We start from the raw sequence: 121,393 nt of genomic DNA, 5'->3' as shown, positions 1-121,393 counted from the left end.
GAAAAATTGTGAAATAGGCTGAGTGAGATTGTGCACACCTGTAATCCCAGCAGCTTGGGAGGCTGAAGCAGGAGGACCTCAAGTTCAAAGCCAGCCTCAGCAGTGAGGCCCTAAGCCACTCAGTGAGACCCTAAGCCACTCAATGAGATCTTGTCTCTAAATAAAATATAAAAAAGAGCTGGAGATGTGGCTCCGTGGTTAAGTACCCCTAGGTTCAATTCCAGGTATAAAAACAAAACCAAAAAAATGTGAAATAATACAGGGAGATTCCGTGCACTTCCCTCCTCCTCCTCCTCCTCCTCCTCCTCCTCTTGTGATTATCATTATTATTTTTGGTACTGGGAATTGAACCCAGAGGTGCTTTACTACAGAGCTTCATCCCCAGCCCTTTTATTTTTTATTTTGAGTCAGGGTCTCATTAAGTTGCTCAGGCTGGCCTCTAACTTGTGATCCTCCTGCCTCAGGCTCCCGAGTCCCTGGGATTACAGGCTTGCACCACGGTGTCCAGTTCTATTATTGACGTCTCACATCATTAAATGTTATAATATGGTATATATGTAATAGGGTACACCACATGTCACATTTGTTCCAGTTAACCAATGGATGTTGATACATCATTATTAACTAAGGGCCACAGTTTATTTCTTAGCTTTCCTTAGACTACCTGGGCGGTGTCTGCCTCCCCCCCCCAGACTGTAGACTCCCGGATCCAGGGAGAACCATGCTTATTTTTCTCACTGCAAGTTTCAGCAAGGAGAGAAAGCACTAGTCCCATTTATGAAGATGACTGGGGACCGTTTTTGCAGATGCTGGGTGATGTCGGGGTTCGTCAGCTGCCTGTGACCCAGGCCGTTCTTCTCCCCAGATGCTGCCTACCTGGATTCCCCGTCCAGGACAGTGTTGTTCCCCCGCGTGGAAGTGTACTGCCAGATAGAACTCGCCCTTGGCAACGAGTGCCCGGAGCGCAGCCAGCCGAGCCTCCCAACCCCGCGGGAGGAACCCTCAGAGCTTCGTCCCCAGGGGGACGGCGGGGATGGCCACCCGCCTGCGCCCCAACCTGAGAAGACTCCCCCGTCCACGTGCCCTGTGCAGTCACCTGTTTCTCCACCTGTCCCTACGTTCAAACCTCCCCCTGCACCACCAAAGACCTCATCACTGCCACTGTCTCCAAGTGATTTGCCACCTGTGCCACCAACCTCGGGCTCAGCTGGGCACTTATCACCCAGCCCAATACCTGGCCCGCCACTGCCTTTTGTACCACCTGAGCTGTCACCTGTGTCACCTGGGCAGCAGATACAACCATCTGGACTGCCACTCAGCTCACCACCCTCCCAGGCACACACATCACCCAGGCCACCCCTGGGGCCGCCAGCTGCGGGGACATCACAACCACCGCCTGGAGGCTCTCCTTTAGCGTCACCTGAACAACCACCTGTGGAGAAACTGGGCCCAGAACAGCCCCAAGGTAGGGACCCCTCTGGCTGCCCACTGCATTCTCCTGAGTTCTCAGCAAGCTTTAGCCGCTCTGCTTGTTATGAGCTCAGACCACCACAGGGGGGCAGTGCGATCACCATCTCTTTGTTCCTTTGGTGCTGTGATTCTCAAGGTGGTCCCTCCAACCAGTTAGAAAGCATCATCTGAGAACTTGTTAGAAATGACAATTCTCAGGTCCAGCCACAGACCTACTAAGTCACAAACGGGGACGGGGGGGGGGTTCGGCTCTCTGTCTTTTTCACCAGCCTGTTGTGATTGTGCCCACTCCCATTTGAACTGCTGCAGGGCTGCTTCAGTGGGATTTAATGGTGAAAGCCCGTGTGCAGTGCTGGGCAGTGATACTCAGGAGTGGACCACAGATGGCGGCCAGCCTCCGCACTGTTACTAGGTCACTATGAAATGAGTGCAGAGCCCCAACAGTTTGATGAATTTTCTACTAATGCATTTGAATTGTAGTTTACAAGACTACAGCCCATTAAAGATTGCAAATAATTTTTTTAAATATTTATTTTCTATGTGTAGATGAACACAACACAGTGCCTTTATTTTTATGTGGTGCTGAGGATAGAACCCGGGTCTTGCCCGTGCTAGGCGAGTGCTTTACCGCTGAGCCACAATCCCAGCCTCGCAAATAATTTTTTAAGACCAATTGTTCACTACGGAGAGTTTGAGAAAACACCTTATGGGGCTACCAAGATGAACTGTTTTTGCTTCATTACCCCCATAAAATCTCTCCAGCCTAAGAGACAACATGCGTCCCCACAAGTTGAAAGCATAAGTAACAAAACCCAAGTTGGAGGGTATTCATAGAAAATCTGACCACTTCTCTCTGGGGAATAAGGATAAGAGAGACTTCTTGGAGGTGACGGGAGCCAAATGGGCAGGTTTTTGATAATCGTGGTTTATGGGATGGAGAAGAAAGAGCTTTCAGATTCTTATTCAAGAGGCTCAGGTGCAGAGTAAGAAAGTGGAGGGCACATACAGGGTGAAGAGGAGATGCGTGTGACCACCAAGGGTGGCCTGGGTGTGGGCAGGAGGAGAGCAGCCCAGAGGATGGACAGGTGGTCCTCACAGTCCCCCAGCCAAACTTCCATAGTTAAAAGCCAAGATCAGCAAGGTTTGCTTCTTTGGGGCTCTACCCCAAGTCAGAAGTGACCTCTTTTCTCTGGAATAGATTAACCTTTATTCTTTTAATCACAATAAGACAAAAACACAAGAACATTAAGAGTCAGAAAAATTGAAGGATTTTACATACTTTCTAATTTCCTGTTAAAGTATAATGCATTTTGGGGAGGGGCACCAGGGATTGAACTCAGGGGCACTCGACCACTGAGCCACACCCCCAGCCCTATTTTGTATTTTATTTAGAGACAGGGTCTCACTGAGTTGCTTAGCGCCTTGCCATTGCTGAGACTGGCTTTGAACTCACCATCCTCATGCCTGCAGAGCTGCTGGGGGGGTGTGCTCCTGCGTCTAGCCAGTATAATGCTTTTATTTGCAGCTGGTCACCCCTGAGCATAAAGGTGGCTGAATCCAGAGCCGGAGCAGACCTGGCCCTGAGTTGGCTTTCTTCACTCCTGCTGAGGTGGCACAGACAGGCCAGTGGTTCTCAGCTGGAAGTGATCTTACTCCCAGGAGGCATCTAGCAATATTTGGAGATATTTTTGGATGTCACCTAGTAGGCAGAGGACAGGGACGCTCCTACACCAAAGAAGTATCTAGCCTCAATGGCAAAAGTACCAAAGCTGAAAATCTGTCACAACTTACAGTGGAGCCTCACAGCAACATCCCCAGCCATCTGTGGGAGTTAGGCAGAGGGGACCCCCTTGGGTTCCCTGCCGTCCGTGATTTAATGGTGGCTCGGGTGATATTTGGGGACAGAATTGCAAATGGCCTTAGGAAAATCTATAAACAATGGGCAAGCTTCACTGCAAAAAGATTGGGGACACCTAGGGACATCCCAGAGGATCTAACAAAGGAACTCCAGATAGGGAAATCTATATTTTATACTACTTACATTTACATCTACCACACAATTATCTTCGGCTAGCCTGCATCCCATCCTCATTGAAAACATTCAAAGAGCTTGCTTGAGAGAGATGGTCATGATGGATATTCTCCATTCTGAGAAGAACGGTTACCTAAAGCCCACGATGGGAATCAGGCCCCTCTGAGGGATTTCCCTGAAGACTCCTCCTACCTGCTGCTTTCTGGGAGGAGTCATCCCTAATGTCCCATCAAGGGTCAGCCTCAGCCCTTCCACAGCTGCTGCCCTGGGTCTCTACCAAATCTAGTAATGTGATTTGGTCCTAAATATGGGAATTTGAGAACAAGAGAATTTACTGTGGGGTTTTTTTTTTTTTAAACACTCTTGCTTACCTACTGTGGTCATTTCAAAAAGACCAAGTGCCAATCACAGTGGCACATGCCTATAATCCAAGTGGTTCAGGAGGCTGAAGCAGAAGGATCACAAGTTCAAAGCCAGCCTCAGCAACTTAGGGAGGCTCTGAGCCACTGGGGCAAGACCCTTTCTCAAAAAAAAAAAAAAAAAAAAAAAAAAGAATAAAATGGGCCGGGGAAGAGGCTCAGTGGTCACGCACCCGAGTTCAATCCCTGGCATAAAACAAAACCCCCGTCCCCGCCAGGGCCCCCGGTCGCTCACGTCTCCTGTGTTTTTGCTTTGCCTGAAGCTCCCCTCGCCTCTGCAAATCCCCCAAGTGCGGGACCTCGCGTCCTCGTCCCCGGGAAGGAAACCACCAGCCGGCCTCGCGGGACGTAAGTGCCTTCCCGGGAGCGCCTTCTTTCCTCGGGTCAGGGCAAGGGGCCCCGGGACCTGGCGACCCTGCTCTGGCTTGCGTGGTTCCCGTGTCCCCTTCTGTCCTCCTCCATGTGGGCACCAGCCTGCTCACATGGAGGACGCTGTGCTCCTCGGATCCCTCCTTTGCACACCGGGGACGCCCCTGTGGGTGCAGCGCGGACGCGCCCCGTATTTTAGTGACGGTGGAGCCACAGTTCAAAGCGGGGAGCAGCATCCGCAGCCCCTGCACCGTCTAATTGAGGGGCGCCCTTCTTACAGTGTGCATGAGTTGTCCAGTGTGTTCAGCAGACTGGATTTTTATCTTTACGACAATTATGAGAGGGTCTGGGGTTCTAGACCCCCACAATTTTTTTTCATGTTCCCTGGGGGCTACTTACCTGGGCTCCTGGCTGGATGGATGGCAATTGGGTTCGCCAGGGGGAAATCAGAGGTGAGTCAAGCACCTTTCTCCCCGATCCCACCCACAACTCCATCCCCCCGCGACAGCCCTAACTGACCAGGTCCAGGGTTGGCAGCTGCAGGTCTGGAGAGCAGGGCCTGAGCAGCCGCACCGTCACTGGTCACAGCCCTCATCGCATCCAACTTACTACGCCAAAGCCGACTCTGCCCGCCACATTATGCCTAATTTTAACTCTACAACTTTTTGACAGAGTTTGTATAAAGGGAATGATTTTGATCTTAGGCATAGATTTTGCATTGTGTTCACAGTACTTAAACGTCTGCCTTTCCATCTGACAGTGAATACAAGTCTGAGTCTCAGTGGCCTAGTTGGCATGATGTTAGGTAAATATTCATCAATATCCATCAGTGTTTGCTGGGCATCCCTGGTGCTCGGCCACCCTGTGGGTCCTCCTCCTGAGCTAGAGCAGGACCCTAGAATGGTGGACGTGGGATGGGCCACTAACAAACCACCTATTTCCTGTTTTTGCCCAGGGAGAGACCGGCTGAGGATGCAAACTGGGTGAATAAGGTATTCAAGAAGAACAAACCAAAACCAAGCAGCACCCGAAAAGGCTTTCCGAGACAACCGCGGGCCAAAAAACCAGGCAGCAAAGTGCAGTGAGCGGCTTATGTTTTTTTAAATCCCTGGGGACCAGCTCTGGAGACTGCCTCAGGAACATTCTAGAAGCATGGGGGCAGGGAGACTGGGCTTTGGAGTCAAGAAATCCCTCTGCCTCAGCCTCACTCAGTGGTCACAGTCAGGACGCTTGGCTTCTCTGAGCCTTCGTTTCCTGATCTGCCAAATGGGGGTGATACCTACCAGCTCATAAGATCAGGAGAGTTGAATGCAATCAACTAGGTGAATCGCTTCTCAAAGCAACATCCTTCCTGATTGTCCCTGTCCTGAGTGGGGGTCCCCAGGGAGGCATAAGGATTTCAGCTTGATGAGGGTCCTTCGTACCCTCATAGCCCAAAGCCCATAGCAGAGTCTGGGTAAATATGGACTTAGTGGGTGGGGGGGTGCAGGTGGTGGGAAGGGGATTCTCAGAGCTGCTCAGGAAGTGGGGCAAACCCTCATGTCCCTTTCTGGATTACAGTGTGGGCAGGGAGCAGACAGGACTCTAGGCAGCTGGAGGTTCCTGGGTCATGGAATCCGTGCCTGGAATTGTTCTCGCTCTCTTCCTTTGTCTCCAGCCTCAAGATTTCCCTGACCTTTGAGAGTTCATCTCTCTGTCTCTGGGAGCTCAAGGTCAAGTTCATTCATGGGAATTTAAGCAGGTCCATCATGGGTGTAGGGCACTCCTGGAGCTAGGAGGACCAGCCAGGCCGAGACTCAGGTTCCTTGATTCCAGGGCCAGTTCTCTTCCCACCGCAGCTGGGCAGGGGGACTCTGCGATCCGCCGGAGCTTCCTTGTTAGATGAACCTGCAGATGGAGGTGCCTTCTGAGGAAGCAGGCAGTCTGCTGCCGTCTCACAGACTGCCCTGGGCCAGGTGCCTGCAGCCTCCTTCACAGATGAGGATGAGCTGTCTGGAGGCGAGTTCTTCCTTGGTGATCTTAATTATAGGCACCTTTGCTGCTCTGAACTTCTAAGGCCTGGGTTAGGGCAGAAAAGAGAAGCTCAAGAGAAGCCAGGGAAGGAGAATGGGGAGGGATCTGAGAGGAGATATCTGCTCATTTCCTCCCAGGCTGCAATCACCAGTGACACGGTCTCATTCATGGGCTAGTTCTGAATAAACTCCTGATCCCTGCCAGCAACAGGAGAGAGGCCAGAATAAACATTACAGGGCAGATGCCCCACACAGTCATCAGTGTTGTTGTTTAATCAGACGTGCAAATCCATGCTCTGATGCAGATTGTATTCGGCAGTTGTTGCTGCGTAACAAACAACCCCATTTCGGTGGATTAAAATGACAAACATTTTTTTTTTCTTCCTTGGGTCTATCCGTTGACTTGGGTAGCTCTGCCTAGGCTGCAGGTCCACACTGATTCTGTTCCATGTCTCCTTCATCCCAGGACCACAGTCAGTCCAGGCATGCTCTTCTCCTAGAGCAGGTGGAGATGGGGATCAGCCTGGCTTTCCTCTGCAGCCTTGTCTCTCCTCCAAAAAGTTCAGTAGTCTTCTGACTCTGGATTATAGAACTGGCCCCCCATTAAGAGACAGCCTGCAGGCTGCAATGGAAAAGGAGGACACCCGTCCTGCCCCCAAGTCCTCCTACTTACACCATGTCAGACTCCCCAGATTTCCTGCATGAGAGAGCCTGTTCTTGGGGTTTTCATTGAATTTCCCCCTATTCAAATGTGAATGCAATAATATTAATAATAATAAGAAGTAAAATGTACACAGTACTTATGTTCCAGACACTGTGGCTCAGAGACATTAAATAACATGCCCAAAGCCACGCAGCTGGTATGTGGCAGAGCCAGGATCCCATCCAAGTCTTCTGTGCCCAGTATCCTGATGTTACCACTAAGCAATACAACCTCCCAGGGTGGTAGGAACACGGCCTGGGAGTCAGAAGTCACAGGGCTTGGCCCTCATTCGGCTGGTCACTTTACTCAATGGGAATCTCAGCTTCTCCCTGTGAACATCCACTTCATCCTTCAGTTATTTGGGACTTAAATGAGAAGCCGCATGTGCAAGCATCCTGTGTCATTCTTCTACCAAAGACGTTTCCACTCCTGTGCTCAGTGCCCGGGCCTGTGTGGGACATTTGGGGAACCTGAGGCAGCTTGGAAACCTCGGGTGCCAAGAGAAAGGAGCAAAGAGAGGGTCTCTGACCACGAGGAGGACACACAGAGACAAGCCACCCTCGTCAGGCTCTGGGTGGGGGACTCTATTTTAGCACAGCTTAAGCGTCACTCAAGAAAGACCTTATCCCTATTTTTTTAATACCTTCACTCTTTATAGGATGAGAAATTTTATGACTTTTTCTGGTTTTAAAAACAACATGCTCTCCTTACAAATTTAGAAAACCATAAATAGAAAGTAAAAATCTCCAGAAACCCCACCACCCAGATGTTAATAGTTTGGTGAAGAAAACTTCCATATTTTAAGCATATGCAGACAGACATGTACTTTTTATTTTTATGAAAATGGCATCATATGCTCCATAATGTTTTATAGCCTGTTTTTGGACTAAATGGTATATCGCTGCTTCTCTCCATGTCAAATATAGATCTATCAAGTCTGTAATGGATCTGTGGTATTCCATTGGTGTGAGTGTATCATTGTCTGTTTCATCGATCCCCTACAGATGGATATTTAGGTTGTTTCTATTTTGTGGCTCTTACGGACATTGCTGTGATTAAATGTCCCCCTGAACACATTCTTGGACACACATACCCAACTGTCCCTTTGGTATGTACCTTTCTAGAACTGGAATTGCTTAGGTCAAAAGGTATATATTTGTGGTAGGTTGACCAATGACCAAAGGTTGACCAAAGGTATGACCAAATCGTCCTTGAGGGGATTATAATAACCTACACTCCCACCAGCAAATGAACTAGAGAGTAGATCTTCCGACATGCAAGCTCACCAATGCTAGGCATCCCAGGTCCACTGTCCCTTACCTGCAATTCTGAAATGGAAGTTACTCTGAAAAAATAATCACCTGTGGTCATTCTTGATAGCAAAATCTTCACTGTTGCCAGAGGTCAAATTATTTGTGGCCTTTCTTCCACGTGGTATGAATTTTCATAACTTGCCTGTAGAAATGATAATGCAACTCACTGTGGGGTGCTCCCACACCCTATGGGGGAGTTACAAAACACTTTACCACAGAACTATTTTTCTTTCTCTAAAATTTGGAGCTTGGTTCCCAAGCACATCTGCCCATGAGGGCTTTAGATAAGAGATGTGCATCTGTCTCAATCTTCATTTATTTATTTGTTTGTTTGTTTATTTATTTATTTGCGATACCAGGGATTGAACTCAGGGGCACTTGACCACTGAGCCACATCCAGCCCTATTTTATATTTTATTTAGAGACAGGGTCTTGCTAAGTTGCTTAGTGCCTCATTGTTGCTGAGGCTGGCTTTGAACCTGCAATCCTCCTGTCTCAGCCTCCCAAGCGGCTAGGATTATAGGCTTGTGCCACCGCACCCAGCTTGTCTCAATCTTTTAATTTTTTTTTCAAATTGGTGAAAACTAACACTCTTAAATTTTCCCCAAATTAGCTAACCAGTCATCTCCGAGCGACTTAGTGAGGCAATCTGTTCTCTTCCTGCTGATTTAAACAGCACCTATATATTTTGTGCTGACTTGTTGTTAGTGTCCGGGCCTGTCCCGTTGGCCTGGCTGCCTGTGCCTGTGTCACCAGCACGTGTCACACCCAGTGAGCTTCTCAAGTGCTTTCATGTCTGATGGGCCAGGCGCTGGCTTCCTGATGGTAAGGATTTTTAAGAATGTGTTGAACGGTCATCAAGTGCCAGGACTCTGTTTCACATTCAATTATCTTAACCCTGTGGGGTGGGCGGGCTCAGAGGGGTCAAGGCATGGAGGAAATCACACAGCAGAGCCTCACGTGAGTGAAATATTGCAGGGCATCGCTTCATCCTGGACTAGGTTCAGCGGCACCTGCAGTACCAAGCCTGCGCTGAACTTGACACGTGGTCCATATCCAGTACCAGCGTGCGTTGAAGCCACAAGTCCACTCTCGCCTGTCTACTGCAGGATACCGTGTAGTTTTCTTTCATAGCGCTCTCGGGCTTGTTGGCTTGTATTCACTCAAACAACTTTCAGTTGATCCCTGTTCTTTGGTGGACATAGAGGCTATGATGGTCTGTGCTCCGTTCATTGGAGGGAGATGGGCCTCTGTTAGAGGTCAGAGGTTCTGTGGATGACAGATCTCCGGGTCAGCCACGGCACCTGGGAGACCTTGGGTCCAGCCCAGACCTACTGGGCTAAGAACCTGGGGCTGCCCGGCAGTCTGCGTGTCACCTGCTGAGTCTGAGGTCGATGGAGTTTGAGAATCGCTGGCTTAGGACGGGAGGGGTGCAGAGGAGAGGCAGCCAGCTCATCCTGTCAGCTGGAGGGTCCCAGGGAAGGCTTCCTGGAGGAGGCGAGGAGGAGGAGGAGGAGGAGCAGAGGCCAGCCAGTCTGGGGATGGAGGACACGGGGCCATTCCAGGCACACAGGGTGGCCCGAGCCAGGAACCCACAGTCCGTAAGCAGCTACTCCCAGCGCGAGGTTGGAGGCAGGGAGAAGCCTGGAGGTGAACTTGGAACCAGGGCAGGGGTCAGCCAGACTGGCTCAGGCGCCTGCTAATGGGCTGGGCTTCCCGTGTGGTTCTGGGGAATCACTGCAGGGCTCATCCAGCAGATCCACAGACTTGAAAAGTATCCACGATTATGCAAGTCTACGCCCGGGCATATCTCTGAGATGGTCTCTGCAGGGGTCTTTTTGCCATTGCCCAGAAAAGGCGAGTCACTTGCCCAGGGTCACACAGTACTTGGGTCTTGGAACTTGGGTCTTCTACTTATTTCCCATTTGTATCTTGTTTCTTCTCACATGTGTTCCCCCAGGTCTGCACCCTGCTCCCTGGACTTCCCTCTGCTCTCCACGTCTGACATAGTTTGGGTCACCTACAGGCCTCATCCCAGCCGGATCCAGGAACACATCTGCCCTGAGGTGTGGCATCCCTCTGGGTGTCCCCCAAGGCCAGACCCTACCTGTCCTCTCCCAGGTTGCTCCACTGACCCCTGATCCTGTCAATCCAACTTCATTTCTGCCCCCTCCTTCCCCTTCCTGGTCACAGTCAAGGACAACGTAGTCTATACAGCGCCTCCGAAACGAAGAAATGACACCCCTTTCTGGAGAACCTGTCAGCAGATGGAATGTTGCTATATTGAATTTTGTTAAAACAAGATCTTGACTGTCAACTGCTAGAACACTGTACCAATACCAGGGACATTTCTATGCCTATGAATTGCCTACCTCCTTGAGACGGCGCCATACCCTTGCACAGTGTACGACCGGCACAACCGTATTCAGCTATCAGGAGACCATCCCACCCCCCACCTCTTCCTGAAACACCAAGTACCACTCAAACTTTTATAAACTGAATAATGTTTCAAACACCCTTTTATCACCTCCCAGTAGAGCCGCAAAGGACCCTTGAATAATAAAGTGAAGCTTCCCACGGGCTTAGCATAAATCCGCATTTCCAGTTTCCTTACACGAGGTTGGCCATCTCGGGGCCTGGCCACTGGTCAGGGCTGCCCCAGGGGAATGAAGCAGGAAGTCCTGCCTTCGGTGGAACCCAGGCTAGGGAGCCCTCCCGTGGGGGGGGGGGGGCCAGAAGTAGTGGATCCCCTCCTTCCCCTAGGAAGCCGTGAACCCGGAGAGGAAACGGGAGCTGGAGCGGGAGAGGACCTCAGCCGTGTTTGATTAACAAATCCTGGAACGCAAAACCCAGGGGACAGCCGTCCACGGGCCAGGAGCCCAGGGAGGGAGGCTGCGGATGTGAACTGAGATGGGGGCTGCGGCGGGGGCCGTTGCAGGGACCAGATGCCCGACGGAGAAGCCCGAGGAGAGCCCGGGTCCCTGGGACTGTGTCCTCTGCCTCCCTGGCTGCTCCTGTGGCCCAGACAAGGGAGCAGCTGGGGGTCTGTGTGGCGGGAAGAGGAGGGTCCCCGGAGTGGCCCTCCTGGCCACCGGCCTTTCGTCCAGGCTGGCCTCTGTGTTTCAGCAGTCGGGAGGCAGGTGACGCCCAGGAAGGGGGGTTCTGTCTTCTGGGGAGCACTTATTCCTTGGTACACAGGAGAATCGGACTCACTCATGGTCATCGTCTTCGTTCTGTATTTAGAACCTAGACGCTTTCAATATCAGTTAAAGGATCAATAAATCCCCTTGCAGATTTGCCTTCGCTTTGATTTATTTCCCTGATTTCAAGATGATTAAGAGAATTATTCTCCCATCAGTTTCAGAGCTGCCGGACAAAACACAGGGCACGGTGTGAAATTCGAATTTCAGATTAACACCGAATCGGTATTTTTTAGAAGTCTGTCCCTACTGTGACCATCGTGTGTTCATCTGGGACTCAGAATTACCTGAGCACCCTGGACTTTTATTTGCTAAAGCTGGTGACTCTCATTTGTTCCTTTCTCCTTTTTACCATTTTTTTTTTTTTTTTATCAACACTGGGTGCGGTGGTGCACACCTGTAGTCCCAGCAGCTCAGGAGGCTGAGGCAGGAGGATCGAGAGTTCAAAGCCAGCCTCAGCAATGGCAAGGTCCTAAGCAACTCAGTGAGACCCTGTCTCTAAATAAAATACAAAATAGGGCTGGGGGTGTGGCTCAGTGGTTGAGTGCCCCTGGGTTCAATCCCTGATGCCCCCCAAAATAAATAAAACAACGCTCATGGATCGTGGGTGAACCCCCTGTGCTGTCCTTGGACACCAGGGGTTTTGCTAGTGTCAAGGCCGAGGCCAGGCGCCGTCTTGTCTTCCAAGGCTGCAGCCTGACCCCGCTGCCCCTTGCCCAGCCCGTTGTCCAGGAGTCACCATGGAGCACCACCTCCCCCCACATCTTCTCAGAGACAAGTGTCCTGAGGTCTCTTGTCCACCTTCTGAAGGACTCTCAAGGCAGCAGTGTGTCCCATGCACTGGGTGCTCTCATAAAAGTGGCCATGGTGTACGGCGAGGGAGGCCCTTCCTTACACATCACCTCCACCGAGTCCACCCCCCTGTATTCCTACTGTCACAGAATCCCCATAACCAGTGGGTCCACCAGCATCCCGAGGAAGGGGCCACACCTTTTGCATCTGGCATTCCAGAGAGTCAGCATGGCACCCGGCACCTCGCAAGTGCTGGGTAACTGTGGGTTGAATCTGTGATCCAATGGATCAGATGGTGGAGGGCACCAAGATGGGTCGTGGGTGGCTGTGTGACCTTGAACCAGCCACTCGCCCACTCTGAGCCTTGGTTTCCTCCTCTGGGAGGTGAGCATTTCCAGGCTGTCTTCTCCTGATCTCCTGAGAGTGTAGTGGAGCCTTCAAGGGTTTGAAGAGAAGTAGATCCTGTGTCGCCCGTCACAGAGGGAAAGGGAGCTTGGATGGCTTTCTATGGAGACCATGTTTTCTGGACAAAAATTTCGGTGCTGAGTGACAGAATTTGGGCACCAGAGTGCAGGATGGATGAGAGACCAACCCGGATCTTCCCAGACCGTCAAGGATGCAGCAGGAGGGCATCCGCCTGGCCTCCATTGGAATAATCCAGATCACACCTCTGTGCCAACTTCTTTATTTAATCAAATAATATATAGTACAAAAACGAGACTCAGATGCCCGCATCGGAGACTCACACCGACCACTCGACAGTCCAAAGACATCGCTCCTGATGAGAAGCTAGATACAGAGGTTCCTGACCTCGATTCCAACTGGCTCTGCACACGGCACCGCGGGGTTCCTCAACGCTGCTGCATAAATAATCCATAAATAGCCCCCCACCCCCACACTCCTCAGAAACAACCATAAAAACGAAGAACCTTCCGGACAGAATACATCTGGCTGGACTTCCGGTTTGAGGCCGGTCCCCTCCAAGTGCCCAGAGCCCCCCTACACTGGGCTTCCTCCCTCCCCACCCCCTCAGGCTGGGCCACAGGCCCCACAGGGCTATTTGATCCACCGAGTTTGCTGTCCAGGTTTTAGTGTCCTCTCCCCATGGCCACGTGTCCCAGGCCATGTCCAAGGGAGTCAGGTCTCTGTTTGCAGCCCTGTCAGGCCTGCAGGGAGATATGGTGCGAAGCAAATGATCCATGGGACTCAAGCTTTGGATCTGTTCAGTTGTGTGGGATGAGGAGCCTCTAGCATCCCACACTTCATCATTGTGCAAATATAAAACAAGGCCCTTACAAGACATTTCACTTCCATCCGCTGAAAAACTGTCATCATGAATCTATAAATCCGCAGGCTCAGGCTGTGAACAGTACCTCCCGGGGTCTGGTCCTCTTGAGCAGTGCACACCTGGGTAACTGTCCATCTCAGTCCAGTTCAAAGCCCTTCCCTTCCTGGACATTACTCACATGTAGCTATAATAAAAATAACATCTCAGCAGCTAGGAGGCTGAGGCAGGAGGATTACAAGTTTGAGGACAGCCTCAGCAAGTAAGTGATGCCCTGAGCAATTTAGCAAGACATTGTCTCAAATTTTTTTAAAAGCGGGGGAGAGCCATGGATGTGGCTCAGTGTAAAGCCCATCTGAGTTCAATCCCTGGTACCAAAAAAAAAAAAAAAAAAAAAAAAAATCTTCCATGGACACGGTACCGTGTAATTTTCAGGACCCTTCACATCCATTTTCTGATTCTTAGCAAACCTCCTAAGATGGGAGAGCTACAAGGTATCAACTTCATTTTTCTGGTCATAGAATTAATTGTAGGACACAGGGTTAGGAGGATTCTGAGCGACCAGGGGTTCATCCGTCTATGGACCGCCCCTATCTAGGGCCTGCAGAGCCCTCCTGGGAGGTGGTAGGAAATCCCCAAGAGCATTAAGCTACTGGTGAATGGAGTAAATGACGTGCTACACATAAATGCACATTTGCTTAATTCTTGGGGATGTTCTGGTTGGAGATTAAATAAAAACTGTTTCCAAAACTAAAACTCATTTAAAACTAATATCTTGGGGCTGGACGCCGTTAGGAGGCTGATACAGGAGGATCAAGAGTTCAAAGCCAGTCTCAGCAACTTAGCAAGGCCCTAAGCAATTTAGCAAAACCCTGTCTCAAAAACAAAGGATAAAGAAAGAGTGGGGATGTGGCTCAGTGGCTTAAGTGCCCCTGGGTTCAATCCCTGGTACCCCCCAAAAAAAAAGAACAGAAAAGGCTAAAACTAGTATCTGGGGAAACGTCAGTAGACCTCCTCTTGGTAACTAGAATCCATGGTGCACACGGGGCCTTGCCAGGTCTGGGGCAGGTTTGGCAGGCGGAGCTCAGGCCTCCTGACCCCCAGCTCGGGGCTGATTCCCTGACACAGCCCCCGCCCCCAGCTCTGTGGATGCAGGCTCCGTGCATTCTCAGACAAGGGTGCATGGTGCACAGTGTCGTCGGCCGCTGTCTCGGGCCTGCTGGTAAAGCATAGATCAGGGCGTCACGGAGCATCTTCAGGGCCTCCAATGGAAGCTGCCAATCAGTTTGTTAGTTGGAGGGAATTTGAGCATAAGGCACAGCTTTCAATCTGGACTTTGACACTCAGGACTTGGCATGTTCTGGGAAGAGAAGAAGGACAGAAGTTTTAGCCATACCTCAATGTGTGTCGGCCCCTCTCTGCAAACATAGACCGCCTGCTGCCACCAACACCAGCAAGAGCTCCACCCCTGGGTCCTCGCTCCTGTGGCCCCTCCTGCCTAAGCCTCCTGCCTCCTGCCTCCAGAGCTGACCTATCCTCCCTCTCACGACAGCCTCCCCAGCCTCGACTCTCAGGAAGCCTCCCAGGACCAACTGGCTTCACTGACACTCTGGCTTCTGATTGCTACTTAATGTCGTCATCAGTCAACATTTTCTTTTCCACGAGCACGTGAAGTCCTTGAAGGCAGAACCTTCCCGAGCACCTCGCAGCACTTTGCTCAGCGAAGCACACAGGTCCCTGTCAATATCTGCTGATTGAGTTTAATACTTGCCGGTTGGATGAAGGATGAATGAATGAACAGTGAGTGAAACCAGAGGACGGGGGGTTTAGGGCTACTGAGCCCATCTTCCCACAGTATCTCTGACAAAGAACTGAGATCATTCTGTATGAGCCATTACCCAGCCCACCCTAGAGAGCAAATTCTCCAGAACATCCCACTCTCCAGAGAAGACAGTGAGGCTGAGAAGAGAGGTCTAAGGTCACAAGGAGTCACCACCAGGAAAGTCAGCCCACGTGGAGCAGAGCGTTGGTAAGACGCAGCTGTCACGCAGGAAGACTGGCCAGAGGGCCCTCTCCAGGGGCTTCTAAAGGCAACTCCAAGAGAGGATGGCCGTTTGCAGATGCATTTTGAGTGATGGTGACATCACTGCAAAAAGGTCTGCTTTCCCAGGGGACCTCCAGCTAGCAGTTCTGGGCCCATTTGTCCAAGACCAACAAAGACAACATCTGCTTTTTCCAAAATCACACCTTCGCTCAGTAGCTTCTACCATCACTCAGTCTGGGCGGAGTGACGGTAAACGGGTGATCTGAAGGACCTTGGAAAAGGGGACGGGAGACCTACTGATGAGAGGCCACCAGAGGGTGTGGCCGCTCTCCCTCCAAGCACCTGCACTCCTGAGCCCTGAGCAGCCCACAGAGCCTTCTGGTCTACCTCAGGCACCCCTATCTGAAATTGAACCTCCCTTTTTGTTATTTAAATTTTATGACCCTAGAACTGGGAAGCCAAGCAGCAGAACCTACGAAATAATAAGACCAGCTAAGGGAGCACACGTCATTAATCAAAACATGTGCACAGGTACCTACAGTTGGAGCCCAGTGCTGAATAAAGACCAGACTAATCATGGAGCAAAGTCAGTGATTTTTTTTTGGCGGGGGATCGTGTTTTAGAATTGTCTCAGTGAGGAGGTGACATTGGGACTGAATCCTGCAAGTTCTGAACAGAGTACACAAGGGAGAAGAGAGCAGGCAGATCCCACCCAAGGCCCACGCCCTGTCGTCCCTTGTCCTATATTGTCATTGTCTCCCCACCCTCTCTCACCGGCTGGGCCTCCCTGGACGGGAACTGGGTGAAGTTATGCTGGACGCAGTGGCCCCGGGAGCCCATGAGGCTGCAGATGGTGCGGCTGTGGCTGCCAGCGAATTTGTGGACCAAGCCAAAGGCATATGGGGAGGGTCTCTGGGCGAGGCTCCTGGCCCCACCGGGCGAGTGAGTCTTCCGTCTGCGCAGGGTGGCCACCAGCTTCCTGAGGGTGGAGTCCGAGAACTCGTAAAAAAACCTCTTAAAGCTGGGGTGCCGCCCAATCTGGAAGCAGAAATGAAATCAGACCATTAGTGCTGCCCACAGGGACGGTCCCCAGCCCACATAGCCGGGCTGGGCCCCTGGTGACCCTGGTGAGCTCCCCTCAGTTAAGTTCCCCCGCCTCCCCTGCTGCCCCACATCCAGACCTGTCCACAGGTCTCTGGACACAGAACTGACCCTGATTGGTTGTGACCTCCTGAGCCAGTGGGGTCATCTGTAAATGACCCCCAGGATCCGTGGGAGGATGTGCAGGGATGTTAGGGGAGTCCCAGCGCCACCCCAAGGCTCCTCCAGCCAGTTACTTCTTCATGCTGATATACGGGAGCTGGGGTTCCCCCCAAGCTGACCAGAGACAAGGACTTGGGTACAGAGAGCTGATTCGTTAGGTGATCCCAGGAGACACTGATGGGGAATGAGACCTGGGACGGGGTGAGACTTTGCAGAAGAGGAGGTCCCAGGGGCCGGAGGGACGTGGGCACAAGGAGGCCTGCAGGGTGGTGGGACGTGGGCTGAAGATCTGAACTAGGAAGGTCTTAGCAGGTGGGGGGGAGCCACTGAGCATTGTGATATTTTAAACAGACTCTGCCTCACCATCTGTACTCTGGCATTTCCTCTGTAGGCAATAAACTTGGTCAAGTAGATAATTATCCCTCATTTTACAAAAGAGGACACTGAGGCTCAGAGAGGTAAAGAGACATGTCTAAGATCACCCAGAGATGGGGACTGAACCCGGGTCTCAGAGTGGGTAGATGAGACCTGGGGAGGGCTGAGGGGTGCTCACCTGGTCCCCCAGCTCGCCATCCACTTCCTGGAGCAGCTCCACTAGCGTGCAGATGGTGCCCTCCTCTAGGGAAAGGAAGGGGCGGTGAGGAACTGCACGTGGGCTGACACCCCGGTCCCCACAATCAAACGTGTGGGAGCTTTATTTGGGCTTGCTCCAGAGAAATAGAAGGGCCTCTGACCTGTGCTGCCTCCCCTATCACCACATCCAGCTCCATTTGACAGATGGGAAAACCGAGGCCTCCCAATGTCAGGAATGGGAGCTTGGACTAAAAGCAGCTAATCAGCAGGGCATAGGGACACATGGCTGTAGTCCCAGCAGCTCAGGGGGCTGGAGGATTGAAAGTCCAAGGGCAGCCTCAGCAACTGAGCAAGGCCCTAAGCAACTCAGAAAGACACTGTCTTAAATTTTTTAAAAAATAAAATTTTAAGAGCTGGGGATGTGGCTCAGTAGTTAAGTGTCCCTGGGTTCAATCCCTGGTGCCCAAAACAAATAAATAAAAATAAAAGCAGCTGATCAGAATGCAAGCAGGAGACACACCATGGTTCCTGTGGCAGCAGGAACACCCCCACCCACCCGGTTAGTGGCGTGGTGGCCTGGGTGCCTCACACCGAGGTCACTGAAACTGTGCAGAAACTGATGGAGCAGTCACTGCAAACTGCTGGCAGCTGGAAATCGGCCAGGGGGGATTGCTGATACAACTAAAATCTACAAAGGCCACAAATCGGGGCTTTCCCCGCTGTGGAGAGCCTGATTGCCAGGATATCACCCCCGGAGACCAGGGCAAGCGAGGATTTCACGTGACCTCTCGACGTGAGCCCTGCCCTTGCCCTGCTCCGGGGTCTCCTGGGTGGTTCCCAGCTGCCCCTCTGCTCCCTCCTGGGAACTGCTCCCTATTCAGCCTGTGAGTCCATGCAGAGGAGAAGCACCCAGGAAGCCGGGCCAGGGAGCAGGTGGCACTAACTAGATTCACACGTGTCCTCTGGCGGGGGTCCTCCTTCTGGCGTGTGGCTTCTGGTCTGGGAGGATGATGCTGGGAACCCAGAGGCTCCCCCTTTGGCAGCCAAAGGCTCCTGGAACTCGGGATGCTCTGGATCTGAGGGCGAAAGAATCGGGGTGAGTGTTTTGCACCCAAATCAGACCCCCCCCCCCCGCCGTAGAGTCGCGTCCAGGCCCACCAGAAGCTGTGGTCAAGGGGCCCTGCTTCCCAGGTCCTGGGGAAGTTCCCTGACCACCCTGCCCTCTCCAGAGAACTAACTCCTTCCACACACCAAGCCCTCAGCCTCCCCACGGTCTGGAATGAAGCAACTGAGGAAAGAAACCCCCGGGGGGGGGGGGGGGCTCGGGCGAGTCACTGTCCCAACTGCCCTTTCTCCATCTGTCAAATGGGCTGTGAGCAGGTTACATGAGATATGCATGACAGTGGTATTCAGTAGGCACTCCATAAATGCCAAGGAACCCCTGTCTACCTACCAGTGGTCCTCACGCCTCTCCACCCCACACCCCTCCTCTGCCCAGAGCAGAGAGCCGAAGGCAAGGTGGCCGGGGCCACACAGAGGCCACCCCCTGCCCTCCAGGAAGCCTCTGTTACTATGGCAACGCCAGGCCTGCTCACCCGAGCTGCTGGAGATGGAGGACCGGTGGCCACCCACACACAAGGGCAGGTAGCTGGGCCTCTTGGGTGTCCCGGCCTCTGGGTCGGTCCCTGCCCTCCTGGGCTCCTTGGAGCTGTGCTTCTTGTGGGAAAAGGCTCTCCGGAGGCTGGACTTCTTCTCCTGGGATTTCTTCCTGCAGACTGGGGCCGGGTTCTCCACAGCCACCTCCACCTCCTGCACTTGGGGTTGCTGTGGGGGAGGTGAGGGAAAGTGAGTGGGCCTTGACCTTGAGGAGACTGCAGGTGAGCTGGGGAAAGAGACCCTCGGGCTGGAGAGGGGGACCCCGAGAAGAGCAGTAAGGGTGGTCTGGAGCGGGCAGGAGGCTGAAAGGAGCCGGAGGGGCAGTGTGGGGTCCTCACCTGCTCTCCCTCCTGCTCCTCGGCATCTTGGAGTAGGGCAAGGATCTTCTGGATGAATTTGTCTAAAAAAAAAAAGACCAAAGTGCTGAGAAAGTTTTCTGAGCTCAGCCTCCATGTCGTCCAACCCCAGGGCTCCACACCCCAGCCCCTCGGGTTGCTCATGAGCTCCTCAGAAGGCAGAGCTGGCTTCCTGGGAACAAGTTCCCTTCTCCTTCACCAACCAGGGCCTCTGGACTCTCAAGAAGTCACCTGGGCCTGCTCCCCACACCCCTCACCCTGCACCCCCTCATCTCGGAAGAGCCCAGCCTTCCCAATTCCCTCCCGGGCAGGATGGAAGCAAAAGCAGAGATCCTAAAGGTATTTTCAGCATCTTTAGCTGCTCAGAACTGACCATGATACAAGCCCAGGCCTGACTGCCAACAGTAAAGTCACAACAGCGCCCCCCGCCCCACCCACTCCCTATCCTTTTCTGTTCCCAAGCTGGCCCACCTAATAACATTGGACCCCGCTGACATGAATTGGCTGTGAGCAGGGGCTGCCCTGAAGGCCTCGTAGGCCTGAATTCATTTAGAACTTCTAGAAACCCCAGGAAGAAGATTCCGTGATTAGCCCATCTCACAGGCGAGAAAACTGAGTCAGAGACGAAGCAATCTGTCCACTTGATAGAACTAGAAGGGGTCAGAACTCAGGTTGAAAGCGGGGCCTAAAGCTCACACCATCTGTGGAGCCCTTGCCAGGGACAGTGCTTTCCTCCACGGCCCACTGGCTGCCTCGGCCACATGCGTGTCCTCACTGCAGCTGTGGATGGTTGGGATGCTTAAGAGAGCACGTAACGGGAGCCTGGTCTAGGCCTGGGCCCTGGGCCCCAAGGCGGCTCTCATGGGAAGCCTGGACAGGCCACTGCCTCTCTCTGCCTCAGTTTCTCTTCTGCAAGTGAAAGAGTCAGACCAGCATTTTCCCGAGGGGTCTCTGGGGAAAGGGGCAGGATACTGACTGGACTCTGAGGTCCCGTCCAGCGGCAGCTCCTCTACGGGTCCCTGGCATCTGGCGTGGGCAGGCGGTTCAGAAGGACTTGGGCCCTCCCCATCTGCAGACAGGGCCTCGTGGACCTCGGGTTCTTCCAAGCCTGGGAAGCAGAACGGAATGAGGTGGGGGGTGTTGTTGGGTCTCAGGGATGGGATAGGCCAGGACCTGGCCCTGACTCTGAGGTGGTACCTTGGCAGCTGGCACTGAGGCCCTGCTGCCACTCAGGTGAGCTGGGCGCTGGGCTGTGTCCCAGGGTTACTGGCCCAGACCAGGGTCCAAGCCTTTGTGCCTCCAGAGAGCGGGTCTTCCAGGTCTGGGGGCCCCGCCTGCCTCCCTGGGCTCCACCCTTCCACCATGTTCACTTGATCCCCAGAGAGAAGGGGCCCAATTCTACGGCATGAATCAGGGATCACAGTCAGAATCACTGTGCCTGAAGCTCCCTCCCCCGGGGCCTGGCGCCCACCTCTGAGCCACTTCTTGGTGTTGGGCACCACCCTTCCTCTCTGGGCAGTGATCCCCCTGGTCCAGCACCACCTATGAGGCTGGTCCTCTCCGACCCCCAGGAAGGACCAATCTGGCTGATCCTTTCTCTTGCTAGCTCTGTGCTAATGAGTCAGGTGACCTTGAACATGACCTTGCCTCCCTAAGCCCCATTCTGTCATCTGTAAGATGGGGACAATAACCTCAATTCCTAAGATGGCTGTGAGGACAGAGACATGGGAGGACACGGACAGCACCGCTCAGGCGCCCTGCCTCCCTGCTCCAGCCCCTTCCTGAACATCCTTTGGGCCCCCCACCCCCACCCCCCAGCAGGAGGAGGCGGAGGCTGCAGAGGCCTGATGGCGGGTGCTCCAACACAGTGCCCTGGAGGGCTGAGTGGGCTCCGGGCCTGAGAGAGGAGCGGTGGCCTGCTGGGGTTCCTCCTGTCCTCTGCAGCCCGTCCCACACAGCTCAGGACCCACCGCTGCCCTCCAGCAGCCAATCCGAGCCCTGGGAAGGTTCCAGAGCCGGGAGGCAGCTGCAGTGTTGCTATGGCAACTGCCAGAGTCTGCTCACCAGGGCTGCTGGAGATAGAGGACCGGTGGCTACCGACACACATGGGCAGAAAGCTGGACTTCTTGGGGACATCAGCAGCCCCTGCTCTCCTGGACTCCTCGGAGCCGGGGCCATACTTCTTAAGAGAAAAGGCTCTCTTGAGGCTGGACTTTCTCTCCTGGGACGTCCTCCTGCAGACCGGGGAGGGGTTTTGAAGAGCCACCTCTGGCTGAGGGACTTGAAGTTGCTGCTGGAAAGAAAACAGAAACTGAGTCAGGCCCTAAGCACCAAGAGAGGGAGAGCTTCCCGGGGAAACTGGGGAGCAGCCAAGTACTGTAGGGGGGCTGGGGGGAGCACTGAGCCAGGGAAGCAGATGGAGGCTTCAGACAGCGCAAGGGCAGGCGGGAACAGGTGGGGCTGGAACCAGAAGAAGCAGCAGCGTCCTGGGCTCTGCACAGATGCTCACCCTCACCTCCTCCTCCCACTGGTCTCCCACTTTTTTGAGCAAATCCACGATCCTCTGGATGACAGCATCTTCTGGAAGAGAGCACATGCCCTGTCACCTTCTCCAAATGCACAAAGAGCACTTTCCACGACCCTCTTGGACAGGAGACCAGCTCGGGCCTTCTGGATCAGGGGAGGGGCCTCTCAAAACAGCTCCTCAGGCTGGAAGGGGGAAAGCACCACATTCCAGGAGCTGTCCTGAGAGAGAGTGTGGGAGGTGAAGGATTCTGCCCCAAAGCATGATATTATATGCAGGAAATTTCAGCCTTCCAGGCATTCCACTTGTGCCCTACTAACAAATCTGTGAACATCTACTTTGGGTTCAGCGAGCTGTGTGACCTTGGCTAAGTCTCTTACCCTCCCTGGGCCTTCTTCTCTTTCCTGTGTAATGTTGACATAATCCCTATTCTGCCTCCGTTAGAGGCCATCCAATGAGGGACAGGGGCTTGGAAACACTTTGCAAGCCTAATACTGACCTTCCTCCACCCTGCAAAATTCAAGTGGGGAAAATGATAATTCCCTATTCTAACTAAGAAGAAGAAAAGAAGGACATCAGGATGTGTGGCACAGACCTATGGATGCCTCCACTATATCTCAGCCCCCATTTTCTTTCTTTCTTTCTTTCTTTCTTTTTTGGTACCAGGCATGGAACCCAGGGGCGCTTAACCACTGAGCCTCATCCCCAGCCTTTTTAGGTTATTTTTTATTTTGAGCCAGGGTCTCAGTGAATTGCTGAGGCTGGCCTTGAATTTGCAATCCTCCTGCCTCAGTCTCCAGAGTCACTAAGATTGCAGGTGCGCGTGTGCCACTATGTCCAGCTCTCGGCCCAAGGCCCAAATCATTAAGGAGGAACCAAAAACGATGGAAATTATTTCCTTTGGTGACCTTGTTCAAGGGCAGTGTGCCCAGACTGTTCTCTGCTGGCTGCCAGCTGAGGGGTTTACACAGGAGATGGAAACAGGTCCCCTGGGCCACCTGCGGATCTCTCTCACCCCTCAGTCACTTCCCTCTCACTCATGAATCCCATTTGGCTTCTAGTTCATTTCCTCAATCAATCAGCTGATTCCCTCTAGAGTGAGAAAATAATTAGCTATGAAATAACTAAACACCCTACACAATAACTAGCTCAATGTCTGTTAGCTACTCTTTGACAGATGATATGTGGGTGACTGTTCCTGTGACTTTCTTAATCCATTTGAGAAAACAGCACAGAATTGGCTCCATTTTCTAGCTTTTTAAAATATGGCCACTTTTAACAGGGAATTAGATGAACAGGGGGTCATTTTTGATTTATAAGAAGCAAGAATGATATTGTAGGTGCATAGGACGCCACCCTTATTTCTTAGCGATGCGGGTTTAAGTCTTTAGAGATGAAGGATCATTTTGTTCTAAAATGGTTCCACAACAAAAATCATACATACCTACACCTCCGAAGCCCACAGCCAGACAACTGTGGGGATACAAGCGTGCATTGAAATATTCTCACCATGCTTCAATATATTTTTATTTAATTTACTTATTTCTCTATTTAGTTCGTTTCTATTTTTGTGTGAGGTGCTGGGAACTGAACCCAGGGCCCCTTGCATGCAAGGCGAGGTCTCTGCCACCCAGCTGCACCCCCGGGTCCCTACTGTTCTACATATTTTTAAAATAAAATAAACTTTGAGAGACTAAAAACAAAGTCCCACTCTCGTTAACACATAAGGCAGGAGCTTCTGCCAACAGCCTTTCCAAATCCCCAGACTCCCTTCTGTGAGACTCTTAAAATAAGCCAATGTGGCCAGAAGCCGCAGAAGAGACAAGAGAAATCAGCCACGGAGATCCGAGGTCTGAGTGACCACGCAGAGCCTTCCACCTCCCTTGGTGACAGTCCCCCCCGACCACAGACCGAAAGGACACTATTGATGGACTCACGGTCGCGCTTCCTGAGGTGCTCTTCTGGCTGGGGACCCGCGGCTTGGGGAGAAATGTCTGAGAAGCCGGCACCACCCACTTTGATGGGCGAAGACGGGTGCAGATAGGAATCGTGTCCGCCTGGAACAGAGATGAAAGCCGGTGGGCGTGAGCGTGGGGGTGGACACGTGGGTGATGTTCCTGTGACTTTCTGAATCCATTTGAGAAAACAGCACAGAACTGGCTGCACAGGAGGCCCCGTTGCTGCCATCTGGGAGCTGAACCCAAGAATCTGAAATCTGCCAAGAGGCCACCTCCACCCAGGCGTCCCTCTCAGTTGCCCCCTCTAATCTGGGATCTCCCTGGAGGCTCTTCTCCCCATTAAAAAAAAAAAAAAAAAAAAAAAGGCAAAGCAGCATTTCCCTCCAGGTATGGGTGACATTCAACCCCAGCGTCCTCGGAGTCGGGCTAGGAGTCGGGCTAGGAAGTCACCTCAGAGACCAGAACTCTGATTTCACACAAGAGGAAGAAAAGGCTCTGGAGGGGACGGCCACTGGCTCAAACCCATCCAAGAACCAACGTCTAGAACGAGCACCCTGGTGGCCAGATAGGGACGGGGGTGTGTCTCCCCCACACACACACCTTCCCATTTGTCCTCATCTGTGATCCTCAACTCAATGGTGCTTAACACTGACTCCACTCACTGAGCACTTTCACAGGGGCCACGGCTGCTCTGTGAGATAGTATATTTTATCTCCATTTTGTGGATTGAAAAAAAAAAAAAAAAAGGGAGGCTCAGAGGGGAGAGTCACCAGCCCCAGGCCACACGGTGGGGGAGCAGAAGCCCCTCCAGGAATTTGACCTCAGGCTCTCGGCCACGCCTCGGAGCTGAGAGCCCCCGGGGTGGAGCAGGGGTCACTAGGAAGAGGCCGTGCGCTCACCCCTGCCGGCTGGGCCCAGGTCAGCCTCCTCCGCGGAGGCAGCCTCTGTCCTGGGCAGTCCTGCCTCCGGGTCCTCAGCATCGTGCTTCCTGTGACTGTGTTTCTTGCGACTGGCTTTCTTGTCGCGGGCTCTCGTCCTGAGGGCCGGCTCTCCTGGGCCGTCCGGGGGTTCTGAGGGCTCCTCCTTCCCCTTGGGCCTCTTGCTGGCCTTTTCTCTGGGCTCCTCTGGGCCTGTCCTCAGGAAGAAGTTCAGCACGGCCTTCAGCCACCCCTGCTGGGCCCGCCTCTGGGCCTTGTCCTTCTTGGCGTCTTGCTGGGGCCTCTGCTCACTGGGGAGAAGCCCCCTCATCTCCTCCAGGGTGAGGGCTGTGGTGACGGTGCCCTGGGCCTCTGCAGACTGAGTTGGGATCCCGGAGTGTCTGGCCCCGTCGCTGGACGTGCGGCGAAGGGGCCTCCGGCAGGGAGTGGTGGAAAAGGAGAGGCACTGGCAGTTCCCCGACCCAGAGTCCTTCCTGGGCGCCTGGGGCCTGTCCAGAGACTGGGCTCTCCTGCATGCCGAGGGCTTCTGTGGTCCCCTTGGGGTCTCCATCGGGCTACAACCAAAACAAATGGTCCCCTTAGGAAAGGCCAGAGGGAGATGGCAAGGTCAGCTAACAGTGCTGACGGACCCTTGCAACCTGCCGCTCCTGTGACCCGTGTCAGCCCCTCCAGGTGACACTTTCCCAAAGCTGCTGTCCTGTTTAAAGTCCTCAACAACCTCTAGAGGAGGAAGACACAACCAGACCTCACGGCTGGTCAGGGGCACCTGGAGGGCCTCCCCGGAGGACAGGGCCCCGCCCTCGCCTTCATCCAGTCCACTGACTCTGGACTCCGGATTTGGACTCTGCAGACAATCCGGGTTGTCCCAAAGCCCCTGAGTTAGTGGAATTTTGTTACAGCAGCAACAGGGAACAAATGCGGCTGGAGTCCAGCCAAGACCGGCTGCTTAGGCAGCTCACGTGTGCCTCGTGCCACGGCTGACTCATGTCCTCATCTGAAACATGCCCCAGACTTGCCGCCTGCTGTCAGGATTATCTCCCGGGACAACTCAGTCAATGGTATCTCTGTGCTTCCAACTGCTCAGGCCCCAAATGTGAAATTGTCCCTGACTGCTCTCTCTCTCTCTCTCTCTCTCTCTCTCTCTCTCTCTCTCTCTCATTCCCACAGTGGGCCCATCAGCAAAGCCTGTAGGCCTCATTTCAAAGCACATCTGTCCAGCCCCCGATCTGTGCTGACCTGGACGGTAGCCTCCACCTCTGGACTGTCCTCTCAGCCACTTGCCCTCTGCAGCCAATGGGCTTTAGAAACATGTCTGAACATGTCCCTCCCCTGCCCCCAAGGGGCCTCCTTCCACCCTGGGACAAAGCAGCTGCCACTGGAAAGATGAGAGACCCCTCTTCCTGGAAGCACCTGGGCAGGGTGGGCTGAGCACACTGCACTTCATTTAGGTGTCTTTAATATGAAATTCCTGGGGCTTCCCAATTTTTCCAAACTTGCTCAGAACTCTTTTTGCCCTTTGGTGAAATAAAAAGAAAAATAAAATATGGTTCTGAGTCCCGAACCTGAGCTGCCAGGGATGCCCATGCATTTATGCCACGTCCTCTGCCTTGATCAACTGATTCATTTACTCTAAAATGCCTTCTATGTATGTGTCCAGCAAGCACAAGAGCAAAAATAGGCTTCTACAACTGCGATTTCATCTGCATGGGAAGGTGACAGTGACATTCAGGGTGGCTTTCCTCCTTCCAGCCCTGGTCTGAGAAGCAAGGATTAGATGTTGCTGCAGCCCCAGACTGCGCCGTCAGAGGCCACTGGGTATCCCAACATTGCTGGCCATCAAAAGTGGGTGACCACCTGTAATCCCAGCGGCTTGGGAGGCTGAAGCAGGAGGACTGCAAGTTCAGAGCCAGCCTCAGCAAAAGAGAGGCCCTAAACAACTCAGTGAGAACCTGTCTCTAAATCAAATACAAAACAGGGCTGAGATGTGGCTGAGTGTTTAGTGCCCGTAAATTCAATCCCTGTACCTGCCCACCCACCCAACAAAAAGTGGATGACCTTGGAGAAAAATAAGAACTCGGGCCAGGGGAGGAGGCAGGCAATTTGGAAGGCTGTATTGGTTGTTTAATGTTCCTTAAAAGGAACATCTGGGGGCAGGGGTTGTGGCTCAGTGGTAGAGCGCTTGCCTCATATGTGTGAGGCACTGGGTTCAATTTGCAGCACTGCATATAAATAAGTGAATAAAATACAGGTCCATTAACACTAAAAATAAATAAATAAGTTTTGAAAAAGGAACATCTGAACATCTGGGCTCCATGCAAGCCTTTAGCAACACAGGCCTCTGCCTTACGTGGAAATTGATTAATGTTCTTGAACACCTTAGAGGCTGGCTTCCTTCTGTTCTTCCATAACACAGTTCAGGTGTTCCCATTTATTTCTTTCAGCAAACATGTCCTGGGCACCCACAATGCACTGGGAATTTGCTTGGAGCTAGGGATACAATCCTGGTCAGGGTGCAGCATAAGACCTCAAAGAGAATGTTCTGGTCTTCCAGTAGGTGGTACTGGGGAGATTAGCACTGCAGAAGGCCATGCTCTGTCCCCTCCTGTCCTCCTCTTTGGTAACACATGGTCTTAAAAGAAAGTAAATTTCGTTTGAAGGGCCATTTGATTTTAAGTTCAAATAAGCTGAAGTCAGGAATATTTACTAAAGAGTGTCAGGTTCTCTCTGCTTTTTCTGCATGTTCCTATGATCAGGGCAAATTGCACAGGGTTGGCTGAGGAGCTGTTCAATAATGAGATTATAAAACCAGCCAAACACACGGGACGTCCGTGCTCGGCTCAGCCCCTCTTTTCCCTGTGCTAACGTGGCTCATGGGGACCCATCCCACAGGGGGCCAGAGCATCCTTACCCCGCTAAGGGGAGGAGAGGCGCAGCGATCTTTGAAAAGGCTGTCATCACCATGGAGACGCTCTTCGCCATTGCTGGTGAGGGCAGAATCCTCCCACCTCCTTCAGAGCACATGATGCTACTTCTAATCTGAGCATCAGTAAAATTCCACCCGCAAACGGTTTTCCTTCTTGAGGTTTTTTCAGGAAAACCGCCTTAATTCGGCTACTGCTCCCTAAGGTCCTAAACTCAGAGGGAGGTGGGAGAAGATGAAGAGAGAGCCGAGCAGGAGCTGCTGCAGCCCCAGACGCAGGGGGATCGCCCACAGCCCGAGCTATGCAAGTTCCCTGGTGACGAGGGTCCCGGGATCTCCCAAGGTGTCCTCGATCCAGACCAGTGACTTCTTCCCCTTCCTCATCCTCCCTGAAGGGCGTCTCACATCCACTTCCTTCTCCCCAGGTGACCGTGACCAAGCTCAGCTCAGGTCTCCCTTGCCTCTCTAACTGCTCCTCCTCTGAGACCTCTCTTCTGTGTCCAAGGGGCTCACGTTCGGCCTGACGGTGGGGGAAGGCCACCCTGGCCCAGACCTGTAACCCCGAGACAGCAGCACACCCTCCTCGCGTGGAAACCCGGCTGCTCTTGTAAACATGTTTATTGCCTTGGCAGGGAGTGGATTTCAGAGCAAAGTTCAAATCAGCTCAGAAACACCCGAGTGATCCGCAGATCACAGGACTCCTAAGACATGACATCACACCAGTGACACGTTCAACAACAACAACAGACCAACAGAGAAACGGCCGACCTGCAGCAGGAAGTTCACCTATTTTTCTTTTTTTTTTTTTCCCAAACACACAGCTGGGTTTCGTTGATTTTCTATCTTAAGCGCTGACCTCATCCACACACTGTTGGCTGCTGCAGCGCCGGCCTGGCCGCTCTAGAACAACTGAAAGTCATTTTGTCACTCTCCCTCCACCCTGTCCTTTGACACAAAGACATGGGGCAGCAGCCGACCTGCCACACACCCACACAGCTGCTCCGGAGGACTTCGTGCAGCACACACATGTGGGACAGTCTACCCTCTCCGACTCCGTGGAACTCCAAGGGAACGCACGTGCATGAATTCAGAGCATCGCAGATTTTCTCTGCCCCAAGTGTGATGGAATAATCACAGGACCAAGCTTGCCATCTGTCACCACCCCGAGTTCCACCAGAGAGGCCCCACGCCAGCCAAGTTCCCTACTGTGTCCCCGGGCTGGGGAGGCCCCCACGTTTATAGAATGAATAAACCGCGCACAGACGTGTGCAAACAAACCAGCTCTGCCCAGCTCCATTTTCTCATTTAATCTGCCACAACACTGTGACAACGGCTGGCTGCCGTGGGAAACTGAGGCCCTGGGTGACTTAGATGTGCCCAAGGCCACAGCTGGAAGCAGAGAGCTGGGACCCAAGTGCAGCTCTCCCAATTCTAAGTCCCATCTTAGTCCCTTGTACACCAAGGGGCCTCCTCTAGCTACAGATGTGTGTGCACACACACACACCCGTGTGCACACACAGACTTAATGGGAGCAAATCTCCTATTTCATGGAGAACCACATCCTCACATGTGTCCTGTGGAACCTGTGCACACAGTCACCTGTCCACATGTGCCCAGGGCCAGACACCTGCACCCCAAAGAAAAAGACTCTGGGCCCAGGGGAGCCTCACAAAGCCCTGGCACTCCGGGTTCCTTCTCAGGGCCACAAGCCACCCTCACTGTTTGTGCTCAGAACCCCCAGGGTGACAGCCGGGCTGGTCCAAGCACAAGGCCTTCAACCTGGGCTCCTGCGAGGGTGCCCCCATCTGCAGCTCTCACCCTCTACATGTGCAGGGGCTCCCAGGGGACCCCTCCGGCTCCATGGCAGACCTGGATGGTGGCAGGCCGTCATCTCCTCCCTCCACACCTGCTTCCCAGGTGTTAGATGATGACAGTTGAGGAGACCCCCCTCTCTTTTGTGGGCCCCTCATAGGCTCCCAGAGTTAAAAGGGACCTGTGCAGCATCCAACCCACCACCCATACGGCGGGTGTCCTCCATGCCACATTCCTGGAGACTTCCAGCTTGTCCCTGTCCACTGAAGCACCTGGGGCCCCGGCACGGGTGGACGGAGGCTCCCGCCATCACCCAGTCTTGGCAGGACCAGTGGGACCTGCAGACAGCACCTCCCTGCGTACAGCCCCAGGGTGCAGGAGGCCTCAGAGCAGCCACGGGGCACTGTCAGGGGAAGGGGTTGGACTTTGGCCATCTGCCTGCTCCTGGTTGTCACCCCTAAACACACTCATCACCCAGGGCTTGTTTTCCAAAAGATTTCCATCTCTTCAGGACCCTGTGATGCTCCAGAGAATGAATCTCTTACCAGCAAGAGTCTCTGGGCACGGTGAGGCACGCCTGGGGTGGGGCTGGGGTGTCATTCAAAAAGCCAGGAACTCCAAAACAATCCCTCTGCCCCTCCATCCAGCCTACAGGTTGGCTCTTCCATCCACCCCACCCCATGCCATCATGTCCTCTAAGTCATGGCGGTGCCATACCGCCTGAGGGGTGCGCCAAGGTGATGGTTTATAACCACCTCTGGCCCCAGATCCTGACAGAGAACAGCAGGCCTCCCTGTCCTTGCCTGACTTCCAAGAACAAAAGGGACCACAGAACCTCAATGCAGCTGTAGGTAGTAAGGGCCCCGCCCATGCACATGAGGTCCCTCCACACCACTCTCTGGGAAGCCAGCCGGAGAGGGATTCTGTGCTGTCCCCTTTCTACAGAGAAGAAAACTGAGGCCCAAGAAAGTGAAATTCTTTGCTCAGGGTGACAGCTAATAGCAGGGTTGGGCCTTGAGCTCAGAGATTTCAAGTTCAAGTTAGTTCAGAGCTCTTCGAGTGACAGCCCATAGGCACCACATCATTAAACTCTGCTCCATCGTTTTTACAAAGAAGAAACTGAGGGCCAAGAAGGACAAAGACACCCAAGAAGTCAGACCCTGAGTGAGACCCAATTCTGCTTCTGAATTCCTAGTATATCCTCCTTTCAGGACCCCAAGGTATCTACCCAGTGCCCCGGCCCCCCAAGAAAACTGCATTGTTCAACCAACCTTGAACCACAGAAGTCTCTCCTCTGCTGAGACACCCCAGGCTGGGATCTGCAGACCAGGGGCTCTGTGTTGGCAAAGCTCCCTGTTAGCTGGGAGTTGTATCCTATGAGGGTCAAGTTCAGCTCTTCCAGGGAGAAGATGCTGCTCTTGCGGCTGGCAACTTTTCCAAGATGCTTTGGGCATATGTATATATATTATATATGCTATCTCCTGGGAGCTGAGCTCATGCCCAGCCAATCCCAAGAGCCAAGGACCAGCCCACCTGCCTCCACCTGTTACCGCCCATCCCAGGGCTCCTTCCCGCTCTCCAGTGATTGGAGGCTTAGCTCAGCTACCCTGGAAAAAAACAGTTTCAGTTGACAACTTCCTTATTGCACCCAAGTCCCTGTGAGAAGCCAGTGCCCAGGAAACAACTGACCTGGCTGGAGGCAGCCAGTCTGTGGAGTTGGGAACGAGCCCTCCTTGGGCACACAGGTGGGGATCAGGTGGAGGTGGCATTGCCACATGGGTTTGCTCTGCAGACCAATGGGGTTGAAGGATCTAGAAGGAAAGGTCACTGACACACGGCATATATGTCTTAACCTGGAGGCGAAAACCTGGACTTGGAAGCTGATTTCCAAACCCTGCTACCCCTGGGCATGTCTGCAGGAATCTTGATAGAACAGTCTAAGAAGAAGTCTTAAAAAGTTAAATATCCACCTTCTGTAGTGTTTTTTTTTTTTGTTTTTTTTTTTTTTGAGGAGAGTGTATACAGGTTTCAGAAAATCAGAAGAGAAAAACTAGTTTTACTTACATAAAAGTTAAAACTATTAGAAATCTAACCCACCAGCCTGGCCATAGCTGGCGGGTTCCATTCCAGTGCCACAGCGTCTCCAGCAACACGTGACTGACTGACCAGTGCTTTCAGTTTCAGGTCTTGGAGACAGTGTAAAAAATAAATTTAAAAGATAACTATTAGAAATCCCCTTCCAGTTAATTGTCATGGGGAGGCATTCATTGCAAAATGAATATGGAGGCACCAAGCTTTGGGGTGGCCCAAACCTAGAACCATCTGCCAGCTGTGTGACCTCAGGCAGAGAACACTACATCTCTGAGCTTTTTTTATAAAACAAATAATTGCCTCAGAAGATAACTGAGGCACAGCCAGATGTGAAATTCTTTTAAGAAAAAGAAGAAATCGAGGGCTGGGGTTGTGGCTCAGCAGTAGAGTGCTCGCCTCGCAAGTGCGAGAGACCCTGGGTTTGATCCTCAGTACCACATAAAAATAGTGAATGAATAAAATAAAGGTATTGTGTCCAACTACAACTAAAAACTAAATATTAAAAAGAGAAATAGGGCTGGGGATGTGGCTCAAGCGGTAATGCGCTCACCTGGCATGCATGGGGCGCTGGGTTCGATCCTCAGCACCACATACAAACAAAGATGTTGTGTCCACCAATAACTGAAAAATAAATATTAAAAAACTATCTCTCTCTCTGCCCTCTCTCCTATCTCTCTTAAAAAAAGAAAGAAAAAGAAGAAAATGAAATTATATTGTTACATCTTGTGCATGTACCAATATGAAACTACAAATCCCATCATTATAGACAACGATAATGCAGAAAGAAAAAAAAAAAAACTTGTATTGAAAAGAAATTGTATTGATTGCCAGACACTTTTCTAATCCTTTTTATGTATTAACAGTTCACAGCCAGTCACGGTGGTGCACACCTGTAATCCCAGTGGCTCAGGAGGCTGAGGCAGGAGGATCAAGAGTTCAAAACCAGCCTCAGCGACTTAGCAAGGCCCTAAGCAGCTTAGCCAGACCCTGCCTCTAAATAAAAGATAGAAACAGCTGAGGATGTGGCTCAGTGTCTCTGGGTTCAATACCTGGTACAAAACAAACAAATAAATAGTTCATATTTACATAAAAGTTAAAACTATTAGAAATCTAACCCATCAGCCTGGCTGTAGCTGGGGGGTTCCATTCCAGGGCCACAGCATCTCCAGCAACACATGAATGACTGACCAGTGGATTTCAGTTTCAGGTCTTGGAGACAGTGTAAAAATTAATGAATAAATAAAAAGTAATAAATACTGGGTAAGTTCTCAATAAAGGGCCAATATTTCATTATGGGAAGCAGTATTACTAATGCTTCATTCATTCTGTCAACAAACAGGTTTTAGATCCAGCTATGCTGGACACCATCTGAGCACAGAATTTAGACTATTGACCCAGGCCTTAAACAGGGTTAAAAAGTACTCCATGCCTTATTTGTTTAGTGAAACTGTATTGTGTTGGCCACTCCTTCCAGGCTCTGTGTGCTTGGTCTTATTCAGAGGGGAATAGACCTGGCCCGGCCCTGCCCTAATGGAGTCCACAAAACCATGCTGAGAAAATCCCAGAAGCAGGTGGAAGAGAATAGGTGTTCACGGTTAATGAGGACTGCATTTTTCAGTGTAGGAACCTGGGGAAGTTCTTTTTTTGGGTGGTGGGGATGGTGGTACCAGGACTTGAACTCAGGAGCATTGGAGCACTGAGCCACATCACCAGCCCTATTTTATTTAGAGACAGGGTCTCACTGAGTTGCTCAGTGCCTTACTACTGCTGAGGCTGGCTTTGAATTCACAATCCTCCTGCCTCAGTCTCCCAAGCTGTTGGCATTATAGGCCTGCGCCACCGCATCCAGCTCCAGCCTGGACCAGTTCTGAAGAAGTCGATGAAGATGGTTGTACACATTGTGAATGTTCCTAACGGGGCTGGACGGTCAATTTTATGTCCTATGTATTTCATTACCAAAAAAAAATAAAAATGAAGCAGACAGAAGTGCAGAGGCCCATACCCGTGGGGGAAGTTGGGCAGCTTCCCTGTGACCCAGCAGTTCCACCTCCAGGCATGAACACACCTCAATGCACAGGGGGAGGAACATCACAGCCCTAGAGGGCCTTCTGCACCCCCTTCTGCACCCCCTCACATCTGGTCAACAGGGGCTTCACAGACCTGTCCTCCACACCTGTCAAAGACAAGTCTTGGCTCGGGGATCTAGAGACAGACCTGGCAGCTGCCTATCCCTGGGGCTAGAGTCAGCTACGTGATGTGCAAGACCCTGTGCAAAATGAGAACCAAGGACCCATTGTTCAAAAAGTATGAAGAATCCCAACCCGGTCACAGCAGAGCCCTGGAGCAAGCACAGAGTCCCTCTGTGCACCTGGGCAGGTGGCTGGCCACAGAGGGGACTCTAATGGGGGCAGTTCCCAACCTAGTTCTCTGAGGAAAGATGCAGAGGGAGGGAGGAGAGATTGAGAGAGGAATATTTTGTGTAATTTCATTTAGTCAGAATATATAGGGCCGGGGTTGTGACTCAGTGGTAGAGCGCTTGCCTCCCGTGGGTGAGGCCCTGGGTTCGCTCCTCGGCACCACACAAAAATAAATAAATAAAATATTGTGTCCATCTACAACTAAAATCAAAATATTTTATTAAAAAAAATCTATGGGGGGAATAGTTCTTTGGTAGAGCACTTGCCTAGCTAGTGTGAGTCCTTGGTTTAGATCCTCAGCACCATGAAATCATAAAAATAATAATATTCAAATTAAAAAATGAAAATGCACTAAAGGGCTGGGGACTATGTCTTCACTCTGAGACTGACAGAGCCGGCCTCCGGGAGGAGCAGGCGGCCTAGCTCCACGATGCTGGGGATGGAAAGTGATACCCTTACTATGAAAAATTGAGTGGCAAAAGCCCCCAGACAGACACCCACACGGTGACTCAGCAGGTCCACCCCTAGGACCCAGAAAGACCCACACCTGTCCCCGGACCACACTTCCTAGTGTTTGCCTCCGTGCTCTTTGTGACAGTCAACCCGAAACTAGCCAAGGGCCAGTGACCCGGAAATCACAGTGGTCTATTCACCGTGTCACCCACTGCCCCGGCCTCCCTGCCCAGGTCCGTGGTTTTGTTGAGACACTATTTGTCCTCTGCCTGTCCTGGGTGTGCGACAAGCAGGCAGGCGATAACCTTGGCCTTGAGTGGAAATGAAGGCGGGGGTAAGAGGACAGGCCCGGGGGAGGGGGCCTCTCGGGAGCAGTTCTGGGGATTTCACAAGGGACTCTCTCCGCCTCCCAGAGATCGGTCCCCATCCAGGCAAAGGAATGTGCACCTAGAAATAAGGCTGCGGCCCTCGGCGACTCCAGAGCAAAGAGCAGGGCGGCGGCCACGCCCTCCCTGCCGGGCCACAGTCCCTGTCCGGAATCCTCCCTGCGACGTGCCGCCCGCGCCTGGGACGCGCGCCCCAACCCGCGCAGCTTCCCGGAAAGGGGCGCGGGGAGCCTGGGACGCTGGGACCTTGGCCTTTCGGTTGCCGCACAAAGTGACCTAACGTAGGTCCCGTGACCGAAGCGCTCAATGAGTCCCCACTTGGATCCGGGGCCTCGTGTCCCGGGATTGTCCCCGCCTGTGCAGCCGGTGGCTCCCCGAATCTCCCCTCCGTCGGCCGCGCGAGGAGCCGGGCTCCCAGGGGCAGCGGCGCGCCACCCGCCTCCACCCCCAGGGGGCGCGCCAGGCACCGTGGCGAGAAGCGGCGCGAAATCTGCCGCGTCTCCCGCGCCGCGTGGAGCGGCCACGCACAGCTGCAAACGCGGGCTCTGTTCAACCCTTCAATATAAAGCGTGGAGAGGAAAGGATGCGGATTTACCGGGGGAGAGTGTTTAGGCGCCTCTGCTAATAAATAATAATAATTAGAGACCTGACCGTCTTGACAGGGCATCCCCCCACTCTCAGCGCGCTACTGTTCTGAACGGGAATAAGTGGTGCCCTCTCTGTGCGATCGCTAGGAAGCTTCCATGAGGTGACTCCTGTGGGCACCGAGCCGGGGGCACTCCGGTACCGGCCGCATTAGGGGCACCCACCGTGAGGTCTCGCCTGGGGGACTGGGGTGCGCACAGGTAAAGTGCAAGTTCTCCTGGAGCTTGCCTCGCACAGGAAAAGCCTGCAGGAATAACTTTCTAACTCCTGTTTCCTGGGCCCAGAGGCGGACACTGTCCTGCTCACCTTCCCATGTCTCTGGTCAAGCTCTCACTCTCTGAGTCCACAAAGAATCCAGGGTTTGTCCACCTCTGCTTTATTGACCTTTCGGTAATTGTTTGTTGCGGGGAGGGACCAGTCCTGTGTGTGAAAGGATATTTAGCGTCTCTGGCCTCTACTCACTGAATGCTAGTACAAAACCAAAAGTGTCTCAGCGCATTGCCAAATGTCCCCCAGAGGGTAAAAGTCACCTGAAGGTGAGAGCTCCTGGCTTAAGCAGTAGCAACACATAGGACTTGGTGTAGCTAGGGGACCCTGAGGGTAGGTAGTTCCAGGTTTGGTACAGCAGTTCAGCCATGCCAGCAAGGACCAATTTTGTCCAGGTACTCATTACCTCATGATCATAACATGGCTGCCACAGATCTTGCTGGGCCACCATCACAATCCTATTCAAAGACTGTCAAGAGAGGGAAAGTGATGGTATCCTTTGTGGACACTTTTTTTTTTGTGGGTGTGTGGACCTTTACTCTGAAGAGCTTTCCTAGATGCTTCTCAGCAGATCTCTCCTGTTTTACTGACCAAAAGTGAACTATGTGGCCAGTCTCTGCTGCAAGGGAGGTTGGGAAAATGACCAGGTAGCTGGGAGGGAGGTGATTGGAAAGGAGTGGCAGTGCAGCCCCTCATTCTGGTGGAAATCCGTTTCCTCTGTTGCCTTCCTCCCCAGCCCACCAGCACAGTAGGACACAGATCTGAATCCTCAGATCTTAGCCTGCGCTCAGCCCTTAGAGGGGCCCAGTGGATGCCATTGAACAAATGAATCAGTCAATGACCGGGCCTCCCCTGACCCTGCCTACCAAGAGCACTGAATGGACCATTTCATTCCTATGCAAACTAAACTTGGTCCAACTACAAATGAGCCCAAGATGCAAATGTCATGCACACACCTCCCCTGGGCCCTCCAACCCGCCCTGACCCTCTTGGCCTTGGACATTGTGCTCTCTGCCCAGAACTCTCCTCCTGCCACTCTGGCCTCCCCACCCCTCTCCCTGGCCAGCTCCTTCCCAGGAGCCTCTGGGCCACCTTCCCGGATCTCCCCGGGGCCCTCAAGGCCTCAGCCAGCCAGTGCTTGTCACCCTGTGTGTGACTGTCCCCCTGGCAGAACTGGGTGCTCCTGGGGAGCAGAGCAGCCTGTCCTTCTCGTTAAACATTTGTTGATTGAATCATTTATACCAAGAAGTTGGCAAAGCTTTACTGTCAAGGGCCAGATAATATTCCTGGCCGTGAGCTCTTGTTGGAACTGTCCAAGTCTGCGGTGGAGCCAGAACGCAGCCACAGATAACACGGAACAAATGAGCATGGCCGTATTCCAGGAAAGCTCTGTGTGTGGGTCTGAAATTTGAATTTCATATGAATTTCACATCTTGAAACATTATTCTTTAAAAAACATTTTTTAACCTTCTAAAAACATACAAGCCATTCCTTCTTTCTTTCTTTCTTTCTTTTTTTTTTTAAGACAAGTTCTCACTAAGTTGTTTAGAGCCTCGATAAATTGCTGAGGTGGGCCTCAAACTTGTGATCCTCCTGCCTCAGCCTCCCATGCTGCTGAGATTACAGGTATGCACCACCATGCCCAGCAAATGCCATTCTAAAAGGCTTACAGGCAAAAAAAAAAAAAAAAAACAGGTGAGGAATTATAGTTTTATGACCCTGATTAATACTGAGCTATGATGGGGTTCTCAAGGATACAGCAGGATCACTTAAAGTAGTAGTACACACTATTTATTAATGTTATGCAGGAAATTAAACTTGAAAGTACATCAAATGATTCAGCCAGCACAAACCAGAAGACCATATTGTAGGAAATCGCATTTTTTTTCATTGCTGGTTTTCATCCCTGTCACTATCAGGGAACCACATCAATAGGTTCAAATGAAAATGTTTGTCAATTTCTTTATGCCACCCTGATGGAAACTTCAAAAAACTAGACAGTGGGATATTTTTATTCCATGACAAAAAAAAAAAAAAAGTTTATCTTAAATAATATTCTAAACATTATTTGGATTAATGAGAGTGACCACTGTGAAAATGGAAAGGAAATCAACTCAGGAGAGAGGGGGGGTTCCCTGGAAAGCCAGTATGGGCGGGGTTTGGGTTTGGGGATTTTTTTTTTTTCTTTTTTTGGTACCAGGAATTGCACCCGGGGCACTTAACCACTGAGCCACATCCCCAGCCCTTCTTTATATTGTATTTATAGACAGGGTCTCGCTGAGTTGCTTAGGGTCCATTAAGTTTTTTGCTGAGGCTGGCTTTGAACTTGTGGTCCTCCTGCCTCAGCCTCCTGAGCCATGGCATTACAGGCATGTGCCACCACCCCCCCAGCTAGTTTGTTTGTTTGTTAATTGTTGATGGGAACAATACCTTTATTTTATTTATTTATATTTTTATATGGTGCTGAGGATCGAACCCAGCCTCCTAAGGGCTAGGCAAGTACTCTGCCGCTGAGCCACAACCCGGCCCTAGTTTCCTGTATCACTGTGCGGTGTCCAGGACATAGATGGGGACAGAGGAACTTCGGTGCGCTGCTACCCGGGGAAGCCCATAGACAGGGGCAGTCATTCTGGAGAATACTCAGGCACTATTGGTCAAAACGGGTGTACTTTCCCCCAGGATCCAGAAATTCCCCCTCTAGGTGTGTGTCTCAGAGAAATTTTCACCCAGCTCCTGCAGGGCACCTGTCAGGTTCCCCAGCAGCACTGTCTGTGGGGCAGGGAGGCGAGACACCGTGGTGGGCACGCACATCAGAGACGCCCAACTGACGACACAGAACAATGTGGAAGTATCTAAAGGTGTGGTGGTCAGTAAAACAATGCAGGAAAAAAATGGATCTGTAATCCATGATGATGTATGTAGTGAAAACCACAGATAAGCCAACGAGCAATGCCCAGCTTGTGAGAACACATACAAACAACACATCAAACACAGAGGAAGAGGGAGCTGTGAACTAAATACATGCAGAATACACACAAGAGGGGGACTTGCATGGGCCAAAATGTTGCTGCGTGAACCACACTGGAGGTTCAGGGGGGAAAAAATGAACAAAACAAAAGCAAGCAAAGAAAGCAAATAAATGTTTAAATTTGAAAGAATTATCAATTAGTGGAAGTATTCCAATTGGAAACAGGAAAAGGAGATAGTCAATTATCTCATCATTAGTTAACATTGTTTTTTGAATTTCTGACCAATGCAATAAGACACGAATTAGAAATAAAAGATACAGTAAAAGATAGAAGTTCCTCCAAAAAAATTAAAATAGAATTACCACATGACTCAGCAATCTTATTTTGGGGTATTTATGTGAAAGAATTGAAATCAGGATCTCAAAGAGATAAATGCACTTGCAGAATCATTCATAATAGTCAATATGTGAAAACAACCTAAGTATCCATTGATGGATGAATAGATACAGAAAATGTTGTATGTGCACACAATGGAATATTATTTGGTCACAAAAAAAGGAAATCTTGTCATGTGTGACAATACAAATACACCTTCAGAAATTAATGAAATAAACCAGGACAAATACTGTGTGATTCTAGTTATGTGAGGTATCTAAAATAAGTGAATCCATAGAAACAGAAATTAGAATGGTAGTTTCTAAGGCTTAGAGGGAGAGGCAAGCACAGAGTTGCTGTTTAATGGGTATTAGTTTTGCAAGATGAATAAGTTCTGGAAATCTGCTGTACAACATCGTGTTATCATGGACAATGTTGTCCTGTATGCTTAGAAATTTGTCAAGGGTAGATCTCATGTTATTAGTTTTCAAGATAATTTTTTTAAAAGACAGACAGTTACAGAAGTAGGAATAGAGATAGAAAAAGGCAAAATTACTATCATTTGCAAAATATAATTACACACCCAGAAAAATGGAATCAACTGAAAACTTTTAGGATTAATAGCACAAAATCTGTCTGCAAAATAAATACATTCTGAAAATTCACATCTTCTTATTCACTGTGGTTTACTAATATTTTTTATTTACTGATTTATTTCTATAGAACTAGTTTGAATGTGTGATGGCAAAACATATTATCACAATACCATTTTTAAAAACAAAATACTCCTAAAAATAAATGTGTAAGATAATAGAAATAGGAGACAAAGGTAGATTTGAGGAAATATAAAGAAATTCATATATTTGAATGGAAATTTTATGAAAAACATATTAATTCCTCCCTGGTTATTTCTTAGTCCACCATATTTCCAGTTGAAATTCTAGAACAATTTAACACAATCAGAATTTGAATTGAGAAAATTTCCTTAATTATATGCCACTCAGGAAATTAACAGGTAAGATTACTATAAGATTTTTAGAGAGAAAAATAGTTGGGATGCAGAAAGGATACTTTCTCTGCTGGATAGTATGTGTACCAATAAACTAATGAAGTAAAACAGCTGAATTAACAAAAATGAATGAGCAACCTGTGGGGAAAAATAGCTCAGAAACCATTCCACATAATATATGAATTTCATGCAGGAAAAAAGGAAGCTCATAAGCCAATAAGAGGAAAGAGGAGATGGGTTGGCTAGGTGCAGTGGCACACACCTGTAATCCCAGTGATTTAGGAGGCTGAGGCAGGAGGATCTCAATTTCAAGGCCAGCCTCAGCAACTTAGTGAGGCCCTAAGCACCTAGTGAGACCCATAAAAAATAAAAAAGGACTGGCATAGCTCAGTGGTATAGCACCCTGGATTGAATCCCCAGCATGAAGAAGGAGGAGGAGGAGGAGGAGGAGGAGAAGGAGGAGAGGATGATGATGATTGCACAACAAATCTTGTTGGAGAAATTGGCTGGAGGGTGGAGGAGACTGAGTTTTGATCTTTTGATCCATGCTTTATGCTAAACCTAAAAAATATTATCACGTGAAAATAATATCGTGTCTTAAAACTTTAAACATGAAACATGAGTAAATAACTAAATTTGGGGTGAAGGACTCTAGAATTTAAAACAATGAGGGGTATCACATGAGAAATGAACAAAAGACTTGACTAGATCCAAATACAAACTGGTGAGAATGAGCACTGTAACAAGTCAACAAGGAAACAACTAAACTAGGAAAAATTATTTGCAACAAATAAACAGGCAAGGTGTCACTCTTCTTATTTTATAAAGAACTCAGAAATAACTAAGCAGAGGCGATGTGCACATCTGTAATTCCAGCACTTGGTAGGCTGAGGCAGGAGGGTCTCTTGTGCCCAGGACTTGGAGACCAGCCAGGACAACATAATGAGCCCTGTCCCAGAAAAATAAATAAATATAAGTGATGCACGTTAACCTAGAGTCAAATATTTATTATATGCTTATTGCTTATTTTCATACATGGTTTACTTCTGGGGATAGATGCTTAACACCACATTAACAGAAACATTGGGATATAAAATTGTATATGCAGAATAATCCATATGATATTAAAACATACATGCCTGTTTTTAAAAATGGGACCACAGGGCTGGGGATGTGGCTCAGTGGCAGAGTGCCTGCTCAACATGGGCAAGACCCTGGGTTCAATCCTCAGCCATGAAAAAATGCAAGAATAAAAATGGAAATATAGGCTGGTGTCGTGGCGCACGCCTGTAATCCCAGCAGTTGGGGAGGCTGAGGCAGGAGGATCGAAAGTTCAAAGCCAGACTCCGCAACAGCAAGGTGCTAAACAACTCAGGGAGACCCTGACTCTAAATAAAATACAAAATAGGGCTGGGGATGGGGCTCAGTGGTCCAGTGCCCCTGAGTTCAATCCCCTGAAACCTCCTGCCTTTAAGATAAACGGAAATATGGTCAACTAAATATTTAAAATGGCTTTGTTTGGAAAAGAATTCCAGGTCATCTTTCTTTACTTTCTTTTTTAAATTCTTTGCCAAACGTTCCAAACTTTCCACGGTATTGACCCAGTTTTGAGGTCTACTCCTTTCCCTGGTGTGGCGCCCCCTCCTGGTGAACTATAGAAACAGGCCCTTTTGGTCACAGGGGGTTTGAGGGAGGATTCCTGAATAATTCCACAAGTGACAGCTCCCAGTCACTGTGTCCCTGGAAGGCTTCCTCCTGGCCCACGCTGGGCCTCAGACACACTGCCTGGGTCCCCTGGCGTCACACAGCGGCTCCAGATCGCAGAGCCAGGAGTTCCTGTTTTCCTACGTGGGAAGGCCGGCAGTCTGCAGTTCTCTAGACACTGATCAGCTCCGAATCCAGGGCTCTGGTTGGGGGTTGGGGGAGTTCCCCACCAGCCTGGGAGTGATGAGAAGAGGGGAGGGGGAGAGAAGGTTCCAGAAGGCCCTGTTGCTCAGGAGCTCACCATCTGCCTGAAATGCCCTCTGCTTCTCCTGCCTCAGGGAGCTCCATCCCTTCAGCATTAGACACACCCTCCTGCCAGGTCCCAAGTGTCTGAAAGGGTGACCCCTAGGCCTCAAGGGCTGGGACCTGGTTTACCAATGTGAGGTCATGCAAAGGGTCAGGGGGAGACGTGCAGCCGCGACCACCGGCCCGCGGTGCCCAGCCGCAGTAACTTGAAGGGTAAGGAGAGCAGCAGCCGTCCCCAGCTGTGTGGGGTCCCTCTCTGTAGCGGGTTGAATAATGGCCCCCAAAAGGGTATGTCCGAATCCTAACCCCCCAGAATCTGTAAATGCAAACTTAATTTGGGAAAAGGGTCTTTGCAGACGTAATTAAGTTATGGTTCTCAGGTGAGATCATCCTGGATTTGGAGTGGGCCATAAATTCAATGACACGTGTGATATTAGTCGTTTGTTGTTATTACTAGTGAAATAACCAAGGCTGGGGACTTTATGAAGAAAAGAGGTTGCCAGGTGTGGTGGCGCAGGATTGTAATTCCAGGAACTTGGGAGGCTGAGGCAGGAGGATCTCAAGTTCAAATCCAGACTCAGCAACTTAGTGAGGCCCTGTCTCAAAATAAAACATAAAAAGGTCTGGGGATGTGGCTCAGTGGTTAAGCACCCCTGGGTTCAATCCCAGAAAAGCGGTTCATTCAGCCCACAGTCCTGGAGGTCACCTCAGATCTCATGGTGGAGTGTGGGAAAGGCAGAAACTTATGGTGAGACCGGAGCCCCAGGGAACCTGGGGAAGGGCCCGTGAGGACCTCCCACTAGGCCCCACCTCTTAGGGTTCCCCGCCTCTCAATAGGCACACCTTGGGGGTTACCCTCCTAGCAGGTGTCTATAAAAGAAAAGCAGAAGAGTTTTGAGATTCACAGAGACACACAGAGGAAAGATGGCCATGTACACATGGAGGTGGGCTTTGCAGAATCCCAGGAATGCCAAGGATCGCCCCCCACTTCCAGAAGCCAGGAGAGAGGCGTGGGGTGGATTTTCCCGCCCAGCGTTCAGAGGGCAAAACGCAGGTCTCTCTGCTGAGACCTGGATTTCCGACCTCTGGCCTCTTTCCCACCCGGTTAGTCGCCAGTCCTGGTGTCCCCAGCCTGCGAGCTCCATCTGGGCTCCTGGCTCAGCTTCAAGTCCCCTCTGGGCCCAGTGGAATGGCCCCCTTCCAGCAGGGAAGCTGACCTCAGGAGCTCTCCACCTACACTGTCCTGCTGTCCAGCAGGGGTGGACTCAGGGCAGATGTGGGGCCTGAAGATCTCCCTCCTGTCGTTTTTAAAGTATTCCTCGCGACCTCAAAATAAGCAAGCGAAACGACACAAACGGAACATAATCTTGAAATTAAAAAACTTAAAATCAATGTCAAGGAAGCTGAAGCCAAAATTGAAATCCTGAAGCATTTTTCCGCACCGTTCCTGCCCTTAGTGACTTTCAGTCTTGGCTTTGACCTTCCCGTCGGACCAGGGGAGGACCAAGTTTCCACCAGCAGAGGCTGCCCACAAGGTCAAAGCTGGGGGCTGGGCCTTCGAAGCCAAGCTTTCCCAGGCCTGAGAGATAGCGGATGGCGCCGGAGGCCTGGGCTGGAAGGAGCCTTGGTTTCAGGGACAGGGTCAGCCTCTGCAGGCGCCTGTCCTCTCAGCTGATAGGAACACTCAGCAACAGGAAAATAAGCCATTCAGGACAGGCTTAAAGCTCTTATCCAAAGAGCCCATGCTGGGGCTCAAACCTAGGGCCTCACACATGGCGGGCAAGTGCTCTAACCACTGAGTGCACTACCAGCCTTGCAATAAGGGCCTCCTGACCGGCAGGTAAGCTCATCAGCACCACTTGCTGGGAGTGGAGCTGGTGCACTGCAACAATGATACATTCCGGGGTGGATCTGAAACACCATCCATAGCTGGGCACAGTGATCCCAGCTACTGGGGAGGCTGAGGCAGGAAGATCCCTTGGGTCCAGGAGTTGAAGACCAGCCTGGAGGGCCTAGCAAGACCAGAGGACCCAGCCCACACAGACAGGCGGTGCTTTGAGTAAGACCCTCTGTCTCGCGCTGAGCGTCCCGTGTTAGCAGTGTCACGTGTGCAGGTGGAGCACTCAGTGGCTGGTGGCGATTCCGCAATCCGCGCTGTCTTAAGGGACGTGGTGCCGCAGAGCGGGGGAGGCTTCCTTTTCCCTTCCAGGCATCAAAGAGACTTTTGGTTTGTTTTAAACTCAGTAAACAAAGGGTTGGAAACTCCCAGAGATGATCAATACTAGGAGCAGGTCTGGCAAAACCCTTGCCACACACCGAGGCGCTCAGGGCACGTGCACTTTGCCCCCGCTGCTTCTCGCCTGGGCTGGTGACCTTTCTCCTTGGAACCTGCCGCCCCGACTCCCACCCTCACTTAGGCAGACAGGGACTGGGGAGATGTCGTTGACGGAAGACAGTGTGGCCTCCGTAGGGTCGCTGCCAACTTCTCCTTTCTCAGGTGGAGCGCTGAGCAGCAAGAAAGACCCTAAGGACAGAGGGATGGCACCAGGACTGAAGAATGTCCCACACTCTCAGCAGAATTCCTTGAAACAATTTATAGACGATATCACACGCGACCAGAGTGAGGAAGCCTTGCTGTGCCCTGTTCCCCCGGTGATGGCTTTCCTGGTTCTGAAAGTTCACACACAAGGTGGCATCACCATGGAGCAGTGGCCCCAGCCCCCAGCCCTGCACCAGCAGGGGTGTCACATGCCCATTTCTCTTTTACTGGTTGCGTACTATTCCGTTGCTTTTATTTTCCAAACCTCACTGCTGGGCACATGGATTTTACCTACTTTTTTTTTTTTTTTTTTTTACTTCAGAGAACTTCTCTATAAATATATTTTTGTGTGTTTGTGGGAACATTTCCAAAAGGTAATATTCTCAGAATAAAATGGAGACATTTAAAGGGACATCACAAGGAGACATTTAAAATTCCCTTCAAGGGATGAGGGTGCGGCTCCATGGTAGAGCTTTGGCCCAAAGCTCCGGGTTCTACCCCCAACACTGTAAATAAATAAATAAGCAAGAAAAGTAAATAAATAAGTAACTAAAGGCCCTCCCACAATTCCCCACCAAATGCCCTCCCCACAGTGGGCCCCTTCCCCTGCCTCCTGCTGTGCTCACACCCACAGCCCCTGCCCACCTCAGAAACCGCTCTTGCTTCGCCTTGTCTTTAATGATGTAATTACCGTGAAGTCAGTCATCTTCTTATGGCTTCTTGACACTGGATTTATTCTTGAGCAAATTCCTTTTTTTGTTGTTGTTTTTTTGGTACCAAGGATTGAACTCAGGGGCACTCGACCACTGAGCCACATCCCCAGCCCTTCTTAGTATTTTATTTAGAGACAGGGTCTCCCTGAGTTGCTTAGCAAATCACTTTTTGCTGAGGCTGGCTTTGAACTCGAGATCCTCCTGCCTCAGCCTCCCAAGCTGCTGGGATTACAGTCATTCACCACCATGCCCGGCTGAGCAGCTGCTTCTTTATTGAGAAAAACAAAATTCCATGTATAAGTGATATTGTTTTCTCCCAGAAGTTCTCATTTTGCTCCAGAGAATTTGCGGAAGATTTCTCCCTGCGCCACATGGATGTGCCTCAGCTCACAGAGTGGAAGCTGTTGACGTCAGCCTCGGCCAAATGCAAGGCCCTGGGAGCCAGATTCTAGGACCTTCCACCAGGAGCCGCCTCAGATTCCCAGGACTCAGGTGTCACAGACCGGGCTTCAGAGGCAGATCTGTAGATGCCAGCAACAGGAAAGAAGTCATTCACACTGCAAATGTAATTCTTTCCCTCCTTTTTTTTTTTTTTTTTTGTGGTGCTGGAAATCAAACCCGGGGCCTCTTGCATGCCAGGCACGAGCTCTATCTCTGACCTACACCCCTGCAAATGTAATTTTCTTAATGTATTTTTTTTCGTTGTAGATGGACATAAAACCTTTATTTTATTTACTTTTATGTGGGGCTGAGGATGGAACCCAGGGCCTCACACATGCGAGGCAAGTGCTCTACCACTGAGCTACAGCCCCAGCCCCTGTGATTTTTTTCTTTTTCTTTTCTTTCTTTCTTTTTTTTTTTTTTTCAGTTTTCAGTGGACACAACATCTTTATTTTATTTTTATGTGGTGCTAAGGATGAAGCCCAGCGCCCGGCACATGCCAGGCGAGCACGCTACCACTTGAGCCACATCCCCAGCCCAAGACATTCTTTTTGTGTGTGTGGTGCTGGGGATTGAACCCAGGGCCTTGTACATTCAAGGCAGGCACTCTACCAACGGAGCTGTATCCCCAGCCCTCCCCTGTAATTTTTTTAATGTATTTTTTTAGTTGTAGATGGAGACAATACCTTTATTTTATTTACTCACTTATTTTTATGTGGTACTAAGAATCCAACCAAGTGCCTCACAAGTGCTAGGCAAGCTCTCTACCACTGAGCCACAACCCCAGCCCCTGGAAATGTAATTTTTTTTAATTTAATTTTTTATTTGTTCTTTTTAGTTGTACATGATAGTAGAATGTATTTTGACATATCACACACATATGGAGTATAACTTCCCACTATTGTGGTTGTACATGTGTGGAGTTACACTGGTCGTGTATTCATATATGAACATAGGAAAGTTCTGTCCAATTTATTCTACTGTCTTTCCCATTCCTATTCCCCCCAGTTCCCCTGTCCAATCCAGTTAACTTCCACTACCCACCCTCCACCATTGTAAGTCAGCATTTGCGTATCAGAGAGAACATTCAGCCTTTGGTTTGGGGGAATTGGCTTATTTCACTTAGCATTATATCTCTAGTTTCATTCATTTACCATAATGCCATAATTTCATTCTTATTTATGGCTGAGTAATTTTCCACTGTGTATATATACCACATTTTCTTTATCAATTCATCTGTTGAAGGGCATCTAGGTTAGTTCCATAGTTTGGCTATAGTGAATTGAGCTGCTGTAAACATTGATGTGGCTGTGTCACTGCAGTATGCTGATTTTAAATCCTTTGGGTATAGACCGAGGAGTGGGATAACTGGGTCAAATGGTGATTCCATTCCAATATGCAAGAATTTCCATACTGCTTTCCAGAGTGGTTGCAATAATTTGCTGTCCCACCAGAAATGTCTGAGTGTGCCTTTTCGCCCACATCCTCCCCAACATTTATTGTTATTTGAATTCTTTTTTTTTTTTATATTTATTTTTTAGTTGCAGTTGGACTCAACACCTTTGTTTTATTTATTTATTTTATGTGGTGCTGAGGGCCTCGCACATTCTAGGCGAGCGCTCTACCACTGAGCCACAACCCTAGCCCGTTATTTGTATTCTTAAAAAATGATAATAATAAAATAATTTTTTTTTAGTTGTAAATGGACACAACATTTTTTATTTATTTGTTTTTATGTGGTGCTGAGGATCAAAACCCAGGGCCTCACACGTGAGGGGCGGGCACTCTACCACTGAGCCCAGCCCCAGCCCCACTTGTATTCCTGATAATAGCCATTCTGACTAGAGTGAGATGGAATCTCAGTTAGTTTTAATGCAAATGTAATTTTTAAACAGATAAAAAATAAAAGGATTGTCGGTTCTCTCAAGTAAGTATGGAACCAAATTAAAGGTTAGAATCTTGATGCCGGGAAGGCCGTCCTGGGGGGCTGACCTCTTTTTCTCCTCTCTCTCTTTGAGGCTGGGAAGCTGAGAAGGGCATTTCCCAGACTCCTTTGCAGCTCCTGACAAGGAGATGCTCTGGCCCAGGATTTAGGAGGAGGAAGTGTAAAGAGGGCATCTTCCTGTGATCCGGCTTCTGCTGGGACAAGCCAGGTGGAGGAGAAGCTGCCTGTTCTCAGCTCTCCCTCCCGGGGGCCCCCCCGCCGTCTGCATCATGGCTGTGGTGGAGATTTCCTGCTCGTTCCAATGACTCCAGTCCCTTTGGAAGCCCCAGACGGACGCCTTTCTGCTCACATTGGCCTGTGTGGTTTCTGTTTCCTGCAACAGAACCCCAGCCGCCCCAGCTCACAAACACCCTTTATCTCCACCGAGATGGGAGAGAGTCCAAAGGGCAGGACAGCCATGAGTCATGCTGACTGCGGGTTTCCTAAGAGCATTTGAATCAGATACCTCATCTATTTGAAAAGCACACAGAGGCACAAGGAATAAAATAAAAAAAAAAAAAAAATTTGTTATTCCACAGAATCAAATATTGATAAGGAAAAAAAAAAAAACCACTCGTCCCCACCGAGATGCTGGCCAGAGCAGGCTTGCTGCTGCCCTTCATTTGAATGCAGAATTACCAGGTCGCTGAGGGGAGCCCAGGCTGACCTGGGGGCTCATGCTTACACCTCATGTGAGACTCACAGCTCCTATAGCAATGAAACGGGATGATAATAGCTTGATTTGTCTCCTGGCAAAAAACCCTAATACCAAACTGTCCAGCTCAAACCCACAGACCCAGCCATATGAGCCATACTTTTTCTGCCTCCACCCCCCTCTCTGGACCCACTCTGACCACCCGTAAAGCCAGAACCTATCCATTTGTCTGCTTGGTCAAGCTAGACCAATTCTTTCCACATTTAGTCCAAGATCAAAGTCACCTTCCAAAAACCTCTCTCCTTTATATCCAAGAGAAAATAATAACATAAGTATCTATTGTTTACTGAAGGTACCAAACAGTTAATCCTCCTAAGAACCCTACAGCAAAGGAGTCATCGTCTACAGAGATCCGTAGTGTAGAAGGAGGAGAGCAAGAGGCACAGTGGAGGAATGGGAAAGAGAATGTGGAGTAAAATATTTAAAAATCATATTTACGGCTGGACACGGTGACACACACCAGAGGCTGAGACAGGAGGATCATGAGTTCAAGGTCAGCCTCAGCAACTTAGTGAGGCTCTAAGCAACTCAGCGAGACCTGCCTCTAAATAAAATATAAAAAGGGTCTGGGGATGTGGCTCAGTGGTTAAGTGTCCCTGGGTTCAATCCCTGGTAACAAAACAAAGAAAAAAATTTAAAAAAAAATTATGTATATATGTGAATATACCTCAGGGAATTTTATATGGATACTTAATAAAAAGGACCAATCAAATATAAAAAAAGAAGAGTGAAAGAAAGACTAGTGGACTGGAGGAGGGAGAATGGAGTATGGGGTTTGGGGGGACAAAAGGGAAAATGGCGGGGTATGAAGTGGAATCAAATTCCATCACATATGATCATGTCATGATGACCCCAGCTACTGTGTGTGACGATAATGCTCTAACTAAAAAAGGAACCAATAGGGACTGGGGCTGGGGCTCAGGGGTAGAGCACGTGCTTAGCATGTGTGAGGCCCTGGGTTCGATCCTCAGCTCTACATAAAATATAAATAAATAAAATAAAGGCATGCTGTCCATCTATAACTATATTTTTAAAAAAAAGAACAAATAACCTAGAAAAAAAAAGGAATTATCTTCATTTTACAGATGAAAAGCTCAAAGAAATCAATCAATTTTCCAACTTCCCACAATTCATAAGAGGTGGCAGCAGGATTTGAACCCACACCTGTCAGGATTCAAAGCCTGGGTTTTTCATCCCTTGTTTTACCTCATTCTTCCAGGCCTAGGGAAGCCCCCCAGACCTGCTGCCCTCTTTGGGGAAGGTATTGATCCCCACGAGTGGCTCTGGGAGCTCTTAAACTTTGTTTTAAATAACAGTTTTATTGAGATCTAATTCATGGCATAAAATTCACTGGCTTTCGGTAATTCACAGAGCCGTGCACTCACCACCACGAAGCTACTCAGGAACATTTCCTCACCCCAAAAGGAAATCCCACACCCCGTCTCCAAGCCAGTTCAGCCTTCCCTGTGGGGGTGAGGCAGCATCTCCCTGCAGCTCAGGGGTGTTAGCATCTTCCTGGCCATTTGCATGTATTCTTTGGAGAAATGTTTTTGTTTGGCTCATTTCTAAAACCAGGTATTTCACCTTTTTATTAGTGACTTGCTGGAGTTCTCCATGTAGCCTGGATACGGTCCCTAGGCAGACATGGGATTCGGAGATATATTCTCCCTTCTCGTGGGTTCTCTTTTCACTCTCTCATTTTAGAATGCTAAATTGGTACTTTATTTGAAAATGATATTTTAGACAAATTTACAGTTTTAAATAACATTGGGCCGGGTGTGGTGGCACACGCCTGTGATCCCAGCTGCTCAGGGGATTGAGGCGAGCGAGCCACTGGAGGGCAGGATTTCAAAAGCAGCCCTAGTCACACAGCGACATCCACCCCTATGTCATGAAAAGACATTTTCATTGTCTTCCTATTGCCATTTGAAACACTAAGTTTTTAATTTTGAGGTTCAGTCTATTTTTTCTTTTGTGGCTTGTGTGTTGGTGTTAGGTTTAAGAAATGATTGCATAATCCCAGGTTATAAAGATATTTACACTTTATATATAAAATATAAAATATATTTATATATAAAAGATATTTATACCCTTACTCCTATTTGTAAGGGTTGGGGGGCTGGGTGTTGAACCCAGGGGCACTTAACCTCTGAGCCCTGTCTCCAGCCCTTTTTATTTTTTATTTTGAGACAGGGTCTCGCTAAGTTGTTTAGGGCCTCCCTAAATTGCTGAGGCTGACTTTGAACTTGTGATCTTCCTGTCCCAGCCTCCCAAGCCACGGGGATTACAGGTGTGTGCCACATAGAGTTTTCTCCTAAGAGCTTTATAGTTTTAGCTCTTACATTTATATCTTTGATATGTTTTTCATTAATTTTTGTATATGTTGTGAGGTACAAGTGTAACTTCATTCTCGTGTGTGGGTACCTAGTTGTTCCAACATCTTTTGTTGAAGAAACTACTCTTTCCCGATTGAACGTTATTGACACTCTTAGTAAAAATTAATTGCCAGCTGGGCTTAGTGGCTCATGCAAGAGGATCACAAGTTCAAAGCCAGCCTCAGAAGATTAGTGAGGCCCTTAGCAACTCAGTGAGACCTTGTGTCTAAATAAAATATAAAAAAGGGCTGGGGATGTTGCTCAGTGGTTATGCATCCCTGGGTTCAATCCCTGGTAACAACAACAACAACAAAAAAAACATGATGTGTATGTACATTTGTTTCAGTCTTCTTTAATTTCTTTCAACAATGCTTTGTAGTTTTTCAGAGTGAATGCTTTGTACTTTAAGTTTATTCTTAACTATCTTATTCTTTTTTATGCTGTTTGAACAGAATTGCTGTAAATTTCATTTTCCACTGTGGTGTATAGACATGCAGCGGATCTTTGTAGACGGAGCTGGAGTCCTGCCACCTCACGGGACTTAGTTACTGGTTCTAATAGACTTTTTGTGGTCTCCTTAGGATTTTGCACACAAAAGGTCACATCATCTAGGAACAGAGTTTTATTTTTTCCTTTCCTATCTGGATGTCTTTGATTTCTTTTTTCTTGCTTGGTTGTTCTGGCTAGAACCTTCTGGTATCAGGGAAAATCACCCAGTCCCCCAGGGTGCCACAGGACGGCAGCTGACAGATTTCCATCGATGGCTTGATCGGGCTGAGGACGTTCTCGTCTGGTCTGGATTTGTTGAATATTCTTATCATAAAAGCATCCAGCTTCTGTCAAATGCCTTTTCTTTGTCCACTGAGACAATCTGTGGGTTTCGTCCTCCACTTTATTAGTGGAAGAGTGTATCGTCTTTGTGATCATAAAATTGATTTATGGATTTGAGAGCAAACTAGAACCCTGTCCAAATGCCAGGTCTTTAACCCCTGGCAGGTGGAGGCCGCACCCAGGGATCAGCGAGTGTCGCTGGGAATACCCGGCTCCACCCCGTGGCGCTGTGCTGTGGCCATTCCTCTGATTCACCCCTCTGTTCCTGAAAACCTCCAGTTACAGGAACTCACCTCCCAGGACAGAGAGCGGTGGCCAGTCTGCAGGGATTTCAAGCGATGCCAATCAGTCCCGGGACTGATAGTGTCCCCTCCTCAGAAAGCAGAGCATCTGAACTGCACGAGGCAGAAACCCCAGCTCCGCCCAGTGGAAGGGGAAAGCCGATTTGTAGGCAGGCATTTTTACAGATTCTAGAATATAGTGGCTCATTTCTCTGTTGTGTCTTGGTGAAGTTCCCCAAGCCCCTGCAGACTAACCCGCCCACACTGCTCCTCTGAGCCGGGCTTTCAGGGCTGTCAAAGAATTGAAAGAGCCAGGCACGGTGGCACACGCTCAGGAGGCTGAGGCAGGAGGATCGCCAGTTCAAGGCCAGCCTCAGCAACTTATCGAGACCTGTTTCAAAACGAACAGTAGCCAGTTGTATCGGCACCTGTCTGTCATCCCTGCAGCTCGGGAGGCTGAGACAGGACTGATTGCCTGGTGTCAAGTCCACTTGTTCCACAGATGGGGAAACGAGGGTCCAGAAAAAGAGGCCCTGCCCAAGGTCACATACACACACACACACACACACACACACACACGAGTACCTGCAGAGAGGTCAAAAAAGCAGAGAGGAGGTCAGAGTAGAAGGGGATGGACAACGGCCACCACTGGGGTCCCCTTGGGCCATGCGGGAAGGGGCTGCCAGGCTGGGCCAGGTTCACAATCTTCCCTGGATGAGGCCTTAACCCCAGAGAGATTGGCAGTGAGGCAACGTGGGTCCCCGCCAGCAACCTGTCCCCATCACAGTCTTCTGGCCTTGGCAATGGGGAGGGGCCTGGAATCCAGGCTGGGCCTATTTCCAGGAGCACAGAAACCACCCAGGTGGTCCATGTGCCAGGACCAGGCAACTGGAGCCCTTTCCTGGCATTAACTCTCTCTTTCTTCCTTTTTTTATTTTAAACTGGGGATTGACCCCAGGGACCCTGGGCTATAACCACTGAGCCACATCCCCAGCCCTTTTTATTTTTTTATTTGGAGACAGGGTCTCACTGAGTTGCTTAGAGCCTTACTGTGTTGCTGAGGCTGGCTTTGAACTTGTGACCCTCACTGCGGAGAGTCAGCCAGGAGTGTGTTCTTGAGGGTGCACCTGTGGGGAAGGGAAGGTGAGGAGTGCAGCCGCCTCTCCCTGGGGCTAGTGACAACAGGGACAAGGAGCAGTGACACACTTGGAGGGAATGGCCGGGTGGAGAGGGCGGTGGGAAGGAGCTGGGGCCTTCAGTGAGGAAGCGCGGCCAGCCTCTGGGGACAGCAAGGACACAAACACCAGTATCCAGCCAGAGACTTCCTTGACCAAAACTGACAGGGAACCAAAGGACACGCAGACCCGTGACGTCATCCACAGGTGACGGTCTCCTGGCCACCAAGGAGGATGAGAAGGCTGGAGAGTGGCGTAAATCAGGACAGAAAGCCATCCAGAAGGACAAGGAGCACATTGGATATGCCAGGTGCCACAGTTCCCGCCACCAAGGTGGGCAGAGGCAATGGGTGCCCAGCCCGTAACACCCCCCCTGACCCTCCCGCCTCTCCTCCCCCACCTGCTGGGCGGGTGTCACCCTCGCCAAGAAACCACCCAGTGGACCAGGGGCACTCGGTACCTGGGAAGCTGAAGCAGGAGATTCAAAAGTTCAAGGCCAGCCTGGCGACTTAGGAGACCTGTCTCAAAATACGAAAAGAAAAGGGCTGGGGTGCGGCTCGGTGGTAGAGCACCCCGGGGTTCGACCCCCAGGACAGTAAAACAAGAATGAGAGAAAGAAACCACATGGAGAAGACAGCTGTGCCTCCGCGGTCCTGGGTCCCCAGAGGGCCTTCTGGAGAGGACCCTTCCTTGGCCTGTCAACCCCCTGAGATAGCATCGTATGCCACAGTAGAAGCAGATTAGCCCGGGCTGCCTTTTTTTTTTTTTTTTTTTGGTACATGGGATTGAACCCAGGGCACTGAACCACTGAGCCACGTCCCCAGCCCTTTTTATATTTTATTTAGAGACCGGGGCTCACTGAGTTCCTTAGGGCCTCACTAAGTTGCTGAGGCTGGCTTTGGACTTGAGATCCTCCTGCCTCAGCCTCCTGAGCCGCTGGGATTATAGGCTGAATTTCTTACTGAGGAGCCAGAGTTTGATCTAGATGTGTCTCCCCTTCCTTTGCAGGGCAGAGTAGAAAGTCAGGTGAATGAATTTGGATGATCATGAAGTCACTTTGTTTTGCTCAAAATAACGATGCGTTGGCGCTGCACGCTCCCGTCTGGGTTATTTCATGGGGACCTTCTGCCCTTGGCTCTGGTCCAGACCTCCCGCTCTGTGGAAGGCGCTTTTCTCCTTTATGGCTGATTAAGACCTGGGCTGGTGAATCACTCCCCGATCCGCCAGGTAAACATGTCACTCTTTATTGCAACTCACTTCAGAGGGAGGGACCGAGGGACAGAGCTGACCAGGGCTGTTTCAAAGTTTGGAAGGGCCCTGGATGACGGCCAGGCTCCCGTGACATCTCTGATCATCCCTGCACCTGGCTCAGTTCCTGACTCGCGAGGGGTGGGGGGGGCTGGGGAAGGTCCTAGAAGCCACCTGGTGACTCACACACCACGCGCAGCCCCTGTCCTCAGCCGCCTGAGCTTTGACATGCCACCCCCTTCCCGCCACTGGCGAGAAGATGAGCACGTCCCTAGTTGGAGCATGTGACCCCTCCTGGGACGGAGGGGAAATCCCTTCCTGCTCAGAACTGCTGGGAGTTCAAGACCCGCGTTTAGAATCTGGGGCTTTCCAGCCACAGTGCTTTCCACAAAGCAGGGCGCTTCCTGAGTGAGGATGGTGGGCAGCCTGGCCTGCAGCCAGGAGGGCTGCTCTGGAGGCTCCATGACCCCCGGGGCTTTAGCCTGTGACTCCCCCACAGGCAGAGGAGGGCAGCTGTGGGCCTCCTTGAGCTTTTCTGGCTACCATTCATACTTATTGGGCTTGCCCTTGGTTGCACATAACAGAAACTAACAACAGTGTCTGTCTTTCAGAGTGGGACCCACAGGCCAAGTGGAAGGAGAGGCTACCGGGCAGAAACTGACGCAGGGGAAGATGGCACACTCCTGCCTTCACAGGCTTCCCACTCCCTGACCGGTCAGTTTATAACTGGCCCCCTCATGTGACTCGGCTGTATTTTTCCCCATCACTTATTTTCACCTGACATTCCATTCTGTCTTTGTTTACTTGTCTGTCTTGGTCTCCACTGCCTTCCCTACTTTCCAGGACAGTGAGCAGCAAGTAGTAGGTGCTCAATAAATACCTGTTAACTAAGTGAATACATTGTATCATTTAAAGTTTCTCAACAATTTCAGGGGGCCAGCAGGGCAGAGTTGAAACTGAAGCCTGGAAATTTGGTTTCACTAAATTGCTAGGAAACAACTGGAGCTACGGACTGTCAATCCCTAACCAGGGCTCCTGTGTGTGGGAGGGCACAGAGGCTTCTGACACACACCTGGCATATGCCCCCAACCTCTAAAAGGTCTCATCCAGGCTCTGCTGAGAACTTTGATAAACTACCAGAGGATAAGGTGATAAAAAGGAAAGGAGATAAGCATTCCCAACGAGACCTGATAGGTAGGGATTTCAGAAAGCAGTGCCCTGCAGATTGGGAAAGGAAGGTGACAGTATCATCAGACGGATACTTTTTGGTATGCCTCAATTCCACCCCAGCACTGCTACTTAGCCTTCCCCTAGAGGTGGCGAGCTCCCGGTCACTGGAGGTATTCAAGCAGAGGCTGAGTGACTGTTTAGAGCATGCAGGAGTTGGAGAGTCCTCCTCATCCCACCAGTAAAGGAAGACAGGTAGCCTCTGTCCCAGCTGTGGGCAGCTGGGCCCCAACACCAATATAAAATGGGGCTTTTGCGCCACCTGGTGGATGTGGTTTTAAACTGCAGGCCTTTCCCTGGAGAGTAGCCCTCGCGTTGGAGTGCCCAGAATCTGTATCCGGCATTCTCCTGACCTTCAAGGAGCATAAAGCCCCAGGCCATCCTGTGTCTTCAGACCTCACCCCTCTAGAATGAATGCAAGAAGACAGGATCCCAAGTCTAGGTGATTTTCCTGAGAGACACTTCCCTGGCGCCTCCCAAGCAGGACTCACCAGCACTTGACCCCTATTGTCCCCAGAGTGGCATGGTCTGTTCCTGTACATCTGCTTCCCTCAGTTCTGTGCTACCGTCTCAAGTTCTATCCCCTTTGTTGGTTCATCACCAACCCCAGCCCCCAATGTATGGGCAATTACCCTACAAGAATATTGAAATTTTTTTAAAAAAAATTAAGATAATGATATCATATATAAAAATGCAGTATATATGCACAACAGAGTTTTACTCCACCATAAAAAAAGAATGAAATTATGGCATTAGCCAGCAAACGGATGGAACTGGAGAACATCACTAAGTGAAATGAGTCGGACTCCAAAAAATTAAGGGTCGAATTTGCAAAGAAGGCAGGTTGCCAGGGATCAGGAATCATTAAGATAAAGGGGAGACCAGGCAGCGTGCAGTGGCGCACACCTGTATCCCCGCGGCTTAGGAGGCTGAGTTAGGAGGATGGCAAATTCAAAGCCAGCCTCGGCAACTTAGAGAGGCCCTAAGCAACTCAGCAAGATAAATGACAATCAGTGGAGAAGAAGTAGAAGAAAGAGATGGAGAGGGAGGGAGGGAGGAGAGGAAGGGGCAGGAAACATGGAATGGATTTAACAAAATCATGTTATACGCATATCTAATTATTCCACAGGAAATTTCAACCTTATGTATACATGGAAAGTACCAACCGAAGATAAATAAATAAATGAGCAAAAGAAAGATCAGAATAGAAGGAGAATACAAGGAAGGAGGGAGGGAGGGAAAGGGGAAGGATGGGGACTGAAATCGAATTCTGTGCATGTATGATTTGATCAAAATGAACCCAACTACTATGTATAAAGCTCTAATTAAAAAAAAAAAATCTGTCTTAAATACGAATTCTGATTCCAGAACAACAACACACTTTAAACTCCCATCCATCCCAGTTTGGGGGTGGTTTCCATGGAGTGACAGAGTCAGCAGGAGGAGGGGCCCCAACACTGAGCACCTGAGAAGCTCCTGCGCCTTCTTCCCACTCACCACCAGACGCTGGGCCCTGCAGAGGCCCCGGACCTTGCTCTGTGAATGTTCTCAGTATGAGTTTGCATAAACTTTTTTTGGAACCAGGGGTTGAACCCAGGGGCACTTAACCACTGAGATACACCCCCGGCCCCCGTTTTATTTTTCATTTTGAGTTAGGGCCTTGCTAAATTGCTTAGGACCTCGCTAAGTGGCTGAGGCTGGCTTTGAACTTGCGATCCTCCTGCCTTGGCCTCCCGAGTCGCTGGGATTCCAGGCATGCCCCACTGTGCCTGGCTCCTGCACAACTTTTGAGAGACACTTGAACGGACCATGTGGGTTAATGTTGTGGGAGGGACTAGAGGAAGAAGCAGGGAAAGGCTGTGCTGTGTTTCATCCTGAAATGTCCCTGAAGGCCCATGTGGCACAGGCTTGGTCCCCCGTGTGGTGCGTTTCAGAGCTGGTGGAACCCTTGCAGCAGGGCCGAAGGGGAGGCGTTAGGTCAATGGAGGTGTGCCCTCGAAGAGGACAGTGGGACCCAGCCCTTTCCATTTCCCCTTTTCCGCCGTGAACTCCATGAACTCCTGTCAAGAACTCCCGCCATGAAATGGGTCTGCCTGATCACGGACTGGAACCTTCAAAACCGTGAGCCAAAGCAAAGCTTTTCTCTTAATAAGCTGATCATCTCGGTACATGTTACAGTTGTGGAAAGCCGTTTAACACTGGGATCTCCACTAGGATCCTCAGTGACAGAGACCATGGCCACCAGCGTCAGTCCAGGCTTCCTGCAGGAAAAGCTCAAGCCATGGAGGGCCACCAGGATTAAAGAAAATGCTGTGTGTGGAACGTCCCTGAGAGGGAAAAAGCCTTCAGGGGCAAGAATCAGTGCAGTGGTGAAGACGGAGGGTAAGGGCGCTGGTGGCTGGTGCTGGGAACTGTCAGCTGGGGGGAGACAGTGACTTATGTCATTTGCCTCATTAACTAACACACTCGCTTTGCTCATAGACTCCGTGTACCTCAGCACTTAACGAATCTGACAAAAAAAGAGAAGGTGACTGGCCACTGTTTCAAACCATGAAAATATCATTCTCCTGCCTTTAGGATTCCTGGGGAGAGAGTGCATTTTGACATAGTGTCCAGGGACCCGCCACTTTACAGAAGTCTAAACGTGTAAACAAAATAGAATGGAAACCCCGAGTCTCACCAGATGCCAGGTATATCATAGGTGCTCAGTTAATGCTCAGAGAAGGATACCCAGGTGTCCATCCCCAGACCAAGGCCTCATGTGCCTGGGAGGTGGAGGGAAGGATGGAGCTCAGCCCAAGGCTGGAGAGAGTTCCAGAATCCAGGGCCGGGGTCGGAACTCTGCCCACGCCTGCTCTCCCAGCAGCCCACTCCCCGTCTGATGGCCTCACGGTGGGTGAGACTCACTGCCCTGGGGTAAGCAGAGCCCCTGGGATACGCACCCCTGAACAACCACCCACATGTCAGCCGGCAAATGCCAAAGCTGTAACTGAAGAGTGACCTCTGAACTGCCTCTCCCCAGCCCTCTCCCACCTGGACCTTGAAGAAGTGAGGCCACTCTGGGAGCCAGGGGCTGGGTGGGGAGAGGAGGCCACATGACCTCCACAAGCCCCTGTCCTCTCTGGCCTCAGCCCCCTGATCCATAAAATGAGGGCTGACAGAGTCTGGCAGTGCCCTTCTTTGGAGTCATGTAGATCCAGGCTGAGGCACAGGCAGGGAGCCGTCTCGGGGTCAGTGAGAGGGCCGAGGACTTCCCCACGGAACCTTCTTTCCAAGCCACCGGCTTGGCCCCTTCCCGTAAGGCCAGGGGTCCCAGGCGGGACTCATCCAGGAGTCTCCCTGCTCAGGGACTGGCCCAGCGCTGTGTCCCAAAGCCCCAGAGTCCTTATCGACTCCTGCACGGTGACTCAGCCAGCGCAGGCCCCGTGAGGGGGTGGGTGGTTTCCTGCTGGGGGCAGACAGGGCGGCTTCCTGCTTCTGGGGAAAGGGGGTAAGTTCGAGCAGCTCTGGTGGATGAGGGGGACACTCCTGCTCTTTCTCCCCGACCTGACCTGGGGGTTGCCTGGCAGAGGCTCCGACCCCCAGGCCCCGTCAGCCCTCAGGGCTGGGAGCAGAGAGCAGCCGCTGAGGGGACAGAGGTGTCCTGGTGCTCTAGAGCAGCCCCGGGTGGCAGAGCCCTAGCCAGCAGCACCGACGGCAGCAGGGCACGGCCTGAGGTTCCACGGAGACCATCCTATGGAAGGTTCCCGCTGCCTTGGGAGCTCAGGGCAGGAGAAGCATCCCCATTTTACAGATGAGAAGCCACTCCACAGAGGTGGTGCAAATGGCCCAAGGTCACCTGGCAGGTAGAGGGTCGGGAGCCTAGGAAACCGCAGGTGGCGAGGAGGACGGTGGCCTTCACTGGGTCATAGTCACAGGCCACCTGTGATGGCACAGAGGATGAGGAGGTCGGGCCAGTTACAGTAAAGAGCTCAGCCAAGATGCCGTGGACAGAAAAGTGACCCCTTAAGGTCAGCAAGCCTCGTTTCCTCACCTAGGAACCTCAGGGGCTTAGTATGTGGATTAAACGAGATAAGACATATGTGAGCCCTCAGCGCGAGGCCTGGCACACGGGAAACTCTTAAAGAGCACCAGCCACCAGCACGGTCATTTGCTAAAGCCGCCAAAGAACTGACCCTTTTCCCGTTTCATACGTCATCCCCAAGGGTGGGTTTTTATAAGTGCACCCCTTTTGCAGATGAGGAAAACTGAGCCTCTGTGAGGGACCTCCAGTCCTCTCTTGGGCAGGACCAGAGCCTGGCCACCTCTCCTGGGCAGGTACCAGGGTAGGGCAGCAAGACAGTCCAGTCTGTTTGCATTACACAAAGGACGACCAGCCTCTCCCAGTGTCCTGGGTGTGAGGCCTCCAGCTCTCAGCCACCCCAGGCCCCAGGCAGCTTTGGGGTTCCAGATGACAGCTACGATTCCAGGATCACACAGTCTGGCTGGGAATCCCCGCCGCCCTGCAAGGAGCCAGGGGGCTGCCTCGAGGGGAGGCTTCGTCTCCGCCCCATCCGTGTGGGAGCCTGCTGGCCCCTCACAGAGGGACCACAAGCATCTTGTCCTTGGAGTCCATCCCGCCCTGCTCCTGGCTCTCCAGCTGCTCCAGGTGGCTGCTCTTGTGCTGGACTTTCTCCTCTGGAGTCTTCAGGAACCTGGAATCCAGATCCCAACCACAAATCAGCACCTGCCCCCGACACAGGGGGCTTCCCCTTGTCCCCTGGTCCCCAGGCTGCTCACCTGAACAGGAGCTTCTGCCCCGGCTCCTTCCTGATGATGTTCAGTTTGTAATAGTGGCGCAGGGCACGGGACATCTTCTCATAGGTCATGTTCACCCGGTTCTGGAAGGTAGAGCAGCCCCAGGTCAGCCCCCGGTCGACAGCCCACGCCTCCTGAACTTCACTCTCCGCACGGTGAAGGGAGTAGACTGGGCGGGATGCTTTCCCAAGCCCCTGGGCCCAGGGCTCGGCAGGGTTTAGTGGCACTCGGTTGAGTTTGGAGGGAGACAGGCAGAGGTGGTCAGGGAAGGAAGGAGGGGAGACTACACAGTGGGAGCGGACTGCAGGTCACTTCTCCAAAGCAAATGTCACAGCAGTAATAAATAACCACACATGCCCTGTGGGAAACAGGGAGGGGCTGCGTGGTGGGACTGCACGGGTGGCTTTGGCGCCAGTGAGTAGCATGACTGTGGCCAGGTCCCCGACTTCCCTCTGGAGGGCAGGCAGTACAGGGTCAGCGCGGGAAGCCTGGGTTTTGGCATCAGTGAGCCCAACTTCACCACTTGGCAGCTGTGTGACTTTGGACACGTTTCTGTATCTCTGAGTCCATTTAAATTGAAATGAAATGAAAGCTTCATTTGTCGTGAGGTTTGTTGTGAGGGTTAGATTAGCTGATTCGTGAAGATCCTCAGCACAGCGCTTGGCATTAGTATGTGCTCATTAAGTGGAGCTGCTGCACTCTGGGCCTGGGCGATATGGGGTCGGACCAGATTAAACACCCTCAAACTTTAGTCATTAACATCCTTCCGGCCACCAGCACTGCCAAGAGGCAGCAGAATAGTGCAGGGCAGTTGCTAGCCCGGGCACAGTCCCCACACTGTCCCCTTATTGAGCTAAACTCTTGGCACTTGCTAAACCTCTCTGTGCCTCGGTTTCCACATAACACCTACCTCACAAGGGCTGCGGTATTGAGTGAGTTAACACAAGGAAAGCCCTCCCAACAGCAGAGGGCAGGCAGGCGCCACTCACTGCAGTTTAGGAAACGCTGAAAACTGCTGATCATCATTATTTTTTAAAGTTAACCAAAAACACCTTTATTTTTTCAGTCTTCAAAAAACAAACTACTTTTTTTTTTCCAGGACAATCATGATTAACTTAGAAAACTGGTCATACAATTCATCTTCAAAAGCATTTCCCTTTAATGGGAAAATTAGCTTTAGAGAATCTAAACATTAAAAATTTTCTTAAAAAAAAATCTACTTTGTTGCCATTATTACACAAAATGGAATCCACCAGAAGTCAAGGGAATTCATTCATATCTCAGGTCCTTCTCCTCCTGGAACCAGCATCGTTATATTGTTTCCATTTAGCAAAATCTGAGCAGGGTACAGTGACATACGTCTGTAATCCCAGCGGCTTGGGAGGCTGAGGCAGGAGGATTGCAAGTTCAAAGCCAGCCTCAGCAATTTAGTGAGTCCCTAAGCAACTCAGTGAGACCCTGTCTCTAAATAAAGTATAAAAAGGGGCTGGGGATGTGGCTCAGTGGTTAAGCACCTCTGGGTTCAATCCCTGGTATCAAAAAAAATATATCAAATTTAGTAATCCTTCTTCCTTCTGATATGATTTCAAAATTCAGTGACATCTCCCAGCACTATATTGACAAAATCCTCAAGTCCTAGAAGTGTCCCAACAATTTCCTTATCCCTCTTTGTCACATGTGAATTCTTGTCCACAAGCTCTCAAAGCACCAGCCGTAACAGGGTGGCATCAGCAGGGGCCACTGTGGCTGTGCAGAAAGTAGCCAGTTCTCTTCAAAAGACTCTCTTTTCTTTCCTTAAAGGAACCCGGGTATCGGGGTGAACCCAGCAGCCCTCACCCACGGAACCACACGCCTTTTTTCATTTTTTATTCTGAGACAGGGCCTTGCTAAATTGCTGAGGCTGGCCTTGAACTTGTGATCCTCCTGCCTCAGCCTCTGGACTGGGATTCCAGGCGTGCAGCACTATCATTCCTTGTCACCACTGTGACCCTGAGACGGAGATGGCCATCCCATTTGTTAACACCAACTCAATAATAAATGTCTAATCCTGAGCACTGGGGTGAGCCACCTGCGATCGCCTCACGGACACTCACTTAGCTCTGGGCCATCCGCGGGATGGGGGGGATGGGGCCTCAGCCGCCCCGGGCCCTTCAGCCCCCACAGCCGTCGCGCCAGTGGAGTGAGGGGCCTGGGTTTCTGCCCACCCTCCCTCAGGAGCCCAGCTTCCTCTTCTGGGCTAACCAGCAGCACCGTGTGGTCCACGCCAAGATCTCTGAAAGGCTCATTCGCCAGGGGTAGAGGCTGGTCTAGCGTGGTGAGGCCCTGGGCTCCCTCCCCAGCACTGCCCCCCGCAAAGAGGCTTAAGTACTAAGCAAAGGCGAGGTCACACTCAGGGACATCCTCCATCCCTAAGAGGTGACTTTTAACCACTGCACTTCTGGGACCCCAAGGGAAGGGAAGGCCCCATCATTGAGGACCATCCCCTGGTGCCCCGGGGTCCACTCTGACCCCTCGCTCTGTCCCCTGGGTATGTGGAGACCAGCCCGCCCTCTGGTCCAGCTTCACCTTTTGGTTCCCCCAGAGTCTGGCGAGCCCGTTCGGATCCACGACTCGGAAGACCTTGGCGTCCTTGTCCTCCCACCTGACGTAGGGCTCGTACCTGGCGTCCCGGAGCAGCTGGTACACGTAGTCCCACAGCAGGTGGCAGTCTGCAGGTCAGCACAGAGGAGCCGTGAGGACCGTGTCCCTGGGGACCTGGAGGCTAGCGTCCAGGGAACCCCAGCAGGAGGATGGAGACAGTGGTGTCAACAGGAGCAATGGGGGCTCCTTCTGTACCTCAGAACTCTAGGAGGTGGCTCGTAACCCCAGGGGACGTGGGAGGGGATGGGCTGAGGGGGCAGGGGAGCGCGAGGCCAGCCCAGCTCTGCAGCACCACGGCCACGCTCCCCTATGCGAGGGTTGGCGGGGCCCATGAGCAAGACCCTGCCCAGGCACTCAGCACCCTGGACCCAGGAAGTGCCCAGAAAATCAGCACCCAAGGGCACCCTCGCAGATCTGAGCCCGGGGCCCCGGGCCATGTGCCTTCAGGAAAGTCACCCGAGGCAGCTTCCCTGTGAGGGTGGTGATGGGTGGTAGGTGGTCAATGTGCCCAAATCCCTCAGACCAGGTGGCCACTGCAGTTGAAAAAACTCAGGCGTTTATTGGCCTCCAGTCACTTCTGACCCAGAAGCCAGGCTTCGTCCCGTCTCGTGTCTTATATTAAGGTGGTGGCCCCACCAAGGCGAGGAACATTTTCTGGAAAGATGGGTGGCTTCTCTGTCCCTGTGTCTAGTTGTCCGCCTAACAATCAATCCCTTAACAACAAAGGCGGACCGTGAAGTGATTCACCAGGTTAAAGGGCAGGCTCTGCAGCCAGACAATCTGGGTTCACATCCCAGCTCCGCCATAAATGCTGTGTAATCCCGGGGAAGTCCTTAACCTCTCTGTGCCTCGGTTTCCTTATCTATGACCAGGCTAAAATAGTGCCCACATCAAAGAGCTGTTGTACAATTAAATGAAGGCCTTGGAACCAAGCTTGGCACATAGTAAGTGCTCAATTACTTAAAAATAGAGTTTTAAGAGTTACGGAGCAGTGGCGGAGGGGCGAGAGGGGACGGGGCAGGTACTCCAAGCCAACCTAAGTGTCCGACTCTGACTGCCTAAATTGTCCCTGCCCTGGGGTCAGGCTGGGCTTGGCAATCCTAAGCAATCCATCTGCTATGGCCCAACTGTGGCCAACACACGGGACATCACCCCACTTCCCACCCCCAGTCCAGATCCCCTCACCCCTGGGTCAAAATGACCGTGGTCCCTGTCACCCGTGACCCCTCTGGGACCCAGCCTCAGCACACCTCACTCCTGCCCAGGGAACACAGCCCCCTACTCACCTGCAATCCTGCCGTCAATGGGGGCCCGTGGCATCCTGGGGAAGGAGCAGACCCCCCTGGTCCTGCAGCCGGGCTCTGCACAATGAGATAATCTGAGGGGCCGCCTGGCTGGACTGGGAGAACCCAGGTGGCTGAAGGAGCTGGCAAGCCCCAGGGCTGGTGGCTGTGACAGGAGGCACTTGGCGGTGGGTAGGAGGGCTTCCTGAAAGGGCCCAATCCCCTCTGCAAGTAGAGGAGCACACTGATCCTGCGAGCCCAGGTCTCCCTGCCCAGGGCCTCCCTGCCCAGGAGCCTGGGACTCCTGTGGCTAAAGCTCTTCCCTGTCCACCCCCTGGTGAGAGAGTGGGGAGGCCATAAAGTGCAGTGGCTGGGGCCAGACAGCCCAGGCCAGCCCATCACTCAGCCTCTGCTCCCTACAAGTCACTTGTCCTGTTTCCTCTTTGGTGCAAAGTCAAGCTGTGAAGGCGCCAGGCCGTGACAGCACCAGGCCGTGACTGCACCAGGCTAGAACCCAGGTGCCAGCATCCATCGGCCTCGCCGTTTGCCCAGGAAATATTAAAAACTTTCTGTGAGCCAGGCATCGTGCTCAGATCTCAGGGACACATCCCTGAATCCAGAAACCTCTCTGCTGATCTGACTCCGACTGCCGACATCGTCCCGGCCCTGGAGACAGGCGAAGCAGTACTACCTGCTACTGGGACTCATTATGGGGCTTATTTTTGTGAGGTCAGATGATTAAAATGAAAAAAGAAGATAAAAGCAGTGCGCAAGACGGGGAGAGAAAATAAAGCTCGCAGACAGATGAGGAATCTGGAAGAGGTTCTGCTGCAGGGTGACATTTGACGGAGCCCTGCAGGAGGTAAAGGAGGGAGTAATGCCAGTTCTGAGAAGAGAATCCAGACAGAGGGGACAGCAGGAGCCAAGGCCTGGGACATGAGCATAGCTCTGGCTTGTTCAGCTCACAAGAAGCCCTTGTGGCCACAGCAGCAGGAGCAAGAGAGAGAGGCCTGAAGAGGGGGCAGAGGCCACTGTAAGGACTGTGGCCTCGACTCCAAGTGAGAAGGGAGCCACTGGAAGATCCTGAGCAGAGGCAAGACACAGCCTGACTTAGCGGTCTCTGGCAGCTCTGTGGGGACAGATCATTGGAGGTCAAGAGCGGGGGTGAGGAGACCAGCGAGGAGGTTCTCCAGAGGTGGTGGGGCGGCACAGGGACCAACAGCGGGTGCAGGAAGTGCATGCACTCTGCAGAGATTCGAAGGTGCAGCCAACAGGATTCGTTGGCAGGATGAAGACGGAGGAGAAGCAGGAATCCAATAGGATGTCTGTTAGGGTTAGGAAATGAGGGCCCCCCCAGAGCTCCTGTGTTAATGCGGAAACATTCAGAGGTGAAGCAATTGGATTAGGAGAGCTGTCACCTGATAGCAGATCAATCATTTCATGGTTTAATAATCTGAAAGGATGACAGTATACCCGTGGGCGGGTGGGGGCAGGCCTGGAGCAGGTGGGTCACCAGGGGCCCCGGAAGGGTTCACCCTCCCTGTGCCCCTTCCCTCCTCCCTCTCTGCTCCCTGGCCACCCTGACCTGACAGTTTTCTCCTCGGCCCCCTCTGCCGTGGTGCTCGGCCTCACTTGGGCCCAGAGCCATGCAACCAGCCAGCCAGGGGCAGAAACCTCTGAAACCATGAACTCAACATAAGCTTTCCTCCTCTAAGCTCTTCTGGTCGGGTGTTTTGGTCATAGAGATGAAAACCCAATTAACACGCTGTCCAGTGCTTTGAACTAAGCTTGGCAGGAGGAGCCGGGGTTTGCTGGAAAGGAGCAGTGTGGGGACATGGGGCCCCTGGTTTAGGGGCTGCTGGGGTTGAGATGCCCACTAGACACACTGGAGGGTAGGGGCGTCCCTGTGCTCTGGCGCCTGCCAGGAGCGGTTTCCATGGAGACAGAGGCAGGAGGGGGACCCCGGCCTCATTCAAAGGACAGCAGGAGCCAGGCTGGGGGGAGGGAGCGGCCAGCCCCTGCCACCCCTCCCTGGCTTTGCTCTGAGGATGGGCCGGTCCCGCCACGAGGCTGACCTGAGCGGGCTCGGAGCTTCAGGAAGGGCCTCCTCACCTTCCGGGGCCTGGGGCAGCCCGGGGCGCGTCCTCTGCCGGCAGGTCCCCGGGAGGAACGGCCTGCACACCAGGGCTCGCCGCTGGGTCTTGATGAACTGGAGCAGCTCATACAGGACGTCACCTGGGGGTGGGCGGGAGGCAGGCTGCTGGCCAGGCCAGTGGGGAGCCCAGTCTTTGTCCCCTGTGGTCACCTGCCTCTCCGGGCGAAGCCCAGGGTGTCCCGTCACCAGCATCCTGCTAAGGAGGTGCGGGGCTCCCGCTGTTGGGGCTGACAAGGGGCACGGCCCATGTCGCCCCCTGGCGGTTACAGCTAAAAAGACATCCCTTCCTGGTACAGGAAGGTGCTGGGCACCAAGGTCACCAAGGTATCCCCCCCCAAGGTCAGGCTGAGCACCCCCACATGCCCTCAGTTGAGGGCCTGAGTTCAGTGCACAAACTGCACAACCGTGTTTCACATCCCTGGAGGCAGAGGCAGTTCTTCTAAGGCTCAGGATGATAGATAACAGGCAGACTTGAGTGGCGGGAACATGAGGTCAAGGGAGTAATTCTACACACTGGGACCACTGCGCTGACCGGACCCCACATACTTGCTTGTTTTTTTCCTCCTTTTTTTTTTTTTTTTTTTTTGTGTGTGTGTGTGTGTGTGTGTGGTACCAGGGGTACTTTACCACTTAGCCACATCCCTGCCTTTTTGTTGTTGTTGTTGTTTGGAGACAGGGTCTCACTAAGTTTCTGAGGCTAGCCTTGAACTTGCAATCCTCCTGCCTCAGCTAATCAGAACATAAGGGCTGGGGTTATGGCTCAGTGGTAGAGCACTTGCCTGGCGTGTGAGGCACTGGGTTCAATCCTCTGCACTACATAAAAATGAATGAATGAATGAATGAATAAAGGTATTGTGTCCATCTATAAATAAAAATATTTTAAAATATAAAAACAAGGGCTGGGGTTGTGGCTCAGTGGTAGAGCGCTTGCCTAGCATGTGTGAGGCTCTGGGTTCATCTCTCAGCACCACATATAAAGGTCTACTGGTAACTAAAAAATAATATTTAAAAAACCCTTTATATATTTTTTTCTATTAGATTTTTCATGCTTTTATTCTAGATTTTAAGAATCTTTATATATATTAAGAAATGAACCCTTGTCTGTGACACGAGTTGTAAGTATATATTTTTTAGCTTCTGATTTTAATTTTTCTTCCATGCAGAAGTTTATTTTAAATGCAGGTGTGTGCATTTGAATTATATTTTTATTTTATAGCTTATAGATTTTAAGCCACAGATTAGTTTCAAGATCATAAAAGAACTTGATATATTTTCTTCTAGTACATTTTCGATTCATTGGCATTTCTCCTGGTATATGATATGAAGACAATTTGATTTTTTTCCCAGATGACTCAGCTTCATTTATTAAAAAGTTTATCTTCCTGCCAATGATTTGAGATTTTATCTTTATTGGACACCAAATTTCCTCGTGTTTAGATCTATTTTTGTACTTCCTGTTCTGTTCTATTGTTCTGACCATATCATACTATCTGACTGCTTTAATTATTGGGGCTTGAGTGGATGTTTAAATTTCTGGTCTATTATTCTCTGATTTCAGAGTTTTTATGTCTATTTACCATACTTTGAATACTTGTGGGAACATTTTGTACTTATAAAATAAAAAAAAAAAATAAGCTTAAAAAAATAAAATAAAAAGAACACAAGCCCCCCCCCCCCCCCAGCAGTGGGAGATGGGGGAATGGAGACTTTGTGACCCTTACACAGACCTGGTCTTAGAACTCAGGGAGCTAAGAAGAATTCCCCCAACCATAATATCTGTAAGAACAGGTTCCAATTAGAACCAGTCAGCACAGGACAAAGTGACCTCGAGTTCCCTGGAACTTCACCAGGCACAGTGGCACTTGGACATTTAACACAATCCTGCTGTCAGTCAAAAGTCAAGAGGTGAACTTGGGCAGGACTCTGGAAACTTCCCTGGGACCCTCCAATAAAACTGGAGGGCAGGAGGGGCACACGGTCCTTCTCTCCGGTAAGAGTGTCTCCCCTTCCCTTTTTCCTGTCCCTTCTAAACTTTGCTACTTTTTTTTTTTTTTTTTTTTTTTTTACTAAATTTTGAGTCTTCCTGAAATCCTCTCAAACAAGAACAAAATAACCAAGGGTAGGGATCTCAGCAGCCTCCTCTGCAATAATGGGATTCCCCAAATTTCATTAAACAGCTGCCCCTGCAGGGTGCACTGGCGCACACCTGTAATCCCAGCAGCTCCAGAGACCAAGGCAGGAGGATTGCCAGTTCAAAGCCAACCTCAGCAACAGCCAGGCCCTAAGCAACTCGAAACTCAGTGAGACTCTGTCTCTAAATAAAACACAAAATAGAGCTGGGGATGTGGCTCAGTGGTAGAACGCCCCTGGTATCTCCTCCCCCCAAAAGGCTGGCCTGTCTTCTGAGGGACTGAATAGTCCTAACCTCTTCCTAAAGGCAGGTGGGCCCTGTCCATAGTCCCAGAAATGCCTCTTGACTCCCACCTTTGGGCTAAGTTGCTGATGGTAGGCAGGAAAATGGGAGGAGGAAACTGGGGGGATCCCTGGGTAGAGAACCACCTGACAGCCATGGGGTAAGAGGTACACAGTGGGCTCCTGAGGACCAGGGTTGCTTGCAAGAAGTGAGAGAGAATCACAGGCATGATAGGGAGCAGACCTGTGCTCGCCTCATCCCAGGCCTGCCTCTGCCCAGACAGTCTCCGCTGTGGGAGAAGCCAGAGCCTGGTTCTCCTGCCACCACCCACCAGCCCCATTAAATCCAGAGAATTTCTAGCTGGGAGCAGTGGAGCACACCTGTAATCCCAGTGACTGAGGCAGGAGGATTGCAAGTTTAAGGCCAGCCTCAGCAACTTAGGGAGACCCTGTCTCAAATAAAAAATAAATAAATAAAAAAGGCTGGGGATGTAGCTCAGTTAAAACACCCCAGGCCTAATACTCAGTACTAATAAATAAATAAATAAAATCCAGGGAATCATTGAGAATAATTAACTGCATATTTCATAATTGCCAGAAGAGGGGACTCCTGAATTTTCCCAAAACAAAGAAATGATAACTGTTTGAAGTGCTAGATAGGCCCATTACTGTGGCAGCACATTGCATACATTGCTGAAATGTCACACTGCAGCCCATAAATAAGCACTAATACAGTGTGTTAATTTTTTTTTTAAATGGGGTTTGTGTGTGTGTGTGTGTGTGTGTGTGTGTAGGAGGGGTGTTGCTGTTATTTGTTTGTTTAACTTAAATCCAGGCACAGCCACTCGAGAGGGCTCATGAGGGAAAAAGTGCGACAGAATCTGAGAGGTGGCAGTGCGTGGGGTGTGTTAGAAGAAGTAAATTAGAATAGTTGAGAAAACCCCTTCTGCCACTCAGGCTTTGGTCTTGCTTGCCAAAGACAGGCTGCGGAGAAAACAAGAGTGTCGTCTTAGAAGACACCAGAGCAGCCCCAACATGAAGAGCCACCAGCGAGAAGGCCAAGGGAGGGTCAGGAGGACTCCAGAGGACTGCTGCTGCCACCACCAGATTCTGCTCCTGAAACATGGTTCCTGTGACCTCAGGCCGGGTTCTGGCTAAAATAAAAACTCATGCAGGGGGCCAGGCTGGAGTTCTTATCAGTGTGAACCAATGAATTCTGCAACTTTCTCCAGTTTTCCTCTTGGCTGGGAGGGAGCGCCTTCCCGAGAAGGCCCCCTGCAGGACCCCAGGGGCTTGGGGCCTCCCGTGCCTTCCAGGGTTCCCACCAACTCGCTGAAGAGTGGAGCCCGGAGCTTCCCTCACCTGAACCCGGAGCGCGGCGGCGGAAGTCGTCCTTGGTGAGGATGCAGAGCGCGCGGCCGTTCAGCTGGAAGCCGCGCTCAGGGGCGCGCGGGAGCGAGTACTCCTGCTCGGCCCAGCGCAGCCAGTGCAGCACGTCCTCCCTGCTCCACAGCGCCGGCTGGAGGCCTGCGGCGGCAAGCACAGGCTGGGGCTGGGGCAGAGACCGGCACCTCCGCCCCATCCATCTGTCCATCCATCATCCATCTGTCCATCCATGCATCCATCTGTCCATCCATCCATCCAGCTGTCCACCCATCCATCTGTCCATCCATCCATCTATCCATCCGTCCACCATCCATCCAGCTGTTCATCCATCCATCCAGCTGTCCATCCATCCAGCTGTCCATCCAGCTGTCCATCCATCCATCTGTCCATCCAGCTGTCTATCCATCCATCCAGCTGTTCATCCATCCATCCAGCTGTCCTTCCATCCATCCATCTGTCCATCCATCCATCTATCTGTCTGTCCTCCATCCATCCGTCCGTCCATCCATCCAGCTGTCCATCCATCCATCTGTCCATCCATCCATCCAGCTGTCCATCCATCCATCCATCTGTCCATCCATCCATCCATCCATCCAGCTGTCCATCCATCCATCCATCCATCCATCCTTCCATCCATCCATCCTTCCATCCATCCATCATTGCTCCTGCTCCAGGAAGTCAGGGCTTCCAGTCCTCCCAGAAGCCCACCCTGAACACTCCCTCTAAACGGGTCCCTTCCCCAAACCCCATCACCTCCTCTCACTGTGTCCGTTCTTTTCTGTCGCACCACCTAGCTTTCTTGGTCAGTTTTACATTTGCCATAATTATGTGCTAGCTTTTATCACTCTATATGTATTACGGATGTATCTGCTTATTTATTGTTGGTACCCCACCCCCTGCCTGTTTTCCAATCATTCCTTCAACAAATGTTTAATGGGGACCTGCTATGGCACTGGACTGGGTAGGCGGAGGCACATTGTCTGTGTATTCTGCACCTGGAACACACACATGTATGTGTATATATGGCCCCCCACCTCAACCATTTACAAAATCAACTCCAAGTGGGATGGGTTCCCAAAAAATAGAACAATAGAAATCTTAAAATAGAGACAGAAAATTATATGTACTGAAGGAGTAGGGAAGACCTTAACCATGACAGGAAACACAGAGGCTACAAAAATGAAACACATTTGACTATAATTGTGGGGGTGGGGAACATACCACAAATGAAACTAAAAGAGGGTAGATTTGGGGGAAATATTTACATCACAGATGACAGGTAAAGGACTAGTGCCCATCACACGGTCAAGACAAGAAAAAAAAGTTTTACCAGTAATTCACTGAATCCAGCAATTCAGTGTGGTCTAATTTCTCACCTCGGTGGGAATTTTATGTGCGTATACAGCTACATTAGCCTGGTGGGCCCGATCTCTTTGCTGTGGTGGCTGTCCTGTGCACTGAAGGGGTTTTAGTAATATCCCTCCCCTCTGCCCACTCAGTGGCTCTCTGCCCACTCAATGGAGGCCCAGGTACAACAACAAAAAGTGTCTCCAGACATGGCCAAGAGGAAAGGCAGACAAGATTTGCTGCCTAGCAGCTTGGCAGGAAAATATCCCAACTGGATGGTTATTCTCCAGCTGAGGGATATTTGGAGAGTTTCCGTTTATTTTCTATTGGAGGGGACAGAGCTCAGTAGAGGAGTGTTTGCTAGCAGCATGAGGCCCTCACTCAATCCCCAGTGCCAGGGGCTGGGGTTGGGGCTCAGTGGTGGAGCGCTTGCCTGGCACATATGGGACACTGGGTTGGACCCTCAGCAAAACACAAAAATTAAATAAATAAATAAATAAACAAACAAATAAATAAACAAAGGTATGGTGTCCATCTACAACTAAAAATAAATAAATAAAAATTCCCCAGTGTCGCACACACAAAGAACAGGCCATGTTAGCCAGGCGGGTGGTACATGCCTGTAGTCCCAGCTACTCTTGGATCTGAGCCCATGAGTTTGAGACCAGCCTGGGCAACACAGCCAGGCCCTGTCCCAAAACAAAGAAACAAACAAAACAGAATAGGCAATACTAATCTGGGGAGAGAAATCAGAAGAGTTGTCATCCTTTGAATGGGAACGGGAGGCACGAGGAAACCTCCTGGGGTACTGGAAATCTCCTAGACCCTGATCTCAGGGGTGGCTACACGGCTGTATTTGCACATAAAATTCACGGAGCTGCACCCTGAAATACACTTGACTGAGAGTTGGACCGCAAAAAAAATTATGAAAAGTAAAAACACACAATGAAAAGTACTGATGATGGTGCCAGGCCAGCTGTGACCTAAGTGACTGCCTCTGTTTCCTCATCTGTAAACCCGGGATGATGACCAAATCCACACCAGCCACACAGGACTGTGCCGGGGAGGCTGCGAGGTCACCAATTTAAAGAGCCGTGCCTGGAAAAGCAGGACAGGCTTGTTCTGAGACAAGGGTTGGTACAGCTGTCAGATGAGGTGATACTTGTGAAATACCTGGCACAGCAGCCAGCACACAGGGCTCAGCCAGGCTACCAATGTGGCATAAAGAGTCCACTCCCTCCAAGAAGTCTCCCTGACCTAGTTTCTGGATGAGCGTCTCTGGACTCTCCTTACCAGTCCAACCAGGTTGACTCTCGAGGTTTCACCTGCCCACAGCCACGGCCTCTCCCTCTCTCTGCAATAATCCAATGTATTTTCAGTTTTATCTTATTAACTGTGTCTGTCCCTCGAGATTCCAGGCAGATATCGCCTTACTCTCCCCCTGGTGGGTCACTCACTGGGGATTTCCAGCTTGGTTGGCTCCCAGCTCCCAGGACAGATCTGGACAGTGCTCCCAGGACATATCTGGGCGGTGGTCCAGCTGGGGCAACCAGCCCAGCTGCCTGCCTGATCTTTCCAGTTTACGCAGTGAAGCATGGGCTCTGTCCCAGGCACTGAGTTTGGGAAGGGGGAAGCTCTTCATTCTCCAGTCCTTAGTTTGTAGAATTTCCCATCTACTGCTAGCCATCTTCCTTCTCATCATCAGGGGTGACATCACTGTCAAAACTCTCCCTTCTGGGCTGGGGTTGTCGCTTTGTGGTAGAGCGCATGCTCAGCCTGCCTGAGGACCTGGTTTTCATGCCCAGTACCCCGCCAAACAAAAGTATTTATCTTGTCCCACTGAATTGATTGAACTTCCTTAGTAACCCCTGACCAGCATTCTGAAAATAAATAAATGGGGTCCTCAAACCAGCAGCATCAGCAGCATCAGGAGCTTATTAGATGCAGAATCTCAAGTTCCACCCCAGACCTACTGAGTCGGAATCTGTATCTCAACCAGGTTCCCAGAAGATCCACATGCACATTCGAATCTGAGAAGCCCTGGTCTCCAATACCCAGGAAGCCACACTTGTTAGAATGTACCTATTAAACTAAATGCCCCAGGGAAACAACCAGAGAAGGAGGTGGAGAGGTGCCACCCCTGCCCCTGTGAGACAGAGGAGGGGGCCCTGTAGGTCTCTTCCCATGGCTTGTTCACAACGAGGAGTTTTAAAAGTCGATTCCAAAATGCAAAGCTGTCCCCGTTCCTTGGCACCCAAAGTAGGAAATTCGCAGAGCTTCTTTAGGGAGCCAGCTGTGGGGAACCCAAGAGGCTCAGGAGCAGGAGCAGGCACGAAGACCCCCAGGGCGACCACCTGTGTCACAGCTGACTCTGTGGCCCTCACTGAGCCTCCCGCCACCTGGCCTCTTTCATTGCCACTTCTACCCTGGGGAAGTTGGGCCACACCCTGCCAGAGCTCCCTGGGCCCCACTCTTGCTTCCCGGCCCACCTCCTGTCCTTTGCCCCTGTCTAGACAGCACAGTTGTCCTTGGAGTGAAACTGTCACTGCTCTCCTGCACATCTTTATCTGGGAGGCAAGTCAACCCAGAAAAGCAACACACAGGAAAGTAGATGCTCTTCGTCACACGCCACCTCACAAGCCCAACACAAGCCGAAGCAAGATCTATTTAGTTTATTCCCCTTCCTGCTGCGCCCCGTCAGCCCTGGAATCTAGAGGTGGAAAATGGAATGGAGTGGGCGACTGGGGGAAAAAAAATGTCAGAGAGAGGCCCTGAGAGGGCAATCGGTTTCTAGAAACGTGGGGCACAGGAGGTTGCTATCACCCCAGGCACCTGCAAAGCCGACCTCTAACTGGTGTCAGCAGTTTGCTTATTTAGAATGTTGTTGGCAGGAAAATGAGTCATTTAGTGTCCCCTAGTTACCAAGGTCCAGAACTGGGTGGGACGGGAGGGTCTGAATATCCTCAGAGGTCCCCGTGGTAGGAATCATGGACTCTGTGATGACGGGGGAGTGGACGCTGCCCACAGCACTTGGCCTCAAGGCTCCACTCTCAAGGCGGACACCCCACTCCCCCAGGAGCTCTTTGTGACTGCAGGAGCCCCCTCGGCTGGTGCACAGGGTGAGGTGGACATGCTGGAGTCAGGACCCCTGGAGACAGCCCTCGCTCCATCTTGGATGGGCAGTGAGGGGGTAAAGCCCCAGCTGCCTTACTCCCCAGGGTATGCCCCTCCCTGTTCCCAGAGATGCCCACTGGGATCCAGCACATGCTGTCCACAGTCTTTAATGGCCTGAGGAAACTTTTTGAATTTCCTCCTCTACTCTCTCTCCCCTGGTCCTAGCCACTGTTTCGGGGTGGGCTCCTGAGGAGGCCTGACCTAGATAGCAGGATGAGTGCCACAGGAGCCCTGATCTAGGGGACAACAGGTCACAGTGACCTCACCCTGAGTGGTACAACCAGAGCACAGGCTGCTCCAAGAGGGGTGGGTGTGCCTGTCACTAAAAGTACGCAGGAGACCTGGGGACCATCTCAGAGGGCCCCACCAGAGGGGTTCCGCCTTGGTTGGTTTTGGTGCCCTTGGTGAAGACTCCTTGTCACTCATTTGTTCATTCATTCAACAAATAGTGAGTTTCTGAGCTTATAAAATGTGGTCTTATGGAACTTACGATCCTCCCCTTTCCCGTGTTCCAGGGAGAGTCGTGGATCTTGAGTTTTTGATTTTTTAAAGTTTTTGTTTGGTTTGTTTTTCGAAAGTCTTGAGTTTGAACTTTACTTTTAGGAAGTGTTTTTTAGAGGTTGTGTTAAAATTTCTGTGCTTATGTCTTTAGTTAATAGACATGTAGATGTGTCTTAAAATCAGATCAAATTGTTCCTTTTTTTTTTAACCCACTTTTGGAGAAAAGAAGAACTCCAGAAGTCTTTTCTCGAAGCATGCAAAGAGTCATTAATCACAGGGCAGGGGGTGCTGGTAGTCTTGAGCTACTCCTCTCAATTCCTACCCCACCCCTGCCCCAGCTCTGGCTCTGCCCCAGCTTTCAGGCTCCCTCACCCCCAGCCTCGCCCTTCCCTACATCCCCAATGAGCCTGTGAACATCAAAAAACTAGAAGGTGGTGTATTTGTACCGATCCAGGCGGTGAGTAAACTCTGAATTCTCACTTCTCCTTCTGTACCCCTCACCCAGCAGGGCAGGGCCCTGAAGGTAGAAAGTGACCTTGACACAGCCTCCTGGGCCTGGGTTTCCTTGTTTGGGGAGTTTCCAGGGGCCACGTCAAAGCTCTTTCCCAGGGTTGACCTTCTAGGACTTGGCGAGTGGGACAAAACAATCAACAGAGGGTCCTGGTGCAGCTCCCCCACCTGCCACCCTGCTCTGCAGCACCTCCCCACTAGTCTCCCTCCAGCACCTACTCAGGGAGAGTCTACCTGTCAGTCCCACCTTCCCTCTAACCAGACGGTTATCTTCACAATTAAAGGTCAGGCAGTGGACCACAGAGGTGTGAAGTTACCTCACCCTCTGCTAAGCCACAGCTTAGTCCTGTCATAGCTCAAAACGTAGGTGGCAGCCAGGAAACCTGTCAAGCAGTGTTTCAAGGAGCAGGGAGCAAAGTGGTCTAGGTGCTTCACAACCTGAGTCCAACATACCTGCGCATAGATGCCACGGACTCCCATCCCAATCAAAGACCCCGGCTGGGGTCGGCCAGCTGCGGAGCCTAGGATTGCCATGGTTTAGGAAGTACATTTTTAAATATCTTAATCTGGGTATGGAAGCAGGCACCTAACATCCCAGCTCCTCAGGAGCCTGAGGCAGGAGGATCACAAGTTTGAGGCCAGCCTGAGCAACAAGACCCATCTCAAAATAAAAATAAAAAATTAAAGAACTGGAAACATAGTTTAGTGGTAATGTGTCCCTGAGTTCAGTCTCCAGTTCCGCAAATAAACTAAGCTAAAATAAAATAAAATAAAAACTAAAAACCAAGCAAAAGTCTCCTAGAAGATGACCAGCAGGACCAAAATTTGGCCTTAGAATTCTATCAAGAGCCTGTGTAAGGGCTGGGGCTGGGGCTCAGTGGCAGAGCGCTCGCCTAGCATGTGTGAGGCACTGGGTTCAATTCTCAGCACCACATAAAAATAAATAAGTAAAGTAAAGGCATCGTGTTCATCTATAACTAAAAATTTTAGAAAAGAACCCATGTGATCTTGAATATGTCACTTAGCTTTTCCTCTCATTTGAAATACATTAATTTCCAGCCTGCTCCATAGCTATGTGTATACTGGGGTAAGAACGTTACTTAAGAAAAGGAAATGAAAGGAGACAGCTAATCTGTTAATCCCATGGTTACTGTGGATGCATTTGGCTGTTCTCTAGTATTTTCTTACCCTTCTCTGGCATTGCCTAATTTTTGACAATAAGCACATGCTACTTTTTAATAATAAAAATGATACATTGCAGCTTAAAAGAAGGTTTTATGAGCATGCCACTGTTCACTGTTTAGCCCCACCCACTTCCTCTCTGCCAATGTCTCCAATCCTGTCTCTAACCTGGAAAGGACCCAAAGGCTCATTAGGCGCCAGCCCTCATCTCACCACTGAGGATGCCTGCCCGTCAATGCCAGCTGTACACCTTCTCTGACTTCCTCACCAAGGGAGAGTTAAAACCCAGCCAAAGAACTGGAAACGGAGGAAAGGAAACTCCTTGAATAAGCAGTGACATTTAAGACTTTAACAAAAAATGAGCTTTTCTCCTCCCCTCTACTCACGGAGTCTTCCTGGAAGCTTGCAGATCCCAGTCTCACCCAGCAGTTGCACTTGAGCTTCACATCTGGCTTGGACCTGGGTGCCTAAGGGAGGTGTGGCCGCTGCAGGACCTACAGGAGAATAGGCCAGTGTTCCCTCCTAGAGCAGGAGAAAACCAGAGCCGTCAAAGGAGGCTTAGCCATACTGGAATGTATTGAGAATTATTTTTGGAGAGAAAGAGTGTTTATCTCTGCCAATAGACTGTGTCCATCTTAAAGGTACCATCAACCTCTTGTTCACAGCAGACACTGGATAAATTTCATCCTTCCAAATCAAGTTTTCAACTCCCTGAAAAAGATTCTCTAGCACAATTTGACTTGAAACCTGAAGGCCTAGAAATACTCTCTGGATTCTTAGTGAGATCACAACATGGAGACCAAGGGACCAGGATGAAAAGACCTTAACTCAGAAATAAATAAACACTTTTTCAAAAAGGAAAAAGAAAGAAAAAAAAAAAAAAGAATAAGTTTCTGACCCTGAGGTCTCACAAAGGGAAGACTTTTTTTTTATTATTTAATTTTCTTTTTTTTAGCTGGAGCTGAAGATGGAACCCAGGGCCTCACACATGCTAGGCAAGCTCTCTACCACTGAGCCACAACTCCAGCCCTAAGGGAAGTCTTTATCCTATCAGTTTTACAGCCAGGATAGCTCTGGCCGTGGGTTGGTTCATCCAGAAGGATGAGAGAAGAAACAAGTGGCCAGATGTGGTATTTGCAGAAGGATCTCTGGGGCTGCAGCCCAGTTACAACTGCCTCAATCAGAAAAGGAAAAGTGAAACTAGGTCCTGAGAGTCCATTTCACTCTAGGATCTTCTAGAGTTTTATACCTATTGGTCTGGGGAAGGTAATCCGCGCCGGTGCCTAAGGAGTTCGGATCTGGAGCCAGCAGAGCAAACTCCAGAAGCCTTGGCTGATGCAAAAGGGGATTTGACATCTTTTGGATAGTTCCCATTTCGTTTCTGGAGGAGAAGGGCACCACCTGTCCCAGCTGGTGCTGTTTCCTAGATATCCAAGCCTCAGAAACTGAGAGGGAGCAGACTCAGGTGCCACAGCCTATAATCCCAGTGACTGGGGAGGCTGAGGCAGAAGGATCAAAAAATTGACACCAACCTCAACAACTTAGGAAGCCCAGAGGACTTCTCAAAATAAAACATAAAAGGGGGCTGGTGGGAGCTGGGGCTGTAGCTAGGCGGCAGAGGGCTTGCCTAACGTCTGTAAGGCACTGGGTTTGATCCTCAGCATCACATAAAAATAAAAATAAATAAAATTAAGGCATTCTGTCCATCTACAACTACAAAAAAAAATTAAAGGGGGAGGTGGGCTGGGATATGGCTTAGAGGTTATGGCAACTTGGGTCCAATCCTTGGTACCAAAAAAAAAAAAAGAAAAGAAACTGAGGGGCTGTGAGCTCCCTTGCTAGAGAAGGGGCTCAAGACAAGGACTTGTCTACTCCTCCACCTGCCTGCAAGCAAGAGGAGCAGGCAATCCTGAGGCTGTAACTGTCTGGGAGATGCAGCCAGGGAGCCTACAGGGTGGAGACCCCCGGGTTTCTGCATGAAGCCTGGGAGAGGGCTGATAAGTGGGCGTGGCTCTTGGAGAGAGGGAAGTGGAGAAAGGCCCAGGGGTAGGATGGGCCCCAGCTCTAAGGGAAGAAAATGGAGAGGGACTGCTGAGGAAAGGGGTCCCAGTGGGATTATGTTTGACAGCTGGGAGGACCTGACTTGTGGAGGAATTTCCAGGGACCTCCCATCGGGTTAGTGTAGCAGAAATGAGGAGGGAAGGAGACTTCAGGAAGGATCTGGGGGCTTGGGGATGCTGTGTGGGATGCCTTCGTACCGCCCCGGGATTTCGGGGAAAGAGAGAGAGGCGGGACCGTCGTGAGGAGCGTCTAGGGGTGGAGCTGAGGGACAGGGTTGGTGGTGAGGGTTAGGAATCTGTTGGAAAGTAAGACTCCAGGCAGTTAAAGGTCTAATAAAATGGGAATCAAGATGGGAGCGGGCAGGTGGATCCGCGTGCGCGGCGGCTCCTCTGCCGGGCTCTTACCTGCATCCCAGGTGGAGGTGAGGGGCCACCGGCTTTCTGTCGCGAGCGCTCCCGGCTGGCGCTGCTGGGCACTGGGCCGTGCTCCTTGCCCCTCTCCCCGAGGCCCCTCGCTCGGCGCTGAGAACTGAAAGGTCTCCCGGGGCGAAATCTGGCGAGAAGCGCCGGGGCGTGAACCCTGGGCCCCGGCGAGCAGGCGCGCGAGGCGCTGGGGTAGGCGCTATCCTTCCGGGAAACGAAAACGAAAGAGCGGGATCCGGCTCCACTCCCGCCGCCCAGGGCTGGGGGAGGGCCGGGGCCCAGCGGGAGCCGAGCCGGGGGCGCGGGCCGCGCGCCGGCTGCCGGAGACGTCGCTCGTGCTGGCACCTCCTGTCGCAGGAGCGGACAGGCCCTCCTGCGCTCTGGCCCTGATTCCCTGGGGGTCAGCCGCGGGGTTCTGCGGGATGTGAAGAACCGGGGACACCGGATCCCGAGACCTCGACGCACAACTAGTGCGTCTTCGCCGATGCATAGGAAGGGGCCACCCATCGGGTCTTCCAGAGCAGCTGCCCCTCTCTTTAGGAGTGGAGTGACCTTCCCGCCCCCACCTGGTCTGGGCCTGCCTTATGGCCTCGAGGAAGCCAAAAGCTCGCGACCGCAGAGGCACCAAGGCCCTATACTCAGCCCAGCCATCAGCGCGTCCTCTTGCCTCGGCTCCCCCTGCCTGGATGGGGAAGCTCGGGGAGACTGAGCCAAAGAAACGGAGGGAAAAGCCTTAATCACCCTGGTAGAAAATCTGAGAGCGCAGATGCTGTTATAAAGAAGGCGGAACATTGGTATATCATAAACTCAAGGCCAACGGCCCATCAGAGAAACAAGCCAAGGACAAGAACAGACGGCCCAAGTAAAACCAAAGGCCAGATGGCCCCTGCATATAGAAAAAGATGCTCAGGCTCATTGTTAAAGATGTGCAGTTTGAGCCGGGGGCATGGCGCCCCCGCACGGAAAATCCCATCGATTCCAGGCAGGAATATCTCAAGTTTGAGGCCAGCCTCAGCAATTTAGCTAAACCCTGTTTCCAAAAAAGGGGGAGGAGGGACTGAGGATGTCGCTCAATGGTAGAGCACCCCTGGGTTCAATCCCCAGTACTGGTTTAAAAAAAAAAAAAAAAAAATATGGGCAAATTAGAGTTGGGGAGGTAGCTCAGTGGTAGAGTGCTTGCCTGGCATATGGGAGGCCCTGCATTCCATTCCCAGCACTGGAAATATCCCTTAATATAATAAAAATTCAAAAATTGAATAATATAATCTGCTGAAGAGGGTGAAGGGAAGGTATTTCCATAGGGGGTGCAGTGGCGCAACCCTGGTGGTGGGCAGTGTGGCAGGATCCTGCAGTTATAAATGCATTTGCCCTTGGCTCAGCAATGCCAGCAACAACTGCATCTGCATGTATCCAAGACACACATGGTTACTTATCTCATCAGGGTTTATAGTTGTAGATGATTAGAAATAGCTCCGGTGTCCATAGGGGTCAACAGAATAGCTATGGTACATCCGTCTAACAGAATACTGTCCAGCATCTGATGAAGCTCTCTGAGGACAGAGCAAGCCCTTCAAGAGACAGCAGAGCACAGCAATTAAGAACTGAGACTCAGGAGACCAGACCTGGCAGCTGCTGCACTGACATAGGCCCCCTGGGAGTGCAGCTGGCACAGGGACAGCAACAATGACACTGAAGATGTTTCATTGTTTGACGAAGAAAAAGAGACAATAGACCGAGAAAATCCAAAATCAGGCATCCACTGGCATTTTTCCATTTGTTCTATCCATTTCCATTTGTTCTATGGGTGCCATTATAGCCTATGTTCTCTGTGAATTGCTCAGCAGTGGCTTCATTGCCTGTCTGATGAGAATTATCTTGTTGCTGCTATGTGAATTTGGGGCAGTGAAGAATGTCACAGCTAGACTAATTGTTGGCCTCCCATGGTGGAATCACATGGATGAGGATGGAAAGAGTCATTGAGTGTATGAGTCCAGGAAGGCAACTCCTCTGGAGAATCAAACTGTCTCAGAGGCTGAATCAAGAGTCTCTTGTTTGGAACTGATTGCCGGTCCAGAGCTGTGGTTGATATTTGCCCTTAGTGCTCTCTTCAGTGGTTGGCTGTGGTTACGGTGGGTGTGGTGCTACAAAGTGCCAACCTGTATGGTTACAAAATGGGCAGCAGGAAGAACTTAACCAGCATAGCTACCTTGTACTTGAAAAGTGTCATTGGAGATGATCAGATTTCTTAAATAGAGAGCAAGCTTATGCATTCTGTGACACTGGAAACAACCAAAGAGATTCTTACTTACTTTAGAACTGTTTGGAATCAGTCCATTGCAAAGAGGAATATCAGATTTTTTTTTTTTTCACTTAAAAACTTGATGTTCAAGAGGCTGGGGCTATAGCTCAGTGGTAGAGTGCCTGCCTCACATGTGAGGCACTGGGTTCGATCCTCAGCACCACATAAAAATAAATAAATAAAGATATTGTGTCCATCTACAACTAAAAAATATATATTTTAAAAAACTTTGTTCAATAAAAGAAAAAAGCTGTGCAAGGTGGCGCGTGCCTGTAATCCCATGACCTGGGAAAGTGAGACAGAAGAATCACAAGCTTGAGGCCAGACTCAGCAAAGTGCCCTGTTTCAAAATTAAAAAAAAATAAAAATAAAAATGTCGGGGGATGTAGCTCAGTGATAAAGTGCCCCTGGGTTCAATCCACAGCAAGAAAGAAAAAGAAAAGTTTTCCTACTAAGTTTTTTATTTACTTTCTCTAATAGGGTTAGGAAATTTGGGTCCTAGGAACATTGTCAGAATTTATTTTATAGTGTTCATATCTACTTACAGTGTGTATATATGCATATAGTAATGTCTCGTTATATTCCGAATTAATATATTCCTTTATATATGTTTCAGAGATCTTTGCATTTTGACCCATAGAACCTGGGAGGATGTTCTTAATCTATCTCAAAGTTCTATGTGTTTACATGCTATTTCTGTAGGTTATGTTCAGAAATAGGTTTTGATTCCATTGTAAGAGTGAATAGGTTTGATTCCATTGTAAGAGTGAATTCCATTGTAAGAATTTGTGTATGAGTTGGAAAACTGTTAATTTTTCATATATACTGTATGTTGAAATTGCTTACTTTAGACATGCACAAATAAAAACCAAATTCAGGCCAGTCATATTGACTAGTTTCTAAAATGTTGTGTTTATTTTTATACTGCAGCAAGTCATTTGCTTAAGGCCCAATTAAACATAAACTTTAGAGTTTCTCTTTGAGAGATACCCAGGGATTGCTGCTACTGTATTCATCGCATGGAAAGGATAGCCAGATTTTACTTTGGAACTTCTTGGAAACTCTTCAATGGTCTTTGGGCTAATAACATCTTATCTTTTATTACTAAATGAGTATTATCCGTATGTCATAATAATAATCATTAAATACTTGGCATAATAAATGCCTAAAAGGCATCTTATTTTATTAATTTTTTCTTGCTATAATGGGGATATTGTAAATCATACATTTGTGTTATTTTTTGCAGGGGCAGGACGGGTACAGTGGATTGAACCTAGGGCACTTAACCACTGAGCCACATCCCCAGTCCTTTTTCTTACTATGTTTTTTTTTATTTAGAGACAGGGTCTCACTGAGTTGCTTAGTGCCTCGCTAAGTTGTTGAGGCTGGCCATGAACTTTTGATCCTCCTGGCTCAGCCTCCCACACCGCTGGGATTATAGGCATGCACCACCTTGCCTGGCTTAATGTTATTTCTTTAAACAAGGTAATATATGTAACTGTAAACTAAATCAATCTACAAAATGTTGTAGGCATCTGTAAATTCTGTTGTAGTTTATATAAACTTCATTGGAGTCTTTTAATCAGATTATGTTGTGAATATATTTATATACTGTTAAAATATTTTTAAAGGTGTTTAGTTGAATAAATGTCTTTGATAGCTTGGAAGGTGCACAATTTCACATTTGTATAAAACTCTATTGTCTACAAAACAAACAAACATAACTGGACTCAGGACAGCCTGCCTAGCTGGGGATCCCAGCCCCATCACTTACTGGCTCTGGGCCCTTGAGCAAGTTAGTTAAACTCTTTACTGCCTCTCTACTAAATGCTGCCTCTGCTTCCTTAACAGTAAGAGAACTAATAATGATACCTATCTCATAAGGTTATTGTGCAGAGTAAATGAGTTAACATTTGCAAAACACCTGGGAAAGTGTCTGACCACCACATTGAACAGAAATTCTAGATACAGACTGATGTGTCTTATGTGCCACTTTGTGTGTGTGTGTGTGTGTGTGTGTGTGTGTGTGTGTGTGTGTCTGTCTGTCTGTCTGTCTGTCTGTCTTGGCCTTCCATATCCAACATCCTCAGAGCCAACTAACTTGGAATCAAAAATTCTTGGGAAAAAAGTTACTTCTGTACTGAACACATACTAACTTTTTTTCTTGTCATTATTCCCTAAACAATATAGTATAACAGCCATTTACATAGAATTTACATTGTATGAGGTATTGTAAGCAACCTGGGGATGATTTAAAGTATACAGAGAAATGTATGTCAATTATATGTAAATACTACACCGTTTTATGGGAGATAAGCATCCATGGATTCTGGTATCCATGGGGGTTCCTGGAACCAATTCCTGTTAGATCCTGGGAGATGACTAAAACATTTATTTACAATTTGGACAAAGAAACTCTCAAGGGATACATAACAAACGTATTTGGAATTCAGGGTAGAAAATAAATGCAAGAGATTTCACCATAACCTTTTTCATTGTTTTGATTTTTAAACCACATGAATAAATAACTATTCAAAAGAAAAAAAAATGAAAAGGAAGTTGCAGGGTCTCTTCCATGTCAGGCAGCCATAACATGGCTGGTGGAGATAAAGGAGCATCGCCTGGGACAGACTAAAACCTGTGACATTTCGATTTGGAAGGACAACACAATGCTAGAAATACCCAAGGTGGGCACAACTATGAAGCACCAGGAGCAGGAATGAGGAGACTCCCTCCTTCACCAGGAAACATGCACAAGTGTCTCACTGCCAATAAAATAACAATATTTATTTCATTTTAAAGTTATTTTTTAAATAACATTTTTCCTATAAAGAACTCAAGATACATCTGTAAAACTTCAAATTTATAACAAACTCTGTGAATACTTGTAATTCTATAAACAGGGCTAGATGAGGCAGATAAGAAGGCAAGAGGGGAACAGGGAAGGGGAAAGGCCCAAGAGAATGAGCTGGCAGAGGACCTGTCCACCAGTCAGAGAAACACTCAGCAGGGGACAGCAGGCACAGGTTACTGCCTGGTGATGAATTCATAACTCCCGTCTTAACCCTGGAACTGCTGGCCCAGGACTGACACTGTAAGTAAGCAGGCCAGCCCGAAGGAGGCTGGGGGACAGTGAGCGCCGCTTGCAGACAGCATCAAGAGGTGGTGGAGAGGGGTCAGGGAAGAAGGGGTCACAGAGGAGGAGGGAGGGAGGGATGAGTGTGAGAAAAGAACCTCAGTGTGGTAGAAGCCACACCGGAAACACCCAGCAGCAGTGGCAACAGGAGTGGGGGGTTCCAGGCACGGAAATGGGAAGGAAGGTCTGTGTTGGATTTGAGTGTTAGAACTGGAAGCTTCCTTCAGAGTTCCCAGAGTGGAGGAGCCAGGATGGAGGGGGCGCTGGACAATGTGCTGAGAAGCTGGCACTGTAGATCTGGACTTCGGGAACAAGAGTGGGGCCAAAGGTCAAGAAGGGCATGCTACCCAGGGAGAAGCCCAGGAGGGAGTGCCTGTCTCTGCGACCTTTGTTCTGAGGACAAGGTTCTATTTCATTCATGGAAGGAAATGATCAAGGTTTCCATGCAGGGAGCATTGGGACCATCCACAGGGTTGGCATTTTCTGGGCTCCTGATTCCTCCTCAGGCTTCACCATGATGCAGTTGCAGACATGGCACAGCTGGTTGCTTGGACAAAAGCCCAGTAGGTTTGCAGTTCTCCAAAAACCCACATAGACCAACAGTGATGAGTAAAAAGAGAAGGAGGGGGAGGAGGGTCTTCTTCCCATCTGTCTCCAGGATTTACAGTTCTCAGAAGGTAGAGGGAAAACACAACTTGATGTTTACATTCCTTTTACAGCAAACGGTTGTTCCAGAAAGAGCGCAGCAAAACCTGAATTCTTCTGAAGACAGATAAAGTAAAATGAACCAGTGCATCTCTGACTTCCTGTTGAAGATCCTGTTTAAAAAAAGGGAGAGGGAGGAATTTAAAAAAAAAAAAAAAAAGCAATAGAAATAATCCAAATGTAGGCACTTAGCATACTAGGAACTAGTCATTCAATCCATGTGGCAAGCAAGCAGTTCTGAACTGCTTGGTGGGTCACCAGGCCTCTGTTGTCTGCTTCATCCTTTTTGCTGGGGGTCTGGGAGAATGGGCAGGACGTGGGCTAGGGAAGAAGTTAGATGAATCTGAGCCAAGCTGGAGGTGGCAGGGAGTTCACCAGCTTCTAGAGCAATAGGCTGAGGTCCCTGTTTATGTGGGAACACAGGGAAAAGGAGGCTGAGCATCAGGCACGCTGCCCCTGTCCCTGCCCCAGTGCTGTAGTCTCTTCTCAACAGCACAGCCTCCCTGGGTGGTTCACCTGGGCTCCTCTGCTCAGTGATCTCAGATGGCTCCACCTCACTCAGAAGGAAAGTCAGGACGACTTCATAATCCTGGCCTTGGGCCCACTGTCCACCTATCTGACCACGTTTTACTACCTTCTTCTCCACTCAATCTCAGCCACACTGGCCTGCTCGCTAGGCCAGACACACTCTGGTTCAGAGTCTTTGCTGTCCACAGTCTCCACGGCTCCCTGCTAGTGTCCCCCTTTCATGCCTCTGAAGGTTTTACCCAAAGTCACCTCCTCAGCAAGGTCTTCCCCCAATCCCCAGCCTTACAACTGCAAACCTTCACTCTTCCCTTTGCTAGAATTATTTTTCTCTTAAGCATGTATCACTAACTGATAAGCTACATCCTTTATTGTTAGTCTCACTTACAAACTCCCTGAGGTCAGGGAGCTCTGTCTCTGCCTCACTTCCACATTAAAACAGCCGGGCACATAGCACGTGCTCAGCAAATATTAGCTGAATAATAAATGAGTGAACAATAGACCATTAGCAGTAAGGTAAGGAATTTAGACTATCCTATAAGAATTATAAATCATTAAAGGATTTTTTTATGTTAACATCAGTTAGGAAAACTAAATGCATTTCCTTCCAGAATGACAGACGAGAAAAAAAAATACAGAACACCAAGTCAGATGCTTATATATTTAAATCCCAATTTTGCCACTTAGAAGCTAAATGACCTTAGATGATTCACAAACTCTTTGAAACTCAACCACTTCTCCTGAAATACCTATGATGGCAATTTGTAGGGCTACTGAGAGAATTCAGTAAAACATGTAAAAGTGTCTCCAAGAGTACCTGGAAGAAATGTTAGTTTCTCTTCCTCTTTCTAAAAAACTAAGAAATTCCCTATGCATTACTGTATCACTCAAGGTTCCAGAGAAAATAAAATAACACCTGAATTAGGCTAATTTGAGAAGGAGTAAATAAAGAGACTGGGCTGGAAACAGCAGAGCTGCCACCATTCCTGGGCCCTGGCAGGAAAGAAGCAACAGTTTCCAGAACCCAGAAGAGAGTCCTGTGGCGTAAAATTGCAGATCCTAAAAGCAATGAGAAGTTTAAAGTATGTTATTTTAACACACCTTATATCTAGGGAAATTACATGACCCAGATTTAAAAACATAAGACTAACAACAGAAACCAACCAAGCAAGGTATCTGAACAAAAATCCCATATAACTAAACGGTAAAATAGAGGCAATTTTGAGAAGCACAGATTACTTCTGAAAACACGTAACATTAATTTAAGTGGAAAGACCCAGAAAGCAAGAACTGTGGAAGGTCAAGAACCATCAATTTAGCAGACAATGATGAAATCTGGAGAGTTCCTTGCTCGATAGTTTCAGGAAAATGAACAACAGTTTTCTTTAAATACACCAACAGCAGGAAGGCAGTCAGAGAATCAATGTGACCACTTGATTATACACAGCACAAAAGGTAAATAAATGATGACATCTATGAAAGAAAGGAACTGGGCCAGATTTGAAATTCTATTAAAGTTGTCTGACCTAAGCTTTGAAGCAGCAGAGGCTTTTGCATTTTAAAGCAAGTTTGAGGAGAAATGTTTTAAATGACTACATTTAGAATACCTGCTGTGACTTAAAGGTATCCTAAAATGCAGTTTTGTAGTGGAGGGCAAGGGGACTTTAAAGGTCCAGGTCAAAGCCAGATGCAAGAAAAGCTTTAGGAGATGTAAGGATAGGATAGAATGGAATAGGGTTGAGAGTCCAGAAATACCGCATCACATTTGCAGTCAATTGATTTTCAACAAGGACAATCAATAGGGTAAAACTGGTCTTTCAACAAATGGAGCCAGGACAGCTGAAAACCTACATACAAAAAAAAAAAAATTGAAGATGAAGTTCTAACTCAAACTGTTTATAAAAATGAACTCCAAGTGGATCAAAGACCTAAATTTAACTAAAATTACAAAGCTCTTAGAAGAAAAGTGTAAATCTTCATGCCTTGGACTAGGTCATTGTTTCTTAGCAATCATATGAAAAACACCCGCACCTAAAGAAAAAACAGAAAAAGTGAATTTCATTAAAAACTATACTTCAAAAAACACCATCAGAAAATGAAAGAAGCCGGGCACAGTGGCACAGGCCTGTAATCCCAGCGACTCGGGAGGCTGAGGCAGGAGAATCTGAGTTTAGAGCCAGCCTCAATAACTTAGCAACATGCTAAGCAACTCAGTGAAACTATATCTCTAATAAAATACAAAATAGGGCTGGGGATGTGGCTCAGTGGTTGAGTGTCCCTGAGTTCAATCGCTGGCACCAAAAAAAAGGACTAGGGATGCAGTTCAATAGTAAAGCAACCCTGGGTTCAATTCCCAGCATCAAAAATTTAAAAACCCACAATGACATAATAGACAGCTAATAACACATGTTTTAAAGAGTGAGGAAAAACTAGGACCTCATAAACTACAGATGGGTCACAAAGTAAAATGGTGATCCCAGGTCCTTTCACACACTAGGAAAACACTCTACCACGAGTTACACCCCTAGCCAAGTGAAGCCACTTTTTAAAAAAATCTGAAAGTTCCCCAAAAGTAAAACAATGGACATATAAGCCAGCACTTCCAATTTTAGGTATGTACCCCCAAAATAACCACATCTACCCAAAACTTTTTTTTTTACAAATTTTATAGCATCATTATTCATAATAGCCAAAAAGAAACAACCCAAATGTCCATCAACTAGTAAACAGATAAACAATGGAATACTATCCAGCAATAACCAGTAGACACATTGATTCATGTTACAACATAGATGAACCTCAAAGAAAACAGTATAACACAAGAAAGAAGTCTAAGGCAAAAAGCTCCATTTTGCGTTATTCCTCTATATGAAAAATCCAACACAAGTAAAACCATAAAGACAGAAAGTAGGTTGGAAAGACCAGCAGGAACACTGAGGGAAAAAAGTGACTACTTGGGCTTGGATTTCCATTTTAGGGTGATGAAAATTTTCTAAAATTGATGGCACTGATGATTATACAGTTGGGTGAACATACTAAAAATCAGTTAATTGTACACTTTGAATGGGTGAATTGGGTGGTAGGTGAATTATTCTCAATAAAGCTGTGAATTAAAGAAAGAGAAGTGGCAGGGTGTCGGTGTCACTTCAGTGAGCTGAAGGGGCTAAGCTGAAGCCTCCTAAGACAATGCAACTTAAAAGGGAGAGGAGAGGGAAAATGGGAAACGGTTACATGGAGCAGTAACCTCTGGACTGGGCAGAGGCAAACAGGAAGAGGATGGTTGTGACTTATCCCACTGTATTTCTTTCCTCCGAAAACAAAAACAGAAAGAACAACGAGTCCTCAGAGTTAGCCAAACATGAAGTACACAAGTTGAGCTGAAGTTCATAAAGTACAGTCGTCAAGAAAACTCTCCTTCAGAAGAAACTGTAGCAAAGGACAGAGAGGGAGATGGTAAACACCGGGAATAGGCCTAATAAAAGATACAAAAGTACAGAAGTATTCAGCCTCAAATACAGGAAGGGCAAAAGCAAACAAAAATTATTCTTATTTAGATAGATAAAATACATGTGTGTACGTGTGTGTGTGTGTGTGTGCGTGTGTGTGTGTGTGCGTGTGCGTGTGTGTGTGTATGTGTACCAGGAATTGGATGCAGGGGTGTTTAACCACTGAGCCATATCTCCTGCCCTTTTTATTCATTATTTTGAGACAGGATCTCCCTAAATTGCTTAGGGCCTTGCTAAATTGCTGAGGCTGGCCTCAGACTTTTGAACCTCCTGCCTCAGCCTCCTGAGTCTGGGATTTCAGGCATACACCACTAACTTTAGATAGCTAACTTTTTTTAAAAAAATATTTTTAGTTATAGATGGGTACAATATCTTTATTTTATTTATTTATTTTTATATAAATAAAATATATATTTTATTTTATTATGTGTGTCCCACACATAAGAGGCAAGCGCTCTACCACTGAGCTACAACCCCAGCCCTAGATAGATAACTTCTAATGATCATTTTCTGTGCGTAGGTCTCTAAGAGAGTTACATAAATTTATCTCATTTAAACTTTCACAACAACTCTATAAGGTAAGTACCATTATAATCACCATTGTTACAGATGAGAACCAGGAAAGTTAAGTAACTTGCCCAAGGTCACACAGTAAGTGTGAGCCAGGTTTGGATCCAGTATTTCCGCTCTAAAAGCAGCACATTTAACCCTTTACACCATAGTTGGATATTCACTGAGTGGTGAGTCCATATGTAAATATCTCTTGTATACATGTTAATCTGCCCTGGTATTCTGATAAGGTTGTCCGCTGAAGCTGAAGGGTATGGCTTTCAGGTGAGGACTTCTGAAAGGGGTCTTTTGAAGAAAATGTACAGAGGCAGGGAGGTATTCCCATCTCTCTCTGGGCCTCATTCTCTTGGGTCCTGATATCAGATCAGATGGCGAGAGGTGGCTCTTGAGAGTCAGTGGTCACCAAGCAGCAGCCTGTATGGTAGAGTGTGTATGGGTTTTGGAGCAAGTCAACGTGGCTTTGAGTCCTACATCAGCAACTCGCCCTCTGTGTAACTTCTCTAAGCATCAGCTTCCTTAATTGAAAAGCAGAAATAATTATAGTACCAATGCCATTGCTAGTTGAAAGAGTTTAAAAAATAAGGCAGGTAAACACTTAACACAGACCCTGGCAAATAGCAAGCTCTCGATAAGCATTATTATTACATAGATTCAGTTCTTCTTCCAACTGGAGCTAGCCTAGGAGATAGGACTTGAAAGAGGCTAAGAAGCCCACATAGAAAGCAACACCTATAATCCAAATTCTAATCTCAAGTCTCAATATCCCTGGTTCTTCTACACAATTTCACAGCTTCTCAATTTATATTTCTAATAGTAATTTATTTTTTTTCTAGTATTGGGGAATTAGCCCAGGAATACTCTATTATTGAGCTACATTCCTACCCCCTTTTATTTTATTTTATTTTATTTTTATTTTAGGATAGGGTTTTACTAAGTTGCTGAAGCTGGCCTCAACCTTGAGATCCTCCTGCCTCAGCCTCCCAAGTCTCTGGGATTACAGGTATGTGCCATCACACCCAGCTATTGTTAATAGAAATTTCAGGCTTACATGTCTCAAACAGAGCTCTTTTATTTTCCCTAATCTGTCCTTCCCAGTTCTCCCCATCCAGTAAACAGTACCACCATCCATTCAGACACCCAGGCCCAAAACACAGAAGTCATCCATGACTCTTTCTCCCTCCCTACCCCATATCCAATACATCAGCTGATCCTGCGGGCTCTTCATCTCCATTTTAATCTGACGATGAGTCTGATCATCCCTCACCACCTCCACTGCCACACACTGCTGCCTTTGGAGGTTCCTCTGGAACCCCCTCTTGCCCTATAAACAGCCTGCTCTCAGCATGGCAACCGGACTCCACTCTAAATGTGCTCTCCCTCTCCAGAACTTTCCTTCACACTTAATGTAAAACCCGAGCACCTGATCTCCACCTCTGAAACTGAGGCCAACTCCCACGCTCAGCTCACTCTCCCCACAGGGGCTCTGCCCTCACTCCTCCTCTGCCTGGAACACTTTCCCACAAGTGTGCCTGTGACTCGCTCCCTCACCTCCAATCTCTGCTCACCTATCACCTCCCCAGGGAGGCCCCCCTAGTGGCCCATCCAAAGCCAATCTTCATCCTTCCGTCTCCCCTCCTCCTGCTTTGAGCCCACATCCCAGTCTGGCTGACCTGTCCCTTGTTCATTTGCTTCACGGCCTCGCCCCTGCATTTTCAGTGCTGTGAGCTAGGATTCATCTCTGTCCTGCACGCTGCACTAGCTACCAATGCCTAGAATTGAGCCTGGCATAGAATGTACTCAGTGACTTTTGTTTGCATGAAATGAGTTTATCAAATATTTCATTTGATTGTGTTTGTTTGTTTCCTTCTTGCTTCTATAGCATTATTATTGGGGCCTCCCCTTCATGGTCTGTCTCAGGGGGTGTCTGAGGAAAAGGCTGTGTACTGTCCACTTTTTGGCCAGAGTACAGCACTCCCTGAAGACATTGCAGCAGCAGCTAGAGTGATTAACAAGAAATTACCACAGCACAGGTGAATGTAAGGGCAAGAAGACAGGCTCTGAGGGGCAGGCACCCCTACTGTCACGGAGCCCCGTGTGATGGCTATCTGCTGCCAACTGCAGGTTGTTGGGAAGACAGACTAAACAAGGTGTGAGTTTCATCTTCCCCAAGATTCTGAATAGTAATCATTTCCCATGTCCTCTTCTGATCTTATCATAATCAGAAGAAACTAAGATATCAGTGGCGGTGGGCTCACATCAAACCTAGGGCTGGTTCAAGCAGGATACCTTACGCTAAAGCACAAGTTCTCCCCCCACCCCCAACCTGTGCATTAAACTCACCTGGCTAGCTTTTAAAATACTGGATGCTCAGGCCTCACCCTCAGTTAAGTCAGAATTTCTAAGGGTTGAGCCCAAGCATCTGTAATTCTCAAAATTCCACAGGTATTCTAATATGCATGCTACTTGAAGGGTGTGGAGCAGTTTCTCAAATTTTAATGTGCAAACAAATCCCCCCTGCCGCAGGAATGTGTAAAAGGTAGATTCTGATCTGCAGCGATGTGGGCAGGAGCCTGACATTTTGCACATCTAACCAGTTGTCAAGGGATGCTGATGCTGCCTGTCCAGTGGCCACCAGCCACCGCTGGAGTAGCAACTGTGAGATCAAATGCTGACTTTGACTCAGGCTCACCATGTACAGGTCTAATGTTTGGTGATCCAGATATTATGAATCTAAGTCCCGATTATTCCTGGGATCTCAGCCCGTGGCAGCCACTGCTATTGTTTTTCCTACCTGGCAGGATCTTACTGGGGAAACCGCAAGTCTTACCTCTTGAGCCTCCCTATAATCCATGCTATCTGCAATGTATCTCAGCTGCATGACCAAGTTCTGAATCATTTCCTCCTGGTGACGATTCTGGACAAGACTATTCTCCTTGGACTGAGAAAGTGGAGGATGACCTGCATTGACAGAAAGAGTTCAAAAGAGATAATTCCACTTTCTATGTAAAATCATTTACTACTAGTTACTAAAAACTGTCCAAGACAACGAGAGTGATGAAATCCAACCATTATAATTATCAAAAGCTGGGCTGGGGATGTGGCTCAAGTAGTAAGCACACTCACCTGGCAAGTGCAAGGCACTGGGTTCAATCCTCAACACCACATAAAGATAAAATAAATATTGTGTCCACCTATAATTATCAAAAGCAAAGGCTCGCATTGGGATAGATTGGCCCTATCCAATGGAAACATAATTCAAGCTTTTTTTTTTTTGCAGTGCTTGCAATTCAACCCAAGACCTGGGTTCACCAAGCACTCTATTAGTATTAGTATTACTGAGCTATACTCCCAGGCCTACATAAGTAATTTAAAATTTTCCAGTAGTAAAATTAGGTGAAATTAAATTTTTTTATAACTTTATTTATTTTTATGTGGTGCTGAGCATCAAACCCAGTGCCTCACGTGTTCAAGGACAAAGTTTCTGTCCTCTAGTTGCTCACAACCCACAGGTTAGGGATGATACGATTCCCAAGGAACAAAAGGGAATGAATTTGGACTGAAGTAGATATAAGTATGACTTTGTAGATAAAGCCAATTTTATGTTGGACCTGTTTTATTTCAGTGAAACATGAGGATCTTTGATTTTGCAGGTTTGACTCTAAGATCCAGTGGGAGAAAAACAAACACTACCACCTAAGATGTTATAATAACAAGATTGGCACAGAGTCAGGGAAATGTCCCAAGAAGATGATCATCTGTTGAATCTTGAAGGATAACAGATGACTAATAGTCATAAATGATTCAATAGCCTGGAGAAGAAAAGATAGATGCAGTTGGGTCCCAGCTAGGCAGGGGCTGCAGGCAGGGAGGGCAGGGTCTTAATGCATGAATTCACCTCAGCCAAAACCCCTAACAGGTAGCTTATATAGCAGCTGAAATATATGAACTTTTGATCAAAATTGCAACTCTACTCCCAATTATTTCCGTTTTCTATTGTTATTTTCAAAAGTACCTGGAAGCACTTGCATATTAATGAGATTCTCACCTCAGGCCATTTTGAAATAACACCCTAATGATCAGTTGACACTTGCAAAGACAATCTCCTTAGAAAAAGTGAGGACGTTTTTGAGGGATGAGAAGTGAGAAGATGCCTAAAGGGAAGAAAGGTGAACCAAATGGGGAGACTCTTTCAAACAAATGGCTCCTATTTCAAAACAATTGGCCTGCCTGAGCCAATCAAAAGCATATTAAATTACAATTATTTGTTTAATAAATGAACTGTCACCTGGGAAATAGATTTACAAAATCTAACGTCTACATTAGGAAAATGAAATACAAGTTGGATAAGTTTCAAAGGGACACTAGAGAAATGAGGAAACCCACAAGCTTTAGGTAGCTCAGTGACCAGGGGAGTTAGGCAGACAAAGGGGCAGAGAGGAAGGACACGGCACAACAGAGGGGTGAGTGCTAAAAGTGAGGTATATTTGCATTCTGGAACCAACATGATTACTCATATTTTGTGCATATCTAAGTGACTAAATGACAAAACTCTGTAGGACATGGATCTATTTCACAGCTTGATGACCCAGCTCTATACAGCCTTATATACAGAAGGTACTCAACAGATAATTATCAATTAAATTAGGGTTGAATGATAACTGCGGACCTCCCTTCACCTACCCATCCCTCAACTACTGGTTACTAAGTTTACCTAAAGACAGCCCTACCTTTTAGTTAGTATTGAAGTCAGCTCTTTCATTTAAGGTTATGAAACAGCAAGAATAATGCACATGCGTATATTTTAAGCTTTTGGCATAGAATCTTATCAGAAGCCTGGAGATACACTCACAATTGCTGGTGTGAGCGTTCACTGGTACAACTTCCATGGGAGAAAGCTGGACCTCTTTGCACTTATGATGTCATATTTAACATTTATATGTGTAATTGGCTACCATCTGACCCCTTAACCAGACCATGCTCCATGAGGAAAGGAGTTATTGCTGTTTTTGTTAACCATTAGTGCCCCAGTAGCTAGCTAGTGACTGAAATATAGTAGGTCCTAGTATTTTCTTTTTGGAACTGAAGATTGAACCCAGGGACATTCTACCACTTAACTACTCCCCAGCCCTTTTTATTTTTAAATTTTGAGATAGGGTCTGGCTAAGTTGCTTGGGGTCTAAGTTGCTGCCCCTGGCTTGAACTAAGATCCTCCTGCCTCAGCCTCCCAAAATGCTGGGGATTAAGGCATGGGTCACTGTACCTGGCAGTGTTTTCTAAATGAACAACAAAAATGTGTACCTTGGAGGTACACCTAGGAGCAAACAAACAAACAAAAAAAAAAAAGGTGAAAGTAAATATCCAAGCACCCTCAAAAGAAGTTGAACAACTGAACTCTATATCTATATATCTCATTTAAACTATACATAGATATTTATGTATTTTGCTCTTTCCTCTCAGTAATTACTTTTTTTTGGGCGTGGTTTTGGGGGTTGAACTCAAGGGCGCTGTTCCACTGAGCTAAATTTCCAGCCTCTTTCTAATTTTGACACAGAATCTCGCTAACTTGCAGAGATCGGCCTTAAATTTGTGATCTTCCTGCCTCGGCCTCCCCAGTCACTGGGATCCCAGGTGCATGCCACCAAGCGAAGTTTTAATTAGGGTATATTTGCCCTTTGTCAAGACAATCACTGCCTCCCCTCTTCCCCCAGCGATGGTGGGCGGGCCCTCCTTTGCTTTTACTCGTCTTTGTTCCCTCCAAGCGTTTCTAAATTAGCTTACATGCTGTATCCGGACGGTCACTCTGGATTTCCCACAACCTACCCGTCCCGCAACTCTTTCAAGAAAAAGCGGCTTTAAATTCCCCCATACAAAAACCATGCCTCTTTTTCTAGTTCCGTTTATATGAGTAGATTCCCCACAAAGTAACAGATAAATCTTGGCTTCACCAAGCCCCTTGCCAGTCAATGAATGGATTTCCATTTTCAGTCTGTGTCACAGTTCCGACAAAAGCCACCAAGAAGACAAGGGGACCTCCTCAAGTCATCGGCTTTCCCAGTAAGTTTTTCTCTGAGCAGTATTTAAGGATTTTTTTTTTTCTAAGGTTTACTGCCGGGACCTCTGATCGACCTCCACCACCCAGACGAGGTCCGCCCTGCGCCACCCAAACTTTCAATCCAAGCAGTTCGGTGGCGGGAAAAGCGCGCGCTGGGCGGGAGAGTTGGGCGGGAGATGTCCCGTGGGCTGGCTGTAGCCAATAGGAAGTGCACACGGGCGCAGCCTCCGTAGACGATCTCCTTAGCCGCCGGAGGCGCATGCGCCGCTCGCCCCGCCCGCCCAGTTACGCAGCCTTGCGCTCCTCGGCCTTTGGAGTCTTCTAAAGGCCCTTCTGCACGCACCACTGGTCTCAGTCGTCGTAGGCCCGTTTCTTAAGCGGCATCATAAACTAACGGTTATGAAGACAAACTGTGTTTCCTGGGCCAGGGAAAGTGTGGGAAGGAAGTAGGGGGCGACTCTTCCTTCAGGACCCCTTGCTTTTCATTGTTTGGGGCCGCCGCGCCTGAATACCAGGCACCAGGGGGGTTTCACCTATACAGTGAATGCAAGAAGTATGCCGAGTTCTCGGCATGCAATAAGCACGAACGTTAGGACCCCGGCTGTTATCGATAAATCAAGGGGAGTAGGATCAGGAACTTTTGCTTTTGAAGTGAACCCGTAATTAAGAAAGCATTTTAGGTAAATGTGGCAAGGCCACGGGGCAAGATGCCTTCGGAGATGGAAGACAGCCTTCAGTACTGAGGATTCTGCGGAGTAGCGAGTGGGAAAACGTATTGGAAAGGGTTAGAGGAGTGGGGACGACTGCTTAACTTCTGAGCATAGAGAAGTCACTATTGCGTCTCCAAACAGTGAACTTTGTGGTCTATGAATTACCTCTTGATTAAAAAACAGCAAGGGCTGGGGGCTGTAGCTCAGTGGTAGAGCGCTTGCCTCCCATGCGTGAGGCACTGGGTTTGATCCCCAGCATCATAAATAAAGATATGTGTCCATCTACAACTAAAGAAATTTTTAAAAATAAAAATAAGAAGAAGTATAGGGACTGGGGCTGGGACTCAGTGGTAGAGCGCTTGCCTAGCATGTGTGAGGCACTGGGTTGGATTCTCAGCACTGCATATAAATAAATCAATAAAATAAAGGTTCATCAACATCTAAAAAATATTTTTAAAAAGTATGAATTCTAGAAGGTATTCATTAGGTGACAAAAATATCACATTCTGAGAAATCATTGACGCAGAGATAAAATTTAAAATTTTAGTCAATGAGGTTTTGTTTGGGTACTAGGATTGAACTCAGGGGCACTTGACCATTGGGCCACATCCCCAGCCCTATTTTGTATTTTATTTAGAGATAGGGTCTCACTGAGTTGCTTTGCACCTTGCTTTGGCTGAGACTGGCTTTGAACTCCCAATCCTCCTGTCTCAGCCTCCCACGCCACTGAGATTACAGGTGGGGCTACCATGCCAGGCCCAGTTGGTTCTAGAAAATAGGTATCACATTGGGTGTGGTGGCAAACAACTATTAAAATGCCTTTGAAATTCCATTTTTTCTGGGCTGGGAGAATGGTTTCAGTGGTACAGTACTAAACTAGCATGTGCAAGGCCCAGGGTTTAATCCCAGGACTACACATTACTTATAATAAACATGGAACAGAAAAAAAATTTTCCAATTTCAGTCTCTCAGCGGCGTGTAATCTGTTTTCAACTGAAATTAAAATTAATGTTAGTAAATCCTTACAGGTATCTAGCATATTTTTTCACCTAAAAGCATAAGACCCAATACATTTAATTCCAACACTCTCCCTTAATTCTCAAAACAAAGGTCTGAGGATGTAGCCCAGTGCTAAAGTGCCCCCAGGTACCATCCCCAGTACTAAATCAAACACATAAGGCTTTAGTTTGCCAGCATTCCCAGACATTTAGGAATCACATGTTTCCGCAAAACAAAATTGCCAATTTATCTTTCCTTATATTGGTAAAATCCAGACGGAACCTAATCTGAATGATCCCTACCTTGACAATACAAATATTGTCAGGTCAAATTTAAAGACAAGTTTTTGTTAAAAGATAACTTTGATCTACTTTGATTATTTGGGATCATCTTAATTAACTGTCACATCAATGATTCAGGGCTAAAAGAAAGAAACTTGGTACCATGAAATAAGTCAGCTTTAGATTTTTGCCACCTAAGACTTGGATGAACAGATTTGCCACTGTCTTCTTACAGTTAATTTTCAAATAATATACTTAATGCCCAATTTCATGTCCTCAATACCAAGAAAAAAATATATTAAGAGGGAATATTATAATAATTTAATACTAATATCTTACCTGGGTTCCTTGACATGGCTGAACCGTCCGGAGAGCTGACAAGTTGAGTCATGTATGCCCTGGGATAACTATATTTTTCCCACAGTGATTTGTAACAATTTGTTACTTTGAGAGCAGGGTTTCAGAATTTCTTTATGTTCATAAACAAGGCCCTCGTGACTTTTCTTCTTCATGTTTTTTATTTGTTGAAAAATATATTTGGGGTTGGGGCTGTAGTTCAATGCCTAGCACGTGTGAGGCACTGGGTTTGATCCTTAGCACCACATAAAATAAATAAATAAAATAAAGATATTATGTCCATCTACAACTACAAAAATATATTTAAAGAAAAGAAAAACATATTTTCAGAGAATGTCTCCAATTTCCCTTTAAATATTTGATATGTTATATCAACAGTGATGCTTTAACAGCACAAACTGCTTTAATTCCACAAATAAATATTTGGGGGTTTGAGTGAGAAGTGAGATAGGGTGATCTCTAGGTCTTTTTCAATTTAATTAAACATCTTTCTTAAGTTTCTTTAGATCTTCTTTACCTTCCCATCACACACACACCCCCCATTCTCATCCCCCATTAGTTTTTCTTTTCAATAGCCACATTCTATTAGGGGAGGAGTTTTAAATTGGTACAGAAAAAGAAAATTAGGTTAGGGTAGCCAAAAAAAAAAAAAAAAAAAAATCAAAACCTAGAGAGGTAGGGAGGAGGGGAGATGTTATACATTGTTCTATTTCTTTTGTTGTTTGTACTGGTGATTGAACCCAGAGGCTCTCTATCACTGAGACATCCCCAAACCTTTTTTATTTTTATTTGAGACCAAGGCTTGCTAAACTGCCCAGGCTGACCTGGAATTTGCAATGTTCCTACCTCAGTCTCTGGAGTCACTAAGATTACAGGCATGCACCACCTCATCCTGAGGTGGGATAGAAGGAATAAGGATAGGTACAAAGGAGACGAACAGGGAATGGAAAAGAAACTCATTTTAAATGTGGAGAGTCCCATGAACATCTCACTTTTATTCTTCAAACCCGTTTTCCTCCAAACACAAATTCTTAAAAATCTCTTGAATCTTAGAGTATCATGGTTCTACATGATAAATGTCTACTACATTCATTGCTAGCTTATACAACATATTTTCTTTAGACTCAATAAAGCAAAGGGAAAATATTGTTAGAGACTGAAGATGTAGGTATATTTCAAACATTATTTATTGAGTGGATGACATCAACCTAGAGATTCTAAAGAGAACCACCACCCTGACCCACCCTGGGCTCCAGGAGTAAAAGAATTGAACTCACCAAGCTGAGGTCAACCCCCACGTGCTTCTCATCTTCCCTATTTACAATATTTGCTTTAAAAGGAAAAGCCCCCGGGCTGGGGCTGGTGCTGGGGCTGGGGCTCAGCAGTAGCCCACTTGCCTGGCATGTGTGAGGCACTGGGTTCGATTCTCATCACCCCATATAAATAAATAAATAAAATAAAGGTCTATCAACAACCAAAAAAAAAAAAAAATTAAAAAAAGGAAAAGCCCAAGACCCCAAAACCACATCTCACCCTCAAGCACCCCACCCAATCAGCATTCCTTCTCCCTTTAAGTATGTACCCGGCTCTATTGTTTGCTTTCCTGAATAAACCCTGTTGCTCAACTAAATAAAGTTTTATTTGAGCTTCTTTTGATGCATCCTGAAATTCCCTTCTGTGGCATAAGTCAGGAATCTGCCAGGGATGACTTGAGGTCCCCTTCTCCATTCTGGGTGACTTCCTTGGACCTTCGTCTGGTGACAATCCAGTTATTTGTCCTGATTCTTCATGTGTATGAGTTCCTCTCCAGAACAATTCTTATATTCTTCTCTCCTTTATCCTCTTTACAGGAACCATAAAGGCTCCCTCCTATGCCACTCACTTTACCTAATTTTATAGCACCAATCCAATGAATTAAAAAAATTGAATTAAGACTTTCATTATCTTTCTTTCTTTATTTTCTTGATTTAAAGATTGTAAGGTGAAAGTACAACTTTCTATTGTACCTTCCAAATCTAAACAGTTACTGAAAAAGGAAGGAATTAGTCTCTATAATGAGTACCAAAAGAAGGTCATAGCCGGGCACAGTGGCACATGCCCGTGACCCCAGCTACTCAGGAGGTTGAGGCAGGAGAATCACAAGTTTGAAGCCATCCTGGGCAGCTTAGCAAGACTCATCTCAGGATAAGAAATAAAAATGGCTGGGGATGTCACTCAGTAGTAGAGCACCCCTGGGTTCAATCCCCAATACTGAAAAAAAAATTTTTTTTTAAAGGTAATAGAGGAGGCCTTCAGGAGCCTTAAAGCAGTGCTGTCTAATAAAAGTAAGTGTACCAAATATGTAATTTTAAGATTTATAATAGATAAAAAAGTACAAAGAAACAAGTGAAATTAATGTTAATGACCTATATTATTTCACTTAGTACATCCCAAAATAAGTCTAAATGCTAACATTTCAACATGTAATCAATATTTTTTAAACTTTTTAAAATATGCATTTTTAATAACTTTTTATTTTATTTATTTATTTTTATGTGGTGCTGAGGATCAAACCCAGGGCCTTGCACATGTGAGGCGAGCACTCTACCATGGAGCCATAACCCCAGCCCCTGTAATCAATATTTTTAAATGAAATATCTTACATTCTCAATAAGCTAAGTCTTTGAAATCTGGTATGTATTTGGCACTTGAGGGAGATGTAGGAGGGCTTAGGCAGCCAGGGCAAGAGGGCAGGGAGGAGGTGGGGGCGGGGTCAGAACAAAGGAGCTTGGAGAGGGTCTTTTGATGAGGTCAACTTCCCGCTTGATGAAAGTGTTCCTGGACACAGGGAGGACCCAATCAGACACTCATCCTCTAAGTGGAGGATCCAATAGAAAGACTAGAAGAGACGCGTGGACAGAGGGGGCACCAGTCAATAATAGTGAGGAGCACCTGGGCAGGGGAGGAGATTAGCAACCAGGAAGTTCCAGAGACCATACAAAGAACAGACCCAAACTCCCCCACCAGATTCTCAGCTCCAGGGCCCCTTCTGTTTGGAGAATCTATCTGTGTTTCTCTGTCACTTTCGCAATAAACCTACTTCCTGCTTGCTAGCTCTGTGTCCTGTTCTTCACTTCTTTGTTGAACAGAGACGATGAACCCAGCACCCCTAGAGTGTAACACACCCTTCAGCAAATCTCAGGTGAGCAGCAAGCAGTTCAGGTGCTCAACAGCACAGCTTCAGAAGAATGAGCAAGGATTGAGAGGAAATCCACTTTGAGAGAAAGACAATAGACGGCTTTCTCAGCTGCCAGAACCAAGGGGAGGAAGGTCAAGTAGAATTACCACTCAGCATTTTCCAGGGTAAAATGTTTCTTCAATAATTCAGGCCAAACCGAGAGAAAAGGAGCTAAGAATAGAAGGTTGTGGGTTTCTGGGTATTTTGGGTGCCTTGGGTATACTTCATTTCATCTATACTTTGTCAGGAAACTTCTGTCCTTAATCAGACTTCTCAATAAAACTTCTACTGGGAAAAAGATTTAATATATTTAATACTTAACATAAGTATTAAAATTCCTAGATGGGCTAATTGACAGTCAAGATGCAGATACAGGTAAGTCTGTAGTAAAGATGGGTGGCTACCTCTTTCTGCTACCCTTGCCAGCTGCTGCCAATATGCCTGATCCAATGAGGACCAGGTCGAGGATTTTTCTTTTGTGTCTGGAACATTAAAGTGGAGTCCAGGAGGGGGAGAAAAGGGCCAATTAAGCCTCCCCCTCAGGGAGAGTGGCTGGTTATATCAGGTGTGAGGAGGGCAGGGAAGAAGTTGGGAATAGGTAGTGTCCAGCTGTGAAGAATGGAGCTTCTGCAGAGGTAGAAGATGCCAGGTGGCTCTGGGGTGACTGAGTGACGTTGTAAGTTGTGTTGCATAGGGAACTGTTAGGTGGCATGGTGGAATAGAGACATAGGGTGGGGGAGGGTGCAGCAAAGTAGGAGACATTGGAATAAAGTGGTCTCAAGGAATTATTTGAGAAAGTAGTGAAGAGAGAGGTTAGAGTGGAGGTCCAGGAGAGGGACAGTGAGCGAGAAGTGAACATGAACACATAGGATGTCTTCGGCTCCAGCTACCTCTGGCAATGGTAGAAAGGGGACTGCTGAAACCACTGGGTGAGGCCCGCGAGAAAGAGGGGAGAAGGAAGGAGAAGGAGACGTGGGAGTAGGAGATGTGGTGTTGAGGTCAAGAAAAGGGCAGGGGAGGGCCGGACAGGGAAGATGGGTCCCTATTTAGCGAAGGGGCCTCCAAGTGAGTTGATGAAGGTATGGCTGGGCGAGGTGACAGAGAAGCATAGGGTGGAGGTTGAGAAAGTGAAGAGTGATCTTGCGGCTAGGATTGGGAGGTAAAGGAGATAAGGGAGAGCGAGCAAGGAGGTCCTGCACAGGGGAGCAGGAATGACACAAAGGGATGAAAGTGAAGAAAATAGAAGGCTTGAATACAGTGGATTTCGGTCAACTTTGCTGCTGCAGAGACAGAAATTGTATAAATCCTGTCTAACGTTGGGATTGAAGGTCCCATTCTCTGGCCAAGAGGAGTCATTATCTAATTTATATGGGGCCAGGCTGTGTTACTATAGAAGGTGAGCTTGAGAGATTTGAGATCTGGAGACAAATGGAGAGGGCAAGGGTTTCTGAGGAGATAGCCCAGGGGGGAGTGGCGGGGAATCTTGGTTTGGGCAGAGCCCTTGGCAAAGAATTCTCAGGAACCCAGAGAAGGGCGACAGGAGGGGAAGGGGTGTCCTCACAACCTCTCTGATTTCCCATGAAGAAGCAGACCTTTAGTGAGGGTCATCACCAACCCTGAGAGGTCCATGGCTGAAGCCAAGGGAGGCCCTGACCCAGCGCCGGGATTTAACAAGAGACAGCCAGTGAGAGCGCAGAGTTCCAGAACTCACCCCAGTAAAGGGAAGGCTGTTGAGAGTCGAGTTCTGTGGTGGGTGAGGAGGTCAGCAACAGCAAGAGGCAGAAACACCCTGTTGTGGATATTGGCCAGGAAGAATGAGGTACAGTCAAGGTGGCTCAGATCCCCATGAAGGGACAGCCAGCAAGCAGTAACCACGGACCCTGTCCTGAGTTTCAGCACCAAAATGTTAGGGTAGCTGGGGCAAATATCCATGAGAGACACATCTCTGAGTTCAAGCAAAGGCTTATTGACAGAGAATATCTGCCCGGCTGCCCTTCTGCAAGGTGCAGCAGCCTGCTGGAAAACTCTTCTTAATTGTGTAGTCATGTACAATGGAGTAGTTAAAAAACAACCCATCCAGTGGAGAGGATCCAAGATGGTGAATGAACGAGAGGGAGGCTGCATTCCTTGTCACTCTATGACTCGGGATTCAAGCCGAGGAAAGGCTATTTCTCTGCAAGGCAGCCATCGCTGTCCACTGACCGATCCTCTGCTCTTTACCTCCCATTGTCTGCCGTGATTGCCCGTCATCTACCAGCATGCTGCCAGTCTTGTGAGCCTAGATGGCTCACTGACTGCTGCCAATTATCTGCCATGTGCCCATCTGCCCGCCTCTTGCCTGCCCATCACCTACCACCCAACATCCACCCACAGATTGCCCACCATTAGCCTACAGACTGCCAGTGGATTGCCCATTGCCCGCTGCCCCCACTGCCTGGAAGTCCATTGTCACGGTACCCGCAGGTTTGGTTACATGTGGCTGCTGCCATCTTGGGACCACCAGGGCCTGCAAGTTTGCCACTGCCATCTTGGGGCACAGCCGCCTCAGTCTGGGTACACGAGCCAGGACCGGGAGTTATATTGTCAGGGAATCTGCAGGTCTGATTGCTCCTGAGGTCTTCCTGCTGGGTGTGCTAGTGGCCACCATCTGGCTGCCTCCTTGCAGGGTGGCTCCCTGCGTGAATGCATCCCTGGTGGTCTCCTTGCAAGTTGAAATGGCATTGAGATCAGCAAGGCAGAGCCTGGGGAATCTGAATCCAGGTCTGTCAGGTTGCAGCTGGGTTTGTGTGGGCCAGTCTGGGTCTAGCAAGCCTGTGGAACACCAGAGACTAGGGGCAGTTTGGAGTGGGGGGAGGGAAACACAGGTTGGAGAAACCAGAGAAAATGGGCTCTCTCCAGCTCAGGGAGTCCTGAAGTGCAGGGGGCGGAAGAGGCTGGTGACATCAGGTGGGAAGACTGGAAGAGGGTGTGGGGGCATCTTGCCACCGGCTCAACTATCCAATGGGCCCAGCACCCACCAGGCTAGAGCTACCATCAAACTTCAGACAATCAGACCTATAGGCAGAGAAGGGAAGCTGAGAAATTCTTTGAAAGCCAATGGAAGCTATCATTCAATTTTCTGTTAACATTTTCCTTCATTTTTCTTTTCCCCTCTCTCTCACATCTCTACCATCTTTGAATCCAAATATTTTTCATGCATCAATTTATTGAGGAATGGGATGTCTGAATAGTATATTACAATAATGTTACATATCCTTATAGTTTTACTTTTTTTAAAATCTGTATATATTTTTTCTCTCACCTGTCTCCTTTTCTTTCTTGCTTCTCTCATTCTAACAGCCAAACTCTATTAATTACTCCTTTGCTCTTTCTATGAATTTTTACCTCTATCTCTTTCCTTCTCCTTCATAAACATCACATCTTACACTGCTTCTATTCCCTCATTAGAAATGGTAAACTCTTTTAGCAAACTTAATGTTTACATTGTAGATAATAGTTAAACACACCATTTCTGTTTATTGTGACAAAACTGTAGACACCTTAATAAGAACTATCTGGTTTAAAGGTGTATATTGTTTGCATTGGTGCTGTTAATATTGGTCTCCCCCTTAAAGGTGAGGTACTGGAGGCCTTCAGGGACACTATAAGACTACAGGGTAGAAAGTATACTGCCTCAGATCCGTACTGATGGATGGGAAGACACAGAAACAACCCGAAAAAACAAGGAACAAAGCACCTCAAACAAACCAAGATGTTCCAATAACAGAATCCATATACAACACAGTAGAAGAAACATCAGACAAGGAGTTTAGAAGTTACATAGTTAGGCTGGTCTTCAAAATAAAGGAAAGTGTCAAAGAGAAAACACAGAAGTGAAAGATCACTTCAGTAAAAAGGCAGAAATTATAAAAAGGAATCAAGCAGAAATCTTTGAAATGAAGGAAACAATAAACCAAATTAAAATTTCAATGGAAAGTATCACCAACAGACTAGACCACTTAGAAGACAGAACCTCAGGCAATGAAGACAAAATATATACTTTTGAAAATAAAGTCAACCGCACAGAGAGGATGGTAAGAACCATGAACAGAACTTCCAAGAAATATAGGATACCATGAAAAGATTAAATTTAAGATTTATTAGAATAGACAAAGGCATGGAGACACAAACCAAAGGAATGCACAATCTTTTCAAAGACATAATAGGGGCTGGGGTTGTGGCTCAGTGGCTCTAGCATGTGTGAAGCGCTGAGTGCGATCCTCAGCATAAAAATAAATAAAATAAAGGCATTGTGTCCAATTACAACTAAAAAAAATTTTTTTTAAAAGACATAATATCAGAAAATTTTCCAAATCTAAAGAATGAAATGGAAAATCAACTACAGAAGGTTAAAAAGACCCCAAATATACAAAATTACAGCAAATCCACACCAAGGCAAAGTATTATTTTTTAAATATTTTTATTTTTTAGTTGGACAAAATATCATCTTTATTTTATTTATTTATTTTTTTATGTGCTGCTGAGGCTCGAATGCAGGGCCTCACACATGCTAGGCGAGCGCTCTACTGCTGAACCACAACTCCAGCGCCACACCAAGGCAAATTATAATGAGAATAACTGACATACAGAATAAGGATAGAATTTTAAAGGCTTTGAGAGGAAAAAAAATCAAATTGCACATAGGGGGAAACCAATTCAGACTTCAGCTGATTTCTCAATCCAGACTCTCAATGCCAGGAGGCCCTGGAAAAAATACATCAAGCTCTAAAAGAAAATGGATGTCAACAAGAATTTTATATCCAGCAAAATTAAGCTTCAGATTTGAAGATGAAATAAAAACCTTCCGTGACAAACAAAAGTTGAAAGGATTCACAACTAGAAAGCCTGCACTACAGAACATTCTCAGCAAAATATTCCATGGGAGAAAATGAAAAAAAACAAAAAACAAACAAACAAACAAAAAACAGCAAAGGGAGGAGCTACACTAAGGGAAAAGTCAATCAAAGGAGAAACTAAGTCAAGTTAAAAAGCAAAAATAGGGCTGCGGTTTTGGCTCAATGGTAGAGCACTTGCCTAGCATGTGTGGGGCACTAGGTTCAATTCTCAGTAACACATAAAAATGAATAAATAAAATAATGGTATTGTGTCCATCAACAACTAAAAATAAATAAATAAATAAACCAAAAATGACCAAGAATATAAATCATATCTCAATAATAATCATGAATGTTACTGGCCTAAACTCATCAATCAAAAAACATTGACTGGCAGGTTGGATTTAAAAACAACAAAACAACAACAACAATATGCTGTCTTCAAGAGACTCACTGCCTAGGAAAAGACTTCCGCAGACTGAATGTGAAAGGTAGGAAGAAAACATATCACTTGAATGGACTATATAAACAAGCAGGGGTTTCCATACTCATATCAGACAAAGTGGGCTTCAAACCAAAGTTAGTCAGAAGGGATGAAGAAGGACAGTTCATATTGCTTAAGGGAATCATACATCAACAAAACATAACAATTGTGAATATTTATGCCCAAACAATGGAGCATCTACGTAATCAAACAAACCCTTCTCAATTTCAAGAATCAAATAGACCACAACACAATATAATACCTCTCTCACCACTGGATAGATCTTCCAAACAAAAACTAAACAAAGAAACTATAGAACAAAATAATATGATCAATGATTTACACTTAACGGACATTATATATAGAATATTTCATCCATCAGTTAACAAATACACTTTCTTCTCAGCAACACATGGATCCTTCTCTAAAACAGACCATATGTTATGCCAAAAAGCAACTCTCAGAAAAAACAAAAAGAGATATTACCCTGCATTCTATCGGATCATAATGGAATGAAACTAGAAATCAATGATAAAATAAAAAATAGAGGGCTGGGGATGTGGTTCAAGTGGTAGCACGCTCACCTGGCATGCGTGCGGCCCGGGTTTGATCCTCAGCACCACATACAAACAAAGATGTTGTGTCCGATGAAAAACTAAAAAAAAAAAAAAAAAAAAAAAAAAAAATAGAAGCTACTCAAACACCTGGAGACTAAATAACATGCTATTGAATGAACAATGGATAGTAGAAAACATCAGGGAGAAGATAAAAAAAAATTCTTAGAGGTAAATGAGAACACTGATAAAACTATCAAAATCTCTGGGACATTATGAAGGCAGTGCTAAGAGGAAAGCTCATTGCATTGAGCTCCTTCATTAAAAGAATAAAAAATCAACAAATAAATGACCTAACATTACATCTCAAAGCCCTAGCAAAGAAGAACAAATCAACACCAAAAGTAATAGAAGGCAGGAAATAATTAAAATCAGAGCTGAAATCAATGAAATTGAAACAACTGAAGAAACTGAAAAATTTTCAATTGAAAAATTAACAAAACAAAAAGTTGGTTCTTTGAAAAAATAAATAAAATTGATGAACACTTAGCCACACCAATGAAGAGAAGGAGAGAGGAAACTCAAATTACAAAAATTTGTGATGAAAAAGGAAATATCATAATGAACACTACTGAAATACAGAAGATAACTAGAAAATATTTTGAAAATTTATACTCCAATAAAATAGAAAAATCTCAAAAAATCAACAAATTTCTAGAGACATATGATCTGCCCAAACTGAATGAGGATGACATGCACATTTAAACAGATCAATTTCAAGCAAGGAAATAGAAGACACAAAAACCTACCAACTATGAAAAGCCCAGGACCAGATGGATTCTCAGCTGAGTTCTACAAGACCTTCAAAGAAGAACTAATACAAATATTCCTCAAATTATCCCATTAAATAGAAAAGGAGGAAACTCTTCCAAACTCATTCTATGAGGCTAGCCCGGTACCAAACCAAACAAAAACACATCAAGGGAAGAAAACTTCAGACCAATGCAAAAATTCTCAATAAAATTTTGGCAAATCACATTCAGAAACATATTTTAAGGGGCTGGGGATGTGGCTCAAGTGGTAGCGTGCTCGCCTGGCATGTGGCCTGGGTTCGATCCTCAGCACCACATACAAACAAAGATGTTGTGCCCGCCAATAACTAAAAAATAAATATTAAAATTCTCTCTCTCTCTCTCTCTCTCTCTCTCTCTCCCCCTCTCTCTCTCTTTAAAAAAAAAAGAAAAAAGAAACATATTTTAAAAATAGTGCACCATGATCAAGTGGGGTTCATTCCAGGGATGCAAGGTTGGTTCAACATATGGAAATCAATAAATGTAATATATCACATCAACAGACTTAAAGACAAGAATCATGATTTTCTCAATAGATGCAGAGAAAGCATTTGACAAAATACAGCACCTCTTCATGTCAAAACACTAGAAAAACTAGGGATAGTGAAACATACCTCAATATTGTAAAAGATATCTGTGCTAAGCCCAAGGCCAAAATCATTCTAAATGGAGAAAAATTGAAAGCATTCTCTCTAAAAACTGGAACAAGATAGGGTGCCCTCTTTCACCACTTTACTCAACAGTTCTTGAAACTCTAGTCAGAGCTAGACAGAAGAAAGAAATTAAAAGGAAAACAAACAGGAGAAGAAAAACTCAAACTATCATTATTTGTCAATGACATGATTCCATATTTAGAAGATCCAAAAAAAAAAAAAAAAAAATTCCAGCAGAAAACTTCTAGAACTAATAGATAAATTCAGCAAAGTAGCAGGATACAAAATCAATACCCATAAATCAAATGCATTTCTATACACAAGCAAGAGAAATTAGGAAAACAACCCTGTTCACAACAGCCTCAAAAAAATTAAAATGCTTGGGAATCAATCTAACAAAATAGGTGAAAGACCTCTAGAATGAAAACTATAGAACACTAAAGAAAGAAATTGAAGACCTCAGAAGATGGAAAGATCTACCATGCTATTGGATAGACAGAATTAGTATAGTCAAAATGGCCATACTACAAAAAGCCTTATACAGACTTAATGCAATTCCAATTAAAATCCCAATGACATTCCTCGTAGAAATAGAAAAAGCAATCATAAATTTTATTTGGAAAAATAAGAATAGTTAGAATAGCCAAAGCCATCCTTAGCAAGAAGAGTGAAGCAGGAACCATCACAATACCAGACCTTAAATCTACTACAGAGCAATAGTAACAAAAATGGCATAGTATTAGTACCAAAATAAACATGTAGACCAATGGTACAAAATAGAAGACACAAAAACAAATCCACATAAATAGAGTTATCTCATACTAGACAAAGGCGACAAAACATACATTGGAGAAAAGAGAGCCTCTTCAACAAATGGTGCTGGGAGAACTGGAAATCCATATGCAACAAAATGAAATTAAACCCCTGTCTCTCACCATGCACAAAACTCAACTCAAAGTATATCAAAGACTTAGAAACTAGAACAGAGACTTTGTACCTAATAGAAGAAAAAGTAGGCCAGAATCTTATCATGTCAGCTTAGGACCTGACTTCCTTGACAAGACTCCTAAAGCACAAGAAGTAAGATCAAGAATCAATAAATGGGATGGACTCAAACTAAAAAGCTTCTTGTCAGCAAAAGAAACAATCAGTAACAAGAAGAGACAGCCTACAGAGTGGAAGAAAATCTTTACCACATGCACATCAGATAGAGCACTAATCTCCAGGATATATAAAGAACTAAAAAAACACCAAAAAAGTCACAAATCACCCAATCAATAAATGGGCTAAGGAAATAAACAGAAACAGAAAAAGAAATAAAATTGATTAACAAACATATGAAAAAAAATGTTCATCATCTCTAACAATTAGAGAAATGCAAATCAAAACTAAGATTTCATCTCACTCCATCCAGAATGACAATTATCAAGAATACAAGCCATAATAAGTGTTGGTGAGGATGGGTCGGGGGGGGGAGTCCACACTTACATTGCTGGTGGGACTGCAAATTGGTACAATCACTATGGGAGGCAGTATGGAGATTCCTTATAAAACTTAGAATGAAACCACCATTTGACCCAGCTATCCACTCCTCAGTCTATATCCAAAGGACTTAAAGTCAGCATACTACAGTGATGCAGCCACATCAATGTTTATAGCAGCTCAACTCACAATAACTATACTTAGGTCCCTTCAATAGATGAATGGATAAAGAAACTGTAGTGTATATATATATATATATATATATATATATATATATATATATACACACACACATATATATACACAATAGAATATTACTCAGCCTTAAAGAAGAATGAAATGATGGATTTTCTGGTAAATGAATGGAGCTAGAGAATATCTTGCTAAGTGAAATAAACATATCCTCCAAAACCAAAGGCTGAACATTTTCTCACATACATGGATGCTAACTCACCATGGTCAGGGGCAGGCTGGGGAATAGTAGAGTTACTTTGGATTAGGCAGAGGGGAGTAAAGGTAGGGGAGGGGGTATAGGGGTAGGAAGGAAAGCAAAATAATTGGATGTTATTACCCTACGTGCATATATGACTATTTGACTGATGTGATTCACATCTTGTACAACCAGAAAAATGAGAAGTTATACTCCATTTATATATGATGTGTCAAAGTGCATTCTACTCTCATGAATAATTAATTAGAACAAATAAAAGAAATTCACAATAACCAAGTTATGAAATCAGCCCAGATGCCCATCAATAGATGTATGGATTGATAAAATGTGGTATTTATGCACAGGATGGAGTTTTCTTCCTATTTATAAAAAAGGAAATGTGTAACCTATACGTACACATATTGATATGTATGCACTCTTTAGAATGTATGGGAAAATGCAAATATTACACTGCAAGTGAAACTAACTCTGGGGAGGGGAATGAAGATGACCGGCTCTTGCTGTGACCTCAGATTGAATGTTTTTCTTTTTTTTTTTTTTTTTGTTAATATTTATTTTTCAATTTTCAGCGGACACAACATCTTTCTTTGTATGTGGTGATCGAACCCGGACTGCACGCATGCTAGGCGAGCGCACTACCGCTTGAGCCACATCCCCAGCCCCTGAATGTTTTTTTTTTTTTTTTTAAAGAGAGAGAGAGAGAGAGAGAGAGAGAGAATTTTAATATTTATTTTTTAGTTTTCGGCGGACACAACATCTTTGTATGTGGTGCTGAGGATCGAACCCGGGCCGCACGCATGCCAGGCAAGCGCGCTACCGCTTGAGCCACATCCCCAGACCCCTGAATGTTTTTCAATAAAATATATTCCCACATTATTTGTATTGGTGTTTAACTAATGACAGAGCTTGTGGATCTATATTGAAGACTAAGAAATATAGAAATTCAGAATGACAAAGAAAAATCAGAGAGTGGGAAAAGCAAGAGCAAACAATCTCATCAACAGAAGGATCAGATTTCCATGCATCACACAATTAAAGCCTTCAAACTGCTTTATATTTGTTGGGTTGCACGCGACTAAAACACTCAAGGGTCACTCCAGGGGAAATAGGCTGACTGGGCTGCGTGAAATAACCACACAAGAGACAAAAATACCTTTTCCTTTGGGGTCGCTGTGACCGCTCCTCTGACCTTAAGGGTCCACAGGAAGAGAGAGAGAGAGAGAGAGAGAGAGAGAGAGAGAGAGCGCCTGCATGTTCTGACTCCTTTTATTGAGGAGAAGCCATTCAAATGAAGCAAGGGGTCAGGTTTCAGGGGGCTGAGTCTATCTTCATGATGTCCACTGTCAGCAGGTTGACTGACATCTAGGAAGGCCACACCCAAGGACAGAGTAAGAGAAGGGGACACACAAAGGGTGTTTCCATGGAACATTCTATCCTAAACAGGGCAAGGGGTAATATGACAAAGGAACAGGTGGGCATAGCTCCACCCATGGGGATGTAGGAAGGCACGCCCATGTGCAAAGACACAGTCACGTGATCCTAAAGACGGGGCTACCCTCTGGGTTACCTAGGCAACCAAATCACAGAGTGACCAATCAGAAGAGGAGACAAACTCACGTGCTAGTTTGGCCTCCCACATATATTGAATTCCAACATGATGAGAAATGACAGAGCTTATGGATCCTAGGGCTGGAATGAAAATTCCCATCCCCATGTCCCAGACCCCCTGCCAGGGATCATCCGCTCTGGATCCTCAGGCAAGAGGGATTTTCTAAGATTGGGGTTCAGAGAGACATAGAGGCAGAGCAGGTGGAAGAGAACCTGGGAGAAGAGGTGGAGGGACGGAGAACACAGTGGGTCCTCTGTCAGGAGGAACAGGTACTGAAACCCTCCCTGCTGCTCTCTCCGTGCTCCTTCCTTCCCAGAGCACAGCAGGCTTCCCAGTGGTGACTTCCCTGACAAAGGAAACCTGCCCACGGTGCTGCAGTCACAGGGAGTTCTGAGCAGACCAACAGTTGGTCTCATGGTGTTCCAGTCTAGGAGTAGATTACTTGTTGATGACCTATGAGGATGTTAGGGTGGAGCTACAGGTGTTATGGGGAGCCGCTTCAGAAAACAGTCTGAATTCAGATCAAGAGAGCTTTATTTACCTGGCCAGGGACTGTCACCCACCCATAGAGACTGAAGATCTATGGGAGAACCGCAATTTCTTGGCCTGTGGCTTGGGAATTTAAGGAAGAAAACCATAACTCAGGGACTTTTCCTTAGCATCATGCAAGGAATGGATTAACTGGGTGCAAGCAAGCCGATCATAGAAGCTAAAACAGCAATTAGCTAGCACAGCAACTCAGATAATCGCATCTGGGTTTGAGCAGGTGTTAGATAACTGTATACTGAGTTTGAGCAGGTGATTAGCAGGGTGAGAATCTACTTCAAAGTCTTGGGTCACCAAGACCACCATATCCTGGGTTGAGTACATTTTGTGGGGTACAAAGTACAGAAAACAATATATTTTAAGAAAACAGCTTTCATTTCAGTTTCTCAGAAACAGCTCTTGTAACAATGTTTTATAGAAGGCAGGAAAATGAGTCTCTATGACAGTTCTTGCTTTATAATTTTCTTATCTCACTTATCAAAATCTTCTATCTATAATCTATATTTGTTACTAATTTATAACCTATAATTTACACTCTTTTTTTTAAAAGCAGGGTTTTTTTTTTTTTAAAGAAAGAGTGAGAGAGGGAGAGAGAGAGAATTTTTTAAGATTTATTTTTTTTAGTACTTGGCGGACACAACATCTTTGTTTGTACGTGGTGCTGAGGATCGAATCCTGGCTGCACGCATGCCAGGTGAGCGCGCTACCACTTGAGCCACATCCCCAGCCCCTAATTTACACTCTTATTGATTGTATTTATCAGTTCACACCACAACACAAGGTATCTCCCCAAAAGCTCATGTGTGAGACAATGCAAGAAAGTTGAGAGGTTACATGATTGGATTATAAGAGCTAGAACCCGATTAATGTATTAATCCACTTGAATGGATTAACTGGGTGGGAACTTTAGGCCTGTAGGGGGTGCTGGAGGTGGGTCCCTGGGGTCATGACTTTGGGGTTTATATTTTGTCCCTGGAAAACTAACTCTCTCTCTCTCTCTCTCTCTCTCTCTCTCCCTCCCCCTCCACCCCCCTTCCTGGTGGCCATGTGCTGACCTGCTTTCCTCCCCCATCCTCTTCTGCCATGATGTCCTGCCTCACCTTGGGCCTAGAGAAAAGGAGCCAGCTGTCTATGGATTGAAACCTCTGAAACCGTGAGCCCCCAAATGAACTTTTCCTCCTCTGAAATTGTTCTTGTCAAGTTTTTAGGTCACAGTGTTGAAAAAGCTGACTAAACTGGGAATATGCCAAATATTTAATAGGCATAAATGATGGCAAATCAGCTCCAGGAGGCAGTGCACAGGGTGCCAAGGGACCTCGAGTTAGTAAAGCAGCCACACAGAGGGCTGCCTGGCTAGGCGTGCCAGGCCTGGCCTAACTGCTGCCCCTCAGGTGGAGAGAACCAGATGCCTCAGGAAATATCCCTGCCATAAGTGGGGGGGAGGGGGGTCGGGGGGGGGGTCACTGGGGCTGTCTCTCTGGAAACCCGAGGGAACAGAAGACAGTCCCGCAGCTCTCTAGGAGCGCAGCTTTATAGCACAGAAAGTTGCAAAAAGGGTCGGGGGGTGTCTTGAGAACTTACAGATAATAGGATTTTGACAAGCATAACACAAAAGCTGGTTAATGGTCTAAATGGTTCAGCACTTACGGAGTAAATTTAGATCCCAATATCAGAATTTATGAGGCGCCATCAGAGCTTCAGAGAGGGTTGTTATCTGGCCAGGGAAAGCCAGAATTTAAGAGGTGCCACTAAAGTTTCAGAGAGGGCTGCTATCTGGTCAGGGAAAGTCGGGCATGGGTGAGTTCAAGACATGGGCAGGCATTCCAAGCAAGTTTAGAAATCGCAGTAATTTATAGTAAAGCCGAAATTAACTTTTCATGCCTTTGTGGCGAGATGGCTCCCAATCTTAAGAGGGATTTAGGCTGGGTTTATCAGTGGCACCTGTAAACTGGGGGAATATATAAGATGGGTGTCAACCCACTGCGTAGGTGAAGTTCTTCCAGTGTTTTATGTGAACACTCCTTTACTTTACAACCAAACCATATCATTCCATTTTGAGTCTCACCTATAGCAATCTTTTCAACTCTATTCTATAAATTGCAAAAGAATAAAAGTTGGAATTAACAATTTCATTTTTGTACAATAGTGGCATTTTTTTTTTATTGTGGATAGTGTGCTTGAATCCCTATAATCATAGACATGTGGTAGCAAAAGGAACAAAAGCCAGGAAAACACTCATTTTCACCTTGAATATATAAATGGTTAATTGTGTCCTGTGCTTCATATGAAAAATAATGTCCTTGACTTTTCTTTTTTTTGTTTTTGTTTTTGTTTTTGTTTTGTTGTTGTTTTGTTTGTTTTGATGAAAGCATGTCTTTCCTTCCCCACCATCTCATGGTATGAGTTATTTAAAATTGAAAGAGGCAAACTCGTAGTTTTGTCAAGTTTAACATAAAGCACTGACGTAACTTGCTAAGTAAACTGAGGACTATTAACTTGTTGCCTATCCAATCTTTATATTCTGGAAGAATGTAACTATTTTTGGAATTTTTTGTTTTTCAAGCTGGGGATTTAACCCAAGTCCTCACACAGGCTAGGTAAGTACTCTACCACTGAGTTACATTCCAAGCCCTGTCAGATTTTTAAAAAGTATTACAGGGGTGCACAGCTGGAGTTTTCATTTGAGTTTAAGGTGAGACTTTAGACTTGGACTATTGATGCTGAATAAGTTAATAACTGGGGACTATGTTCATGAATGAATGAATTTCGTGTGGTGAGATAGACAGAAGTCTTGGGAGCCCAGAATGGAATTCTATAGTTTAGGTATAATTTGAGAGATTCCCCCAGTTTTCTGTATTGGAAGCACAGTCCCTAGGGTGGTGATCTTAAGAGGTGGTGGACCCTTTAAGAAGTGGGGAGTAGTGAAGCGGTCAGTTCATTGGGACACTGTCTGGTCTCACCCAGTAAGTTAGTTCCCATGCCATTGGGTTACTATCAGAGAATGAGCTTTCCCCTCCAATCTCTCTGGCTTTCTCTCTCTCCATGTGACCCCTCTCACGTGCACTTCTGCACACACTTCCACCACTGTGAGGCCATCTGCCACGAAGCCATCAGCAGAGCTGAGCAGATGCCAGCAAATTGCTCTTGGACCTCCAGGTCTGAGAGCCAAACAAATCTCTCTCTCCTTTCACATTTCCCAGCCTCAGGTATTTTTTGTGTAATAACAGAGCACAGAGTAACAGAGGACTTTATTGGAAAAAGTAGACAGCATGTTAGATCATGTGGGCAATGTAAGCAGGAATGATGGAAATTCTAATAATAAAAAGGAAATGCTAGATGTCAAAACCATTGTGTGACGGTTGCTTTTATGTCTCAACTTGACTGGGGCATGAGGTGCCCAGATATTTGGTAAAACATTACTCTGAGTGATTTTGTGAGGATGTGGTGTTTTGTTTTGGTTTTATTTTTCAGTACGGAGAATGAATACGGCAGTACTCTTTTATTTTTTTATTTGGAGACAGGATGTCACTAAGCTGCTGATGCTGGTTTAAACTTCTGATCCTTTTGTTTTAGCTTCCTGAGTAGCTGTAATTACAGATACTCGGAGCTGCAAATGTTTTTGGGTGAGATTAGCATTTAAATTGCAAGACTGAGTAAAGCGCTCCCTCTTCTAGATGGGTCTCCCCCACTCAGTTTAAAACCTAAACAAAAAGGCTGGCTCTCCTCAAATGGCCCAAATTACTGTGTCTCCCATATTCATATGCTGACATTTTGATCCCCAATTTGATGTTAGGGGGTGAGGCATTTGGAGGTGGTTAGGTTCTGAGGGTGAAGCCCTCATGAGAAGAATCAGTGTTCATAAAAAAGAAATCCCAGAGATCTCTCATCTCTTTCTGCCATGTGAGGATACAGATGTTGTCAGATTTGTACACTGAGAAACAGGGCACCAGGCGTTCAACAGGAAGCAGTGTTGATTTCACGCCAAAGGCCAAGTTCCTGAATGCAGTGAGGATGTAGCCCCTGTTAGTCCCCCTCTCCCCCTCCCCACAACATACTAGACCCTTTGTTTCCCCTACATGAAAAAATACATTTTCATGTGTTTTTTTTTTTTTTTTTTTTTATGAATTCATAAGGAAGTTGTGGCAGAGCTGCACAGTGCACTGGGTGGGGGGCAGCAGGGTTGTTCATGCCCCTGGGTATTGGCAGTGTTGTGCATGTGCCAGAGAATGCCGTGCCACCTTCTCTGTGTCTAGGGAATGCAAGCACAGTGGTGTTCTCCACTGCTGGCCACGCCCTGTTGAATCAGTCACACGTGCGCACACAGGTGCTAGCCATGCCACCTCATCTTTTTTGAAGAGGGCTCCTGCCACATTCCCCGCTTTGATGCTATATGGGGAGGTGGGCAGCACCTCATTAGGGGGTTCTCATTAGAGGTAACTGGCAAGGAGTGTGTAAGCCACCTAAGAAGTTAAAGTCTAGAATAATTAGTGAAGAACAAAAGACAAAGTCAAAAAAGACAGTTTCAAAAAGGTAGAGCCCCTGATAGGTCCACTCCACACAGGAGCTGAAGTTAGACAATTAGAAAATGGCTCCTGTGGTTTATTTAAGGGGGTACATCAAAGGCAGGGATAAGGTTAAGGGGTGGAGTCTGGCTTTGTGATGTCTTGCATTCTGCAGGTTGATTGGCATCTTGGCAAGTCACATCCATGTCAGCGGAGCTGTGCAGCTACCGGAGGTCACCCCATCTCCAGGGCTGTGTGGGACCTGTGGCTGAACCCAGGGGGAAGTTCACCTGCATCAGGCGATCTACCCCTGTGGGGGTGCCATGGGAAGTTCCCAATGCCAGACCTATCCCCTCATTGGCTGCATTGATGATAGTCCACATACAGCCTACGGATGGCTTTCGACAATGCTGCAATCCCTCCAAGGTCAAAGAGCATCGTCTTGACTTAATGGCTTACATTTCCACAGCATGACGTGTGCAGCTGTCTCTCTTTCAACCATAACCTCCATTGGCTGGAGTCAGATTTGATGACCAGAGGTAATAAGCAAGGTGAGAGCAGGCAGGTCCCCAGCATGAAATCCACAACACTTACAAGAGTTATGAATCCCCCAAAAGTTGTAAACCTCTAAATAGGTCTCCCGGACTGCGATATGAGTAATCTTTCTCATATGATGATCTGTAATTTCTTCTATGACCTTGCTTTCCTTAGCAATATGTAAGCAACCAGTACTCAGGTTAATTTTCCACTTATCCCACCTGCATAAGCAAGCAAGTGGTCTAAAGACAAGTGGTTTTGATAGATAGCATCATGCATTTGAGTACTTTGGCCCGTAAATTGAGGGCTTGCATGGTCTCATTAGCTATAATTTCAACAACTGCCTGGAGCCCAATGATTCAATTTAACATGTGTCCAGTATCCCTAGGACCCATCCTCTGCCCAGGTGGCTGGACCTTGATAGTGCATTATCCTCTCGGGGGCCATTCATCATCTTTCCAGTCACCAATTGCCAGGGGTCATTGCTCTCTTTGGGCTCCTCAGTCTTCATATACTGGGACTCCCTCTTGATAATGGAAGAAGGAAAAAGGAGGGATGAGTTGTTCCCAGTACACAAGATATGGGCCTATATAGTCCACCCTGTACTTGCCATTCAATTTCTATGGCAGCATTTTCCCAGGCCTGTTTGAGGTTAGAGAAATTTGACAAGGGATAGGGATTTGCTTCTGTGTGATTTAAGGATCCCACTGGTTTTCTGGGTAATTTACATTATAGAATTTTTGGTCCAAACATATTAGAGTCCCAACTGAGATTTTAAATGATTTTCCCTCTCAGGGAAGACAATATTTTCCAATAATAGAGATTTTGAGGACCCAGACTCCAGTGGTTGAACAGGGAGACATGGTTCCACTATAGGGCTCATGGGGTCTAGCTCTTTAGCCTCCCATGGCCACTGATCCCCCATATTAGTTCCTCTACACACAGAGCAAGAAAAGACATTCAGAGATTGAACTATAGCCTCTGCCAAGGTTAGGAATAGATTTCTATTTGTGGTGGAGATAGGAGGCAGGCTTTTCTCCATTTCCTCATAAAAGGAATGAGACCTGGAGGGAGGAAGACATAAGTGAAGCTGTGACCCCTTTGAAGTACCGTCTGGTTCCTGGGTCAGCGCCTCGTCCAACTATACATAGGCCAGTTCAGTGGCTCGTTCTCCATCCTGAGTCTTTGGGGTCAACAAAAGTGAAATTAACAGTGTTACGGGCTCCCAGGTTATAGTCAGGTGTAGCAACATCCTTTTGAAGTAGAGCAGTTTTTCTCCTACTCTGTCAAATGGCCCATGTTAACACCACTCCAAGAGGGACCAAAAAATGGCATGATCAGTACCTGTGGACCACATACCATCTTTAGGCTGTTCACACATATGCTTGTCCTTGAGCCTGTCCCCCATTTTCCCAGATATGTCTCCATGTGATGTGGCGGACATACGGTAGGGCATAACAAATGCCCAAGTCTTACTCATGCCCCTACATGCGTCAAAGGGTACTGACATTGGTTGCTTTAGATTAGTAAAGTGAATTTTGTAAATTAATAGGCCCTGTTCCGCATCTCCTTCTGGTCAGTTTTGGACTTCCAGCCATTCTTCAGTGGAGAAATACTGTGGGTTGAAAGAAGCATATTGATCCCCCTGTTGGCAGATAGAATAGGTGGTCTTATTATACCTGTAGTCCCCAAGACTGTTCCCTGGCAGGAGAAATGGACATAATAAAGTAGATTGTAGTGATAACTGGAGCTAATTGAGTCATGTGAAGGCCTGGGTTACGGGATGAGGGACTTACATCTACAAATGGGAACCAGATCAGATACTTCTAATAGCAACAAAATGTCCTATCAAAAGGAGGTAAAAGGATGGGGACATAGCCCAGTTGGTAGAGTGCTTGCAAGGCCCTGAGTTCAATCCTCAGCATCACCAAAAAAAAAAAAAACAACAACAACAACAACAAAAAAAACTGTTTATAGATACTTTTCAACCCAGTGCCAGTAAATTGGAATAGTCAGCTAATCCTACAGCAAAAATTAAGGCTAGGACCATGACAACAGACAGGGGTAAGGAGTTGACAGTGAAAAGACTAGTGTAGGAGGTAAGAATAGTCCATTAGTCATGGCAGCTGGTCTATTCCTCAGTCTTCTGCCATGTGTAGATTAGTCAGCTTCCAGAGTGACTAAAGCAGGGCCATTGTCCTCAGGGTCCTCTTGAGGTTCAGCTTGCTTATTTTGGATGGTCAACTTGCACAGTGAAGTTGGATCTGGAATGCACCCCCAGTCATGAGAAGCCGGGTTCACTCTTCTGTGGTGAGTCCAGGGACCACCTCAGCCACCTTCACTGCAGTAGGGGTGCATAAAATGACAGTGAACAGACCCCTCCCCCATAGAGGTTTTAGGGGTTGGACATTCCATTCTCTTACCCTGCATCTCTGGTTTCAAGGCGTGGGCATCAATGGTCAGGTTCACAAGTAGCTGTTTGTTGGGGCCTATACTTGCCACAAAGCTGCAGGTGTGTGAGGAAACAGTCTTGTGACTCTGGTCTTTTGATATTTCCGTGTACATGACGATTTGAGTTTGAGAAATGGCTTCCATATACGTGCCTGTACAGTTATGAGATATGGCTTCCGCCAACGTAGCAGGATATTAGAATAAATCCCCAGCAACAGGGACATGCATATTTCTTATTGGGTCCTGCCTCGTCTCTCCTCTACTTCCTGCTTTCCTCTGCTATAAAAGTCACCCCCCACATAATAAAGTTGAGTTGCTGTGCCATCACGGCTGACTCAACTCCCGACTCGGTGTGATTTTTGGCCAGGTGAGGTGCCAGGGG

General features: G+C 47.9%; 4 protein-coding genes and 2 pseudogenes across 6 annotated transcripts in view; 2 read left to right on the top strand and 4 right to left on the bottom strand.

Annotated features, from left to right (window-relative positions):
- Pnpla1 (patatin like domain 1, omega-hydroxyceramide transacylase) overlaps positions 1-5,375 on the top strand; it is a 33,308-nt gene extending 27,933 nt beyond the window's left edge. For both annotated transcript variants that reach the window (XM_076860197.1, XM_076860198.1), the window contains 4 exons: positions 866-1,465; positions 3,289-3,294; positions 4,185-4,269; positions 5,246-5,375. In XM_076860197.1, the coding sequence (XP_076716312.1) occupies positions 866-1,465; positions 3,289-3,294; positions 4,185-4,269; positions 5,246-5,375 (821 nt within the window). The remainder of the gene's footprint in view (positions 1-865; positions 1,466-3,288; positions 3,295-4,184; positions 4,270-5,245) is intronic.
- A 9,228-nt stretch (positions 5,376-14,603) lies between these two features.
- On the bottom strand, positions 14,604-25,457 carry Bnip5 (BCL2 interacting protein 5). Its single transcript, XM_076859522.1, has 11 exons — positions 24,869-25,457; positions 23,949-24,068; positions 21,997-22,067; positions 21,552-21,780; positions 20,464-20,595; positions 19,470-19,531; positions 19,071-19,299; positions 18,420-18,551; positions 17,456-17,520; positions 16,414-16,677; positions 14,604-14,955 (listed from the first exon to the last, which is right to left on the bottom strand). Exons 1-11 carry the CDS (start codon positions 25,455-25,457, stop codon positions 14,920-14,922), a joined length of 1,929 nt encoding a protein of 642 aa, XP_076715637.1. The 3' UTR covers positions 14,604-14,919.
- Positions 25,458-60,078: 34,621 nt separating this feature from the next.
- Etv7 (ETS variant transcription factor 7) lies at positions 60,079-79,805 on the bottom strand. Of its 2 annotated transcripts, none has more exons than XM_076860195.1 (8): positions 79,643-79,805; positions 77,564-77,699; positions 70,440-70,604; positions 66,623-66,745; positions 64,514-64,735; positions 63,153-63,295; positions 60,570-60,670; positions 60,079-60,484 (listed from the first exon to the last, which is right to left on the bottom strand). In XM_076860195.1, exons 1-8 carry the CDS (start codon positions 79,646-79,648, stop codon positions 60,367-60,369), a joined length of 1,014 nt encoding a protein of 337 aa, XP_076716310.1. In that variant the 5' UTR covers positions 79,649-79,805; the 3' UTR covers positions 60,079-60,366. The 2 variants fall into 2 exon arrangements, with proteins under 2 accessions (XP_076716310.1, XP_076716311.1); XM_076860196.1 differs by having other exon boundaries at positions 64,514-64,588.
- LOC143401690 (U6 snRNA-associated Sm-like protein LSm5) lies at positions 61,861-63,067 on the bottom strand (annotated as a pseudogene).
- Positions 79,806-80,606: 801 nt separating the features above from the next.
- LOC143401985 (Golgi apparatus membrane protein TVP23 homolog B pseudogene) lies at positions 80,607-81,909 on the top strand (annotated as a pseudogene).
- A 3,899-nt stretch (positions 81,910-85,808) lies between these two features.
- Positions 85,809-98,955, bottom strand: Pxt1 (peroxisomal testis enriched protein 1). The gene is given in 4 exon segments (XM_076859521.1): positions 85,809-85,913; positions 93,229-93,359; positions 98,783-98,903; positions 98,905-98,955. Coding segments are annotated over 4 exon segments (408 nt in total).
- Positions 98,956-121,393: the final 22,438 nt, after the last annotated feature.

The sequence above is a fragment of the Callospermophilus lateralis genome, chromosome 6 (genome assembly GCF_048772815.1).
Source record: "Callospermophilus lateralis isolate mCalLat2 chromosome 6, mCalLat2.hap1, whole genome shotgun sequence".
Taxonomy (NCBI): Eukaryota; Metazoa; Chordata; class Mammalia; order Rodentia; family Sciuridae; genus Callospermophilus; species Callospermophilus lateralis.
This window is presented reverse-complemented; position numbering and strand designations above follow the sequence as displayed.

Excerpts from the sequence above, each read along its gene's own strand:
- Bnip5 (XM_076859522.1), bottom strand. The coding sequence starts at position 25,457 with ATGGAGACCCCAAGGGGACCACAGAAGCCCTCGGCATGCAGGAGAGCC. Across the intron at positions 19,532-20,463 it reads GGACGGGACCTCAGAGTCCA|ACAAATTCATCCAGAAGATC; the intron begins GTCAGTATCCTG and ends TTTTTTTTTTAG. Across the intron at positions 18,552-19,070 it reads CTCCATCTCCAGCAGCTCGG|ATCCAGAGCATCCCGAGTTC; the intron begins GTGAGCAGGCCT and ends TTTCGCCCTCAG.
- Etv7 (XM_076860195.1), bottom strand. Across the intron at positions 66,746-70,439 it reads CCGCCGCGCTCCGGGTTCAG|GTGACGTCCTGTATGAGCTG; the intron begins GTGAGGGAAGCT and ends GCCCACCCCCAG. Across the intron at positions 60,671-63,152 it reads GACTCTGGGGGAACCAAAAG|AACCGGGTGAACATGACCTA; the intron begins GTGAAGCTGGAC and ends TCTACCTTCCAG.